The 144,179-nt window shown below is 32.1% G+C and overlaps 4 protein-coding genes across 14 annotated transcripts; 3 read left to right on the top strand and 1 right to left on the bottom strand.

Annotated features, from left to right (window-relative positions):
* Positions 1-3,525: 3,525 nt before the first annotated feature.
* On the top strand, positions 3,526-10,553 carry LOC127729348 (dnaJ homolog subfamily C member 9-like). Its single transcript, XM_052237119.1, has 5 exons — positions 3,526-3,719; positions 6,758-6,910; positions 7,399-7,518; positions 8,394-8,608; positions 10,267-10,553. Exons 1-5 carry the CDS (start codon positions 3,626-3,628, stop codon positions 10,465-10,467), a joined length of 783 nt encoding a protein of 260 aa, XP_052093079.1. The 5' UTR covers positions 3,526-3,625; the 3' UTR covers positions 10,468-10,553.
* A 14,597-nt stretch (positions 10,554-25,150) lies between these two features.
* Positions 25,151-55,623, top strand: LOC127729346 (protein lifeguard 2-like). 7 transcript variants are annotated; one of them, XR_007994593.1, is made up of 12 exons: positions 25,157-25,267; positions 36,129-36,319; positions 38,477-38,574; positions 39,701-39,765; positions 40,469-40,525; positions 44,791-44,881; positions 45,684-45,721; positions 46,593-46,680; positions 48,564-48,680; positions 48,982-49,029; positions 50,330-51,900; positions 51,939-55,623. XR_007994593.1 is itself a non-coding variant. In XM_052237115.1 (12 exons), exons 3-12 carry the CDS (start codon positions 36,148-36,150, stop codon positions 50,474-50,476), a joined length of 921 nt encoding a protein of 306 aa, XP_052093075.1. In that variant the 5' UTR covers positions 25,157-25,242; positions 34,142-34,236; positions 36,129-36,147; the 3' UTR covers positions 50,477-55,623. The 7 variants fall into 7 exon arrangements, 6 of the variants coding, with proteins under 6 accessions (XP_052093073.1, XP_052093075.1, XP_052093074.1 ...); XM_052237115.1 differs by adding an exon at positions 34,142-34,236 and having other exon boundaries at positions 25,157-25,242; positions 50,330-55,623; XM_052237114.1 differs by adding an exon at positions 33,858-33,923 and having other exon boundaries at positions 25,157-25,242; positions 50,330-55,623.
* LOC127729345 (uncharacterized) lies at positions 54,799-77,747 on the bottom strand. 3 transcript variants are annotated; one of them, XM_052237110.1, is made up of 8 exons: positions 77,529-77,747; positions 72,376-72,411; positions 71,748-71,825; positions 69,389-69,505; positions 68,837-68,913; positions 67,322-67,403; positions 63,347-65,445; positions 54,799-56,065 (listed from the first exon to the last, which is right to left on the bottom strand). In XM_052237110.1, the coding sequence occupies exons 2-7, from the start codon at positions 72,389-72,391 to the stop codon at positions 64,202-64,204; spliced, it is 1,614 nt and encodes a 537-aa protein (XP_052093070.1). In that variant the 5' UTR covers positions 72,392-72,411; positions 77,529-77,747; the 3' UTR covers positions 54,799-56,065; positions 63,347-64,201. The 3 variants fall into 3 exon arrangements, with proteins under 3 accessions (XP_052093070.1, XP_052093069.1, XP_052093071.1); XM_052237109.1 differs by lacking the exon at positions 77,529-77,747 and adding an exon at positions 77,325-77,510; XM_052237111.1 differs by lacking the exon at positions 77,529-77,747 and adding an exon at positions 74,045-74,210.
* Positions 77,748-84,441: 6,694 nt separating this feature from the next.
* On the top strand, positions 84,442-130,054 carry LOC127729344 (C-type lectin domain family 17, member A-like). Of its 3 annotated transcripts, none has more exons than XM_052237107.1 (4): positions 84,442-84,914; positions 101,373-101,419; positions 117,010-117,091; positions 129,623-130,054. In XM_052237107.1, exons 1-4 carry the CDS (start codon positions 84,863-84,865, stop codon positions 129,847-129,849), a joined length of 408 nt encoding a protein of 135 aa, XP_052093067.1. In that variant the 5' UTR covers positions 84,442-84,862; the 3' UTR covers positions 129,850-130,054. The 3 variants fall into 3 exon arrangements, 2 of the variants coding, with proteins under 2 accessions (XP_052093067.1, XP_052093068.1); XM_052237108.1 differs by lacking the exon at positions 129,623-130,054 and adding an exon at positions 122,674-122,758; XR_007994592.1 differs by lacking the exons at positions 84,442-84,914; positions 101,373-101,419; positions 117,010-117,091 and adding an exon at positions 122,794-122,949.
* Positions 130,055-144,179: the final 14,125 nt, after the last annotated feature.

Genomic DNA, 144,179 nt, shown 5'->3' with positions numbered 1-144,179 from the left:
GCCATGGCGTTGTCAGTTTATTGTCAACTAATGAGTTTGAATGTCAATTGGTATCTTTCGCCTCTCTTTTGCAAAGTTCATTTATTTCGCTTTCAGATATTGATAATGCTTTCTTTCACTCAATAACCCACATTCAGTGGGTGCTTACATCTCATATACTAGTAGCCCAGTGAACTTGAAACTAAGGATAATACCGAAAGTAGTAGGTCTTGCTTCATATCTCGATCCTTTTCTCGATATTGACACAGATAGACGACGATTAATTTTAACTTTCCAATTGTCACAGACTTCCTATCTCCCAGCAGCATCATACTCTCAGCTTCACCGTATTTCGTCATGTTTTCATGTCTAAGTTAATACGTTACGCTCGTGCGTAAACACTATATTACGAGGGTCTGGATGGGGTCCTTCATTTCTGTATTCTTTAATTTTTAAGCCATTTTTCTCTATTCTTTATACTTTTTGCCCATCATTCTCTATTCTTTATATTTTAGCACCTCGTTATTCTCTATTCTTTATTTTTTTTGTCCATTTTTCTCTATTCTTTATATTTTTTGCCCATTATTCTCTATTTTGTAAACCCCAATCCACACCCTCCTATACGGACTTCATTAACAGGGGTGTATTCCTTACACAAAAACTGTTCTCACAAGGTTGTGAGGAAGAAGAACTGAAATCATCATTACATAAGTTTTACGACCACCAACACAAATTGGTTGACCGATACTATGTGTCGGTTTCTCAACTCACTAGCGACATGTTTTCGCGGTCTTAGATCTTTAGGTACAAGATTAGTCGTCTTATTTGTAATTTTACCAATTCATGGTATCCTTTTCCCCGAGTGTGAAATTTTCACTGATTGTGAATTCGCTTGACGGCTGATGCATGGCATAGCAGGAGACGCTTACCGTGATTGTCGACGCACCCGGTCTCACTTCTTTTGGAGTTCCTGCAATTCTCTCAGTTTCTGTCTGTTACCTCGCTTTGTCTCTAAACTACTGTTGCATTTTTTTTTTATAAAAGAAAACATGAGCAATTCACAATATGTATAACCTGGACGGAAAATGTGTTTTAATAATTTGCTTTCTTTCTCAATTTCCTAGATATTATTCAAAAATATAATAGAATTGAGTATCTACTCCCCTCCCCCCCCCCCCCCCCCCCCCCCCCCCCAAAAAAAAATAAAGAGTTAAGTTTATATCAAATGAAGTCTCGAAAAAATGAATTACAATGGTGTTTCCTTTTTTTTCTTTAAGGTATGTGATGTTTTATTCGTTGTTGAAGGCCATACGGCGACCTGTAATTGTTCACATCTTTTTCCTTTTGGTATTTGATATAAATATTATGATCAGAAAAACGGTAATTGCCGTAATTTCTTTGCTTTAATTTTTGGAAAGTTTCAAGGACAGGTTTTTTGAAAGATCATTCAGTTGAAAAAAAAATCAAATCACTGAGGAGAATTTCTGGGGTTTTTTTAAGATATGAGTTAGTGTCTTATACAGAGCAGAGAAAGTATGAATGTCATCTTTGACATCAGATACTCGAATGAGCGAAACGTTTTTAAATTTCCCAAAGTATTTTTTAATGCTAATAATGTCTAATGAGTAAACGCTTGAGATGTGTATTCAAAGGAGTTTGTGAGAACTAAAGATTTTATAGATGTCAAATATTTTTTTTTAATTTATGAAGGTATTGTCTTTCAAAATTATTTTTTTTTGTATTCCATCGACTTTTTTCATTTGTTTTTGGAACGTTTATAAGGGGACGAAGTCCCCTATTACGGTAGAAAAATCAATAAAAAAAAAAAATTAAAAAAAATCGGGAAAATTTCCCGAAATTTTCATTCTACTAATGAACTCAAAAACGTAACATTTTTTTATTTTCAGACTTTTTTATTTTCCCGCATTTGCGCAGAAATCTACTTCCTTTTTCCGGTCTCGTTTGAATGAGTCTTTGAGTAAAATATATATTTATCAGTCTAGTAAAATATAGGAAGGAACGCAATACCAATTCCATTTTTAATAATTCCTTGAATGGCTTGATATGAATAAACGTTACCTGATAGCGTTTCTTTGTTTACATTGAATATGACGTCCTAACATAAATAACGTCACAACTAAAATTCCGAACAACAGAACCGAAATCGGAAACGTAAGGGTATTTCCGTTTCTTTTTGAACAGATTTTGAAGTTAAAATATGTTTGAATTAAAAAAAATAATTCATACAGACTTCGTCCCCTTTTACAGGTAACGCCTGCCTCATATTAAGGGGACGAAGTCCCCTATTACAGTAGAAAAATCAATAAAAAAAAAAAAAAAAAAAAAAAATCGGGAAAATTTCCCGAAATTTTCATTGTACTAATGAACTCAAAATCGTTAACTTTTTTTTTCAGACTTTTTTTAATTCCCGCATTTGCGCAGAAATCTACTTCCTTCTTCCGGTCTCGTTTGTCATGAGACTTTGAGTGAAATATATATTTATCAGTCCAGTAAAATATAGGAAGGAACACAATAACAATTTCATTTCTAATTATTCTTTGATATGAAAAAACGTTACCTGATGATAGCGTTTCTTTGTTTACATTGAACATGACGTCATAATTAAAATAACGTCACATATAAAATCCCTAACAACAGAACCAAAATCGGAAACGTTACGGTATTTCCGTTTCTTTTTTAACAGATTTAGAACTTAAAATATGTTTGAATTAAAAAAAAATAATTTATATAGACTTCGTCCCCTTTCACAGGTAATGCCTGCCTCATATTAAGGGGACGAAGTCCCCTATTACGGTAGAAGAATCAATAAAAAAAAAAAAAAAAAAAAAAAAATCGGGAAAATTTTCCCGAAATTTTCATTCTACTAATGAACTCAAAATCGTTAACTTTTTTATTTTCAGACTTTTTTATTTTCCCGCATTTGCGCAGAAATCTACTTCCTTTTTCCGGTCTCGTTAGCATGAGTCTTTGAGTAAAATATATATTTATCAGTCTAGTAAAATATAGGAAGGAACGCAACACCAATTCCATTTTTAATAATTATTGAATGGCTTGATATGAAAAAACGTTACCTGATAGCGTTTCTTTTTTTACATTGAATATGACGTCATAACATAAATAACGTCACAACTAAAATGAACAACAGAACCGAAATCGGAAACGTAAGGGTATTTCCGTTTCTTTTTTGAACAGATTTTGAAGTTAAAATATGTTTGAATTAAAAAAAATTAATTCATACAGACTTCGTCCCCTTTCACAGGTAACGCCTGCCTCATATTAGTCAGAGTCAAAGTGCCTAATTCTGCTAACGTCTTTAAACGGTGCTTCCGATCAAATGTTTCATTAAAATAACATTTTAAAATGAATAGTTGCTGTGTCAGTATTTAATTCCTTTTATCAGCTATAATACACTGTTTCAATCTGAAACGTAGATTGAGTTGTTAACGATATATGACAGAAAATATATCATGTTCACACTTCCGCATTATCATACTTCCATGTTTTAGACCTTTCTTCCTTCCTTCCGATTATTTCCCTTTATTGCGATTTTCTTCGTAAAGTTGACGCGCCAATTTTCGTCATAATAAACAAAAGGTTTTGGAGGGGTTTGCAAAGAAGGTTGACAATGCCAGGACTACTAGAGTCTTGCAAGAAACTGTTTAAAACTAAAGATTTGTACAAAGTTCTTTCGCTCCCAAAAAATGCATCTCCTAGTGAAGGTAAGGTTATCTTAAGGTTCATCATAACAAATGGACAAAAATGGCCGTATTTACACCCCAAAAACTACTCGGAGTACAGACTTACCTGTCCAGTTGGAAAAGTTTTAAGGCCTGGCATCCACTAGATATATAAAAGGTAAATGCATTTTGTGTTTCAGAAAGATATAATCTTTTTTGGATTTTGATTGGCATTTTTTTTCCTTCCTGCAGAAGGTGTAAAAATAAACAAACACCTGAATTGCTTTGATACTGTCCACTCAGTTAAACCCTTTAACTCACCTATAGTTGTGTAGATATCTATTGTCTGTCTATTGTCTATGTCAATCAAGGACAATCAATACTTTTTACCTGACAGGGAGCATCTCAAAGATGAATCCCAACTTAGTATATTTTTTACACATTCCGCAGGAATGAAAAAAAATGCCCATCAAAATCCAAAAAAGATTTTATCTTTCTGAAACTCAAAATGCATTTAACTTTTATATATCTAGTGGATGCCAGGCATTAAAACTTTTCCAACTGCACAGGTTAGTCTGTACTCAGAGTAGTTTTTGAGGTGGAAATACAGCCATTTTTGTCCATATGTTTTGATGAACCTTAATTTGCCCAGTTCAAATAATTTGAGGTGGCAAAATCAGAAAATTGGTCTAAACCCAGAATTCAAAAAAGGATTAGCTCAATCATTCTATTAAACTGTACTGGTAAAGGACCAGCTACCATCTCTACTGTCATTCGGTATATTATGTAATAAAACATGTGAATATGACATACATGTACTGCTGTTATCTCCAGATACATTTTTTTCAACTTTGATTATAAAAATGTTTTGTTTGATCCAATTTTAGAAAATTTTGAGTTTTCCATTTTAAGGCATCTTCCATGATCTTGGAAAGATAAGCATGCTAGCACATTACAAATTTTCCACAATTGTTATGAATTTGTTACAGTCTATAGTCTACTTGTTAACTTGTAGTGATGGGAATCTGAAGAAATTTTATAATCGGATCATCATTTATACACAATCTACTAATGATTGATTAATAATCAAAACCGTGTGTTCAATTCTGTTCATCATTTTTTAAAGATAAACGTGCATGTTTTCATTGTTGTGTTACTACTTGGATGTGTAATAATAAATTTAAGCATGGAGTAATAAAGAATTTACTTTGTACTGTTGTGTGTTTGTTTGTTTGATGTTGGCCTTTTTTGTCTCGCCTTGACGGAGTCAAAAAGCGAGACATAGGTATGCTGTTTCCGGCGACGGCGATGGCATCAACAATGAATTAGTTTGTGATTAGGTCTAGTTCATGGTGAACCACTAGTGGTAAGTCAATGATATTTGGTATGCAGTTGAATTAGCATTGCAATTGGCACATCTCATTACCATGGAGATTATTTGGCCCTGCCCCCTCAGTCAAGGTCTATTGACTTTGAAACTTTTCATAGTTGACATGTATTAGTTTGTGATAAGGTCAATTTATGGGGAACCACTAGTGGTAGGTCAATGATATTTGGTATGCAGTTGTATAAGCATTGGCATATCTCATTTCCATGGAGATTATTTGGCTCCGCCCCCTTAGTCATGGTCTATAGACTTTGAAAATTTTGCTAAGTTAACATGTATTAGTTTGTGATTATATATAATTAGGTCAGTTCAAGGGGAACCATTAGTGGTAGGCCAATGTTAATTGGTGTTCAGTTGTATAAGCATTAGCACAGCTCATTTCCATGGAGAATATTTGGCCCCACCCCTCAGTCATGGTCTATTGACTTTGAAACTTTTGCTTAGTTTACATGTATTAGTTTGTGATTAGATCAGTTTAAGATGAACTGCTAATGTTAAGTCAATGATATTTGGTATGCAAATTTATTGGCATTTGCAAGTATCGTTTCCATGGAGATTATATAGCCCCACCCCTGATCATGGTTCATTGACTTTGAAACTTTTACATAGTTTACAAGTTAATGTTTGTGTTTAGGTTTGTTTAAAGGAAATGACTTATAATAAGTCAATAGTATTTGGTATGCAGTTGTATTAGCATTGGCACATCTCATTCCATGGAGATTGTTTAGCCATGTACCTTCAGTCATAGTTCATCGACTTTGAATATTTGCATAACTTAAATGTTAAAGTATTGCTATTTTAATTTCAACATTTGCATTATCAAAATTACAAAAAGGCGAGACATATCTCTGTGATAACAGTTTATGTCTTTAATGTATCTTTTTTTCTCCAGATAATTCCCATTTCAACATGTTCAAGTCTCTTTTATGTAAATGCAAAACATTAACTCGTTTCAATCACATTCATTAAACCTTTTAAAAATAAACTCTTAACTGTTAAAATAAACTCTTGACTTTTAACTCTCATATTAGTGATATACATGTAACTGAAGTTTTAATTGAAACTGTTATTACTGGTCAGTAGTCACTATTGTTCATGTTGTTTGTCCACCATCTCTTCTATTAATAAGACTCCATGTTTTTGTTCATAAATATGATTTGTTTACCAAATATCCAGCAAGACTTAAGAAAATGAAACTAGAAAATTTCAGATTAATAGGACATTATCATTTTCTAATGAGTGCTTGGAATAGAGGTACAATTTACTGATTTTCTATTATAATCAATCATCGGTACACCACTAATGTTTAAGGATTTCCTTTTATGACTGGTCAGGAACAGTTTCCATTTTAGATATTACAAATGTATATTGTGATCATTTTGAGGCTTCATTGTCAGGTTAAACTTATAATGTAGAAATACAACCTTGATTGATTCTGATTACTAAATACCTGTGTGTTTGTTTGGACTATCCACAGTAAAAGACGATCTGTTGAGAAATTTAAGAGTCAAAGTTTACCGTACTGTCAACCTAACATTGGGTAAAGTTACAAACTAATAGCAGAATAGTAGTGACTTGTATATTAGGAAACTAGTAATTTCCACAGTTTTTTAACATTCAATTATGCATTCTATTACCTTTTTTTTTTTACATGAATTACCACATTATTTTAAGTTTATTGCTTACATTGTAGTAAAAAGAGGCTACCATAAGCTGTCTTTGAAAGTGCATCCTGACAGAGTTCATGGAGATGGAAAGAAGACAGCTACAGAGAAATTCCAGGTCCTTGGAAAGATATACTGTATTCTGTCAGATAAAGAAAAAAGGGCAGTATATGATGAAACAGGTACAAAAGTAGAGCGAAATGAAGACTTTTGCCAAAATGATTACTATATTTATAATGAAAATATTATTTATACACCAGGTCCTGTTGATTACATAAATGGTATTGTGAATTGAAATCCTTATGGAAAGCAGCATTTTGACTATTTCTCAAAATTTTAGTACTTACTGGAAATCCTTGAAAATCTTTTGTAGAGTCTTCAATTAATTTATATTTGTGATACACACCTGTACATCGAATTCATTATATAACATTCCAGAATTATTGATAATTTTTTCCTCAAATTATGGAGTCTACTTCAGCACGGTGACTACTTTTGATTGCATATGTTTGAAATAGATTAATTACTAAATTTATTTTGGGATACATAATACAGAGTTTTTATAAACGTATATTCTACCACTGCATTACCTAGCAAAAATCAAACTTTTTACTTTATTAGCACATTTTTAAATTCCAAGTAATTCTTACAAATGGTATTGTACATTTAGGTGAAGTTGACGATGAAGATGATGTGTTGACACAAGACAAGGATTGGTATGATTACTGGAGAATTCTGTTTCATCAAGTCACTCCACAGGATATCAAGGAATTTGAAGAAAAGTACAAAGGTATTGCAAGTATGAATAAAAGAAACATAGGGGTAATGGTAATGAAACAGCAACCCAACAACTCAAGTTAAACATTGATTCATGTGAAAGATTAAAAAGAAAAAATTGTCATGTTTATTATGAAATGACCCCAACTCAAATTTTTATTGCTAATTGTAAGAATGTTTCATTTGGAAAAAGATCTTGTATGTTTTTTTTATCCTTTGCAACTTCTGGTATTCAATATCTGAACCTTCTGTGACAATTTGATGATGAGATACAGTTTACATATACCTGTTTAATAGAATGAAATTTTTACAAACATACAAATGTAGGACCTTATAAAAAATTGAAATAAAATCAGAAAGAGGTCTATAAAATGGATTTTTTTTATGCCCCCGCTGTAGGCAACAGGGGCATTAAGTGTTACCCTTGACAATCTGTCCGTCCCATTTTTGTTTCCACACATTAAGTTTGCCTAATCCAAATTTTGTGAAACTCATGCATACACAATGCAAAGAACTACAACATGCAGACAGAATTTGAAATTGGGCAGTGAGTCTTTTACTGTTCTAGAGTTGTGGGCCTTTGGAAAATTGCAAAGCTTGAGTGAGGGCATTTGTGTCCTCGGACACATTAATATGATGCATCAGTTAAAATAAGATAAATTCTTTGAAAAAAATTAAAAACATCTGAGTGACAAATTTGAATCCAGTTGGTTTTGGTAACCCTTTTTTTCTTTGATTATACATATAACTTTAATTTAGTGCTTGCTATTACATATACATGTAGCTTCTCACACTCATGTTTTGATTACTAAAATAAAAAATTAGAATAACCAACATATATTAAAAAAGTGTTGTTTACATTTGAAATTTTTTGTAATTGAATTTTAGGCTCCGATGAGGAATTAGCTGACTTAAAAGAATTGTATTGTGAATATGAAGGTGACATGGGTATGATCATGGATGGAGTTATGTGTTGTACTGCAGAGGATGAACCAAGGTTTATACAAATTCTCAAAGATTTAATCAAGAAAAAGGAAATTACAGAGTATAAAGGCTTTACAAGAAGCATAACTAAGACAAAAATAGCTGAGAGGAAAAGAAAGGTATGGATAGAGGCAAAACATGCACAATATACTGTAAACAGGGAAATATTCACTTAGTACATTTAGTTATTTTTGCTTGTTTCAGGATCCTGTAAAATGCATGAAAAAAATCGCCAAAGGAATAGCTTGAAAAGAGCTATACTATTGATTTTAATTTCAAACTATTGTTGATGCGCAATTAAAAAACCCTGAATAAAAAGAAGGCACTGAAATGCTGAAAATAACAACCTGCATAAATATCAATTTTTACAGTATTGAAAGTTAAAAACTTACAGGATTGTATTTTAAAATTTAAAGAACAATTTGAAATTGATAGCTTTTATGATTACAACAGATTGTATAGTTCATTCAAAAGTACATTTAGTTTTATTGCCTCGCGAGACATATGGATTGCTTTTCCGGCAACAGGGTCAACAATTATTAAGTTTTCTGCTTAAGCTAGTTTGATAGGAACTGCTTGTGATAGATCATTGATATTTTGTATGAAGATGCATTACTATCGAAACATGTAAGTTCGACATCTTTTTGAGGCCCTGCCCCCTAGGCCATGGTTCAATGACTTTCAATTAATTAGCAATTTTCAATACGTTTTCTGCTTAAGTTAGTTTGATAGGAACTACTTGCGATAGATCAATGATATTTTGTATGAAGTTGCAGTACATATCAGTTGACGACTATTTCAAGGCCCTGCCCCCTAGGTCATGGTCCAGGGAATTTTAATCAATAAACAATTTTCAATGTTTAGTTTTCTGATTAAGTTAGTTTGATAGGAACTTCTTACAATAGACAATATTTTCTATAAAGTTCCTTTGCTGTCTGTACATCTCAGTTTGTCAACCATTTGGTTCAGTGGCTTTGAATTAATTAGAAATGTTGCTGTCCATCAGATTGTCTTTTTCTGAATGTTATGCCGATAGGCGAGACATATCTCTGTGTCAACAGTTTATTGGACCATCTTTTATATTTTTTATCAGTTCTTTGTAAAATTTTGTTATTTCTTTGTCTTTGCATGACTAGTCCCGTTTCTAGACTAGTAGGCACCCTTTAAGGTACAAATTAGGATTCTCTTCTCAGAATAAGGTACCGGTGATGCTGCGACTTTTTGTCAACACCTTTAAAGAAGGACATAACTGAAGTAGACAAACAAAATCAATGGCAAACAAGTCATGCAGTTCTTTATACACATTATGGTGGGACATGTTTAGAAAGCTTTAAACCAATAATAATAATAGACAATTTAAATTTCACTTCTACATATCTTTCATTTGTTTCATATTGTATTTCCTACTAAATATGGGGGCCTCGGTGGCTGTGTGGTCTAAGAAGTCGAACTACTTTATCACTAGCCTGTAAAAACAGAGGTTGTGAGTTCGAGTCCTGCACGTGGCAGGTGCGCTCAACTAGGATTGTCAGTTTTCCCACCAAAGGTCGGTAGTTCTATCCAGGCAGTCTGGCTTCCTTTACCAATAAAAACTGACTGCCACAAAATAGCACAATAGTGCTGAAAGTGGCGTTAAACACCAATCAATCAATCAATCAATCCTAGTAAATACTTGATTCATGTATTACATGAGAACCATTGCATATGACATTAAACACCACCCTTTTAATCAAGGTAACAAGGATGCATTTTAAAGGGACATTTTAACATCTTGTAGGCTGATGAAGAGGCAGAGGAAGCTGAGGAAGAGGCTAATAAGCTAGGACTTGGAGAGGAAGATGAAGCATTAAAATCTCTAATTCATACTAATCAGCAGTCACGAGCAAAACAAATGGACAGTTTTTTTGCTGATCTAGAGGCAAAATATGCAGAGCCAGAAAAAAAGTCAAAAAGTAAAGGAAAATCAAAGAAAAAATAAACTGATCCATAATTTGTTTTCATATCTGTTGTTATATTAACTTATTGTTGAACCAAAATATAAATAAAAGACATGTTTCATGCTTATTTTTATAGTATTTCATTAGGAAAATCTATGATCTGATGAACAAAATCTATAGCACAAAAAGATGTATGAGGGTCTTGATGGGGTTAACAGAATAGAGAATAATAGGTAAAAATTGTAGTGTTTAGTCAATGATATGTGGTATGTAGTTATTTGCTAGTGTCTTTTTCATAGAGATGATATGGTCACACCCCTCATTGTTCCTTTATTTGAAAATTTTGTGTAGCTTACCAGTTAAGTTTGTGTTTAGGTTAGGTTAAAGGGAAGCACTTATAATAAGGCAGTGATATTTGAAATGCAGTTTTATAAGCATTTGCCCTTCTATGGAGGTAGGTCCTCGTCTTCAGTAATGATTCATTGACTTCAAATGTTTTGCAAAGTTTACATGTTTAAGTATTGCCATTTTCATTATACATTTTTAGCTCACCTGGCCTAAAAGGCCAAGTAAGCTTTTCTCATCACTTGCTCTTTGGAGCCTATAGTTTTGTACTACCAAAATTACAAAAAAGTGAGACATATCATCAGTGTCAACAGTTTATAATATCTGAAACTGGAGTATTCACAAAAACTAAATCAAATTGACCAACAAACCCTGTTAAAGAGGTCAAGGTCACGAATTCTGCCAGACTGATATGTACACCTCACATTCATTAAAACAACATACACCGAAAAGGGCAAATATAATAATAAACCTGCTTATAGTGTCTTGGAAACAGACCTTGTTCTTGTGTTGTTCTTTTGCACCACTGTCCCAGGTTTAGGGGGGTTGGTCACCTGCTAACATGATTTACCCTGCCACATCTGTATGTGCTTGTCTTATGTGCAGTGCGATATGGGTTTTGCTCATTGTTGAAGGCCATACAGTGACTTATAGTTGCTTACTTCTACTTCATTTAGTTTCTGGTGGAGAGTTGTCTCATTTGCAATCATACCACATCTTGTTTATACTTATTGCATAAAACTAGCTTAACATTGATCAATGAATAATGAAAATGAGGCCAATAGCCAGATGAATTCTAAGAGACAGATATTTACACCTTTTTATGCACCAAATGTATAGTTGACCTACTGCTTATAGTACATGAGAAATATACCTAATCATGTAAACTTGATGTTTGCCAATTAACCATAAGACAAGAGATCGAGGTCAGATAATTTCTGCCAGACAGACATGTGCACCTTATAATCATTCTAAACACCAAATAAAGTTGACCAAATGCTTTAAGATATCTTAGGTTGTTCACTCTTGTTTAATTATTTTTTTTCTTGTTCTGAATATGCATAAAACATTTACCACTAGACGTTAACTAAGCAACAGCAACAGTAAGTTATATACTGAAAGTAACTTTTAGGAATTCTAAGGTAAGATGGGAATTTGCCAGTCATATTTTTGGACAATCCGAGTGACCAGTACGTTAGTACTTTTAATTCATCCAGAAGAATCATATTTTAGCCATTGAACTTGATTTTCTATAGGATAGTTTTGGAGTTCCATGACTAAATGTTATAAAGGGAGGTCTTTTTTCTTATGGTGTGTGATGCATTCATATTGGTTGCACCAATTAAGGTGGTATGGGTGTCTTCTACCATCTTGGATTGTAAAATAGCAGAACACAATAGGTCTTGATTTTTAAGTTAGTCAGCAAATTTCAATGCAGGAAAGTAATTTGATAAGAAGAATTTTCATTTTAAAGAACAACTTTTGTCATTTTAAGTTGTAAAAATCATTATTTTAAAAAATTAGAATATTTTTGCTTGATTTGGATTTTTTTTAACTTTGCAAACAAAGGGGAGGTAACTAAAAAATAGTACAATTTATAAAGGTCTACAGAAAATATTCTCTTTATGTTACAGCAGGAAAAAAAATGTAATTTGACTATTTTTTATCTTTTAATATTGTAAAAGCATATTATGAATGATCTTCTCATATTTTATTTGAAAATTATATCATTTAGTTTTTGTCTCACTGGAAGTGGCATTAACTAATTACTTAAAAGCTTAATATTTCAGAAGGAAGAGGACCTAGATGCTTCAAATTTTGTATATAGATGCCTTATGGTTTGAAGTTTCTGTCTGACATATGTCCATTGTCCTTGACATCATTTTCATGGTTCAGTGACTACTTGAAAAAAAAGTTAAGATTTTTATACAACTGCAAAAATTTTTTGCGTTTGTATAATGCTATCATGTCGTTGGTGTCATCTGAAGACACATTTGGCTTCCGGACAATAAATTGAGTTTAAGTAAATGGATCTCTATAAAATTTTACCAGAAGGTTCAATACCACAAAAGGAAGGTTGGGGTTGATTTTGGGGGTTATGGTACCAACAGTTTAGGAATTAGGGGCCAAAAACAAGCATTTTTGTAGTTTCCGGACAATAACTTGTGTTTGAGTGTATGGATCTCTCTGAAATAGTACTACAAGGTTCAATACCACAAAGTGAAGGCTGGGATTGAGTTGGAGGGGGGGAGGAAATTACTCCAAAGGGGGGTTCATACTTTTTTCAAATTTTTTCAAAAAACATTTTTTAGGGGGATTTTTTTTCATAATTTTTTGTTTTTTTTCCCTCAATATTTTCCATTTTACATTGATTTTTTTCTGGTTTATATATAAAAGCAACAAATACTGATATGACAGGAGATACACACCTAACAGGGTGTGTAAATTATTATATATAACAGATTTACTAAGTATTGTGCAACAGCACAGTATTGCGCAATAGCAAGAAATCTTCAATTGCACAGTATTGCCCAATAGCAAGAAATCTTCAATAGCACAGTATTGCGAAATAACAAGAATCTACAATTGCACAGTATTGCGCAATAGCAAGAAATCTTCAATTGCACAATACACAGTATTGCGCAATAACACATGCATTTTTGCGCAATAGCAAGAAATCTTCAATTGAAAATATATACAAATCTTTTGACCAGTTTCAATGAGATTAATTTAAAGTCTTTAATTTTTGGGGGTTCTAACCTTGTATTTTGTATTACTATTTTGGATATTGGGCCACATTTTTAAATTGGTCTACATTGAGGTCCAAAGGGTCCAAATTAAACTTTGTTTGATTTCATCAAAAACTGAATTATTGTGGCTCTATGATATGCTGAATCTTATTGTGCATTTAGATTTTTTATTTTGGGCCCTGTTTTCAAATTAGTTGATCAATATTAAGGTTTGAAGGGTCCAAAATTAAACTTTGTTTGATTTGAACTAAAATTAAGTTTTTGGTGTTTTTTTATATGCTGAATCTTACCATGTTGTTAGATTTTGGACATCAGACCGTACTAGGTAGATTAAATGTCCCATTTCAAATTTTTAAGATCTTTGACCACATTTATTTTGTGTCAGAAACCTATATTATGTCAAAAATTTGATCACAATCCAAATTTAGACAGTATCAAACTTAAATATTGTGTCCAAACTTGCCCCAACTGTTCAGGATTCAACCTCTGCGGTTGTATCAGGCTGCGCTCAGCGAAGCATTTTATTTGTATAATAGGATAGATATATTTGGTTTGTGAGTACCTTGCAAGGTCCTCATGACTGTCGGATAGCTTTCACTTGACCTCGACCTCATTTCATGGATCAGTGAACAAGGTTGAGTTTTCATGGTCAAGTCCATATATCTGATACTAAAAGCAATAGGTCTACTACATTTGGTGTATTTAATGATTGTATGGTGTACATGTCAAACTGGCAGATGTCATCTGACCTTGACCTCATTTTCAGGGTTCTTTGGACAAAGTGTGGCATTTTTTCACCATCTTTAGCTTGAAAAAAAGCTCTCTGACCGAGCACTTTTATAAAATTTTTGAAAATATCACAATTTACCCTACATTTTAACAAAGTATTAAAAATATTCTATAATTTTTGTCTCACCTGCGATGAAAGTCGCACAATGCCAGACATAGGGGTTACAATCTGGCGATGGTGTAAACTATTTATTTAAAGCCTCATATTTCAGAAGGTAGAAGACTGCGATGCTTCATCCCTTGTATGCAAATGCCTTATTTTACGAATTTTCTGTCTGCCAAATTTCGATTGTCTTTGACCTAATTTTCATGGTTCAGCAACTGCTTGAAAAAAAAAAAATTGTCATAAGAATTTCTCATTGTAATGCTAATGTCACTCTTATTATGAGTAATAGGATAACTATATTTTGTATATGGGTTCCTTGCAAGGTATACATGTCTGTCAGACAGGGTTCACTTGACCATGTCCTCATTTCATGGATCAGTGATCAAGGTTAAATTTATGTGGTCAAGGCCGTATCCCAGATACTATCAGGGGCGGATCCAGGATTTTAGGTTAGGGGGGTGCAAAGTTAAATTTTTTTTGGAGGTAAAATTATCGAAATATTCTTAATAAGCTGAAGACAACCCATGCTTTGCAAATTTTAGGCCTGAATCCACCCCTGACTATAAGCAATAGGTCAACTATATTTGATGTATGGAATTTGATTGTAGTTGTACATGTCTGACTAGCAGGTTTCATCTGACCTTTGACCTCATTTTCATTATCCATTGGTCAATGTTATTTTTTCTGATTTGTTCAATTTCTCAGATACTATAAACAATAGGTCAGTTATATTAGCTGTATAGAATGGTGGTAACATGTACATGTCCATCTGACAGGATTCATCTGACCTTGACCTCATTTTCATGATTCATTGGTCAATGTTAATTTTTCATGGTTTTGTCTGTTTATCCAATACTATAAGCAACACCTCAACTATATTGGGTGTATGAAATGATTGTATATTGTACATTTCTGTCTGGCAGGGCTGGTTTGACCTTGACCTCATTTTCATGGTTCTTTAGTTAATGTCAAGTTTTCATGGTTATGTTTGATTTATATAGATACTGTTAGCAATAGGTCAGATATTTTGGTGTGTGGAATCATTGCATGGTATACATGTTGCCAGGCATGGCTTATCTGACCTTGACCCTATTTTCATTGTTCATTCATCTGAATGTTCAATTTTCGTAATTATGTCTGTTTCTCAGATACCATAAGCAACAGGTTAACTATACTTTGTATATGGTATGATTGTAAGGTATACATATCTGTCTGTCAGGATTAATCTGACCTTGACCTCATTTACATTGATAATGTTAATTTTATTTGAAAATTATAGTAAAACCTTCATATTACACGGTTTATTCTGGCTATTCCTACATTTTGAATTTTATAGGTAAAACAGTAAAATTTTATGTTGGAGTTCCCAGAATTTTTATGTAAACAATATGGGATTATGTAGGATTATGTTGTAACAACACTAAACTAATGAACCAAGGTAAATCCAGGTAAATCTTGTAGAAAATAAAGAAAATTGTTTATACAACAATATTTTATTTATTAATTTCATAGCACATTTTGTGTAAATAATATTCAAATCACAATATGAATTTATAGGCACAATGTTATTCACAAGCAATTGAAATTATTTTGGTGAAAACATTAATAATTTAATTTTGGATGTAACACGTCTTCTAATTGGCTGACGTTGTTTTGTTTATCAGCTCATAGACATAATTTTGTCATGTGACCGTGACATCAGCAACGTTTTTTCTTGGTTTACTCATGTTTAAAATGGAATTTAGAATTAAATTATAAGAAATGACTGTAATATTTTTTCTGTCTATTCGAAATAACATAAAAAAATGTGGTGCACATTTTAAAACAACCCGCTACGCGGGTTATTCAGTGTGCACCACATTTTTTATGTTATTTCTTCATAGACAGAAAAAATATTACAGTCAATCCTTAAATAATACACACAAGTAAATAATATCAATTGAAATATAAATATATTAAAATTGTAGTAATTATTCTTTAAAAAAAAAACACTAAATTTTGAGTTACACTACAAATTCATAGAATCAAAGCACCGAAAAGTACACTTAATTGACATTAAGGGCATACGAAACAGTTTTGATCCCACTGTGATTTTTTTACGAAAAATTTGCATACAAGCTATTTTTCACTTGGTCAATTCAAATGTGTAATAAAAAATATACCTTTCGTGTGCTAAATTTAGAGATAAATGGGGTCGAAATTTTAGACATATACGGTCTACCTAAAATTTTGGTTTCTTGGACATTTCTATCTTTGGATATACATATTTAACTTTTTTCTTTCAAAAGATAAACACATGCGGATTTTTGTAAAAAGATTTGGAATATCTGTGTTACAACTTTTGATATTATATTCATTTTAAAAAATCATAATTTATTCAAATAATGAAATCAGAGACATATATACACGTGTATATATGTCTCTGATGAAATTAATTAATTCTTTGAAGCTAAAGTTGAAAGTGTTGGTTACTAATAAATGTGTTAACTACCTTTTCTTTTAAATACTTTTTTTCCCCAGACTACAAAATGCTTTAACTACCTTTTGCCAGTGTCGGACCCAGAAATTTTCATAAGAGGGGGCCCTCTCAGTCTGACTGCTTAAGAGGGGGCCCGCTCCAGTCATATATATGTTCCTGCACCAATGCATTATAAATCCAAGTACAAATGTGCCTCATCAGATCCCCCTGTAGACCGAATCCCTACAAATAAAGGTCATTGGGAAGTATCATGTATTACGATCAGAAAAATGACTTCTTTAATTTAGGCAGCCCTGAACGTAGATATTTCCAAAATTAGACGACACTGCGTAATTCCGGGTAGACTCTACGTATCACTAGCCTAGGGTAGTATGAATATTCATGAGTTTTATGAAGCAACGCGGGATACGGGATCACGTCATTGGCGCGATTATCTAATTTCACAGAACTATCAGCAAGCGGAAAACAAAAATATGTTCAGAAGTTCTTAGATATTTCCCAAGATGTAGGGCATATATCACTGGAACAGAGACGATACCAAAATAAGTTTTTTGAATACTGAATCAGCTTTAGATATTGTGCACAAACACGGCATCTAGGCACTCAAAAGACGATTATTAAAAGGGGGGAGTTACACGCAACGAATGCATACGAGGGCTACCCTATGTGTTACATATGAAAACATACAGAAGAGCTATATTAAACCAGCGACAGTAACAGATCCAAATTTTCATAAGGAAGGGGGGGGAGTGGGGCTGCTCCAGTCAATGGCATAGGGACTTCAGTCTTGACTACGGGTCAAATATATGTAATACATTATAGCGTGTCAATCGTCTACATGCATTTAAAAAAACGTATGCCCCTACTGTAGACGATTTATTGGCTATATATCTGATCTGTAGTCCAGTCCCTATATATGCTCCAGTCATGCCTGGGTGATGCCCTATATATCCACCAATTTTCCCTACAAGAGGGGGGTCCAATGCACCCTGCCCACCCCCTAAATCAGTGTTTGAGAGACACATATTCACTTGTATATATGTCTCAGAATAAACCAATGTAAAACCAAACCTTAGCCTAACTCAATTACTGATTAGACCAATAATTATGATGTCTTGAAATGCTATTTTTTTTTTTTTTTTGTCATAATTATCTGGACTACTGCTACCTATGATCCCATCATTAACATATGGTCGAAGGGGGTGGGGCTAGGGTGTTTGTTTCATCTTGCACACAGTTACAGGGTTTGGTACAGACATCTGGCTGTTGTTGTAAACCAGACACCCCAATCATATACATTTATTGTACATGTATTTTTGTTTGCAAGAATCTGTACATATATATACCCGTTGTTCATATAAATTTCAGAAGAAAATCATTACCCATTGATCCATAAATATATATTTTCCAAGCTATCATAAATATAAACTATGACATCTTTAGATGTAACTAAAAACCTGGGTTCTTTCATATTATTGAACAAAAACATCAGTACACAATTTTACAGACATCTAAGATTATCATAACATTTAAACATGCTATCTGGTTATTAACTTTAACTGATTTTATAAATTTTTTGTAGTAATCCTTGCATTCTGTTTATTTTTAAAGGAATGCATTGACCATACAAAAGAATATATGTTTGTTTGCCCTAACCCTACCTACATGTACTCAAAACATAGCTGCCTACCCAAATTCTTTTATTGTTCTGATGTGAAACAGTTTTCTTTTAATCTGATAGGCATGAAGACTGAAAAACATCTGACACTTCAATTTCCCTTTGCTGTGAGAAAAAAGAAAAAGCCTTACAACCTACACACTGTCTCTAAAATGTACTTTTGGGTAGGGTAAGGGCTAACTAAAATATAAGTGTAGCCTTACAAATGTGACATCAAAATTTATCAGTGTAAAAATTATTTCAGGTTTAATAAGTCTTCTTGAAAACTTGGACATAATGACGTAAAAATCTGCAAAGAGGTGTGCAAATTGAGCAGGTGATGCCCCACAAACCCTTTCTGTTAGTTAACATTTACAGTGTCCAGTTATGTACCCCTTTAAGTTTATTCTGTCCTTTTTAAATTTGTGAATAAAGGAAGTATCTTTATTAATAATTTATATATATATATGCTCTTATTATGTTCAAAACAACCTGATTACTTTTTGTTTAGTTCTAAGTAAAAACTAGGAGTAAGGGAATTTAGACATTTTTTTTAAAATTTCAACCTAAGATCAAATATATAAATTTCACTTGTCCACTTAATCATGTTAATATGAAAAACTAAAGTGCAAGGAGTATTTATTTATCTACATTTCTTGTTTCAGCAATTGCTGTACCTTTCCAGTTACTTATTATGTGTTGTGTATTAATTTGACTATAACACTTTTGAGTGACTGGATAGGTTGATAATATTCATCAATCGAAAAAGAAACTGGAGAGATTGGTCATAGTTTTAGACAGCTGCAATTGAAGGTACACAAATTTAGGTTGTCATATCAGCCTACAAAGTCATATCAATAGCCCAGGCTAGTTGTCAATAAGTATGAGTCATCAGACATCAGTCATATCAATGGCCTAGGGTAGTGGTCAATTATCAGGAGTGATCAGTCAACAGTCCTATCAATAGCCTAGGGTAGTGGTCAGTTATCTGGAATGACCAGTTAACAAAGCCAAATCACTAGCCTAGGGTAGTAGTCAATTATCTGGAATGACCAGTTAACAAAGTCATATCACTAGCCTAGGGTAGTAGTCAATTATCTTGAATGACCAGTTAACAAAGCCATACCACTAGTATAGGGTAGTGGTCATTTATCAGATCAGTTAGGTTAACAAATCTATATCACTAGCCTAGAGTAGTGGTTAATTATCAGGAGTGATCAGTTAACAAAGTCACATCACTAGCCTAGGGTAGTAGTCAATTATCTTGAATGACCAGTTAACAAAGCCATACCACTAGTATAGGGTAGTGGTCATTTATCAGATCAGTTAAGTTAACAAATCCATATCACTAACCTAGAGTAGTGGTTAATTATCAGGAGTGATCAGTTAACAGAGACATATCACTAGCCTAGGGTAGTGGTCAATTATTAGGAGTGATCAGTTAACAGAGACATATCACTAGCCTAGGGTAGTGATCAATTTTTAGGAGTGATCAGTTAACGGAGACATATCACCAGCCTAGGGTAATAGTCAATTATATCTGGAATGACCAGTTAACAAAGCCATATCACTAGCCTAGGGTAGTGGTCAATTATTTAAATGACCAGTTAACAAATTCATATCACTAGCCTAGGGTAGTGGTCAATTATCAGGACTGATCAGTTTACAAAGTCATATCACTAGCCTAGGGTAGTGGTCAATTATCTGGAATGACCAGTTAACAAAGTCATATCACTAGCCTAGGGTAGTGGTCAATTTTTTTAGGAGTGATCAGTTAACAGAGACATATCACCAGCCTAGGGTAATAGTCAATTATCTGGAATGACCAGTTAACAAAGTCATATCACTAGCCTAGGGTAGTGGTCAACTATCTGGAATGTCCAGTTAACAAAGCCATATCACTAGCCTAGGGTAATAGTCAATTATCTGGAATGACCAGTTAACAAAGCCATATCACTAGCCTAGGGTAGTGGTCAATTATCTTGAATGACCAGTTAACAAAGTCATATCACTAGCCTAGGGTAGTGGTCAATTATCTGGAATAACCAGTTAACAAAATCATATCACTAGCCTAGGGTAGTAGTCAATTATCTGGAATGACCAGTTTACAAAGCCATATCACTAGTATAGGGTAGTATCGGATCATTCAACAATGTCATAACAATAGCCTATGGTAGTTACCAATTATGTGTAAGATCACTAGCCTAGGGTAGTTGTCATTTATGTGTCATATCACTAGCCTTGAATAGTTATCAGTTATGTGTCATATCACTAGCCTATGGTAGTTGTCATTTATGTGTCATATCACTAGCCTTGAATAGTTGTCAGTTATGTGTCATATCACTAGCCTATGGTAGTTGTCAGTTATGTGTCATATCACTAGCCTTGAATAGTTTTCAGTTATGTTTTATATCACTAGCATATGGTAGTTGTCAGTTATGTGTCATATCACTAACCTACGATAGTTGTCAGCTATGTGTCATAAAACAACAAAGTTATATCACTAGCCTAGGGTAGTTGTCAGTTATGTGTAATGTCACTAGCTCAGGGTAGTTTTTAGTTATGAGTCATTATAAAACAACAGATATATCACTAGCCTAAGGTAGTTGTCAGTAATGTGTCATATAACTAGCCTAGGGGAGTTGTCAGTAATTTGTCATATCACTACTCGAGTAGTTGTCAGTAGTGTGTCATATAATCATTATCCTGGTAGTTGTCCGTTACTTGTCATTATAAAACAACAAAGTTATATCACTAGCCTAGGGACAGTAGGGTAGTTATCAGTATTTTGTCATCACTAGCTTACGGTAGTTGTCAGTAGTGTGTTATATCACTAGCCTAGTGAATTTGTCACTTATTTCATATCACTGACTAGCCTAGAGTACTTTTCAGTTATGTGTCATATCACTACCCTTGAGTAGTTGTCAATTATAATTATGTGATATCACCATCCTAGGGTAGTTGTCAGTTATGTGTCATATCACTAGCTTTTTGTAGTTGTCAGTAACGTATCATTTCATCTCCTAAGGTAGTTGTCATTAATGTCTCATATCACTAGCCTATGGTAGTTGTCGTTAATGTCTCATATCACTAGCCTAGTGTAGTTGTCATTAATGTCTCGTATCACTAACTTAAGGTGGTTGTCATATATGGGTGATATCACTAGCCTAGGGTGGTTGTCAGTAATGTCTCATTAACTCTCTTTGTTAACTGGTCATTCCAGATATCTGACCACTACCCTAGGCTAGTGATATGACTTTGTTAACTGGTCATTCCAGATAATTGACCACTACCCTAGGCTAGTGATATGACTTTGTAAACTGATCACTCCTGATAATTGACCACTACCCTAGGCTAGTGACATGCCTTCGTTAACTGGTCATTCAAGATAATTGACCACTACCCTAGGCTAGTGATATGACTTTGTTAACTGGTCATTCCGGATAATTGACCACTACCCTAGGCTCGTGATATGACTTTGTTAACTGGTGATTCCAGATAATTGACCACTACCCTAGACTCGTGATATGACTTTGTTAACTGGTGATTCCAGATAATTGACCACTACCCTAGGCTAGTGACATGGCTTCGTTAACTGGTCATTCAAGATAATTGACCACTACCCTAGGCTAGTGATATGACTTTGTTAACTGGTCATTCAAGATAATTGACCACTACCCTAGGCTCGTGATATGACTTTGTTAACTGGTGATCCCAGATAATTGACCACTACCCTAGGATAGTGATATGACTTTGTTAACTGGTCATTCCAGATAATTGACCACTACCCTAGGCTAGTGATATGACTTTGTTAACTGGTCATTCCAGATAATTGACCATTACCCTAGGCTAGTGATATGACTTTGTTAACTGGTCATTCCAGATAATTGACCACTACCCTAGGCTAGTGATATGACTTTGTTAGCTGGTCATTCCAGATAATTGACTATTATGCTAGGCTAGTGGTATGACTTTGTTAACTGGTCATTCCAGATATCTGACCACTACCCTAGGCTAGTGATATGACTTTGTTAACTGGTCATTCCAGATAATTGACCACTACCCTAGGCTAGTGATATGACTTTGTAAACTGATCACTCCTGATAATTGAACACTACCCTAGGCTAGTAATATGGCTTTGTTAACTGGTCATTCAAGATAATTGACCACTACCCTAGGCTAGTGATATGAATTTGTTACTTGGTTATTCAAGATAAATGACCACTACCCTAGGCTAGTGATATGAGTTTGTAAACTTTGTAAACTGGTCATTCCAGATAACTGACCACTACCCTAGGCTATTGATAGGACTGTTGACTGATCACTCCTGATAACTGACCACTACCCTAGGCCATTGATATGACTGATGTCTGATGACTCATGCTTATTGACCACTAGCCTGGGCTATTGATATGACTTTGTAGGCTGATATGACAACCTAAATTTGTGTACCTTCAATTGCCGCTGTCTAAAACTATTACCAATCTCTCCAGTTTCTTTTTCAATTGATGAATATTATCAACCTATCCAGTCACTCAAAAGTGTTATAGTCAAATTAATACACAACACATAATAAGTAACTGGAAAGGTACAGCAATTGCTGAAACAAGAAATGTAGATAAATAAATACTCCTTGCACTTTAGTTTTTCATATTAACATGATTAAGTGGACAAGTGAAATTTATATATTTGATCTTAGGTTGAAATTTTTAAAAAAATGTCTAAATTCCCTTAGCAGAAAATTCCCTTACTCCTAGTTTTTACTTAGAACTAAACAAAAAGTAATCAGGTTGTTTTGAACATAATAAGAGCATATATATATATAAATTATTAATAAAGATACTTCCTTTATTCACAAATTTAAAAGGACAGAATAAACTTAAAGGGGTACATAACTGGACACTGTAAATGTTAACTAACAGAAAAGGTTTGTGGGGCATCCCCTGCTCAATTTGCACACCTCTTAGCAGATTTTTACGTCATTATGTCCAAGTTTTCAAGAAGACTATTTAAACCTGAAATAATTTTTACACTGATAAATTTTGATGTCACATTTGTAAGGCTACACTTATAAATATTTCAGTTAGCCCTTACCCTACCCAAAAGTACATTTTAGAGACAGTGGGTAGGTTGGTAGGCATCTTCTTTTTTCTCACAGCAAAGGGAAATTGAAGTGTCAGATGTGTTTTAGTCTTCATGCCTATCAGATTAAAAGAAAACTTTTTCACATCAGAACAATAAAAGAATTTGGGTAGGCAGCTATGTTTTGAGTACATGTAGGTAGGGTAAGGGCAAACAAACATATATTCCTTTGTATGGTCAATGCATTCCTTTAAAAATAAACAGAATGCAAGGATTACTACAAAAAATTTATAAAATCAGTTAAAGTTAATAACCAGATAGCATGTTTAAATGTTATGATAATCTTAGATGTCTGTAAAATTGTGTACTGATGTTTTTGTTCAATAATATGAAAGAACCCAGGTTTTTAGTTACATCTAAAGATGTCATAGTTTATATTTATGATAGCTTGGAAAATATATATTTATGGATCAATGGGTAATGATTTTCTTCTGAAATTTATATGAACAACGGGTATATATGTACAGATTCTTGCAAACAAAAATACATGTACAATAAATGTATATGAATTGGGTGTCTGGTTTACAACAACAGCCAGATGTCTGTACCAAACCCTGTAACTGTGTGCAAGATGAAACAAACACCCTAGCCCCACCTTCTTCGACCATATGTTAATGATGGGATCATAGCAGTAGTCCAGATAATTATGACCAAAAAAAATAAAATAGCCTTTCAAGACATCATAATTATTGGTCTAATCAGTAATTGAGTTAGGCTAAGGTTTGGTTTTACATTGGTTTATTCTGAGACATATATACAAGTGAATATGTGTCTCTCAAACACTGATTTAGGAGGTGAGCAGGGTGCATTGGACCCCCCTCTTGTAGGGAAAATTGGTGGATATATAGGGAATCACCCAGGCATGACTGGAGCATATATAGGGACTGGACTACAGATCAGATATATAGCCAATAAATCGTCTACAGTAGGGGCATACGTTTTTTTAAATGCATGTAGACGATTGACACGCTATAATGTATTACATATATTTGACCCGTAGTCAAGACTGAAGTCCCTATGCCATTGACTGGAGCAGCCCCACTCCCCCCCCCCCTTTCCTTATGAAAATTTGGATCTGTTACTGTCGCTGGTTTAATATAGCTCTTCTGTATGTTTTCATATGTAACACATAGGGTAGCCCTCGTATGCATTCGTTGCGTGTAACTCCCCCCTTTTAATAATCGTCTTTTGAGTGCCTAGATGCCGTGTTTGTGCACAATATCTAAAGCTGATTCAGTATTCAAAAATCTTATTTTGGTATCGTCTCTGTTCCAGTGATATATGCCCTACATCTTGGGAAATATCTAAGAACTTCTGAACATATTTTTGTTTTCCGCTTGCTGATAGTTCTGTGAAATTAGATAATCGCGCCAATGACGTGATCTCGTATCCCGCGTTGCTTCATAAAACTCATAAATATTCATACTACCCTAGGCTAGTGATACGTAGAGTCTACCGTAATTCCGCTCCCCTTTCATGTGATTTCCTAATTATATAATCTACATTAGATTTCCGGGTTTTTGGGAGCAAAACAACATACATTCACAGGTGAAACAATTTAAAATTACTAAGCGTAAGATTTTAAATTTTACGTAGATCGAGGGAATGAGTTCTGACATTCTGCAGTCAATTTAATCATGACGTCTTAAGGAGCTAGTCCAAATAATTTTAAATATGAGGAAGGTGTAGTCCAAATAATTATGACGTCTTGAAAGGCGGGTACATTGTAACACGAATGACCAAATAACACTTGTAATGACCGAATAACACTTGAAATTTTAATATTAGCACATATTGGTGACATTTAAACATTGATTATTAAATAATATTATATTATAAGTGTATACACCTTATCGCTATTTGTCCGCCATTACTTGACATCACACAAGTTCCCGTAAAATTTTGACGTCATAATAGAAAATATCTGACGCCACAATGGAAAAGTGATCGTTGTATGACGTCAAAAGTTCGAGCGGGACTGATTCACGGGTCAAGCGGGATTAGCGATAAGGTGTATTTTATAACTTGAAAATGATTTACAGAAAGCAGGTAAGTTCATAAAGATCATAATAGAAGGGGGGGGGGGGGGGGGGGGGGGGGTCGGAGGGGGTCCAATCCTGAAATCCTGAGTTTATTTTTGCTTAATCCCGATTTCCTGGGTCTTATTTGACAATATCCTGAAATCCCGATAAAATAACATGCTTTTTTGACAAAATACATTAATGAATGATTGTATACTGTTCAAAGCAATCAGTCAGTTTGTTGTGCAGATTTCCTGTATCTTATTAATATAATCTAGTGAGTCTAGTTTAAAACAAATGATATATGTGGAGACTGTGACATCTGGGACTATTATACTAACGGGACTGGAAACTGTTACACCAATCAGTGTAATAATATCAACATCACGGTCGTTAGAACGAGACTTTACCTGCGCTGTTTATCGATACGCCATATTGTTTTGACAGTGACAGCGTGCCTTGATCTTAAAATTTCGGTAATTTGTTTTGTTATTTTATAGTTATTCGAAATGATAATCCTTAATATAAACATGATTACTATAATGATAAAAGATCTTTGACAGTTGTTATTAATCACCAAATCCTGTCTTAAGTGTAAGTGTAAAAAATGACACATGAAGATTGAAATTTTCAGGATGAAATTAGCGTGGGGACGATGTGGAAAAAAGTATATGATTCATAAAATTTCTTATAACTGTTGATTGAAAAGAGATACGCAAGTTCGGTTTGTTGTAAAATCATATTTAAAGGTTATAGTTTGGATTTGCCTATTTTTATTGTCACTTTTTAAAATAAAAAGTGGAATATAAATCTCTTTCTCATTACAACCGGAACCCACATGCACGGCTCAAATAAATTATACTGTTCCTATAAAATTACCTACTTCTTTTTATGTGTGCAATATTTTGATTATAATCAGGGTTAATTTTGCTTAGTAATGGTCTTCTGGTGGCATTAGAATATGACTTTGTGAAAATATGTACACTAGGTTCCATAATTAGAACTACAAAAGTAGGCCCGTTCACAGCCATGTTGAAATTTTGGTGTAAACACGAAGTTCACAAAAGTTCAAAACAATGATGCTATATCTTTATGAGACCCCGGTAACTTTTGTTACAAAAAATGTATATGAATAAATTATGAACTGAAATTGTAAACATTGATTTTATTGCACACTTATTGTTTTTAGGATTAATCATGATCTGTTAACCTTTGACACATTGTTTTCTTAGCAGTCAAGTAAAGCGCTGGCATACCGACTATATCTGGTTTATTTTCAACACTAATATATTGACTACTTATTAATAATTTTTCGTAAACAATATATATATTTTGAATTTACACTAATTAATTTGATAATTATTTTTTTATTCAAATCCACCAATTTTAACAGTATTATATATATGCTGACTTGTTTGCCGAAATCTATTGTTTACATTCATGTACGGAATGCTAGTTTACACAATAAGCTGTCAATCAAAACAAAAAATCAGTAATCCGCTATCGGGGCAATGAAATCTCAACAGATCGATCAGTTTCCAGTCCCCTTAGTATAATAGTCCCAGGTGACATTCAAAAACTTAGAAGACACTGTCACAATGATTAAAATAAATCGGCTAGTTTGAATACTAATCTTATGCTGCAGTGCTGACGCGCCTTGTTTAATCCTGTTTTGTTTCTGTGTAATCGTGTCCTCGGGTTTACTATTTTTTAATCAAAAAGCGCTGCGAAAAAATTTAACGCAGGTACAACAGGAACAATCACAACACAGAACACCGAACATTAAGAAACATGGACCACTCAAACTCCTAAACAAAATAGAAGTAAACCCAGGTGCTCCGGAAGGGTAAGCAGTTTCTGCTCCACATGAAAACCCGGGAACATGGACAAACAAATATGAACAAATCAAAGAATACAGCAAACCATATACCCTGAAGAACACAAAACTCCTATCTTATATAACAAGGAATACATGATGATTCTCTAGATTTTTGTAAGCAGTCCCTGCTCCTTTAATGGCACTCGTCGTGATGTTTAACAAAGTCAATCCGAAAGTGGTATCAAACCAGTATGAGATATTATGAAAACAAGTCCGATATCATTTCAACACTGATTCTCTTACAGTAGTGAGTACCGGGGTAGTTTAATTTTCATAGCGATGAAAAGTTTGTTAAACGACATGATAATTTTAAGTTCTGTCCAGATCTCGACACCCCACGATTTACAATAAATCGGAGTTCCTTTGCAACTTCTGTGTTGTCATGATTATCGACAAAACCATTATCCTCCTCATCATCTCCATCCTCCGTTTCATCATCTGTATCATATTCTTCATCCACTCTCTGGTCATTTGAAACGTTCTCCTCCTTTTGCTGCCAATTGGACACAAGAGTGCTCCCCTTCATAGTTCTTATCCGAATACAAATTCAATGGCATAGTGGTTTCTTTTCGCACCGTCCTCTGTCTCACACATTTATTCTACGTTGGCTAGAGATATAGGGGAGGGTTGAGATCTCACAAAGTCACAAAACATGTTTAACCCTGCCGCATTTTTGCGCCTGTCCTAAGTCAGGAGCCTCTGGCCTTTTTTTAGTCTTGTACGTTTTTCAATTTAAGTTCATTTATATGTTTTCATCTGTTTTGGAGTTTAGCTTGACATCCATTTTCACTGAACTAGTACACATTTTTATTTAGGGGCCAGCTGAAGCCCGACTCCGGTTGCCGGGGATTTTCTCGCTGTCTTGAAGACCAATTGGTGACCTTGTGCTGGTTATCTGCTCTTTGGTCGGGTTGTTGTCTCTTTGACATATTCCCCATTTCCATTCTCAATTTTATTTCCGTTCTCCAACTTTAGTTTGCCTCAACCAAAGATCACCAAATGTTATGAAACATATGCTTATAATTACAATACAGTCTAAATAATGTGAATTCTGCATCTGTATGTGGAAGGTTACTCAAGTGTTTTTACAAGCGGGGGCATCTGTGGCCCATAGACACATTCTCCATTTAGTTTCCCATGATTTTGATTAATTCTAGCAGATTTTTTTTCTTGAATATATTCAGAATTAAATTATATTTTTTATGTGTAGGGACATACATGGACATAAAATTGATTTGAAAATTCCCAGTCCCAGTACCCCCTCTTGCTTATTAAATGTTTGATAATGGTAAGAGCTTTTATTTAGGCTGTTACCTAATAAAGAAGATGTATCATAATGTTGCAGCATTGTGCGCTCATTCTGCCACTGTTGCTGTGTGTTTATACTGAAGGTTTCGGTAGAGACACCAGCGTTTTTAGTCCGTCTGGCCAATTTCAATGTGAAACTGCCTCATCCCTTCTCTACGGCGGATTCTTTAATACCACAATAGCTTTCTATAAATTGTTTGAATGCTGTCAAGTTTTCAAATTTGGTAGCGTTTTCTGGTTTTATAAAAATGTTAACTTTTTCCTTGCTGAATGGCATTGTTGTGGTTTCATTGTAATAGGCAATGATGCCCTTAATTTTGATTTCATTTTTTGCACCATCATCATTATCATTCATTTTTCGTCTGCTACCAGAAGACAATCAATAATTAAAAAAACAAAATCGATATCTTTATTGAACTAATTACGGATTATTGATCACTTAACCATAACCAAATTAATGACATCACTGTCATTACTGATACACATTGTTGTCATTGTTCATCATTTTTAACTGTTTTCTTGGTCTTCAAACAAGAGTCCCGATAAATAAAAATCCCAAATTCCCGGATGAAATCCTGTGTCTCGATTAAACTAAATCCTGAAATCCAGATGATTATATTGCTCGTTCCCGAAATCCCAAACTTAAAAATGGACAATCCCGGAGTCCCGATAAAGGTCCGACCCCCCCCCCCCCCCCCCCCATAATAAATATTATTGTGTACATCCAACATGGTGACCAAGGATATCACAATGGGAATCATAAAAGAATGATTGCATACAATCCCTCAACATGTTCATTTTAGACCATCAAAGTGAAGCCCTCACGCAACGTCAAGGCAATAATAGTCCGCGAAAACAATTTATTTGGGATTTATTTAACAAAATATTAAAACTACTAAGATATCCTGCACAAGGCACAGGCTTATCTGTCATAGTCCGCGAAAAACAATTTATTTAGAATTTATTGTAAAAAATTAAAACTACTAAGATGTCCTGCACAAGGCACAGGCTTATCTATCATACATGTAGTCCACGATAACACTTTATTTAGAATTTATTGTAAAAAATTAAAACTACTAAGATATCCTGCACAAGGCAAGGGCTTATCTGTCATAGTCCGCGAAAACAATTTATTTAGAACTTAAAAAAATATTTTCTTCCAGTTGTACCTGAAAACATGCACAACAATACTATACATGCATTATGTATCCAGTCTATAAAACAGCAATGGGAAACAGTAAAAGAAAAATGCATTAAACACAATACAAATAAACTGCATAAACAATACAATATACTTACTTAAACATTAGAAGAAAGCAATTAAAATAGATTATAAACATACATTGGTTAGAACGTATACATGTACTTACCAGTAAAACAAAACAAAAAAATATACACAATAAAAATAAACAGCATGAACAATATAGAAAAGTATACACAATACAAACAAAAAGCATGAACAATTTGAAAAAGTATACACACTACAAATAAACAGCATGAACAATACATAATCATTATACAATATACTTACCAATGAAAGAGAAGAAGAAAGCAAATAAAAGTAAGTTATAAACATACAATGGTTAAAAAGTTCAACACAATTCAAATAAACAGTATCAGCAATACAATATACTTACCAATAAAACAGAAGAAGTGAACAAAAAAAGTAAGTGCAGTAAAAATAATATACAATTAAATAACACAATTTACTTTTTTAAAACAAGTCACAATTTACCCACTGCTGTAATAATACTGTAATGCATGTATAGTATTAAATACACAATCAGTTCTTCTTCTTTTTGAAGGTGGTTGTTCTCTCGTTTATTTTTCTTTTCACAAAATATTTCATTATTAAACTTATTTAAAGTATTAAAATGGATGAACATAGCAATAAAAAAAAAATTAAACGTCAATACTAAGCATCTAAGAATATTAATTTTTTTTCCTTTACTTTTATTTCTGAATTTTGAGTAAATTAAATAAATTGAATATATATTGCCAAGGAAAATGAAATAAGAAATAAGTTAAATATAATCGAATTAGTGATATTAATGTCTTCATTAAAATTAAATATGTACAATTTCACATTTGTTCTTTATAAATTTCATATACCTTCTAATAAATATTATGTTAAAAATATACTTTATAAAATTACTTACCTTTCTAGGGCCTTGGCCATGTCGTACTTGATGTCTGCAAAGCAGCAGTCCTTACATAGGAACTTTAGAGACACATCTGACCAGGCCGATAACATTGAATCATTCTTTGGGACACAAGCACTGTAAACCCAACCATCACAACTACTGCACTGAATTGTGCAATCAACACATTCTTCATCACATTGAACACAAGTTATAAAGCCATTTTAAAAATGGAAGACAGCACATATGTCTTCACAGGTTTTTATACCAAATTTTAGTTACTTGTAAAAACATTTATATTTGCCAATGAAAATCTTTTATTTCTTTTTGAGAAAATGTTATTACAACACACATACGAAACATCCATTTAGCTGCTTTGTTTTTATTATAAAACAATCAAGTATAATCAATTTTTTGATTAAATTTAAATTAAATATGTGAAAATTCTTAATTACGTTTCATTCAATATTGAGTAAATCGTTAAGAAAACTAATAGGTGATTGGAGTAATTGCATGGCTTTGATGTACTTGTTAACTTTTCAAAACCTTACTGAAAAACAATTATTGGACAATACTCTGTATATACAGTACATTATTTAATACTTTATTTTCATAGCATTTCCCTTTGAATGCATATGCAATCATTCTTTTATTCTTCCCATTGTGTTTTCCTTGGTCGCCATGTTGGATGTACACACTATATTTATAATGATCTTTTCAAATTATGAACTTACCTACTTTCTGTAAATCATTTTTAAGTTATAAAATACACTTATAATATAATATTATTTAATAATCAATGTTTAAATGTCACCAATATGTGCTAATATTAAAATTTCAAGTGTTATTCGGTCATTACAAGTGTTATTTGGTCATTCGAGGTACTGTTGAAAGGCTATTTGGAAGGCATCCCAGAAAAAAAACTAAAATAGCCTTTCAAGACGTCATAATTATTTGGACTAAAGCAGGTGTTACCTGTGAAAGAGGACGAAGTCCGTACAAAACAAATATTCAAATACTTATTTATGTAAAAATAAAACTACCTGTATAGTAAATTGTCAAAAGATCATCAATATTTTTTTGTACATTTTACAAATTGTTACATATTTTCATGTCTGGGCCTTTCATAGCCGAATTTAAGAAATGGATTTTTCTCATTATTGAACGCCGTACGGTTGCCTATAATTACTTACATCCACTTCATTTGAACTTTGGTGGATATTTGTCTCATTGGCAATCATACCACATCTCCTTATTTTTACATAATCCTCTTGCTGCCAGAGGCAGAGGGACAAGTGTGTTCGCACTGTCTGCCGGAGCAAACTAATACAGGTGGACAATGTAACCATTGCATCTATGGAGATTACAAAACAAGATAACTTTATTCTGGTGCACATTTTGTGCCATATCTATGCCGGAGGGACACATGAGTCCATATGTTTAATTTATGCAAGCACTTGTTCATAACTAAATCTCTTTCAAATAAAACAGCAAAGAATATATAGTGTAATCTTTCTTTTAATGGGTCTCAAATGGAATGTCATCAGGGGGGGGTATCATATATATTGAATGACATCAAAGTTGGACATGAGACGTCACGGACACTTAATTGCCATTGGCCATGACCTGGCCTCTGCAATTTAACCACATTGAATAAGAGGCAGCAAGAGGGTAAAAAAAAGTTCAATAAGGTCTTCAAATAACTTTTTGTAAGGTTATATATTTTTTATTTTTTTGCTTTGATGCCTTCAAAATTCTTTGACATAAAAACATTAGAAATGATCTACCAGACGTCATAACCATGATAACTATATACACTAAGATACTTTTTGAAAACTGGGAGGTATGAAAATTTGTCACTGGAGGAGAGATGTTGTTTTAATTTTTACATCGCGATGACCTTGAGGTCACTCAGATGTATTGCTATCGCCTAGATTTCCATTATGTAAATTAGTTTTTGGTTTGTAACCGATCTATAAACATGATAAATATGCGCACATAAACGAGTGCAAAATAACATTCCTTGTCATTTGATATAAAAAAATCTCTTCAATGAATACTGATAAAAATATTTTTGTTTACAACATAAATTAATAATGTGAAAATGTTTTGTAGTTAGATATATATATATAAGTAAAAAATCATTGATAATATATGCACACGTACCGAAAAATTGTGTTAAAGCATGCGGAAGAATATCTCAAAGAACGTTTTGCGACAGGACCGTTAACTCTGTAATTGTTTTTGCGGGAAAATATGAATGCCTACTCGTATCCAATCTTAGAAAAATCGAATTTTTACAGAAAAGTGTCCACCATGCACTTGCATTGCACTATTATTAGACTGACAGTAGAATAGAATGATATACAAACGGATGCAAATCATATATATATGTAACTGTTATTTTAATATAATATATAACAACAAATCAGTGTATACTGATTTGTATCACTACAATATAATAGTTATTACGGTGAAGTTGAATTTCCTGTCATTTATTCATCATACTCGCACGCACTTGTCTAGAAAAAAATATATCTCTGTACATTAACCTCAGTTTCAGGTAAAGAGATATGTTGTTTTTTTTCTGAGACAAGTGCTTTTGACCATCCTCAAGAACTTGTGGTCATCCGATGTTCAGTACTTCAGTACTTTGATTTTAATACTGTTGAAGATGAATGTCATGTTATTTTACATTGTCCTGTTTATAATGATCTTAGACAAATTCTTTTTACTGAATCTTTTAAAATTGATGAACATTTTGATAGTTTCACAGACTGCCATAAAATGGTATTTTTATATTTTCGAATCTAGATATTATTAGATTATGTGCCAAAACCTGTTATTTTATTCTGAAAAGACGCAGAGAAGTTTTATATTGTAAGTAATGTCACAATTACATAATATAAGCTGTATATTTTTACCATTCATGTTTAATATTTATTAATGTCTATTTCAAAATTGATGTATGTTCCCTCAACCTGTCTGACACAGGCAGTTCAGAGGCCTAGAACCTTCAAAAGTAGTGTAAACACGCGGGAATATAACTACTGATTGTGTTTGTTATTGAAATCCACTAAGTGAATGACTACTTCCAGTTGCAGGTCCAGTTGAAGCCAAAAATCAGGAAAAAATCGAGAAATTCTGGATTTTTGGTGCAAATGACCTTCTTTAGACTGCTGTACCAAGATCAGTACGACTCTGACCTAAGCTTTGTTGTGATTTATGTGTTCACAGGGGCCCACTCTACATGCATACTACATTAAGATACTTCTATCAGCATCCCTCGGCCTTCCTGGTCAAGAAAAAGGACAAAAAATCGTAAAAAATGAAGCTTTTTACACCTGATGACCAACTTTTTGAAAATGATTAAAAAAATAAATATATATCCATATATATGTCCCTGGGATTTATGCATAAACTTCTTATTTCAAATTTTACGTTGTTTACACAATTTAAATCACTTATTGTTAGGCAGATATTTATTATCCCTCTATTGTTCATGTCAATCTATTCAACTCAATACAATAATTACATGAGGGTACTGGTATGTCTCATAAAATTTTTTCCAAACCTAGCTTGGCAACTTGGCAACTTTGGCAACTTCTGTGGGACAAAAAAAAAGAAACCTCAAAATCCAGGAAAACTTTTAAATTTTCTGAAACAATATTCATTTAAATTATATATGTAGTTCTTGCCATGCCTGAAATCTTACCTATACTCAAGAGTAAATTTTTGTGCTGTAAACAGCCATAATATTTAATTCTTTCTGATGAAATTTTAAGGAAATACATGTAAAAGAATGGCACACAATATGGAAAGCAGGCCTTGGGTCAAAATGTGCTTTCTACTACAGAAAACTAGTAAAGGTACATGTAGTTCAGTAGTTACAACTGTTGATTGGATACTACCTATTTGCCGTTAAACATGACTCATGAATGCCACTGCTCACTGTTATCTACCCCCCCCAAAAAAAATAAATAAAAAAAAATAAATGATTATATTGACATGGCAGATGATTGACAATTGACAAAAACAACAAGTTACATTATACATGCATGTGCTAATATATTGACATACAATGGAAAATGTTGAATTTATAGTTAGCATATCTGTATGAAACAAATAGGGATATATACAAACATGACAAATGGCAAATAGCAATACTGTGGCCAGAAAACTTTGTAGCATCACAAGTGAACAAGCCCCTCTCTCTATCATGTTTATCTTTAATGTCAACACTTCTCCTGTCAGATTCAAAAAGAGAAGTCACTTCTCCCTTGAAAGTCAGATTAGAAAAAAAAACAATTGAAGTTATATGTCCTGATAAATATTTTCAATAAGTTGACTGAACAAACAAATAGTTATAAAGTTGCAAAAATATACTAGGGAAAATCTTAAAATTAAAGGATACATTTGTGTACATGCAGTCAGGGGTACTACTTGTACAAGTTATTTTTATTTACTTGAAGAAGTAAATATTAATATACTTATATAAGTAGATTTGTAAGATACTTATACAAGTGTATTTTATTTACTTGTATAGGTAAATTATTTTTAATGGCTTAGTTATGTCCCTTTGACATTCAGATTTTTTTTACTTATACAAGTAAAAAAGTCATGCTATCTTATTTTCTTGAATTTCTCAGGACTTCTTTGCTCTAATAGAATTTTTAGTTTGTCTGTCCTTTGCAAATGTCTTTACTTATCATTTAAGTGTAATTTCATGGACAATGAAAATCTCATTTGGCTGTTATCTTCAAAACACTGCTCATTTACAAACCTCCAAGGGGCAATTTCTGAAGGACTTGCGCAATTTCTTAAGATCTTTGCGCAATTAGTTTCTTTGTTGAATTAATGAGATGAAACCTTGAACTCTAATAAAAAATTATGAGCTTACCAGAGAAAAAATTGTTTAAGGCATGTTTTTATATCCCAAAACTTGAGAACTTTAAATTTAGGGATTTAAAAAAAAAATTACTTATACAAGTAAATGTTTTGAGAAAATTAAGAGAATTAACGTGATTAAAGCAAACTCTTTCTGGTGTCTTTTATATGTAAACAGTATACTACTTTTATTGGTAGATAGAAGATACATTTTATAATGGCATATAACCAGGAACCAAATCAAGCACCACACATATTGGGGTCCAATTACAATACACAGTACAGTACACCAACAGCACTGCCTCCAACATACGCATCAGCAGTAGATCCTCCTCCACAGAAGTCATATAGTTCAGGTGTAGATCCTCCACCAACCAACATACCTAAAAGTAAGTCTTATTTATACAACACACAGAAACATTCAGTACTGTGGATTCATTTATCTTCAGTGATACCAATTTTCTTGGATTGAGGAAAACTTATATTTTCGTGGATATTTTATTTCATGGATTTGCCCAAGTTTGTATACAAGCTTTTAGAAAATGTGTGTTCTGTTGAACATTTAAATTCATGGTTTCCCTATACCATATGTATACCAACACAATCCAGAGAAAATGGTATTCAAAGATTAGTAATGAATCAACAGTACTATCATTCTAGAATGGTATGTTTAATAAAAGTAAATTATAAAATTGAGAATGGAAATGGGGAATGTGTCAAAGAGACAACAACCCGACCATAGAGCAGACAACAGCTGAAGGCCACCAATGGGTCTTCAATGCAGCGAGAAACTCCCGCACCCGGAGGCGTCCTTCAGCTGGCCCCTAAACAAATATGTATACTAGTTCAGTGATAATGGACGTCATACTAAACTCCAAATTATACACAAGAAACTAAGATTAAAAATGATACAAGACTAACAAAGGCCAGAGGCTCCTGACTTTGGACAGGCGCAAAAATGCGGCGGGTTAAACATGTTTTTTGAGATCTCAACCCTCCCCCTATACCTCTAGCCAATGTAGAAAAAACAAACATACAACAGTACGCACAGTAAAACTCAGTTTAAGAGAAGTCCGAGTCCGATGTCAGAATAGGAAACAAAAGAAAATAAACAAAATGACAATAATACATAAATAACAACAGACTACTAGCAGTTACTGACATGCCAGCTCCAGACCTCAATTAAACTGATTGAAAGATTATGTCTTCATCATATGAATATCAGGCACAATCCCTCCTGTTAGGGGTTTAGTATTATACCGTCATAAAATATATGAGAAGAACATAACCCGTGTCATGCCAACAACTGGTTTTAGAATAAATATGTTTAATTCCGATGCAAAGACCCTATAAGCGAATCAATATTAAAGCCAAAATATACAATCTTTAATGACCTGACAACAGTATGGTAACTATATCCCTTCTTAATAAGTCTGTTTAAAGGTTTTGTTAGCTTTTGAGGTGAATACTGACATTTTTGTGCTTTGTAAAGAATATTACCATAAAAGATTGGATGTGAAATACCCGAACATATAAGATGTCTGCATATGGAGTTATATTTACGAATGATGCCTTATACTGATGATAAAATTTAGTAAATGTTTTGACTAGTTAATGATATCGAAAACCCTGGTGTAATAATTTTTCAGTAATATATAAATTTCTCTCGCTAAAATCTAATACGTGGTTACATACAAGAGCAAATTGTACAAGTTGAGATATATAAACACCATAAGATGGTGACAAGGGAACGTCACCATCTATAGTTTTTTTCTGAACGAATTGGAAAATCTTCACAAATCTTAAATGAACATAGATTTGAAGTTTATCTGTTTCGAAAAAGTATTTTTTTAGAAAATTACAAATGTGAGAAATACTTTTTCGAAACAGATAAACTTCAAAACTATGGGTACAACATAAATGAAATTGTAAGTTGTTGTGTATAATATGTCGATGTGCAATTTATTTTGTTTGGAAAAATTGTCAAATGAATTTGAGAAAACCTTAATTTTTGGGTAAAGATTGCATGAAATGCAATGAAAACCCTATGGTACTGACTTGATATCTGTATCTTCCAGGGTTGATCTCTTCTTCCTTTGATAGTTCAAACAATACAGTGCAGTGAAGTGATCATTATTTAGGTCCTATCCAGTCAATGTCGTGCAATTTATTGATGATATGTTATATTTTGATATTTAAGTTACAATATGATGTGTATTTGAATTACCATACTTGTCAAGAAAACATTTTTTATCAAAAGTTACATAAGTAATGCATGGTGTATGAATCTGTTATAAATCTAGGTTTAACTACAAATGAAAAATCATGAACAAAGGAAAATAACTCAAATTTTTAACTTGCCTTGCAAAATACAATTCAATGTTTTATTTAAAAATTCACAAAATTACAAAATGAAAGCCATCTTTTCCCTTTCAGTGCCCACAAACACTTGATAGATAAATAGTCATGCATCTTTAGCAAATTTGTCAAATTGTGTATGATTACCAGAAATGCATGTAACACATTTAATCTTACTTATTTAACAGATAGAATAGCTGACAGTAACTATGAGACAGGATTTGCAGATAGTCCGTTTGGTAATTCTTTCAGTGACAAGGCTGTGAGACATGCGTTCATCAGAAAGGTATGTAGTTAGATGCTTGACATGCGTTCATCAGAAAGGTATGTAGTTAGATGCTTGACATGCGTTCCTCAGAAAGGTATGTAGTTAGATGCTTGACATGCATTCATCAGAAAGGTATGTAGTTAGATGCTTGACATGCGTTCATCAGAAAGGTATGTAGTTAGATGCTTGACATGCGTTTATCAGAAAGGTATGTAGTTAGATGCTTGACATGTGTTCATTAGAAAGGTATGTAGTTAGATGCTTGACATGCATTCATCAGAAAGGTATGTAGTTAGATGCTTCACATGCGTTCATCAGAAAGGTATGTAGTTAGATGCTTGACATGTGTTCATCAGAAAGGTATGTAGTTAGATGCTTGACATGCGTTTATCAGAAAGGTATGTAGTTAGATGCTTGACATGCCTTTATCAGAAAGGTATGTAGTTAGATGCTTGACATGCATTTATCAGAAAGGTATGTAGTTAGATGCTTGACATGTGTTCATCAGAAAGGTATGTAGTTAGATGCTTGACATGCGTTTATCAGAAAGGTATGTAGTAAAATGCTTGACATGTGTTCATCAAAAAGGTATGTAGTTAGATGCTTGACGTGTTCATCAGAAAGGTATGTAGTTAGATGCTTGACATATGTTCATCAGAAAGGTATGTAGTTAGATGCTTGACATGCGTTTATCAGAAAGGTATGTAGTTAGATGCTTGACATGCGTTCATCAGAAAGGTATGTAGTTAGATGCTTGACATGCATTTATCAGAAAGGTATGTAGTTAGATGCTTGACATGTGTTCATCAGAAAGGTATGTAGTTAGATGCTTGACATGCGTTTATCAGAAAGGTAAGTAGTTAGATGCTTGACATGCGTTTATCAGAAAGGTATGTAGTTAGATGTTTTTCTTTCTACCTATAATGACTGTTTGTAGATTTATGCACAGGAAAAGCAATTTACACTTTTGATTTAACTGGAATTAAAATTAAAATTCTCATATATAATGTGTTAGTGTGGTATTTAATGCAATTCAGTTAAAAATCATTTGTATTGAAACTTTTTTATGATGAACATAAATTTTGAATAAAAGCATGATTGTGATAATTTTGAATAAAAGCATGATTGTGATTTTTAATTTTAGGTTTACCTTATACTGATGATTCAGTTACTGGTGACCTTTGGCGTTGTTTGTTTGTTTTCTCTTGTGTAAGTAATTTTATACAATGTCATTCAGGACGATTTTGCTAAGAAATCAAAGCATTGTAAAATTTTCAACTTTTATAGTGTACTAATATTGTAAAAAAACTCTTATGAATATGTTTCCAGTACAGTGTACGGAACAGAGACAATGAATATCTTCTAACTATCAATTATATACAAAAAGTATTGTGTTAATTATATATTATAGTTATCTTATTGTCAAGATTTCTTCAGCAGATCATAAACTATAGGTTTTGAGATGACGGGTGCCCTATGCCTAACTGGATCTGCTTACCCATGAATAAACAAGTATTATATAGTGCAAGATTTCCACATCATGTGTCTATATCTTAAAGTAATCTTATATAAACATACCATTTCTCCTAAGTATTATACAGAAGCAAAATCTTCTTAACTTTACTTATGATGAATTTGGTGCAAATGCTTGTAGAATGAGATATTGACTTGCAAGATGTAAAATGAAAGTTATCATTTATATTACTCCAATAGCTGAAATAAGAAGATCTCTTCATCTCAGATATGTGATTTTGTAAATAAATCTTTGAGCTAATTGAAATTTTTTTTTATAGAAAAATGTTTTCAAATTTTGATAGAGATTGAAGTGAAATACAAGTGGATCATTTCCTGTCCAGAATTTTTACATTTTTCTTAACTTAAATGATCAATAAATTTTTGTTTTTTCTTTTAGTGCACCGATCAAACAATTTATACAGACAACAGGATCTTGGTTTTATTGGGTATCGTAGTAAGTATAATATATTATAAGTTATCTACGTTCATATCTGTAGATATGGGTATTTTAACACCCTGAAGTATCCAAGTACGCCCTGAGGCAAAGCCGAATGGGGGTACAGGGTACTGAAGGGTGTTAAAATAACCATATCTATGAATATGAACGTAGATAACAAATATATCCCCAGTCTTAGTCCGAATCTGGCATTTTTTTTAGGGAAATTCGACCACAAAGTGTAACGTGAAGCAACGTTTACGATTATTTAAAGAAGTTTTATTGAAATTTGGAAATTTGAGATCTTTTTTACGGGGTGTAGGGTAGAACCATACAGGTTGTTAAATATAAGACATTTTTCATCCAGAGAAAGAGAAACTGGAATAAATCAAATTTGGTGCTCAATGTTGCAAGCGTTACCTCATAGACAGTGTGACGTTTACGTAGGTCATTTGCATAGCTAGACCAGTCCCATTCATTGACGATGTAGTAGCCAAGTGATGCATTTACTAAATGAATGCAAATGATTGGCATGATAGGATAAAATCGTTAGTGGATTACATATTTAATTACAGATATCTTGGATAATCGGGGCCTCTGTGGCTGATTGGTCTAAGTAGTTACTACTGTAATCACTAGCCAGTCAACACTGAGGTTGTAAGTTCGAACCCTGCTCGTGCAGGTGCACTTGACTCCAATCTTAATTGACTAGGATTGTCAGTTTTCCTATCGAAGGCCTGTGGTTTTCTCCGGGCACTCCAGCTTCCTCCACCAATAAAAACTGGCCGCCACGAAATAGCCCAAAAGCGGTGCTTAAAGTGGCATCAAAAACACAAAAATCAAATCAAATCATGGATAATCTACAGAATTCAATTATTCACTAGGAACAACCAAGGAACTTATGAAAAGGCGTGTGCAGTTCCCCGTGGTAATGGATAGCAATGTCTGGGTATATGGGTTAGCAACACCCGGGGCTATGGGTTTTTTAACTACCGTAGGTATGTTAGCCAATCAAAATCGGAGAAATATACTGAGCCGGGGATAAATAAGATTATAGGGCTCTCTCAATATCACACCTGTATATATAGATAATAGTATAGGGCTTTCTCAATATCACACCTGTATATATAGATAATAGAATAGGGCTCTCTCAATATCACACCTGTATATATAGATAATAGTATAGGGCTCTCTCAATATCACACCTGTATCAACCTGTGACTCCAACATCATTAATCAGAGGATTATAGTTGGCGTCCATTAGTTAGTCAGTTGAAGAGCTCATCAGAGCTCATGTTTCATTGTTATTGTTTACTTTAGATAAAATTTACTTGCTTCCTTACTTCCTGGAGAATACCGTATGGCTTTTTCAATATCATAACCGTATCAACCCTAGACATCAATATAGTCCCCTCGAGCTCTGTTGGAGATATTATAAAGGTTGAGGGGTGATGCCTTGTGCGATATTGAGCAAGCCCTATCATTTAAACATTATTATGTACTTCAAACAGATGTTTTGACAGATTTTGAGGTTTGATATAGCCTGTACATTGTGACCTGATATCAATATCCTTATGGATCCCTGATACAGAACGATTGCCATTGAATTTATGACACATGAAACTTGCTTGTATTTACTACTAAGTAAGAAATTATCTATTTCTCAAATGTAGACATTTATGATACATGTTTATAAGGAAAATTAGAATTTACATTTGTATATTAATTAAAAAAAATAGGTGAAAAATTTAAAAATTTGGGAAAGTTAAAATAAAGTATCTGTTTTCTCAATGAACAACCTACAAGCCTGAAAAAATTTACCTACCAAAAACTTCATTATAGAAAGTGTATTTTAATGTTAAAAGATATTGCAACAAATGCCCTTAATTTTCTGTACAAATAAAACAAAGAAAATTGCAAGAAAATGAATGCACTGATGCAAATACAAGTTAAAGAATACAATACACTGAGTCACATATACATATTTGTTAAAATATACTTGTTTGTGCTGTATTAAGACCCCTCCACCGAGAAATTTGTTTTGCATGCACACATATAAAAATTGTGGTTTTTATCCAACGCAATCATAGGTTTGAACGTTGTTTTCAATTTAGACTTGTATATATATATATATTATATATATATATATATACATAAAGTGCCTAGAAAATCAACGTAATGATGTTAGAGTAGATCTGTTTCTTTACTTCTTCCGCGAGCGGGGCTGGAACCTGTACTTTTTATTTCTAACTTCTACGACAACACCACCTAGCAATGCGCAGACACCTTATCCCCTCCTCTAACTATAGCTGATAAAAATCAGCTTTCGTTTCGGGAGGTGTTACCTTCTCGTAGGAATTAAACAAGGATATCTGATACAATATATATAAATATATATATATATATATATGGAAAGTTATTGTGCTTTCAGTGTTTTGCATATATTGAAGTGTTTTCATGAATTTTTATTCAACTGAAAATAATTAGAAAGGTAAAGACAGCAACCCAAGTTGAAATATAAGAATAAAAGGATTTGACATGATCGCCTATGAGACAACTCTCAATCAGACACCAAATAACGTAGAAGGTTGGCAACTTAAGATCACCATACAGCCTTCAACAATGAGAAAAACCCATACCACATACTAAGCTATTAATGGCCCTGAAATGACAAATGTGAAACAGTTCAAAGGAGGAAAACTAATGGCTTGATTTATGTTCAAAACAATTAATGGAAAACAAATATAATATACAGCAACAAACTACAACCACTGAATTACAGGGTCAGACTGGGTCTTCATGGTTTGCCTCTTAGATATGTGTCTGTATCCAGAAATTGTATGAATAGATATGATAAAGTATAAATTTAGTGGTTTAAAAATGATATCTCATAGAACATGCATATAAACCTTAGAAAGATAGATAAAATAATAAAAGTGGAATTAGTTAGCATGGTTAGTGTTATAAAAATAGAACAATGAAAAGTGAAATTAGAACATAGTTTTGATATTGTCGAGCCTGCGACTTTTGTCGCAGAAAGCTCGACATAGGGATAGTGATCCGGCGGCGGCGGCGGCGTTAGCTAACTTCTTAAAAGCTTTATATTTTAGAAGGTGGAAGACCTGGATGCTTCATACTTTGTATATGGATGCCTCATGTTACGAAGTTTCCGTCAGTCACATGTCCAATGTCCTTGACCTCATTTTCATGGTTCAGTGACTACTTGAAAAAAAAGTTAAGATTTTTTGTAATGTTAAATTCTCTCTTATTATAAGTAATAGGATAACTATATTTGGTATGTGCGTACCTTGCAAGGTCCTCATGCCCGTCAGACAGTTTTCACTTGACCTCGACCTCATTTCATGGATCAGTGAACAAGGTTAAGTTTTCGTGGTCAAGTCCATATCTCAGATACTCTAAGCAATAGGTCTAGTATATTCGGTGTATGGAAGGACTGTAAGGTGTACATGTCCAACTGGCAGGTGCCATCTGACCTTGACCTCATTTCCATGGTTCAGTGGTTATAGTTAAGTTTTTGTGTTTTGGTCTGTTTTTCTTATACTGTATGCAATAGGTCTACTATATTTGGTGTATGGAATGATTGTAAGGTGTACATGTCTAGCTGGCAGGTGTCATCTGACCTTGACCTCATTTTCATGGTTCAGTGGTCAAAGTTAAGTTTTTGAGTTTTGGTCTTTCTTTCTAATACTGCATGCAATAGGTCAGCTATATTTGGTGTATGGAATGATTGTAAGGTGTACATGTCTAGCTGGCAGGTGTCATCTTACCTTGACCTCATTTTCATGGTTCAGTGGTCAAAGTTAAGTTTTTGAGTTTTGGTCTTTTTTTCTAATACTATATGCAATAGTTCAACTATATTTGGTGTATATTTTATATTTTATGATCTATATGTCAGTTACGCAGGTTTTATTTGACCTTGACCTCATTTTCAAGGTTCATTGCTCAGTGTTAAGTTTTTGTGTTTTCGTCTGTTTTTCTTAAACTATAAGCAATAGGTCAACTATATTTGTTGTATGGAAGAATTGTTAGCTGTACATGCCTGCCTAGCATGGTTCATCTGACCTTGACCTCATTTTCATGGTTCATTGGTCAATGTTTAGTTTACTTGGTTAATGTTAAGTTTATGTGACAGTTGTAATAAAGCTTTATATTTAGGACTATCAACATAATATCAATGATTAGTAAAGAAGGCGAGACATTTCAGCGTGTGCACTCTTGTTTTTTTAAGCAGTTAAAAAAAATGGTTTATGATTTTATTACAGTGGTACTTTCCTTGTGACTTACATAGTGCTAGTGTGCATCCCTTCGGTGAGACGGAAGTTTCCAGGAAACTTTATATGCTTGGCAGTTTTTGTAAGTATAATTTGCTGTGGATAAAACATTTGAAATTATTTACATTAAAACATTCGCAAAGTTTTTCTTGTCTGTTTTACTAGTTGAAGTTGTCATGTGCACACTTCAAGTTAACTACTAAATGAAATGCAAGAAAACTTTTTCAGATCCTGTATGAATAATTACTCATATTCTTTAAATTGTCAAGTTATTATAAGAATTATTTTAATTACAAATGTAACTACATTTAGAAATTTTTCAATGTTTTTATTATAGTGAAAATTGTATAGGTTTTGCAAGATCCCCAAAAAATAGCATTATTTTTATGTAACTTTTCTGAAATTGAAATAATAAATCTCACATTTTTGTTCATTGTTTAACAATCGCATGAGTAAATGCCAACAAAATTTTCTGAATTTACAGTCTGTTTCTCATGCTTAGACATTGAATTAGTCACTCCTTAACAAAAGGTAGGTATCACTAACCCTTAGTCCCTAGACCAGTTTATATTATAAAGAAAGTTTTTCTGATGTATTATAACATGTATCATCAATTTTGATAATATTAGACTTCTATATACTGTGGAATCATTTATTTTTGTGTATACTAATTTTCGTGGATTGAGGAAAAATTAAATTTTTCAGGATATTAGTTTTCTTAGTTTTGTCAATCTATCAAAGCCTATTGAAAATGTGTATTTTGTTGAACATTTAAGTTTTTGGTTTGCCTTTACCCACAAAAATCCATGGAAATTGGTATCTCACGAAAAATAATGAATCCACGGTATTAGTACTAAAGAATGACATTCTTGTTTTTTTTGCAGACCTTGGCATTTTCTTACATGGTTGGAACAATCAGCAGGTTCAGTATCTTATTATCACAATACTATTTAATATTTTTTTACCCTGTTATTAAAGTCTCTGACAAAACATGTCAAAGTTCAGATATCACACCAAACATGTGTGTCTGATTATTTGAGGTCTTACATTCCTTGTAGTGTTTGATTATTTTTCTCAGCTGCTCAATGTTAAGATGAATAATTTCAACCTAAAAACCTGATACAATGCCTGAACACATGCTTGAAGTTTAGGAGTTTTTTAAAATCTAAGAAATACATGTACCTTTAATCTTTTTATGTAAAGTAATGAGTTAAATATATACACATCCCCATCAGAACAATGATTTATGCATTTCTTTTGCAAGAACTTATCACAAATATCAAATTTGTTGCAACTTGTATTTTTTGGGGTTAATCAGCACAGACAGCTTTGGAAAGCCAAAGAAGGATGAATATCATTTATAACAACAAAGTCAAATGTTTCTTAAAATGAAGGAGGTGTAGATATTTAAAAGTGTGGAAAATATTTGCTAGTCAGTCATGTTGAGGCTGTGTATCATATTGAAATTTTGTAACATGTAAAATTACTCTATCTTTGTATTTCTCTTAACACATCTTAATCTTTAAAAAATTTTTATAAGCTATATTGATTATTTACCTGCAATTACCTGCTTCGCACAGTAAAAACAATTAAATTAATCACTATCAAAACAATTCCCGATTGTCCCATATTTAAACTTCCCAATTGTCCCACAAACATGTTCCAGATTGTCCCACAAAATTTCATCACTTTTTTACCTGTTATTTTAAAAAGTGGGACAATCGGGAAGATACTGTGTATCATACATTAGATATGTACTGCTAAACAGACTTATCTTTTATTATTTATTGTAGTTTTTATGACACAACCATTGTATTTGTGGCAGCAGGAGTAACATGCCTTGTTTGTCTGGCCTTATCTCTGTTTGCCATCCAGACCAAGGTAAGATATGGCTAGTTTGGTAAAACAGAAGTACAAAGTCAAATCTATAGTAAATTTGCAGTTCACATATCTTGTTTTTATTTTTATGCCCCACTTACAATTTCATGGTCCACTGAACATAGAAAATGATAGTGCCAGTGGGGCATCTGTTTTCTATGGACACATTCTTATTTTTATATACATGTAATTTCATTCGTGTAATATTAACATGAATTAATAAACATACTCTTTAGCTATCCAAAACAGATCTTTTTCTCCTCAATCCATGTTAAAAAATGTAGATGGCACAGTTATGGAACTTCTTTTAAGCTTCACTAGACCATTTGGATCATATGAACTATTGTCATCACTTGGTATTCATTGTCATCATAAACCTTTCAAAAAATCTGTTCTGAAACAATTTTTCTCAATTTACTGTTTTGGCACTTTTGCTACCTTAAGGCATGCTATACAAATAAGTTAAAAACAGAAATTGTCTAGGAGTAATACCATGTCTAGGAGTAATAACACCATTGTTTTTCCCCTAGTTGCCTATTAGTCTTTGTTAAATTGTCATTTTTCAAAAAATTATGCAGAATTTATCTTTGTTTCAAATAAAAAAAAATATTATCATGAGTAAAGTTTTATCCTGTCCAGTACAACAGTCAAAATTTCAAATAACATTTCATTGCATATAAGATAAAAACCATCACTGGAAATTAACCAAACAAAATTTTTAACCCGTTTTTCCTGTTTACAAGCTTTAGTAACCATGTAACCTCAAGTTTCCAAAATATTTTATAGACAAACCAAATAAAAAAAGAGTACTGCCTTGAATCACCTAATATAAATATGTTTATGACTCAGATTTTTTGTTCTACAATAATTTTGCTGGGTTAATTTCCTACAACTGTCAAATTCAAGGGAATAGTTTTTTCGACCCGTTTTCATATAAAACCATTTGGAACGTTTTGGTGGTATTAACCCTCAATTGACTATTTCACCCATTATTAGCATTTTTGTTTTGTGATCTCGACCCCAGAAACTATAAATCCAATTTAAACCAATCTTGAGTCAATATGACTGACCCTTACTCTAAATTGTATTTTGTTCTGTCATTTATCTTGGCTGCCATTATTAAAAAAAAAGATAGGAGTAAACTGCAAATGATTGTCTTATATTTTGAAAACTGTAGTAGACATGGAGATTCTGACAGGGCGAAAAATTAGAAAGTCAAGATCTACTGAAATGTTCTCCCTATCTAATTTGTCAGATGATTTCTTTTTGGAGTTACTGCCCTTTAATCATGATTTCATGAAATTTTTTTTACCTTACCTTCATTACAATAATGTATAGAATGATACTGTAAACAGGAAAATTGATAAACAAGCAAAATAAGGTCTACAAATATTGTGATGACTGCTATGTGGAGGGAATTTGATTTTTGTTGGGAGGGGGGAGACTTTTTATTAGATTGTGGTTCTGGCTCTGAGGGAAAAAATGATTAATATACATTTTTACATGTATGGCCTAAAAAGCTGTATAGGTGAAAATTCAAAATTTATGTCTTAATTATAATCATGTTAAAGTTGGAAATAAATATCAATATGACATGTTTTATTTGGTGAGCAATTCAGGCTTCTAAAAGCCTATAGTTCAAATGGCTGTGTGATGATTGTATAACTTCTGCAATCTATCATCTTTGCTAAATGTCACTAAGTTTATTATTGTGTAGAGGTTTAAGGTTACATATGCTAAAAATAAACCAAAATTGGTGATTAAAGGTGTTTTAGATGATACTTCAAGCAAAAATCTTGTAACAATGAAGCATACATTTGGACATATTAGGAATACACTTCTTAAGGTTGTTCTGTTATATGTAACTAATTTTATTTTATTTTTAGGTTGACTTCACTATGTGCAGTGGTCTGTTGTTTGCCTTGTTGATGGTACTGATCTTATTTGGATGGTCCTGCCTGATATTTTATTTTGTTTTCCCAGCCGATGTTTTTGCATGGAGGGTAAGGCTTTTTATTATTCTTCTTGTTTGATTAATTCCAAATTGGTCAATGCTGAGCCTTTTGAGCTCTCCTCTCTCAAAGGGCCATAATAGCAATATTTATCACTTTGAATCTGTTTATCTGTTGTTTTTTTATTGTTTTAGTAGATATTTTCAATATCTTCTTGGAACCAGGGCAATTTGCACAAAATTTGTCAGGAATAATATATGTAGGGTTCTTTATAAAAGCATCTCATTTTGTATTGTTCGAATGAAAAAAATAGACGACAGGGATAATATTTTTAAGTGTTTATTAATTTCAGATAATGGACTGTGTCTATGGTGGACTTGCTGCACTAGTTTTCAGTCTGGTAAGATATTTATTCTAATGACCAGATGTGGTCACAGGGATGTAAATAACAGGGGCCCAGCTGCTCATAGCCCCTTTATTATCACGTGGGCCACTTAAATTTGTTATATATTACTCATTATGAGAAAACTGTTGACTTATGAAAATACTAGACAGGCAACTACCTAAAAATTTCTTTCATCTTTGGGTCAGTGGCATTTACAGGACCTTTGAAAATCCACTTCTTTCTTTCTTATTAAAACAAAAATATATTACAAGTTATTGGAAACTCATTTACTCTTCTGTTAACTGTGTGGGTTTCAAATCCAGAGGATTTGGCACAAGACAGAAGGATAATGGGTATTCTGCAACACAAAATGTAGGAATCAATGGTGTACAAAAGGGCAAATAGATTTTCGCAACTTAATGTCCCAGAAAAAAATAATAAGCATGATAGTTGTCTAATTGAAAATCGTATCACATCTCCTTATTTTTTCATTGACTAATGGTCATTGGTGTAGGAATTTTCATGCAAACCATGGGGCATGTCCTTGAACTCCTCTCACAACATATGAGAAAGGTCCAGTCAGGAATCTAATCTGTGGTTGTCTTGTGTCATATCTTATTTTATTATTTTTATTATATGGAAAATTTGGTCTTGAAGTCAATTCTTTGATTGTTTCTTCTTGAGTTATTCATTTCTTTACAGACTCGGGACAATTTAGAGTTTGACATCTACACCTAATCACTATAAGTCCAATCTGGAAACACAGTCACTTAGATAACTTCCTGCTTGTGTCAAGAGTCACAAAAACAAAAGTCATAAAAATATTTAGTTTGAAGTGATTTCACTGGTTTATACATGTCTCTTTGAAAAGTTTTATGCATATTACATTGTTTTAATTTGAGTTATCCAGTATCTATTGAAATATGGTAAAGTATTAGGTGTAAGAAGTTGATCTTGAGCTAAAGCTTACCTAAAATTTGTGTATAAGAATTTAGAAGAGGATGTTGTAATTTTTCTATGGCCCCCCTGGAGACATTTAAAATTAATACTATCAACATACCACTGTTACTTGCACAAGGTTACCTATATTATAAAGAGATGCAGACTGGTAAGGAACTATTTTGAAAGAATCATATTTTGATTGAGCCATCATAAATATATGGAATATCTTTATTCTGTAAAGAGGAATAGATGTGTAGTTTGATTAATTTTGGGAAAAAAATCTGACATCATTGCCAGGGAAACAAAAGCCATCTTTTCCCCTAGTGCTATGTACCATGCTCTTTGCTTATTAATTAATTTGTCATATTTTCAGTTCCTTGTGTATGACACCCAGATGGTGGTAGGTGGCAAGAAACATGAGCTTTCTCCAGAGGAGTACGTGTATGGAGCCTTACAGCTATATATTGATATAGTCTATCTCTTCTTGATCCTCCTGGCTTGTTTTGGAAAGAGTAACTGAACAGTAACAGAATATACAAGGCTTTATTGTACTTTGTTAGCTATTGTCAGTAATTATTATTATAATCAAAAGTTTATATACTTGATATATTTTTGGTATACAAATCATTTTCTGTCAAAGTTTCAGAAAAGTCATGGTTTAAATTTAAGTACAAAGAAAGATTTTTTTTTATGTGGTATTAAATAATTTCAAATAGTTAAATACTTGACTACAACAGTCTGTGATTTTACAAAATAATCCAGTATTTTTTTCAATGTATTAGTCATTTTAGTAAGCTTTTTTATAATTATTTAATAGATTTTTAAGATTGGTGATGGGTGTATTGTATTCAATTTCAATTTTTCTTTGAAATTTTTTTAATTGATTTGTAAACAATTACACTTTATGCAGTCAGCCGCCCAAAGATTAGGCCTTGTTTTATAATCAATATTGATTTTACATGATATTTGAAATTTATATGTTAACAATGCAATTAATTAGAAAAATTCCATTCAATTTTTTTAGAATACTTGTCAACAAACTTAGAAAATAGATAAAAAGTGAATTCAAAGTATTAACTTTATCAATTTAAAAATTTGTAGCTGAAATTAAAGTTTTTTCATCGCTAGTGTTTATTTATTCTTCATGTTAAAAAAAAATTACAATGACTTTATTATTATTTTGCAATCAGATGTTTTTAGAATACTTTTAACTTTCCTTTGTCAAAAAAGTACAAGAAGTATTTATATGTTTTGAAATTATTTTTGTATATTATATTGAAAAATCTTCAAGCTCAAAATGTAATTGTCCATCAACATTTTTTTGCTGGAACAATATATCCATTGATATTTTTCCTGGAATAATATATCTGTTGGATATTTTCTGTCATATTTTTTTCACTGTGCTGAATAAATGAAAATTTTTGAGCATTTATGGCATGAATGTATTTCAGTCACATGAATATTGATGAAAGGGTAAAGATATGACTAAATATTTTTTTGAACTAAATGTTTTAATTTCGTTGTATTTACCCTATAAATATGTCATATGCTGTAAACATCATTACAGTAGATAATTCATTATCTTTTTTATACGACCGCAAAAAATTTGCGTTCGTATATTGCTATCATCATGATCATGTCGCCGCCGTTGTCGTCGTCATGGCCGAAGACATCTGGTTTCCAGACAATAACTTTAGTATAAGTGAATGGATCTCTATTTTAATCACAAGATTCAATAGCACAAAAGAAAGGTTAGGATTGATTTTGGGGGTTATGGTCCCAACTGTTTAGGAATTAGGGGTCAAAAAGGGGCCAAAAAAGGCATTTTTCTAGTTTCCGGACAATAACTTGTGTATAAGTGTATGGATCTCTATGAAATTGTACCACAAGGTTCCATACCACAAAGGGAAGGTTGGGATTGACTTTGGGGTTATGATCCAAACCGTTCAGGAATTAGGGGCAAAAAAAGGGGGGAAAACAAGGTTTTTCTGGTTAATGGACAATTTCTTAACTATTAGTCTATGGATCTCTATGAAATTGAAACACAAGGTTCCATAACACAAAGGGAAGGTTTGGTTTGACTTCGGGGGTTACGGCTCAAACCGTTCAGGAATAAGGGGCAAAAAGGGGGGGGGGGGGGGTGGGGTGGGGTGGGGGGGAAGGAGGAACAAGGTTTTTCAGGTTTCCAGACAAATACTTAAGTATTAGTCAATGGATCTCTATGAAATTGTACCACAAGGTTCCTACCACACACTGATGGTTGGGGGTCGATTTTGTGGGTTGTGGCTTTAATCGTTAAGAAACAAGAGGCCAAATAGGGGCCAAAAACAAGACTTTTCTAATACTGGCTAAGCTTGTTCTAACATTCAATTTACCTCTTGTTCAGTGCTGCAGGTTATGAAACTGTCAATTCATAAAATGAAAGAGCTTTATAAAAGTGATACCTTTAAATATATTAAATGTGACTTAAAAATTTTCATGAAATATCCTGAAAATAGGCTTAATTTCCATATTTAAAAAAAACTTTCAAACTATTTTAAATAAAAAAGATTGAAGTATATTGTATGTTAAAAATATAGAAAGCTAGTATCTCCTATTTCTAAACTGACCATATCGGATATTTAAAATACATGAAAAATTAGGAAAGCTAATTATGGTTAATCGATTGATTGATGGCTTGGTAAGGTTCAGTATTGATTATGAGACCATGATAATAAAACAGGAGAAATATTTGACCCATACATTTTTGTTTTTGATACTGACTTGATCAGAATATTAAGTTGGTGAACTATTATAATGATGTTCTGATGTATATATGAATTGGCATGCATTTCATTGATAGATTGACACCGATGGACATGACGACGACGAGGGTGGTTTTTAACGACCTTGACTATTCATGAGGGTCTTGCACGGTTGGCCCTGGCTTGCGCCTTTTTGGGCATTTAAATAATTTATTTTTACCTTAAGGTGTTGGATGGACATGAGCATATGAAGTTGATGCACTCTTATTTGACGTCATTGCCTAATATTTTTAAGTATCAGATCCTATCCATGATCTAAAAATATATTATGACAATGTACAAATTGACGATAAAATCCTAAATCAGGAATTTTTGTGAATGTGTAATTCGCTCTGTTCAGAGTAGAATATTTACTGTTGAATTTACACTTCATAAATATTTCATTAAGCATTTAAATACAAATGCATAAGGAAGTAACATACAAACAATGAACTTGCCAAAGAATTAATAACACCCTCTAAGGCTTAAATTATAAAAAAAAAACTCTGATATTAGCCAAAAATTTGATTGTCTCTTCCTAAGGCCAAAACGGAAAAAATAGCCAAATACAGCCAAAGATTTTACTGCCCCCTTTTAAGACCTAACAGAAAAAAAATAACCCAATACAGCCAAAGATTAATCTGTCCCCTTCAAAGGCCAAAAATTGAAAAGATAATTTAAATAGCCATAGATTTAACAGCCCCTTCTAAACCCTAAACGGAGACAATAACCTGATATAAGGTGTCAAGTTAAGGACTGGGATACTTTTGTTGACAAAAGCTGACATGACAGTGTAGAAGTAGACAGACATGAAATGTATAACAATTTGACTCTAATCTCAATTGACTAGGATTGTCAGTTTTCCTGATGAAGTTCAGTGGATCTCTCCAGGCACTCCAGCTTCAATAACCAATAAAAACTGAATGTCATCATGTAATCAATAGTGCTGAAAGTGGCATAAAACATCAATCAATCAATCTTTTCTTATTTCAGCAGTTTTCTTGACATTCATTTTTGCTTCTCATGAAGCCTCAATGTCATATTAAATATTATAATGATATGTTACTATTTGTTTTCCATAAAATATTGAGAGTTTTGTTATTAATTGTTTGTACAGTAGTGAAAGTAAGATGTTTTACACTCTATATGTGGTTATTTATAAAAAAAAAACCACACACTAGTTCCTTTCGTATCTGACTTTGAAGTGGTGTTTTTTTGGCAGCTAGTCAGTTTATTTAAAATTTTATGAAATGATTGGTATTGTATTGTTACAGTTGAAATTTGACCACTTTGCAAAGTGTTGTTTTTAAAAATGACCAACCTGAGATTGAAGTAGCTGTGATATGAAATTGCTAGACATTGCAATTTGAGTAGACTTGTAGACATGTCATACAATTTAATTTTACATTATTGTTTTTATGTTATCAATGTTTTGCTGTTTTAATGGTTATAATGAAGATGTGATATCTAAACAATATTTTTTGATTTTGGAGGAAAGGGGGAGGGAGACATCGTTAGTATAATTTTTTTCTTGGTTAACATCCTGTGTATTTTTTCATTGTAAGAAATGTCATGTTTGATGGTGTAACTATTGTTTAAAGTTTTAACAAAGATTAGGTCTGAATGAAAGTTAAAATGTAGTTTGTGCTGGATTTATTGCCTTTTTCTAGATTAATTTTCATACAGAATGCACACAGCCAATAGTTGTGACAATCCATAATAGATTAATTCAAGGGGAGCAATATAACAAAAAGGAATAGCCAATCCCATTAAAGAATGTGTGATTAGTCTTCAAATTTTCTTTAACATAGTGTAACTCCCCTGGGCATTTTCTCATGTTTTTTCTATACATTTCTTTCTTCCCATACATTTCATGTGCAAATCCTGAAAACATTTTTTGGGTGCAGGAATCTAAAAGAAAGCTACAGACCTATATTCATTTTTTTGTAATCTAGTTGTTTTACACATAATCTATTTTGAAATATGAAATTTAGGAAAATATTAATATTTTGAATATCAGCAGGATACATCCAAAAGCTCACTTTACAATGATCAAAAGTTGTTGGAAAAAAAATACTAAAAATGTATGAAATAAATCAAAAACAATGTCATTACAAAACAATATCATTAAAATGGCTGTTTGTAGGATGATACCCTTTGAGATTTACAGTCCATTATTACAATGACTGTTGGTGGCATGTTATATTTATAAAAAGTTATATACTACAAATAAAGTTATATCATTTGGTTAAAAATAAGTGCATTTGGTCAATTCAGCTACAAATATCTGATACAGGATATATGTATATAGTGTAGATGTAAATGTCTACTGGTTTATAGAAAATAAAATATTAACCAAAATTTTAAGTAAATCTGTTTGCATTTTCTGTAAATTTAAAAATGGAAAAGATGGTTTAAAAGAATATTTTATTATGCCTGTTGACTTTCTCTCTTATTCTAATTTAGCAATTTTAAAGAATACAAAAATGAACTGTATAAAACCTTAAAATTATTATTATAATGTACTACTACTTTATGAATAACTTCCATTCTTTTAAAAATAAAAATACTGGTTTGTTATGAACTTAATATAAACAATATTTAGTGTGTTTGTTTGATTTCAGATTTCAATATCTATAGTAAATTATATCCTGCAATTGTAAATATTTCTTGTATCAATGTAAAAGTAAATTTATGTTCCATGTTTTATATTCAGTTAGAATTTGTTTGACCAGTCTTGATATTGTTGTATGGAGATTTGATCTATATCTGTTAAAATCAAAATAATAAAAATGAATGGCCTCAATACCTTTTTTTGTTGTACAGAGATTTAATATACATTTGTTAAAATCAAAATATTATCATATAAATGTTCTCTGTATTATATTGTATTTCTTTTCACATTAAGCCAAAAGACTTATAGCTAGGTTTATTGTCTGTCCTCTGGCAGCATTGGCAATAGCTTCATGTATAAAACTTCTTAGGTCAGAATGCAGAAATGTTAATCATGTTAGATACTTACAGAAATAATATTTATCTTGTGTGCAAATGTCTCATGGTCATAAGTCTAGCATATGTCTGTTGTCCTTGACCTCATTGTAATGGTTAATTACTGCATACAAACTATAGGTTTTTTCACTGGATGTTATGCTCCATCTTCTGTAGTTCTGTTTTCCGGTCTGTGCATTCGGTTGTTCTTATGTTCATCCAATGGTTCATACATCCCGTATCGGGTTGAAGTTTTGGTTTAAGGTCTTTTACTGTAAAATACTCTGTTTTTGATCCAGTCATGCTGGGTCTGTGTGAGCACTCCAGATTTTTAGATGCTGCAAGTAGGTTCTACTTAATTTAAAAACAAATATAATCTGACATCAGTGATATAAATAATATAATCTGGCGTCCATAGAGCTGTGGACGCCGGATTATAAAGTTCATGATTATATTTGTGTTTTTATGTATTTAGTAAATTAACATTTTCTGTCTATTTCAACATTGTAAGTTTTAATATTAGATGTTCTAATTACATATTATCTGAGATTACTGTTACGGTTGGATCACATCAAGACAATATGTCGCATTTCATTGGGCATCAAAGGATGTCGTAAAGGTTAACTTGATATCAATCACATGATATCATATGATATACAATTGAAGTCCGATATTAATTGATTAACACAGGGTATTAATAGAATTGAAGAAACGACATGTGTATTTGTCATCAAAAATAATTCTTTGTGTTTACCCTTCTGAGGAGACTGATATGATATTGATATTTGGCATGCGGATGCTTCATCTTGAAACGATGTGTTTCGACCCATTGAAAATGACCATTGAATTTAATCTTTGACTTCAAGGTGGAATAATTGGTTTGGTACATTTATCGTTACAGCCATAACTTTTGTTTTCCTTTGACATTTGCTTCTGATATTTGACATGTGGTGCATGATCTCACCACAACACATCAATAACCTTGATGATAATGAACTTGACTATCATCTCAATTGTATTTAACGAGATTTTCGTGTCGAAGATATGATTTTAAATTTTCAACATAGGCTTTTAATGGTTGGGGCATAGGTGCATCATGTCAAAAACCTGAGTGTTAACCTGTAAATGACAAGTAGGCATATTTAGTCCAATGTAGTATTTGCTCATTGTTTCTTAAAATGGCTATGATATAGCATCCAAACAAGTCAGGAGCCTGTAATTCAGTGGTCGTTTGTTGCATGACAACATGATTTGGGACATGCCCTTTATCATGTGGAAGAATTAATAACCATGTATTTTTAATCTTTACCAAACAGTGATTAAATGCAGATTCAAAATCAAAAGTTTCTCAGCTGCAAAGCTTAGAAAGAACATTTCTGGGTAATTTAGAATATAGATTTTTTTCCATAAACGTCCAGTGCCATATATTTCGTGGATTTTCATTGAAGTAGAATGTCAGGTTTTGGTACCATCCAACATAAAATAATCTTGAAATTATGAAATTTCTGATATGGATCCAAAGAGTTTCGGAGAAATCTTGTAGGAAAAAATAAAATAACAAAAACACCGACAAAAATTCAAAACGGAAAACCCTGATCAATTGGCAAAATCAAAAACTCAAACACATCAAACGAATGGAAAACAACTGTCTTGAAGTTAGTTCTGTTATGAGAAATCGTTTGTATATAATAATAGTTTAATATGTTTTTTTAGAAATGAATAATAATGTGTTTTGTTAGTTGTCCTAGATCTTGGACATAGTTGTGTTGTGGTAGTAGTAACAACATCAACGGTACTAATTTTTCTGCACCAGATGTGCAGTTTGACAATAAATCCTCGACACCAACAGAATAAGAATAGAATAAGAATATTTTATAACAATCAGTTCTGTTATCAACATATAGTGAGCATATTTAGTCACAAAGTGTATCTAATCCTCAACTTTATCATATTTGAAAATCTAAATCATATTTAAAAAATGAAGAGCTTATAAAACAAGAAAATAACAAAAAGTACAGCCAAAAGCCGTGCAAGGAATCAGAACTTTGCATAAGGGAGATATATTCCTTGATTTAAAACTATTTCAAAAATGTTTGTAACAGCACAATATCCCTATTTTGATGCCAGTACCGTAGTACTGGCTACTGGGTTGGTGATACCCTCGGGGGTTAACGGTAGGATACCTCTGTGTTACGTTACAAAAGTCATGTACACAGTGACGTAATTGTACCTAAGGTTTGAATATCTGGAACTGTTCATCTAGCTGTATCAACCATAGTGAAGTTGACAAATGAGAATATCCTGTAGAAAAATATATTATTGTGAATAAGGTAATAAAAAAAAACCCACAACATTCTTGATAAAATATGTTTTACAAGGAGGCCAAAACGATTTAGTAAATTTCATCTTAAAAGGTTGATAAAGTTGATCAAAGGATATTTATTATTCAGAATTTAGATTTAAAGCAATTGTGGAAATTTATATATGTTCTGTAAATTCATTGGTTATAAAGTGTTGAAATTTTCGAAACACTAAGGTGTTTCAACACCCAGATGATTGAATGGCTAGAATTGATACTTTTCTAAATTTTCGGTTTTAATGCTCTTAAACTTCGAATTTGATTTGGCCTTCCAACTGTTTGATTCGTGCGCCACTTGTGAGTCTTTGTAGACGAAACGCGTATTTGGCGTACCCAGTTATAAGCCTGGTATCTTTGATGATTTTTGTATAACTTCAAACTAAGGTTTCAACTCCCTCAGGCAAAGTTGAACTTAGATGAATTTGGCTATTTGTTTTAGGTATTTTTGTCATATAGCTCTTCAACTGTTTCGGCACTTATACATCCCTCGGATTTTAAATGTTTGGCATTGAGCGTTCCTGATGAAGGTAAATCCAGAAAAGCGCTTCGGACGCATGAAATTATTAAACGTGTTGTTTTCAATTTTTTTCAATATTGGATTTATTAACTTGTGAACCTTTATAAACTTGGAATATCATCCATAGTGAAAGCTAGAATTTTTGTTTGAACTACAACGTTGGAAACATTAAAATGACATATGTTATATTTCGACTAACATATTTCTATGGATTTATATTTGTGGACATTCAGGCCATTCATTTTAAAATTGTTGTCAAAAGAATATTGAAAGTTAGCTGGCATTTTTATAACTATTTGAACTAATTTGGTATCGTTCATCACTTACACGTGCAGCAAGTCCGTAACAGTTCTTAATTCTCGATGATTTAGCTCATCTGACACAAAATGGAGTATAAGCTATTGGCATCATTTAACCTCCGTTACGTCCTAAAACTTCCTCAATGATTTTTCACCTAACTTAGTGAACCATTTCAAACACATATGAAATTATTTATCTATAGGTTGTTTCAATGACAGATTTCTAATCATTTGTCTGTTCATTGAGCAATATGGTCATCAAGCCAAAATAGACCATACGGGTAAAATGTGTGTCTAATCACGCCAAAAGATACAGAAAATCTTGCAAGTTTGAAAATATTAAGAATGTCAAGATTTACTTATATTTTACTTCAACAAAAAATATCAGACGACTCTTTATTGTTCGTAAATGATATTTCCATACCAATTTGATGGTTTTTTTGTCAGTTCACATGCAACCAATAATTGATAGACAGAAACAATTACTAGTAACTGCAAAAATGATCAGCAATACCAGATTTTAAAAACATAATGAAATTATTGAAGCATTCAGTTGACGCCTTGTAAAAGTTATTGACCTAAATCGACAACACTGACATGACTGATCTTTACTGTAGGTTAACAGTGGTTAGTGAGTTATATCACCATTTAATAATCAACATTGCAATCATAACTATTACTAGTAGTTAGTGTTAAAGGTATTGTCAAATACCTTGAAAAAGTGAAATAATATTGGGAAATATGACGGGCAAAATTGCTGAAGATTTTTAATCCATTTTTGCATTTTTGTTTTAGAATTGATCTTCACTTCTGAATACACTTCAAAACGATTATTGAGATGAATGATCCTGATTTGGCACATACGTGCAAAAAAGCTTGGAAAGTAAATATCTGTTGTGATAGTTGTTTATACAATTTCTTTTGGTGTTATTGCCCATAGAATATTTTACATACTTTACATAGAAGAAGCAAATCGAGATCTGCAAATGGTTTCATTTGTCGTCATTATTTTAATGACATATTTAAAAAAATGATATATTTGACTCAGACAAAATACTGATCAGTGTTAGAGTTTGAAATATAATTCAGATGGACCCGAATCATTCTGAATTATAATTTCCTGTGTTCATTTCTTTTTTTGCTTGAATCCCATTAGGGTTTCTCGCAAATATGATGGCGAGTTAATGCTATCGAACCTGGGACATTCATGTTAATGATCACACACAATTATTGTTGAGGATTGGAAAAAAAATAATACTCCAGCATTATATCAATTAATTTGGGTGTCTAGAAAGTTTCCCGAGTGCTGCACCTGTAATTTTACTGAATGACCAACTTTCATATTGATTCTGATGTGAAAGTTATTGTGGTTAAATTTATTTGAAAGGATTGTATTATTTCTTATCTATGTTTATAAAATGTTTATTTTATTGATTGATTACTACGATACCACATATGAGTTTGAACCGGATTTGATTTTCCTGTAGAATTTTGACTTATTGATATTATCAGAGGTAACAGAGGTTTACCTATGTTAAAAAAAAATGAAAACAACTCTTTATAAATTGCCGAATATTTGAAAGCCAGGATTTATAAAAACCGGAACAGTTGAAGAACTATATGACCAAAGAGAACCGAAAAAAATAACAAAATCAATCTAAGGTCAACTTTGCCTGAGGAAGTTGAAACCTAAGTTTCTTTATAATTTCAATATAATAATCTCATAGAATAAACAAATCAAGATAAAAAAAAACAAAACCCGATGGAATCACATTCAATGGAGCGAGTCCAGGCAGATGCGTCGACAGAGTCAGGATCTCCTGCTATGTATGTATCACCCACTATGCTCATTCACTCTCATTTAAAGACACGTTTGTAATTACCAAGATAAAGAGAACACAATTTACACTTGTTGTTTTTTTTCCTTTTGAAGTATGGATATTTTCTAGTTTTTCATTTGATTAATGTCGCTTGTATACATCCACTTCATATATTTTTTGTCTGGTAATTTTTAATTGTCAAAAATGCAAACCTGAATGGGTTTCTGTCTCTATTTATTTACAAGTTTAGTACTGTCTCGATTCTTATAATCCTTGCCTTTCAAATAGAAAACTTTGGGCGTTCCTGATGGAGGTAAATCCAGAAAAGCGATTCGGATGCATGCAATTTATAAAATGTTATTTTCATTTTTTACAGCATTGGGTCGATACCACTGCTATCAACTCAGTAGTCAGTACTGACATGATTTATAAAAACTTTTCTAAAATTGTCCGTTTATAAATTAATAAATTATTGAGAAACTAAGGTTTCAATTCCTTAGGCAAAGTTGACCTTAGATGGATTTGGCTATTTCGTTTTAGTCTTTTATGGTCATATAGCTCTCCAACGCTTTCTGTTCTTATACGTCCTTGGCTTTTTTTTCTTTTAAATGTTTGGCTTTGAGCGCTTCTGATGAACGTAAAAGAAAGGAGCTTCGGACGCATATAATTTAAAAATTGTTGTTTTCATTTTTTGTATTCAATGATTTATCAATATGTATTAAAAATAAATAGAAAATAAAAAATCATGGTAACGTTACCCCGTTTTACGAAAAAAAAGTAATAAACTAAAAAGAAAACATCATCATCTGGACATGACACTGACAACCGCAAAAGGCAAATTCCCGGTTTGGTAGTTATTTTAACCACTTTAGATCTAACCTTCCTGGTGTCATTTCACAAGTACATAACGGCATGGTACAGAAGACTTGAAATAAAAATAGAAGGATACTGAAGAGAAACATGTTATAAAAAAGTGATCAATACAAACGTACAATTTTCAAATGCAATAGAAAGAAGAAGGTAAAAAAAAGTCGTTTCCCCTTTTTGGCCCCCTTGAATCAAAAATCAAACAAAAATCAATTTAAATCTGTCATATATTAATAAGATATTAGTCGGACATATCTTTGTATTCACATACTGAATAGTGTCTTTTTTCCTGAGGCCTTCAAACCACTTGCGTTTAATACAGATTTTCAAAAACTGTAATAAAATTCTTATATGCTGTGTGTCATTTATTTTAGGGAGTCTTTTAACTTTGTCTGGTCTGAAATACGCATATAATATAGTCGTTCAAATATCTTAATCTGAATTAAAAACGTTTCCGAAAAAAAGTCTCAAGGAAGAGGATGATTAAATAACATTTCAACTTGTATAGTAGTGAGACGGTTTTCTACGAAATATTACTTAACTTGTACGGTTTGGTTAATATTTAACAGTATATAAGAAAAATGTAGAATGTATTAAAAACAACAAATCCATAATTACGAAATTTGTAAGGCTAATGCAACAGCCATTCATCTTTAAAATAAATTAGTGAAACAGAAATTTCCATTGAAAATAAGTAGAAAAAAAAAAAAAAAAAACAACATCGATGAAAAATGTATTGGCAAAACTTTTTGGAAATTTGGGTCCTCAATGCTCTTCAATTTCGTACTTTATTTGGCCTTTTTGACGTTTTTTTATTCGAGCGTCACTGATGAGTCTTTTTTAGACGAAACGCGCGTCTGGCGTATAAAATTTCAATCCTGGTATCTATGATAAGTTTATTTACAACCACTGGGTCGATGCCACTGCTGGCGGAGTTTTTCTCCCCGAGGGTATCACCAGCCCAGAAGTCAGCACTTCTGTGTTAACATGAATTATCATTGATATGGTCATAATTATAAATTAACTTTTTACAAAACTTAGAATTTTCCAAATACTAAGGCTTTTCTACCTCAGGAATAGTTTACCGTAGCTGTATTTGGCACAACTTTTAGGAATTTCGGGTCCTCAATGCTCTTCAACTTCGTACTTTCTTTGGCCTTTTAAATTGTTTTTGATTCTAGCGTCACTGGTGAGTCTTTTGTAGACGAAACGCGCGTCTGGCGTATAACATTTCAGTTCTGGTATCTATGAGGAGTTTATTGTGTATACATGACTTAAAATTATTGAAAAAATATTCTTTTTATTAGGGTAGAATTTTTTTTTTATCAATTATAATCACAAGCCCCCCTTTGCAAAAAAACATACTAGAAATAGATGGTGCCTAAGTTTTGCAGAACAGGACAAAATCGAGCAAAATTTACTATGAACGCTGCAACAAAACTGAAACAATAAAAAATAAAACTGGCTATATCCTCAATTCAATACAAACTTTAACAGAAACAGTGGTCAGCATCTGGCACTTTACAAAAACATGTTTTTTTCTGAAAACAGGATTTGTGGTCATGTTGGTTCTCTCCCTTACATCATACGGACATCCTAGTCAAATAGATAAAAGAATAGGTGCCAGTCTATATTTGTGATGCTAATTTATGGTCAAATTCTGAAAGGCTTAAATCCTATAAAATACAGGAATCAAACAGTAGATAGGTCTCTGATTATATATAATTGTTCAGAGTTGCTCTATTGGAATTACTCACCGTAACACTTGACACACTGAACTGAATCCTTGGCATTCTGTCATCCTTCTTCCTATATTTTAAAAACTTAGTCACCCGTGTAAAATGACACTAATGGAAGCTTAAGACTGTTTAATTTTCAATACTCCATTGTGCTGACAGGAAAAGAAGAGGCGGAAGATACCAAAGGGATATTCAAACTCATAAGTCGAAGACAAACTGACACCTAAATGGCCAAAAAAAATAATTGAAAAACGACCAAAAAGAAAAAAAAAAAAAAAGTATACAAAACACAATATAGAATACTAAATACGGAACAACACGAACCCTGCCAAACCGGGGGGTGAATTGTTCATTTTCTGTAAATTTACTGTTTTCAAAATATTCAAAACTCATTTTCTACCTCAACATATAGATTGCCAAGACGTATTTAGCACAATTTTTCAAAATTTTCGGTTATTAATTCTCTTCAATTTTGTAATATTTGACTTGGCCTTGCTTTGTTTTGATTCGAGCGCCACTGATGAGTCTTATGTAGACGAAATACGCGTCTGGCGTACCAAGATAAAAGCCTGGTATCTTTGATGAGATTTGTATATTAAATGCATTGGAATGATGAACATTAAACTTTAATAAATATAGTACATAAAACACGTACATGTACATATGACACATTTAACTCAAACATGTACATATGACACATTTAACTCGTACATGTACATATTAAACTCATACATGTACATATGACACATTTAACTCATACATGTACATATATGAGAAGCATAAGCTGATTAAGGGTTTACATGTTTGTACAACTTTCCAATGCACATGTTTTGTAATTATGTCATGCCCGTATTCAAAAACTATCTTATTTCACTACGCAAAATTTTCATAAATAGGATCGTATACTTTATCAACAATAATGGGTACTGATGCTTGATCTGACAGCTGGTCATCTGTATCTGAGGATTCACTGCTTAAATAACTCATTTCGTCGACCTGCTTATTGTTGTTTGTCGTGGTTTTAAGCGGACATACCGGCGTCATGTAATCGTCAGAATCATCGGATTCTGATTCTGTAGACGAAGATGACACGGGTTGCACTTTTTTTTGCGGTAAATGCATATTGTTCAAGCTAGTATAATCAACAACAGTATGTGGGTTAACATAGTCATCATCGGAATCTGCTTCGTCATTCTCCTGATTGTTGACCAATCCATAGTGATCAACGGTAACATATCCTGAATTAGATTTTTGTTCAGCTTTTCTAGACGGAGGGGTTTGTCTATGAAGAACAGTTACACAATCAACTGAAGCATAATCAGACTCCGACCTTTGTTTAATTGCACCAATGCCAGGGTTTCTAGAACCTTTAACAACATCGTCTTTGCTTTTCAAAACAGAATGATCAACAGAGGCATAATCTGATTCAGACCGCTGTTGAATGAATCCAATAGCTGGATTTCTTGTAGTTACCTCGTTATTGTCTTCGTCTTTCAGAAGAGAATGATCTACAAGCGCATAGTCCGATTCGGATATCTGCTGTATTGTTCCAATAGAAGGTTTTTTTACACTGCAGTATAATTTTTCAATTGTTCCATCCATTTTACTATCAGTTTCATCTGACTTGAACTCAACGTAAGGACTCTCCGCTTTAACACTTTTATCCGGAGGTATGTTTGGAAGCACTATCATATAGTCATCTTGTGTGTAATCTTTTGTGTCGTCTATTGGCGTGTTTTCTGTGCGTTTTATTGGAGTCTTTGGAAGGTTTAATTTTGCAGTTTTTATGTAACCGTCTCCATCACTATCAGAATCACTTTCACTACCTGATGTTTTGTTTCCCTTATTGTATATATCATATTTGACTGCCTCCTGCATCGCCTTTCTCTCTTGTATTTTAGGTGAATAGGTAACATTATTAGTCTGTGTTTTCGTTGATTCAGGGAAAGTTTTGGTCCCAACGCTGTAAGGACTACTGCTATATATACTGGGAGGAATTCTCGGCCGCTCAGGAATTTTCATATTTGGCATCGTAGACATCTTTTCTAAATTTGCATGTTTTTTATTCAGATCCTGGTCATCTTTGCTTGTATGCAGTGGTTTTACCTTTAAAGGTTCTACAAGCAGAAATTTAAAAATGAAGAGAACCACTGAAAATTATTTCTTGCAAACATTTCTCTTTCAACGTTTTAAATTGCGTTGGTATTGTTATCAAAATAATTGTATATAAATGGATACAAATAAAAGGAAATGTATACGTCAACCTAATAGCAACCAAACGACACAAAATAGCAAAAAAAAAAAAAGAAATCGGTTCAAGTAGTGTATAGGGGGTAAACAGTTCTTGATCTTTAATATGGATTTGATACGGTGTAGTATTTAAATTGATGGATCGACAGGTTCACAGTGTAGATATGGTTGAAATGTTGGCAACGTTGACAGGGTCGACAGCTAAACAAGCTTCACAAGATTGACATGTTAATGCCAACTTTGTATGTGAAATAGTAATGGTTTCAGTGATTAAGGACGCACCAAAATAAACAATTGTTATGATTTCTTCATGATAACAATAAAGCATATGAAGACCATTAGGCGGGGGCGGTAATGGTTATGGTAAAAAGTCTTAGGTAGGGGCGGTTAAGGTCATGGTAAATAATCTTAGACAGGGGCGGTTAGGGTTAGGGTTAATTGTCTTAAGCAGGGCGGGTAGGGTAATGATAAATAGTCTTAGGCAGGGGCGGTTAGGGTTATGGTAAATAGTCTTAGGCAGGGGCGGTTAGGGTTATGGTAAATAGTCTTAGATAGGGGCGTTTAGAGTTATGGTTAATAGTCTTAAAAAGGGCTGGTAGGGTTATGGTAAATAGTCTTGGGAAGGTGCGGTAAGGGTTATTGTATATAGTCTTACACCGGGGCGGTCAGGATTATGTTAAATAGTCGTTGGCAGGGGCGGTAGGGGTAATGGTAAATAGGCAAGGGCGGTTAGGATTATGGTAAATAGTCTTATGCAGGGGCGGTGAGGTTTATGGTTATGAAGACCATTAGACAGGGGGCGATTAGGGTTATTGTAAATATTTATAGTTATGGAGACCATTAAGCAGGGGCTGTTAGTGTTATGGTAAATGTTTATGGTTATGAAGACCATGAAGCAGGGGTTGTTAGTGTTATGGTAAATGTTTATGGTTCTGAAGACCATCAGGCAGGGATCAATTAGGGTTATGGTAAATGTTTATGTTTATGGTGACCATGAGGCAGGGGCTGTTAGGGTTATGGTAAATGTTTATGGTTATGAAGACCATGAGGCAGGAGCAATTAGGGTTATGGTAAATGTTTATGGTTATGAAGACCATGAGGCAGGGCTATTAGGGTTATGGTAAATGTTTATGGTTATGATGACCATGAGACAGGGGCTGTTAGGGTTATTGAAAATGTTTATGGCTATGAAGACCATTAGGCAGGGGCGGTTAGGGTTATGGTAAATGTTTATTGTTATGGAGACCATTAGGCGCGGGCGGTTAGGGTTATGGTAAATGTTTATGGTTATGGTGACCATAAGGCAGAGGCTGTTAGGGTTTTGGTAAATGTTTATGGTTTTGAAGACCATTAGGCAGGGGCGACTAGGGTTATGGTAAATGTTTATGGTTATGGAGACCATTATGCACGGGTGGTTAGGGTTATGGTAAATGTTTATGGTTATAAAGTTATGAAGACCATGAGGCAGGGGTTGTTAGGGTTATGGTAAAGTGATGTTGAAGCTCGAATCAAAAAAGTTAAAAAGGCTAAATAAAGTATGAAGTTGAAGTTTATTGAGGACCCAAAATTCCGACAGGTTTTGCCAAAGTAATCTATACCTTGAGAACACTTCTTGACACGAGGTATGGTCATTTATTTGGAATGTTAAGCTTAGACAAAAATGGTTCATCGTTTTTGTTTTTAATCTTCAGTTTTTGTATTGCTTTATTGATACATAAATGTAGGTGCCATAAATGTAATTACCTTTTGATCTCCGAGTAAGTGAAATTCCTTTCTTAATTGCTTTCTCCCAATTTATGTATTCATCTTGGCTAGGAGCCATGAACTAAAATAAACAACAAAATAGTTTGTTTTACGTGTATATCATTCTGTTGTTGTTGAAACAAATAAAACTTTAATGCACTTCACATGAAAAGGTAAAATCTAGACATCGAAAATTATTTAATATATATATATATATTTTGGTCTTTTGGAAAATGTTGTTTGTGCTGTATTTAGACCCCTCTACCAAGAAATTTGTTTAGCATGCACACGTATAAAAATTGCGGTTTTTATCCAACGCAATCATAGGTTTGAACGTTGTTTTCAATTTAGATTTGTTTATATTTTTTCGTTTGGGCTTGTATTATATTTGCCTTCGGGTTTATATGATCCGTTCATCCCATTTCGACTCTTCCAAAATTCAAGAGTCTATCCTAAATTGAGGTAAATTATATGGCCTTCCAAATACCGTTTCGATTCCTAACATCACTGAAGAGACATTAATTGTCGAAATCCGGATATGGTGTACAAATTTTTGCACCTCGTGTTTGCGGTATACCATCTTTTCCGCAAATTTATTGTTTTCTGTTTGGTAATAAATCAATAATAAGATCCATTTTGTTACATCTGGTGATCCGTTTATTTGGCAATCGCCAATGGCAGTCAGCAGGGTTTAAGAACATCAGTTGTTCGACCTGCTAGTCAAATGCCTTTTGTTAAAATATACTTTTTCACTTTTTTGGTCTTTTGGAAAATGTTGTTTGTGCTGTATTTAGACCCCTCTACCAAGAAATTTGTTTTGCATGCACACGTATAAAAATTGCGGTTTTTATCCAACGCAATCATAGGTTTGAACGTTGTTTTCAATTTAGATTTGTTTATATATATATATATATATATATATTGGCTTAAACCCACATAATCACAATCCCTTGGCTTAAACCCGCATAATCACAATCCCTTGGTTTAAACCCCCAAAATCACAATCTCTTTGCTTAAATCCACATAATCACAAACCCTTGTCTTAAACACACATAATCACAAACCCTTGTTTTAAACCCACATAATCACAAACCCTTGGCTTAAACTGACATTATCACAATCTATGGCTTAAACCTACATATCCAAATTACATTCCTTCTATAAAGTATAGTTGTAAATGATGGTTACAACACATATTTACAATTTGGTGCGTTCTGCTGCTGCTGCCCCCACCTGACTTGATGCTCTCTTTTTTATTGTTCAGCTTAGATAATTTGCATCTTGATTTTGTTCTTGTCCTGTCTTGTCTATTTACTGTCTTGTACTTTCAAATGCTTAATAGGAACAATTGTAATTACTTATTGTCATCTTCATTTCAATGACATTTACAATTGTGTTAAGTACATGTGCAAGTAAATTTAATTAACTATCAAAATTAATATTCTTAACTTTCATCACACGCAGTACTTTCCAAAATAAACGGTAAATCATAATTACAAATATAAGGAATAATACCTCGAATTTTCGTTTATGTTGACTGACTAAAGAAAACCCGAATGGACTGTGCCCTGGACTATGTAAAAACCTATAACCTGTAATAAAACAAAAATTAAATAAAATGTGAAAAAAATAATAATAAGATGATTAAACTGCACACAATTAAATAAGTTTTAAACATTGTTTAAAAAACTTTGATGGTAAATAGATGCTAAAGAGACAAAACAAAAAAGCCACCAGCTGTTAGATAACTGTTGCCTATATTTAAAGTCATTGCTTTCTTTTTGTATTGTCTAATTACAACAACAAATAAATAACTCCTGTTGCTGCCATTCATTTTCCAAAGGAAATTTGTATATAATTGCTTTTATTTTATTTGCGAAGTAACAACTTTTAATTTTGTGAGATAAAAGTTTGTAAGCCACGCCCAAATTCATATAAAATACGACATTGATGTGAATGAGGAGTGCAGCCACAACAATATTAATACATTATCATTAAGTACACAATACCAGACGAAACATTGAACAACTTGACGGTTAGATATAAAACAAAATTTTGAATACTTACTTTCTAAGGAAAATCCACCTTTCTGTGCTTTATCATCAGGAGAATCATAGTACAGAAATAAATTCCCGTAAACCAAACACCATCTTCGCTGATATTTTATAGACAGTAACTTTTTACCTATGATAAGAAAAGATATACAAAATTATAGACAGTAACTTTTTACCTATGATAAGAAAAAATGTACAAAAAGCATAAAAGTATTCTCCGTTTTTTTTAAAAATATTTTTTCTGTATTATGAAGAGAAAAAAAAGAAAATTACTAAGGATGTATTCCAATAAGACAACAAACTCCCCAAAAAACAATACACTTAAATGTTTTGACTATTTGTACAAAGTAAAAAAGCTGATACTGATGTTTTGACCATTTGTACAAAGTACAATAGCTGATACTGAGTTTTTGACTTTTTGTACAAAGTACAATAGCTGATACTGAGTTTTTGACTTTTTGTACAAAGTCTAATATTTCATATGGATGTTTTGACTATTTGTACAAAGTACAATTATAGCTCATATCGATGTTTTGACTATTTGGAAACAATCCAATATCTCATATGGATGTTTTAACTATTTGTACAAAGTCTTATAGCCCATACTGATGCTTTAACGAGTTTGACAAAGTCCAAAAGCTCACATTGATGGTATGCACGTGATGCATATATTAGTGTAACAGTGAGACTTGATAAAAAGAGAAATGAACAATAGTTAACAGAAGAAGATACACGTACAACAGTCAACAGCGGCAGATACACGTACAGTTGTTAACAGTGGGCGATATACTTACAGTAGTTAACAGTGGTAGATACATGTTCTATAGTAAAACAGCGGAAGAAACACGTACAATAGTTAATAGTGTAAGAGTTAACAGTAGAAGAAACGCGTAAAATAGTTAACAGTGGAAGATACACGTACAATCGTTAGTAGTGGAAAATACACATACAATAGTTAACGGTGGAAGAAACAGGTACAATAGTTAACAGTGGGCAGATACACGTACAATAGTGGAAGATACATGTACAGTAGTATATTTTCAATAAGCTTTTTGATTTCCAAATATTTTGGCCTCGAGCATCACTTAAGAGACATTAATTGTACAATAATTAGCAGTGGAAGATACACGTACAATCGTTAACAGTGGAAAAAACAAGTACACAAGTTAACAGTGGAAGATACACGTACAATAGTCAACAGTGGGAGATACACGTACAGTAGTTAACAGAGGAAGATACACGTTCAATAGTAAAACAGTGAAAGAAACACGTACAATAGTAAAACAGTGGAAGATACTCGTACCAGTGCTAACAGTGGAAGATACACGTAGAATTGTGAACAGTGGAAGATACACGTACAATAGTTAATAGTGGAAGATACACGTACAATAGTTACAGTGAAAGATACACGTAGAATTGTGAACAGTGGAAGATACACGTACAATAGTTAATAGTGGAAGATACACGTACAATGGTTAATAGTGGAAGATACACGTACAATAGTTAACAGTGGAAGATACACGTACAATATTTAATAGTGAAAGATACACGTACAATAGTAAACAGTTGAACATACACGTATGATAGTTAACAATGGAAGATACACGTACAATAGTTAACATTGAAAGATACACGTACAATAGTTAACATTGGAAGATACACGTGCAATAGTTAACAGTGGAAGATACACGTACAATCGTTAACAGTGGAAGATACCAGAAATAGTTAACAGTGGAAGATACATGTACAATAGTTAAAAGTGGAAGATACACGTACAATAGTAAAAAAGTGGAAGATATATGTACAATAGTTAACAGTGGAAGATACCAGAAATAGTTAACAGTAGAAGATAAATGTACAATAGTTAAAAGTGGAAGATACACGTACAATAGTAAAAAAGTGGAAGATATATGTACAATAGTTAACAGTGGAGGATACACGTACAATCGTTAACAGTGGAAGATACCAGAAATAGTTAACAGTAGAAGATAAATGTACAATAGTTAAAAGTGGAAGATACACGTACAATAGTAAAACAGTGGAAGATACATGTACAATAGTTAAAAGTGGAAGATACATGTACAATAGTTAACAGTGGGCAGATACACGTACAATAGTTAACAGTGGAAGATACAGGAACAATAGTTAACAGTGGGCAGATACACGTACAATAGTGGAAGATACATGTATAGTAGTATATTTTTGATAAGCTTTTGATTTCCAAATATTTTATCCTCGAGCATCACTGAAGAGACATTTATTGTCGAAATGCGCATTTGGTGCAGAAAAATTGGTACCGTTAATGTTATTTCATGTGACTAGTTGAAAGTTAATATCAATATTCAATCAAATACAACAATTAATCTACGTACTTGGTCTCTTCTTTTCCAGATAACCTTTCATGGAAGCATTTCCCAATTGTGACGCAGCTACTACAAGTGGCAGATCAGCTAAATAAGAATATTATTGATGTTTGAAAGAGGCATGTATACGTATAACTAAGTTCACATACTACTTTTGAAATAAAAAAAGACAATTTCATAGCTGGTTTTGATACTGATCAAGAAGTAGTTGTTATTGGATGTTGTCTGAAATAAATGTTTTCCGTTCCATGTCAGCAACTTAAATTGAACCTCTTTTGAATTGTTTCACATTCTGTTATCCCATGGCCTTTTATAGCTTACCACACGGTATGCAGTTTGCTCATTGTTGAAGGCTGTACGATGATCTATAGTTGTTTGAATCCTTGTCATAAAAATATATATATTCACAAAAACCACTGAATGTAATATTTCAACTCATAAATATAAACTGATCTAGTCATTACGGAAAGTAAGCAAGATAAACAATGCAACTCTAATATTTGATAATAAATTAGTGAATAAACTCGTATTAAAATAACATGAATGTAGTATGTTGTTGTTTGGTATTTAGAGTTGGTAAGAAAATATCTAATGATTGCATTCTTCAAAATGATGACAAATTGATAAATTTTATTACCTCCCGTTTTTGACATCTTTTGACATTAAAATGTGCCTGAAAAAAGAATGTATATCTTCATAAACTATTGTCATTTTTTAAAAAGAATTAAAATACATATTCCGAGACTGTTAATTACAAAGAGCTTGTGCCAAAGCCAAAACAACTCGTATTGAAATATCGGAAAAATAATTAACTGTGGATATATGTCGGGCTATTTGCCAATTAGACAGTTACCGTGTTTTTGTTGTTTTTTTGTTGTTTTTGTTTGGAGGGGGGAGGGGGAGGGGGAGGGGGTGAAATTTGGCTTTGAAAGACATTTGAAACGAACTTGATTAAATTTCTCTCTTCCTCTATATATACATGTATGTTATTATTCCTCTAAAACTCATATATATATAAAAGCCCCAGTTTTGATACATGTTAACAGGAAACATGATATAAGTGTACGTATGTGGAGATAGTATCTACATATGTTCAATAACTTAGCTAGTAATTCTTTTTATAGGTATAAGCTCTATGATAAAAGAGGGATGAAAGATACCAGAGGGACAGTCAAACTCTTAGATCGAAAACAAACTGACAACGCCATGGCCAAAAATAAAAAGACAAACAGACAAATAATAATACAGATGACTCAACATAGAAAACTAAAGACTAAGCAACACGAACCCCACCAAAAACTAGGGGTGATCTCAGGTGCTCCGGAGTGTAAGCAGATCCTGCTCCACATGTGGCACCCGTCGTGTTGCTTATGTTATTACAAATAAATAGTCTGATAACCTGTAATACAATCCCTTCTGTTCTCTAACCGTTGTGCATATATTGATTGTTAATGTTAACTCGGAAGCAGATGTGTTAAAGTCAATTAATAAAGCCCGAGTTCACTTGACCAAATTTGCTAAATAGTAGCTTGAAAACACTATAAGATGATAAGCGACGGACCAATGTATATATCATCTGATTTGGTGCCGGAACTTTCAAATAACAGGAGGATTTACATCACACATTCTAATAGTGTTGTATTCGTTCATACTAATCACAATTTGTTAAAATTTTCACAATGACACAACTGTGTGAATTTTTTGTAAGTAAGTTGAGTGATTTATAGACCAACGTGAGGAGACTGTAATTTCAAAGGTGTTTATACTCAAAGACTTTTTAATCATTAAATTAATAGCATAATACTCAAGATTATGTAATACTGTACCAATTAAACATTCAAGACTAATTAAACATACAAAATTTTAAGTGTTTTCTTTCTTCATTCTAAGTCAAGTTTTTAAAACCCGATATATTTGAAAAATTACTTCCTTATCGCGAAAATTAATTAATGTTGACCCTAGTCCAGGGTCAATCAGTGCAAGGTCTGAAACAATATCAATTATCGACTGCACGGCGTATAATAACAATACCCTATTATCGGCTATTGATACGGCAGATACACGTGGGATCTCGTTTCATGATTGCTTTGTCAGATAATTGTCTGCGTTTCCGATCGTCATCGTCATACAATGGGTTTTGAAATTATGTACAGTAGATTTTGCCTGTTTCCAATCGTCGTACAATGGATTTATTATGTCCAGCAGATTTTTGAATTTGTTTCATATTGCCATTGTCGTACAGTGGATTTTGTACTTATAATAGACAAGAAAGGATATAGGGTATCCGATGTTCAGCAGATTTTTACCTGTGTCTCCGTTGTACAGCAGATTTTTGCCTGTGTTTCCGATTGCCATTGTAATACAACGGTTTTGATCTCCGTCCTACTTATTGCATCTGCCTCCACGATAATCGGCAATAGGATGTCATAACGTCATCTCAATATCCATTCATTAAGATTTTTTAATATTCGACATAGTTTACCCAGTAAATAACATGTTTATGTTGTTAATTATTCAGATTTAGGTTCGGTTACAAAAGTGGACAATACGTACACAGTATTCAAAATCAAAAGATCTTTTTTAAGGTAAACGCACATATTCTAAGGATATTTAAATGTCCAATATATATATTCTAACAAAAGTTAAGAATGAATATTTTATTATTATAAAATAAAACGGCTTAAATAAGATTGAAATACGTTTTATTGTGTTTGGTTATTTTCTCAGTAACGTATACCTCACAATTTTGACTAATATTGTTGTTATGTTATTATATTTCATGGACAAACAAGCTACAAGCCTTGCGTTTACTGCCTGGGACATATATTCTATAACGAGAACAGCTAGGTCCTTCGCCATTGGGATTTTTTGATACAGCATAACACATAAAACCAAGACAGATATCAGCAGTACGAAAAGCTTATAAGTACTTAGCCATGAAGCAGTTCAACCAAATTTGATCGAATACAACATAACATATTGCACCAAACAGATACATGTATCTCTGATATATATTGTAACACCACCGAAACTGATCTTGAAAGCAGTGTACGGATGTATAAATACCCTGCCACGTCCGGTCAGTGTTTTTGTTACTTATTTTTCTGCTTTGTATCAATCTGATGAGTTAAGCCCCTTTTAACTGATTTTTTTGCCCCACCTAGGGGCATTATGTTTTTCGGTCTGTGCGTCCGTTCGTCCGTCCGTCTGTCTGTCCCGCTTCAGGTTAAAGCTTTTGGTCAAGGTAGTTTTTGATGAAGTTGAAATCCAATCAACTTGAAACTTAGTACACATGTTCCCTATGATATGATCTTTCTAATTTTAATGCCTAATTAGAGTTTTAAACCCAATTTCAAGGTCCATTGAACATAAAAAATGATAGTGCGAGTGGGGCATCCGTGTACTATGGACACATTCTTGTTATAGTTTGTTCATATGTTGTACTGTTATACCACTGTCCCAGGTTAGGGGATGGTTGGGCGCCGGCTAACGTGTTTAACCCCGCCACATTCAGTATGTGCCTGCCCGTCAGGTGGTAGTCATTTGTTTCTGTATATCATATTTGTATTTCGTTTATTGGTTTTTTTTAACATAAATCAGGCTGTTAGTTTTTTCGTTTGAATTATTTAATATTTGTCATTTCGGGGCCTTTTATAGCTGACTATGCGGTATGGGTTTTGCTCATTGTTGAAGGCCGTACGATGACCTATAGTTGTTAACTTCTATGTCATTTGGTCTCTATTGGAGAGTTGTCTCATTGGCAATTCTAACATGACGTTCTTCAAACGCTTTGAGTACACAACCGTGGTAAAATATGAATATATTGTTTGGGCTGTTCCGATCGTACTCCCGCGTTATATGCTTTTTTATGAATGAGCTACCCGACGTCATAGAACGATGACGTAAGAATATAAGCATTTTACGGGAAAATACACGCTTGTGAAACCGAAAATCATCACAACAAGGAAACGTAAACAAACAATGCTAAAATGTGTTATTTAAGCCATTTTTTGTTTCCATATAAGACATATAAGTACAATTTTCATTTAGATTAATCCAAACCTATCTAAATATGTTATTGTAAATAGTTTAAGCATGTCATTTATTCAGTTTGCTCCGGTCTTTTACGCCAATTTAATAGTGCCTTCATCTAGAGCGCTTCGATCAAAAACAATTGCCGTATTTGTCCTATTAGAATCGAAATAATTCATGGGGGCTAGCCCCCATGAATTATTTCTTAATTATACCACATCTTCTTATTTTTATATTTTATTAATATTGTAAACATTAAATCTGTATGTATGTGTATGTTACAGTACACATTGGAATTCAGTAGGATCCATAATCCTTCTAGTACATCTTCTTATTTTTATATTATGTAATCAAACTTGTCTAAATAAAAAAAAAAGAGGTAGGACCAATTTCCTATAAATTATGTATACCATATCAGAGCCTTTCTCTAACTAAAAGTCAACCAGACTTAAACAGGAATTCACATAAGTTCAAATGAGATACTTTTAACAACACTTTAGTTTTCATGTATTTAAGACAACAAAAATGTTAAATTTTTAATTATGTCTCAAAATTAATATTCAGGAGACAATCTTGTTAATTTATGCAAACTCTGTTTCCATGAACTCTGTTCATGATGTAAATTCAAAACTGTTCGCTAATAAAAAATACTGTAAACAAAACATTGTCGAATGTGATTACAAATAAAAGAATTTTAAGAGAGTTTATGTATTTGACCTTATTTTGTTTGTTATAAAGTATTGAAAGTGGTATCATATTATCATTTATCTTGTTTTCCACTTATCAAGTGCACCAGGAAAATAAAATAATATAAACATCCAGTAGAATCCAGAATCATACTAACTATTAATTTTAGTAATATCCTGGAATCAACTAGAAATATAGTACAGAATCCTCCCATTACAAATCTAGATATCCCAATTTCTACCAGTAGATGTTGGAATTCCGATTTGGACTAGGATGATTCTGGATCCTTCTGAATTTCAATTTGTAACATTTATATACATATAAAAAGTAATAACAGTGTACACTAAACTATTACTCAAAACGGTACTTATCATGTCGTTCCAATGTACGTGTTATTTAAAAATGTTTATAATTTAGCATTTATAATATCTCTTTTAAATATTCAAGTCTGTGAAACAAAAATGACCTTGTTTTAATTTTATAACAAACATATATCTACAGTCGTTATAATACTTGTCTTTAATTTCCTTTAATAGGTATTCTATATATTTTACTGTATGTGTACATGACATTCTTTAATAGTTTCTAGGAAAAAGAACATATAAATGAAACAGAAACTCGACAACAATTTATATCATCTCTAACGCGTTAAAATATCTATATAGTATTAAAAAGGGGGAACTATCAAAGTCTTTAAATATACAGCCATGGACCATTTTGCACCAGCCTTATACCAGTTCATTATAACCATAACTGACCTTAAACGTATTTTGTGAAAACTTTACATAAACAATACTATTGTTAGCTGGAAAAAATAACTTAACTGTTGATTTTAACTCAAGCATGAAAATAAAAATGACAACTTACCTGACATGTAATGTTTTAATTTCACTTGTTTTTGCTCAAAATGTAATATAGTTTAAATCAGATTTCCCTTGTCGTTATAACTTTGTATCCGGAAATATTATAAAATGGAGCATAAGTGTACTCAAGGATATTGTAAATCGAAACAAAGGTACATATAAGTCGTGTGTATTGTATGTTAAATGTGTAAACCGGAATCTACTTTACCTGCTATCGTCTAAATTTAGTAAGATTTTATCTATTTTTTTTCAAAAGGATTTAAATATGACACTTGTGTTATCCTCTTTTAACCTCGCGGCTTCCACTCAGTAATAAGTCAAGCCGACACATGATGTCAACTTCCTAATCCTGCTGAACGTTCTCGGAATTCAGCCATTCATAAAATGTGACAAACTGGATTTCCAAAGGGTGTATACACATTCTTTAACCAGGGGATCCGCAAAAAGGTTAATCAATTACAATTGACTTACTTCACACATATCATATAACCTTTAAACGTGATGTGAAATATCCAAAGAAGTCATAGAAACTGGTATTTACATTTGGACATTTTTATACCCTATATGACACATATATATTTCTATTGGTTGATGTATAAATAATTAACTATATGTCTTGAATATGTATGAAATATTTGTCACTGGACGTTAAGCAAACAGCAATCAAATCAATCTTAATAAAGATAATATGAACATATGTTTCTTAACTAAAATTGGTTTGGATTGCTTCCCAATTTGTGATTTCGGGGCCTTATAAAGCAGACTATACGGTATGGGTTTTACTCATTGATGAAGGCCAACACGGTATGTTGAACTATATAGTTGATTACATCCACATTATTTTGGTCTCCTTTGGTGGATAATTGTCTACTCTATCATACTACATTTCAACTTTTTAAAGGATTTTTTTAAAACAGATTCGAAAAAAGAAATGAACAGCGATAGTGTGTATACAGATTGAATGAAAGTAAACGTATATAATTAATTTTTTTTCTACAGATTTTTAATATAAGGGGGAGTCTTGATGCTACGTATTTTGTAGTGCACGGTACCGGTAATTCGGTTCTTCTACAACAGTGGATGGTATACGGTGGAACTAATTTCGAATTATCAGGAAGTGGTTTTAATGAAATCATTCATGTACTTTATCTTTGCATGCTAGAAATGTATATCTGACTAAATAAATGTGTATTTTGATTCATACTCAGCAACTTGTGATTGAACTATTTTATTACAATACCTTTAAAGTGCTGAACGTGTACCTATATGCTATAATATAAAACCAAGGATATATGGTATTATGGTCGATGTTGGTACCACCAAAGGACGTCGATATAATAACTAAGTGCTTCCACCTTATTGTATCATTTGATTGCCATACTTTTACAGCATTGATTTATACTACACTTTTGAACATGTTGAAGTACCAGTTTTGTACTTTAAATTTATTGTGTAATACTATTTGTGTACATGTGTATAGTAGTAAATTGTTTTGACCTTTTTTAAGTAAAACCGAAATAAGTTAACTGAATTAAAACAAAAAAAGTACTACTTGTATATATTTTTAAGACTAAATACTGCTTTTGATACATACAGATAGTTTCTCATAATATTGGAAAATTGATGAATTTGTATTTACTACAAGTAACGACATGGTACCTGTAGTACATTAAAATTCTAGACGGTTCAAAAAAGTGTTGTATAATGAGGTCATAGGTTCAGCAAATACAAGATTATTAATAGATTAAACCATTGCCATGACTTCAGCATATTCATTTACTGTAGTTTCTTTTTATGTAATCAACATTTCCTAAATTTGTCGCTGAAATGGACCAAGGGAATTATATTCAATTGTTTCTTTTGTGTGCTTAATAATTGGCTAATTTGTTGATTTCTGTTCACTAATGGAATTATTTCAAACTTTTACCTATTTTTTTTTTACTTCACTGGGAATCGAACCCCTCCTTAAACTCTGTTATGTATGACTGATATCAAACACATCGACGAAACCTCTCGGCTACCAATTGATTTCAAATAAAATGTCTATTTTATATGTATCAATATGAACATAAATTAAAATTGAAATATGATACACATCGGTACAAAGGACACATATTTCTTCCACCTTTATATATGTTACAGCCATTTTGGTAAGTTCTGCAATGGATTGATCCGGATAAAGAACAGAAATTTCGACTGCCGCGTGAAATTAGGGTATGTTGGATAGGGACAGAACAATTGCCTTCAAACAGACCACCTACAGAATGGTCAAAGAGTTATTTACTAGCGGCATCGTATTCAATTTCCACATTCAGAAAGAATGCAAATTTATACATCCTGCACAGCCAAACGGATTCCCCTCTATAGCATGGTTTTCGACATACAAGGCAATGTTCGGTTAAGATGAATATCTTCTTTTTCTCTGCCTCAAGATAATTCTTTGGTCTTTACAATCAGACGAACTAACGTGACAGTAGTTAACCGTTGTTAAAATCTCGAAAATCGAACAAAAAAGCGACAAATAAAGCCAAAAGATGAAAATCAACCTATCATGCTAATGTTACTTTGAATATATTGGTCAAACGTTGAGTGTTTTATCATAAAAAGTATTGACAAAGCTGAATGTGAGATGGTCCGGGTTTCACCAAAATGTAGTTGTTGTACCAGATTTTACGCCAAACGACGTGTTTGCAAAAAAAATCAAGACAAATGTGTAACAAACCTTCCATTCAAAATTTTATGAAATAACAAATAATTGTCGAGCTCGGTGCTTTTTTGAATTTTGGATTTTACGGTTGCAACTATCTGTTTAACTGGCTACGCTCCGCGTCGTCAGTTAAACTGCATATAGGATCATCAAATCCCAAAATGACGGTGATAACTCTTCAAATACAGTGCTGTTATTCCTTAAGTGGCTCTCATACAGTTTTAAGAAGCCCTAATGTTGGTTATTCCTGTCGCCATTATGGCAAGCTGTTTTACTATTTATTCTAATTTCAAGATATCAAATAAACTTTTAAAGATAACTCATATAGTTTATAAGATATTTTATATAGTTTATAAGATATCTTATATATTTTATAAGATATCTCATATAATTTTCTTTATAAGATATCTTATAAATTATATGAGATATCTTATAAAATATATGAGATCTCTTATAAAGTATATAAGATATCTTATAAAAAATATTTATAAAATATCTTATATACTTTATAATATCGTATAAACTTTAGAAAATATCTTATAAAGTATATAAGATATATTATAAACTATATAAGATATCTAGATATCTCATATAATATATTAGATATCTCATATGATAAATAAGATATCTCATTTAATATATAAGATATCTTATAAAAACTAGATTATATAAGAAATCTCATATATAATATGAGATATCTGATTATATATCTCATATAGTTTATAAGATATCTTATGTAGGATATCTTAAATAGTTTATAAGATATCTCATATAATTTTCTTTATAAGATATCTTATGAATTATATGAGATATCAAATGAAATATATGAGATCTCTTTTAAAGTATATAAGATATCTTATATAAAAAATATTTATAAAATATCTTATATACTTTATAATATCTTATAAACTTTAGAAAATAGCTTATAAAGTATATAAGATATCTTATAAACTATATAAGATATCTAAATATCTCATATAATATATTAGATATCTCATCTTATAAATAAGATATCTCATTTAATATATAAGATATCTTATAAATGCTAGATTATATAAGATATCTCATATAGTTTATAAGATATCTTATGTAGGATATCGTAAATAGTTTATAAGATATCTTATATAGTTTATAAGATATCGCATAAAACTTATAAGATATCTTATATAATTTTCTTTATAAGATATCTTATAAAGTATATAATATATCTGATATAAAAAATATATATCAGATATCTTCTATACTTTATTAGATAGCTAATATACTTTAGAAGATATCTAATATACTTTATAAGATATATTATAATCTTTAGAAGATATCTATAAAAGTATATACGATATCTTAAAAAGTTTATAAGATATCTTATTAAGTTTATAAGATATCTTATAAAATCTAGATTATATAAGATATCTTATATATTATATGAGATATATGAGATATCTAATATAATATAAGATATCTTATATATTATACAAGATATCTTATATATTATATATATATATATATATATAAGGTATATATAAGGTGCCATACCCTTTTCAGTAATTGTACTCACAGAAAATAAACTAATCAGACATCAAAGAATTGATTAAAGAAATTGCCAATAGTTTTTGTTATGTCAATTTGTATATTTATTTTATAAATATGTTCGTTTGGAGATGAAGTAAACCGTAGAATAGTTCTTTCCCTTGTAACAGACGGGTATCTTGTAGGCATCTCATTGTTTATCAGTTGGGGACTAGCTGTACCCCTCAAATATCAGATTTATTCCTGGACCCTTTTTTCCCCTTGTTTATGAATCATAGTTTATGGCTTAACTTCATAAATATCAAACAGAACGTCACTTAATATTTATTTCAATGCCTGTAGATATTGAGACGATATATTTTCTTAAATATTCAATTTTTTTTCAAAATATGTAAATGGAATTTATCAACATCCACTCACTCTTATAAATCCAACTTTAATGGTGATTAGAAATTGATGTAGAAATATCATTACATCTTCATACCAAACTTTATGACAAACGAGATTTCTTTTTTACTTCCGTATTGTCAATTTTGCTCTGCTTGATGTTGATGTTCTCTTTGTTCCTTCTCATACATGTACATTTCTCAGTTGGTTCCATACTTGCGTGCTAATTTTCAGTGAAAGTTATCTTTATATTACTAAAAACCTTTTACAACAGGAAAATACATATACAACTCGAAAAAAGTATCGCATCGACCAGATTTTTTCTCACAAACCAAAATATTATAACATATTATATTATTTATGCACCGAAAGTATATAAATGATGCCATTTTGTTATCGACATTTCCACAGGCATAAGTTATTTAAAAAGTTTGAAGAAAAATAACGAATCTAAGTATATTAAAAAACAAGAGGATGTCGTGGGTACTAAAAATGGACAATGCTTAACTTTGGATGCTAACAGAAAGAAAACTTCAAAAAAACAATTCTTTTTATTTGGAAAACTAAAACATGCGTCAATGGTTACAATAGACATTTCAATGCCCAATACCGAATGAAACAACCGTTCACACGAATCACAGGTGCTAATCGTCTTTTTATTCCATGGATCAAACGTTACCTTTGTGTTGTGGTAATCTTTGCCATTTCTGCTGCAAACCTTGAGCTTATTCTAAAATAGCAGCACTCTCTCATGTAGCACGACGATCAATTGTGTCCCAGATTTGCTCAATAAATGATTAATCTCAAGCTTTGCACCAGGAATGGCTTAGACTGCTACAACAACAAATTTAATTTCTGGACCATGATATGGGAAGACGGTGATTTGTGTGAACGTTGGATTAACTCGCTATTAAACATTAGTGTGTTTATTGTAACCACTGACATATATGCTCATTCCACAGAAAAGATAATTGCACTACTGAACTTTTCTATTTGTAAGGGCTTACAGATAAACATTAATAATATTCAAGTACCCAATGACTCCTCTTATTTGATAAAAAATGTACTTGATTATATTCGTTATTTTTCTTCAATCTTTTTATTTATGTATGGCTGTGGACTCTTTAATAACAGAATTGCATAATTTGTACACTTTTGGAGCCACAAATAATAGTGTATGTTATAATATTTTTGTTCGTGAGAAAAATCAGGGTGGTGCAATAGATTTTTCAGGTGTGAATGTTCAAAACGTTTACTAAATGATATCACAAATATGATTATTTATTGTAGCAGTATGATATTTTTTGCAGATCGGAATTGAAAAATATTTTGGACTTAAACAGATTTATAGATAAAGTTTATATTTATAGTTTGTTGTTAAAGAAAGACTGTATTTTTTTCGTGCACATCTATTCGCTAATTTATATTTTAAAACAGACTTACAGCGCATAGACTTGAAAGTGTAGGTAAAAGAAGATCTTTGGTTAGCTTGCTTGCTAGTTCAACCATGAAATCATTATTAACTTTCAAATGGGAGGAGCAAAGTGCCATCAACCATCTAATTTAAACATTCTTAGTAATGATCTGTTTAATATTTATACATGAATAAAATTGAAAATGGAAACGGGGAATGTGTCAAAGAGACAACAACCCGATCAAAGAGCAGAAAACAGCCCAAGGCTACCAATGGGTCTTCAACACAGCGAGAAAATCCCGCACCCGAAGGCGGGCTTCAGCTGGCCCTGAAACAAAAAGGTGTAATAGTTCAGCGAAAATGGACGTCATACTAAACTCCGAAACAAATAAATGAACCAAATTAAAAAAACATACAAGACTAACAAAGGCCAGAGGTTCCTGACTTGGGACAGGCGCAAAAATGCGGCAGGGTTAAACATGCTTTATGCAAAGCTTTATCTGACATTACTTCCAACTATTGAAATGGCCTTTTTTTCGAATAGAACTTCATCGTGAATGAAAATTCGTTTGATAATCTACATTAAAAAAAAGAGTTACAGGTCGTTTGAACATAGGTAGTTTTCATTCAACTGTCTTTTAATGCATTCCATGCATATATAAAAATGTTTTTTTCTGTCTATCCATCATTAATGTATATACATTTTTTTAAACAGAAATCTTTTACTTTCACATAGAAAAGAAGCAAAGCTAAAATGATTGATATCATAGTATATAGTATTGAATCTGTTATTTAGGTGAAAATAAAATAAAATAAAGAAAAATCTCCAACAACCGAAATTTGAAAAAATACTTCATTAAAAAAATACCAAATGCATTTATACCTAAATCTTTTATTTCATTTCGTCAACATTTTTTTTTCTTTTTTTAAAGGAGGAGGAGGAGGAAATGCTTTCAATTGAAAATATCGTCGAGTTTATATACATCTAGATATAATACAACTTATAAACTGACGACCATGCAATTGAATTCATATAGAATTGACCGTTGGTTTTCCTGTTTGAATGGTTTTACACTAGTCATTTTTTGGGGCCTTTTATAGCTTGCTGTTCGATGTGAGCCAAGGCTCCGTGTTGAAGGCCGTACTTTGACCTATAATGGTTTACTTTTACAAATTGTGACTTGGATGGAGAGTTGTCTCATTGGCACTCATACCACATCTTCTTATATCTATATAGAATATTTCCAGCAATTTTCAGTGCTTTTCTATTTATTCAGATTTAAAAGTTGACAATAACAGACTAGTGATACAGTAGATGAACTACTCAGATCACTTGGACTCCGAGGCCCCAAACTAAATACGTCGACGAGAGACAAAACCGTTACAGTCACTTGTAGCCAAATATTTGAGGAATGCATTGAAAGAACATTAGTGTATTGTTATAAAAAATTACCAAAAATAGCTTGGAATACGACATGTTGCGTATCACTATATACGCACTTAGTATATGTACAATCTATATGGAATCATGCCAATCATGAGATGCACATTGGAATATAGTAAGTTCCCTTTATTTTACACCCTTCATGTTTTATTGTTTCTTTTGTATCATTTTAGTTATTTCACCCCAAAAATAAGTAATTATTTGCTTTATATCTACTACTACTATGTAATGTTATTAACAAAGGACGAGAATTGATCTTTCTGATAAGACATATTTGAAAAAAATGTTTTATTTTTGTACCAAAATCTTTTATCTCTACAAGTTTGACAGTTATATATAGTGTACAGGTAACATTTCATGTACCCAGCATTAAAGGTCGATGATATAAATAATGGAAACAGTCGAGTAAGGCTACAGTCACAATCACTATTTACACACTGAAATGCGTGAACTGTTTCCTTCACTTAAAGCACTCTAACAAGTGTGGACTGTTTCCTGTAACAAGGATTTGTATAGTAACTATACAAATCCTTGCCTGTACTTACATCACCGACCTTTAATGCTTAAGATGTAATATTGGCAACTATTCTTTTGACTTCTGATTTTATTTATTTTTTCTGAACACGGATCCACCATCTATTATGCATTTTATTTTGTTTGTATTTTCTGTTTTCCTATTTGTATTAATAGTTTTTGAAATCCTCAGGGAAGATTAGCATGTCATTTTTAAATGAGTTACCTTCGTTAAATAAAGAATTTTATTATTTTTATTATCTTCAAAACCCTCATCATAATTTAGTTTTAAGAAACAAAAATCAAATATGCTAAACAGATTTCTGCAAAGCACAATATTATATAAATTGTAAGAAGCCGATTTAAAATTGATACATTATATCCGTATTTCCATTGAGTGATTCTGGAAAACAAATAATGGAAATCCGAAAGTATTCAGTTTGGTAAACGGATAAACACTTAACTCCGAAACAGTGCCGAAGTTCCTTTGCTAATATTATAGGACAAATGAGCAAAGCATAGCGGAGACGACGTTACCACTGTTTCGGAGTTGGGAAATGCACAAGCACAAGCCATTCGTTTGATGTGTTTGAGCTTTTGAATTTGCCAATTGTTAAGGGACTTTCCGTTTTGAATTTTCCTTGGAGTTCGGTATTTTTGTTGTTTTACCTTTAGAAACATTCGGAAAATGAATCTTATTATTTTAACAAATTTATACCTATTTGCATACGGAATTGTTTTTCCTCAATTATAAATATCATATCAAAGTATGTCATGTCAGTAAAGAAGCTATGATGAAACATTTATCGTATCTGCATAATTCGAAAAGAACTACCTGATACTGTCAAACTCATCCAAAATCATCTGTATCATCTAATTGCATTGCAATCTTTTTTGATCGAACAGACTTTACATTTTGTGCACGATAGTAACTGGTCCAGGATTGTAATTGACATCTGAGCTCAACAAAATTGTTAAAATCAGTCTTGACTGGCTTAATTTTTCTGTATGATAATTTTGTTTTGTCTTGGTAGGCCATTGTGAGTAGTAATATTTCGATTGCGAAGTCATATTTAGATTCTCTGGATAACATTGAACATTATAGTAACCTAGATTTTCTGATTGACAAAAAATTATCCAGTTGCTTAATGATTTGAATAGTAGATATATTACTATCAATAACAGATGTGAAGTCCAACTTTGTAGTCCGCAAAAAGTCAGATAAATGGCGGTGATCATTGATTTAGTAAACATTTTCACAAAAAATTGAGTCACTTGCGATTGTAGAAATTGTAAAGTGACAATGTCAGTGGTTCTTCTTCATGGCTTTGATCAATGAAGGCCAGCTATGGTTATACGTTTTGAACGATATCGCATCACGCCTAATTTGCATATATTTAAAATGTAAGAAGACCGTGCAAGACCCTCATGGGTAGTCAAGGTCGTTAAAAAAAAACCCTCGTCGTAAGAAGAAAACAAGGGAGAAATTAAACATCATGCGTACACGGAGAGTCAACACCATGGCCATTTGGTTTCAGGTGGACAATTATCTTATTTGCAATCATACCACATCACCTTATCATGTATGATTGACAAATAATCATTACTTTTATCACGCAAGCTAAAAAGGGAAATAAGGTAAAAGTATTTAAAGATTTTCCACTATTTCATTTTTTATGAATGGAGAAGTTTGATATCAACATATCTTTAAAACCTGCTATGGGAATTCAATAAAATTTGGAAGGGTAATTAGGTACAATTTGCAGAAGCAAAAGTTGATTTTAGGGGTTTCCCATGGTAAAACACAGACTTAGCCATTACTCCATTTGAAATGTCATCAACATGTCGCTTGCAATTTCCATTAGAATTAATTAAAACTTTAAAGGATTATTTTAAGTATCATTTGTAGATATGCAAATAGCCAAAGAATTTATTTTATTTATTTACAAAACTGACTTTGTGGTCTTTCATGATAAAACAAGGACTTAGCTATTTATGTGTACTCTATATATATCTTATCACTAGCCAGTCAACACTGAGGTTGTGAGTTCGAATCCCGCACAGGTTATGTGCAATCGACTCCAATCTTAATTGACTAGGATTGTCAGTTTTCCTACCGAAGGTTGGTGGTTCTCTCCGGGTACTCCGGCTTCCTCCACCAATAAAAACTGACCGCCACGAAATAGCACAATAGTGTTGAAAGTGGCGTTAAACACCAATCAATCTATCAATCTATATATATCTCCTTTCTGAGGAGTACCACTATGAGTTTTGGTGTAATTAAGACATTTAGTACATGGATCAGGCATATATTAATGTTGGCATTAGCTTATACAGTTCGCAGTAAGGCTGTGATGAGCTTACTAACACAATGTTAACTACCTTCCAATTCTGTTTGTATGGGGGACGGGCACTTTAATCCTTTTTGGTAGGGATAAGCAGCCTTGAAATCCAGTTCCCTACCCTTTTCATATATTTTGAATATTTAAAAAAACATACCCTATCATATTTTTTTGCCTAAAAATTTAACTATCATGAATATGTTATTTCCTAGAGAGATAAATATATTTGACATACATGTATATCTGATCATGATGCTTTCACACAGTCGTTTTAATATCATCTTTGAAAAGTACGAAATGTGATTGTTTTAGATACTTACGACATATGACAACGTAATCAAATATTTCCTCTAAATTTTTTGCCAAGTCCCATATATGCGACTGCCATACAAGTGAGAGGTTTAGCTAGCTTTAAAACCAGGTTTAATCCACCATTTTCTACATAAGGAAATGCCTGTACCAAGTCAGGAATATGACAGTTGTTTTTCATTCGTTTGATGTGTTTGAGCTTTTGATTTTGCAAATTGTTAAGGGACTTTTCGTTTTGAATTTTCCTTGGAGATCGGTATTTTTGTTGTTTTACTTTTCATATATTATCAAACTTGAAATCTTTACAAATTCCACAGACTTCTCATTACAATTCATTACAAATTAGACACCTCCCCTCCCCAACCTCATGGAGCCTTCCACAAAACATATATTATAAAGTTTTCATAGTTTGCATGGTAAAGTATGGACAAAACCATTTCTACAATTGTAATTTGTCATTATTAACATATCTTCTATATGCAGCTTCCATAGGACTTCACTTATTTTTTTTATTATTAATTTTAGTGATTCCACCATTGATTACCATAATCTGTGGAGGCGGTCTCCATACATTTCGATTCTCTTAAACAACTTTTGTGCACATTAACAAACATAGCTTTGTCTTGCATGGATAGATGGTTGCATCTGGGTTAAAAACTAAAAAGAATGAAAAATAGTTATCATACCTCCAAAATGGTATAGGGGTGTAAACATGGTAAATAAAAATGATAGATTTTTCTTAAACTTTGCACAGTTGATCCCAACAATACGTTCATTGGAAATATATAGAAAAAAGTTGGGGGTTACCTGTTACCGTCCATTTCAAAAAATTATGAGCTCCAGAAAACTCCAGAAAAGTTTTGTAACGATATATAGGAACAATTACTCCTTTTTCTCTACCAGTCATATTTTAGGAATAAATGAATGTAAACATTTCTCATTTAAAGACATGAAGTTCCACAATTTTAAGGCTTAAAAACTGTTGCCATAAAAACATGTGCATCAGTTATATCTCAGATGTTAAATTCTCCAAAAGAGTATACTTGTATAATGTGAATTTTTGTTTCACTAGTAAATATTTGCTGCCAAAATTGATTTAAAGAAATGTACTTATATATAATATATATATTCATACGTCTGCTTAACGGTGGTAACTGTTTTAGCATAGCCTGATTTGAATTAATCTTCATTGTAGACTTTTTAATTCTGTCCATGAAAAGTGTAATGTGCTAGTAAAACAGATAATGGTACATGTATAACTTTATTAATCATAATTGATTCTGTAAAGTGAATACCATTCAATCAAATAGTAAATTGTTTAAAATCTATTGTTTAATGTGAAACTTCAACCTACATTATAATATTCTACACCGCTTGATATATGTCTAGTTTTAAACAACTAATTATAATTAACAATTTATACTTGTTTCCCTTTATTATAACCAAATGCTGACCAGTCAACAGTAATATCATGAAAAGAGGCCTAATAAGCAATACAAATTTAAAGACATTTTATGACAAGTTATGAAGACAGGACTTCCTGCTTGCAAGTAAACCAGTTTTGTTTTTCCCTCATGAAGATTCTGCAGGATCAAAAAGGTGGGTCTAGATGAGATTTAAAGAATAGAGAATAATCCAGATAATGTGCACAATAAATAAAGAAAATAGACAAATAGACAAAATAATAAAGAATTAATGGGGTGTTAAATTATAAGAAATACAGAAAAATGGCCGTACAGTGACCTATAGTTGTTAATTTCTGTGTCATTTGGTCTCTTGTGGAGAGTTATCTCATTAGCAATTATACCACTTGTCTTTTTACATATAAAAAAATGTAAAGAAAGAAACGAAGGACCCTCCATCCAGACCCTGAGATAGGAAAGGTAGTTTTGTGAAATGATTCATTTTTAAAAATAGTTTATACAGCCTATATAGGGAAATGTTCTTTACTATAACAGTGTGCATGCCTAACCAAAATGGCTGGACTAAATGGTGCTTCCATAAAATGTATTTGAACAAGTTCATGTTCTGGGCCAAACAACATACATTTTTAATTTCATTATATAAAATCTCTGTGAAATGACATAGTAAACAGGAATTGATGCACAAAAAACCCAACATTGTTTGCGAAACAAATCCAAATGTGACGACTAGAATCGGGGCGAAATCACTGTTTTGTTGTTCACGGATTTGCTGTCAAATCATTTCCGCTAATTTTACGCTTGCAAATGATTTTTTCGGGGTCATGAATCGCTCTTTTGAGCACTAATATTTAATTCATTAGCAGACGATTTAAAAATATTTACTTTACAGTATTTCTTCTTTTGTTTACATCCATCTTTCGCATATTTACAGGACCTTTTCTAGTGTAAGACAAGGGTAAAACTGCTTCATACGCTACCAAAATGAAGATCGTTATCCATAATTTTCGATCTGCATTACAGTATTCACGAAAAGCAGTTCACGTGTTCGATTATTATGAATTATCTTGTTTCTCCCTCTTCTTCCAACGTCAAGAACATGCTCCGTTTTCAAAACGGAAGTGCATTTGCAACAATGAAAATTGCAACAAGGTTATGAAATTGCAGTTTTCAATTGTTCAACTCCTCCTTAATGTATTTAGATAAAATAGATTATTTTAATAATTAAATTTCATTGTAATGGCAAATTACGACAAGAAGCATGACTAAATATATCTTTGCGCAACCACCTGCGCAGACGGCGAGAAAATTTAAACCCTCCGAACTACCTTAATATCATCAATTATATCGTTATATGAAAATATTCCTATGACTTATCGTGCTTTTACTGTCAATCAGTATTGATTTAATAGTTTAAAGCAACACAACGGACGTCACTAGTGGAGTGTTTGTTTTTGCAATGACTTTGTATAAGTTTATCCAAAGAATTGCATATTTAAAAGGAATGGAAACGCGGCTCGAGATCAATCGGGACTCCCGCAAAGCGATAATTTATGTCTGTTTCGGTCGGAAGTATGATAAATAATATAAAGAATCACAACGAACGTCTATTTCCTGTTAAACTTATCGGTCATCTAAATTCACAGGGTCATCTTCCTTGAGAAGATGTAAAGGAGGATAGATAAAAACCAAGACAAGTAGAAACTACTCTTCCGTGTAAAGGGGAATCCCTTATGTATTATTTTAATGCCCGTTTGACATATGTTTGCAAAACACTTTTAATAAAAATTCATATTAAAATAGACATCGTTCGCCAAATTTGTGAGAGTTTCATCCGGATTTCAAAACAAAAAATACAGTGTTTTAATTTTTTTTTCTAAAAGCTCGACAACCATGAAAGATAAAAAAAAAATTGTCGATATCATTATGAAGCTGAAACCTTATTCTGGAACTTGGGCTCTTTTTTTTATGTTTTTGGTATAATTTCTGAATTTTCTGCGATTTTCCAAAATTTCAGTTTGGCATTGCATTATTTTGTCAAAACGTGTCTTTCAATCTGGCAGTGTAGGAACAAAGTGTCAAAATGAGATATCATTTAAAAGAAGGAATATTTTGCTACAATTTGGTATAAATTACGAATGTTAAATGTTATTGATATATTGTAAATGATTTTCTTTCGAAACATGCTGAAAAACGTAGTGCGTAAAAAAATACACCCACACTCCATATTCCGGTAAAGGTTAAATAACTACTTAAACTAGACACGTGAATGAAGTACAATTCTAAAGCTTAACCTTTGTTCTACAACATCGTGTTGGTTTTATGAAAATGGTAATAAAAATGAATGTTCTATGATTTAAAAAAAAACATGTTTATAGTTTACATTGACGCCATTTTGTTCAGTCAAGTTCCATACAGACGAAGTCTGAGAGTACAGACACAATATATAAATATAATAGATTTTCCCTTTGGAATTTATGGTTTTATTTTATACACGATTTAATTTAATTTTACTTAAATACTTTTTTTAGAACTAAATCGTTATTTGATATTGGTTTATGTCACAGTTAAGCGTTGCTGTAAAATTACCACTAGACAGCATAGTCTAGAGGTCCGCAAATTAAATAAGTGTTAAAAATATGTCAAATGTGTGAATGTGTGATATTTTACTGTTTCTGATGAAAACGTGTATTGCACCAAGACATAAATTAACAGGTGTGCTCGTCGCTGTTCGTTTTTCAAATTTTAAATATACGACACGAATTAGCATATCAATGATACCTTTGTCCCCTTAAGTTTTTCGTATAAATGTTAGATTAAACTTGCAAATTGGAATAACCCATATCGGTGTTTTCGATCTTCTTCCAACTACTGTTTTTTTTAACCATATGCCAAAATAAACCAAATTTTGAAAGAGTGAATTTTTTTCACTTTTTGCATTACCTTTGTTTCGGATGAAACTCGTATGCCTGATTTCATCCCATCATATTTGATACCTCCATGAAATATCAAGATGAAAACAAAGATAAAAGCGTTTGTCATATTAAGTGACTTTGCATGTGGTTGCATTGTTTATTTATTTTTTTTTAAATACAAATGTATTTCATTTATTTTTGTATTCATTCATGATTAATATATCACCCAATATACTCCTTTCGGACTGGGACTATTATACTAACGTTAGTATAATAGTCCCAGTTTCGGAATGCATAGTTTAAGTACCAATAATTTACAATAAAGTCCGACAACTGCTGTCAGATTGAATGAACATGTTCGATAACTGATGCAAGACAAGTAATTAGCCAGTTAAGAGCTACGGGATGTAATTAACGCATCGCCCGAATCAGAGATGCATAATATAATTTTCTTTGAAGTCGGCCGCGTTTCCATTCCTTTTAAATATACAATTCCTTGGTTTATCACGACTTATGAGGTTTGCATTCCCCCGTCTCTTTTTTACAAGTGATTTACGTACAAATGGTAGTTTTCTCACATGGTCAGTGCTTCAAATTTGTTATTATCAATACAGTCTTTCTTTTCCAATACTGAAAAACAAGGGTACAATAATTAGTGTCTTAAATGTAGCTTCGAAACAGGTTAACTGTAAACCCTCCCAAAGAAGTGATAGTCTCACATTAAAGATGGATGAATTTCTCCCACAATTTTGTTTAAATCTTACGCTCTCTCATATACCATACTTGACTGTGTATATTTACATCTTACACGACAAGTAGTCAATATAACCTTGTCTCATTATTTAGACTACCCCGGTGCTCTTGTAGTCGAGAAGAAACTACGTCACATTTTCTGTACCGGATACTTCATGAACTGGCAAACATCAAACATCATACACTTTGATGATAATGACATTCAGAGCTTCACATTAATATCAATACAAAATTAAAATCGGATTTGTAGAGGATTTTGAATAAATTAATCGACGTTTTGTTTGTTGAGGTTTAAGATTTAACATTTATCTTAATCTGCGGAAATGAATTTAAATCCTTTTGTGGTCGAAGCTGTTTTGTCGACAAATATTCAATGGGGACGGCGATAGCTGAAAATGTGAACGCCAATTGACTACTAGTAAAAGAATGGAAATACATTACAAACAACGAACCAAAAGAATAGATAAACCCGGCTTAAATTATTTAAGATAACTTTAAATTGTACAAAACCAAAGTTCAACCTAATATTAAAATGTATCTTTATAAATGTGTGTGAAATTCATATCAATTAATCTGTACAGATTGAAATATAGACCTATAATTGATATCTATTAAAGTAAATCTTGAACAATGTAACACTAATGCCGCTAGTGGAGAGTGATATGCGTACCCTTCCCGACCATCTAGAATTACCACCAGTTTTTGATAGGGTTCGTGTTGTTCAGTCTTAAGTTTTAAATATAGTACTTTGTGACCTTGTTTATCTTTTCGTCGACTTTCGTTTTGTGGCAGGGCGTTATCATTTTTATCTCGACTCATGAGTTTTGTATGTCCCCTTGGTATCCTCAGCCAATTTTTTGTAAGCTGAGAGGTTTATTAACAATTTTGGATATAAAATGCATACCCTTTTTGGTTAATTTTTAAACTATGGAAAGTCCCCAAAAAATATTAATGAATCTTAAAAAACTTCTCAAAGTCAGTCTTGGCTTTTGCTCGAAATGTGAGATTGATTTACTTACTGAGCTATTAAGACAACTCACATCGGATGATCCGCTGTACACAAGTCAGCTTCATATCGATCGATATATACTATTGGGGTACCGAGAGTAGAGAACGTATTTCGCTCCAGAGTTTATCGTAAGTATCAGTTAGCGAACATATGAGAAAGACCAAGCTGAATCTTTACAATACAGTCTAACTAGGGAAACAACATCTATGATATGTCAAATACCTTGATATATAACTTCTATTACTACTGCATACGAAAGATGTACATCAACAACGACAAACTCTTAATTACGTACAACGATTGTTTGGCCTGATAGATTCAGAAAGGACGTCTGCATGGACATTGTCAACTAGTACAGGAATATTTCGAGAATGAAAACTATTCGAACAAGTATCTATCGGGGATATTGACTTTAGCGAAAATGAAACTCATAGGAATATTCAAGAATGAATGTGAGACAAAAGTACTACTAGGTTTGTAGTATTTTTGGCAAAGTTGTACTCCGAAAATTAGATGAATAAAGATGGAGTATATATGTAAGACTCTGAAGTGCGATGGTACTCTAAAGTGTGATGGTCACGCTAAAGTGCGATGGTCTACGCTAAAGTGCGATGGTTTCATATGCTAAAGTGCAATGGTTGTTTGTTTTTTTTTTTAAGTGCGATCAGATGACACGCTAAAGTGCGTTGGTTCAACACGCTTTTAAAAGTGCGATGGTGTAACGAGAATGGGGTTCAGGAAAGGTTTTTTTTTACTGTGTTCATATTAGTTTTTCGTTTATTGTATTGTTTATAAATCATGCTGTTGTCTTTCTCTTTTGCATTGTTTTACATTAGTCATTTTGTGGTCCTATATAGCTATTATGCGACGTAAGCTCAGGCCCCACGTTGAAGTTCATAATGTTGCAAAGTGCATATGGTCTTTGGTAGATAGTTGTTTCGTTGACAATTACACCACATCTTCTTATTTGTTTTTTTTTATTGTTTTCCATCTCTTTCACAGACATGACGAACCATATTGTAAAAAAATGTTTTATAAAATAATTCAATTAGAAAGTTAAAAAGAAGCTTTTATTTCACGCAAGTTGATGACATGGGATTAAAAACATAGAAGGAGTTTCTGAATTAAATTTGGACGAATTAAATACTTTGACCATTGGTGTATTTTGTTGTTTTCGCTCTCTTTTACGGCATACACCTTCATCTTACTATCGTCAGTTTCTAAGTTTATGAGAAGTATTCTTTTCCAGTATCCTGTCACAAACACGTTTGTCCCCGCCGACACAGCGGGATCAAAGGTTTGCATTTCTGTTACTGTCGATGATATTTTGGGAAATAATTCCTCCGCGTACAAACTCTTCTAGCACCGACCAAAATTGGAATCATTTGTTTCTCTTTTGTGTCTAGTAAAAAACCTTCATCTGCAAAAACATTCTCGTTTACCGGCATGTCCATTTTTGTTTGTACAAACGGCGTGTAGCGTCATAATGCTATTTATGGTTGCAAACGTCCATTCTTTCGCGAACAAACGCATTTTCGCGGAAAAACGCACTTTAGCGTATCGCAGCATCGGACTTTAACGTGTTCCATTAAATATCAAATACCATCGCACTTTAGCGTATCAAACCATCGCACTTTAGCGTAGGCCATCGCACTTTAGCGTGACCGTCGCGTTTTAGCGTCCCTATCGCACTTTAGAGTCCTACATATATCTTCAAGTTGATACAATATTCAAAAGCTTGCATTTCCCATAATGATTACCTTGATAGAAGGTTTATGCTTACAAGAAAGCGTTTAAACCACGAGTTCCAAACCTGTCCTCTTTTCCTACTATATGACATACCGAATACGATTAATCCTCGGTTATGTATTTACATGAGCAACACGATTGGTGGCACAGGTGGAGCAGGGTCTGATTACCCATCCGGAGCACATGATAGCATTCAAGGGTTCATGCTTTACAGTCTTCATTTTCTATGTTATGTTTTGTATACCTTTGTTTGTCTTTTGGTCGTTTTAGTGTTTTGCCATCCCATTGTCAGTTCGATTTCGACTTACAAGTTTGATTATCCCTGTAGTATCTTTTTCCTCTCTTTTAGAACAAAGACAAATAAGGGAGTAACAAAAGTGTGACCAACCCAGTAACCTTTGATGAAAACAAAAGATGCAGCAGTAGTGTAACATATAACATGCCTACTAACGTCATCTGAAGTCATTTGCATAGCACCCCTCTAAAGATATTAACAAGATTGCCCCTCAGCCATATGACAAAAGAAATAATGTTCGAAACAATAGTCAGTACAATACCTCAAATATGCATGCTTATAAAAATAATGTTTGAAACGATTTTTGGTACATGACCTCAAATATGTTTGCTTATGAAAATAATGTTTGAAATAATTGACATTACAAGACCTAAAAATAGTAAAGTCATCATATATACCAGGATTAAAGTTTTATATAGCCAGACGCTTCTTTCATCTACAAAAACTCACCAGTACGCTCGAATCAAAAATTTTTAAGACGTGGAAGTTAGCAACTACAGGTAACCGTACGGCTTCCAACAATAAGGAACACCCATTCCACACAGCAAGCTATAAAAATCCCGCCATGACAAATGTAATACATTTCAAAAGAGAAAAAATAACCGGCCTGATGGAGTTACATAACAATAAACGAAACACAAATATGATATACAACAACAAACCCACGGAATTACAGTCTTCTGACTTTGGACATACGCATACACAATGAGACAGAGTTAAACAGGTTTGAAGGCCCCACCCTCCCCTTACCTGGAATAGTGGTGTAACAGCAAAATATAAAAACAAACAATATAATTCAGTTAAAAAGGGGTTAACTCATCAGATCGATACAAAGCACAAACCCAACTTACAAAAAACACTAAAGACACAAGATACAAATCTGAGAGATCGGTAATCCAGGGCAGTAACCACTAATATTAAATCATGTTTTTAATAATAAAATATCATTTAGTACACATATAATGGATTTAATACGTCATTACCAATCAGGGAAAAGCATGATCTCATACAATGCGCCAAAGTATAGGTATCGACAGAACGTAGGATCGTAATTGTTCTTAACTGTATTTCAATTATATTTAGTTATGTTTTTATTTATTGATAAACAAAATCCATATTTGTAATCTGGATTCTATAATTAATATTATCGTAAAAATTAGGTTTTGATATACAGTTATGATAAGTTCACTACAGTCAACCTTCCAAATCAAATCTTTGTATCTATGAAAGAATTTAGTAAAGGTTTAAAGTAATTTGTGGTAATGAAATCTTTGACTTAATGATTTACCACTAATACATAGATTACGTTCATCGAAATATAAAACATCACTACAGACACGGCATAGCGAACGAGTTGGGATATATAAACACCTTAGAATGGGGTCAAAGGGACATCATCGTCCCACAAAATAACAATAGGGATCGAATACGTCGTAAAAGTTTAACAAAAATGTTTGTGTACAGTTTCCCGTGTTTAAATAAAATATTTGAATCTAGAAAAGGACTGTTATTGCTGTTTATATAAGATTTGTTTAGATAGGTTCCTTTTGGTAAGTTTCGGCTGTATATTAAGAAAATTCTTGACTATTAAACGATAAAAATATCACCAAGATAAGTGTGAGTGATGTAGAATTTAACAATTAAATGAAATTTAGACTGGTGTTTACTGAGTTTGGCCATAAACTGAAATTCACAACAATACATTAAAAAGTCTGCTATCAAAGTGGTTCCCATAGGACAATTAAAATAACGCAAAACTACATCGAGTATATTTTTTTTACGCCTGACGTGCGTTTTGTCTACATAAGACTCATCAAGCCGCTCGAATCAAAACAAATAGAAGTTCAAATCTATCTAAAACATTCAAAGACACTCCAAAAATAGTACGGTTATTGTATTCCGGTTTCCAGTGACATGGACTGCATTTTATTCTTTTGATATAAAGCAATCTATGTTTACACCTGAATGACCTTCAAAAGCATTAAGCATGAAGAAACCCCTGAATACTTTTAAAACAGAATATGTGCAATGGTGTGCAATACTTTAAAGCATTCATGAATGCGAAATCCATAATACATTTTAAAATTTGTCATAAATACAATATCAGTTTTATCTCTGCATCTTTTTTAGTTTTTTTCGTTGTCAACAACAACTTGTCAACGTTATTAAAAATTAATCGTTAATTATTATTTTGTTATACTTAACTGTATATGAAAATCAAGGCTGATATGCATAAAATTCTTAAGTTAAGATTTGTTCCGAACGGATGGATTTTTCAACATGTCCAACGATAAATTAGTACTACGATTGGATATCTTAATTTAAGTGGTTTTATGGATATCAGCCCCGATGACTATCATCGTAGATTGCAGAATATCAATACTTCCCCCTGTTTTGCACGATAATATTTAGGTTTTACAAATCGTTTCGTTGCAGTTAAGTTTATTGTAATAGGTTGATTGTATTGAAAATAACAAATTAAACAAATATATGCTAAGGCATTGAAAGATGGACAAGAGGACTGTAGTTTGTGTAATATATATAATCTTTAAAACAAGTATTATTTTAAATTCATTTGAATTGAGGCAACAAAATTACGAGATAGAGATAAATACCAAATTTGTATCTTTACCTACGTCTAAGATCGTGGTAAACAGCTTCATCGCTTGTGCAATAAGTTGCCTCTCAAATGGAATCTGCTGTGCAGCTAGTTATCACAAATTTTCAAAAGAATGCTATCTTGTTGACATAGAGTATTGTTATAATGAGACGGAAATAGAAAGTGACTGGAAAATTCTTCGTATAAAACTGTGTAAGTAATTTTTTTGCTTTCTTATTTCTTCTTTAATCGATCAAATATGTATTTCTCAACCTGTTTATTAAAGTCGTTCCACGACCCAATGAAGTGATATTATATTGCCTAAAATTAATATGCTCTAACCATGTTTGTCTCTTATCAGTCGTTTCATATTTTTCTTTTGGGTACATAAAAGAGTCTTTCGAAGATGGTATTTGCTAATTGCATACTCAACTTGTAAAGTATTTATTTATTCTAAATATTATTATAGTTACCAGCTTTAATGTTATAACAAGGAAACATATTAATCAACAAATCTTTAGGCTCTGTGGTGGTCGTTATTTTTAAATTAAGTAGCACGTCGAATTAAAGTTTAATGGTCCTTCCGTACGATATGCTGCTTTCAAATTTTGTTCCACCTTAAAAGTAGATATGGTGGGGTGGGGGAATTAGGGGGGGGGGGGGGGGGGGGAGGGGATTCTAACTTACTACCAACATAATTATTTAATAATACAGAAAAATAGTTTATATCATCATTCCCTTATATGACCAAGTTGAAAACAGTTGAATCTACCATAAAATATTTAGTATTTGTAAAAACAGTTGTACAAATAAGATAAAATACATAATTTTCTTCATTTAGATGAATGGTCTTTTAACTGAACTACATTCTTCTGTCATAATTTGCATATTTCATTAAAGATTTAGACCGATTGTTTCCTGCTATACTACAATGCAAGCATTGAAACATATTTGCAAAGGGAAACAATTGTTGGATATTATATTGCTACACAATTTTGTCAATATAACAAACAATAAAAAACTGTCATACAAGTTGGGGAATTAGCTGACTATAAAACCAGATTTAACCCAGCATGTCTTCGGAAAATGTCTGTACCAAGACAGGAACATGACAGCTGTTTTCCAGTCGTTTCGTTGGTTGATATAGACAACCGTTTGGTTTTGTCAGTTTTATGGACTTCCCCCTTTTTGGATTTACCTTCGAGTCGGTATTTTTGTTAATACATTTTTCTATATATTTGAGAGTTTTGAACAACCTGAACAACCTTGAATTCCTATACAAGGGTCGCAAGCTCTCAATTAATTTTTTTAAATGACTCCAAATTTTATTAATGAGCAATGCTGTTTGAGAAAAGACCAGTTATGTTATCATCATAGTTTTGGGATGAAATATAACATGGTAACTAAACAATTTGTCAATGTGTTTGGTTTTCCGTCTAGTCATATAAGATATATATTATATAGGATGCATTCAAATGGAAGAAAATTGGTAAAACTACAATTATAAACTCGCTAGAGACATGTTTCCGTGGTCTAAGTATCTTTACAAATATAATAGTTTGATGTGTAGATTTACTGATTATGTCATATTCCCGATTTGATTGTGACATAATGATAGAGAGTAGATTCGCATGGTGTGTAATACATTTATAGTACAGGACGCTTACCATGTCGACGGACTAGGTGTTGCTCCTTTAGAGTTTTATGCGATTACTTTTGTTTTTGTTTTGTACCTTGATTTGTATCTCCTTAATGAATTTAATCTTGAAAGATTTCAAAATCGTTAAAGTACTGTTACCCTTTATTATTTAGACATGTTTTACCAACATTGCACTGTAACTCAAAGTTAACGGAATTTTGATAAACAAGCAAATGTTTAATATGTATTCACGTCTAAAGATTTGTGTAACGATACTGATTAAAGTTATTATACGAATGAGATGAAATCATATTGTGAGATATGCAAATTTCGGCACAACAAATGACCTTTAACACTGTCAATCTGTTTTTTTTTCTAATATGATAATGTTGTTAATTCAGTCTTATTTATCGATAGCAAACTTTTGTCTTTCCCTCATCGAGATTAGAAACCCATGACTTTGTGACATATAATTGCAATTCCGTGAATGTTGTGTACAGCGCCCAGACCACTCGACCACCTAGGGCATATGAAAGTTTTGTTTGTAGTCAAATGAAACCATTCCTCCGTGGCTTTATCTAGGACTGTAACATAGTACATGATTATATTTTTGTTCGAATGGAAAACCTTGCAGGATTTTTGTCAGTCGTAAAGAATGAGAATGGCTATTATTTTTGTTTATTTTTTACGTCAATAGATATGAGACAACTATACAACACACATTTTTTTTCATAGATGAACAGAAACATTAAACACTTGTCTGAAATTTACCCAACAATGTTGGATCGGAAAATTTTCGGTTGCAATTTTTATCTGTCCATCAGTGGGGATTCAACCTCTATAAATCTCACATTTCGTTGTAAAGTTAATATGAATAATTTATAATAACAAATAATATTACAACAACAAAAAGGTACATTTTGATACGTATCTCAAATATATTTTAAATCATTTCAGGTTTTCAGGTTTCTGTTCCATTTTCAAACAATTGACAGAAAATGTTAACGTTTATAATAATGTTTATTTCAGTACAGAAAGAATACTTTGAACTGGATAAAACATGGGATGAATCTAAGGTAAATTAACTTTTTTTTAAATAGCATATTAACAAATAATATCAATTAATCTTTCTGTATTAAACCTTCAAGTTTGATGAAATATATTTCCATTATTACCTTCTTGCTGGTGGACTTGTCCTCGTTACATGAGTTATCTTTCAGTGTACTCTAGAAATTGAAGAGGGCCAGGTACAAATAACGCACGAAAGTATTTGTTTGATTGGCACTTTTCTATCAAATTTACCTCTGTGGATTATTTGGGTACAAGACTACTTCTTTAATGCATCCTTTGTTTGACAGAGTGTTTTTAAATATAGCATTATTGTATTGTATTGTATTGTTTTGTATTGTATTGTATTGTTTTGTATTGTATTGTATTGTTTTGTATTGTATTGTATTGTTTGGTTTTTAACTGTTTTGATTCGAGCGTCACTGATGAGACCTTTGTAGACGAAACTTGCGTCTAGAGAACATAATTATTAGCTTGGTATCTTTGAGGAGTTATTTTTTGTTAGTCCACAAGTCGAGATTAAAAAGGGAAGTCAGGATACACAAGCTGTATTGAAACATGTACATATTGGAATTAAAGGGAAGTCTGTATACTCAAGCTGTATTGAAACATGTACATATTGGAAACAAATGTTACTTCATCTCATTTAGGTGCAATGGGATATTTGTTTGTTTAGAATTGTCAAGTTTTCAGTTCAGATAAGAAAATTGTCGTCGATTGTGTATAATAAGAAGCAGGAAGAACTTGTGATTTTCGGTACCTCTTCTTCATTTTATTATAATTCTATTTGATAAATTCTAAATATAACTTTAATTTAATATTTCCGAAAAAAGCGGGTCCATTATTATCAACAAATCTTTAAACGGGGGTTGGTTGGTCATTGAAATATTTACATTTAATTCTGTGGAGTGTCACTCAAATGTCTTTATGGAACTGAGAAGATTATTTTCAAAAATAGATTTGACGCGATTAATACCGTGAAAGAACAGCCCTGCTCTGTTTCTCAAATAGAATGTTATTTTTTGTATTGCATTCTTGTAGAAACTACCTGACAGGCTTGTCACCTTAGTCACTTTAAATTTGCTAATATCAACATGCTCTCTTCATCAGAGCAATAATGAAAAAAAAACATTGGACATTACAAAAGACCACACCAACCAAAAACTAAATTCACATCAAAAGCATAATGCCCGCTGGTATTATTTCCGTTAAATGTTTTAACATTTTTTAAGAATTGTTCCATCAGTCTTATATTGACAACATACAATGTTTTAACGTACGATAGCTAAATAACTGTGTTTTCGCAGATGGCAGTATTTTGTGGATCTGTATGAGTTGTTATGATTGGCTGTCTTATTTGCATTAAACATGGTTATTTCAAAAATGTCTTTAGCAATAAAGAAAGGATCTTATTTGGTTTTATGTGATTAATAGTTAAATTACATATAAATATTTTGGTTTTCACTCAGTTTCATTGTTTTACTGGAATTTCTGGAAAAAAGGTGTTGTCTATTGTAATCACATTTTAAAAATTTCAAAGTGGGCTTGATAAGTGACTATAAATCTCTCTTCTAAAAGTTTTCCTGATATGCATACATTATTTCACTAGAGAAAAGACGGAATCTACAATATGGCTGACATCTTGAATAAAATGAAAGTGTCGGTTCTTGACCCTTGATCTTGATTTCACCGAAATTGCAACATGCGATTTTTTACGACCAAAAAACAGATAGAACAGATGATCAGCTTTCGGATGCTATATAATATAGCCATGTGTTAGGTAGATGCATTCATCACAAAAAGCCATTCTTGATAATTTAACAGAGACAAATACATGTAATGCAAACAACTTTTACTGAAAAAGATGCAAAACTTTGGCTCCAAAAACTGGAAACAAATCTTGTAGCTGCTGTTACAGAAACACATAAGCTTTGTCTTGAAAAAGATATTGACAACCTAAAGACAGAATTGAACAATGAAAGACAAAAGCATAGTTAACTTTATGATAAGGTAACTTAGCTTAGTGCAGAAAAATCTGAGCTTTTAGAAAGATGTAAAAATGATACAGAATTAATACCTCTTCGAAAACAATGAGATGATCTCAAGATAACAAACACATCAATTCAAGGTGTAATACATACATTAAATCAACAAAATAGCAAGATGATTACTGCAATGAGTGATTTAGACCAATCAGTTTTAGTTCTAAATGAATCCTTGAAAATTCGGAGGCAACTTTCACAAGACATACAAAGTCAAACGATTGATATACTAGACACCACAAAACCAAACGATACACAAGCTCCTAATTTTACTTATCACGCAGTCTCAACATCAAATAAATTCACACCATTTAACACTCTTGAAGAGGAATCATTTGAATCAAATGAAAATATGCAACATAGTTTTTACCATGGTAATGCACGAAAAGGTAAATTAGCGTTAATAGGAAATTCACACTTCAAGCCGATAAGAGAAAAAGACTTTATTTATGACTATGACACAGAAAAGTACATAGTGTTCTCATTTCAAGAGGCAACACATATTTCATAGGATATACAAGGCCCTGTTTACTGTCTGGTTGTACATCTTTTCACTAATGATATCAGGGAACACTCATCAACAAAGTGTATAGATATTGTAGAAAAATTCATCATATTTGTTCATGATAACTGGCATGAAATTCTCATCATCATCTCAGATGCGATATCTCGAGGTGACTACATTTTGATGAACAGAGATATCCTCTGACAATGTTCACCTTTCGACACAAGGTACAAAAGTGCTTTTTGCAAACATCAAATCATCAGTGCGTGAAGCTTTGTGCATTCCAAATCCTTTCAAAAAGAAATATGAAAGTCATATAAAGGGATAGAACTCGTCAGCACAATACAATGTACTCAGATTGAATCAGAGAGTACTCAGATCCAACTAGATAGTACTCAGAGTCAAACAGAGAGTACTCAGAGTCAAACAGAGAGTACCCATATCCAAACAGAGAGTACTCAGATTCAAACAGACAGTATTCTCGAGATATAATTCACAAAATAATAATGAGAACGAGTTTTACGGTAGAAATGGTGGTTACAGAAATCAGTATAATAATTATTGTTCAACTCGCCAATTTAACCTAAAAGGAAGACGTGGCTGAGGATATAAAGAAAATACATGAAGGCGGTGAAGCGAATAAAGTGTAATAGGACTTCATATTTTTTGTGCATTTATAAAGAATTTCATTTAGTTAATGTTCAAAATTTGTTTTTATTATGTATAGGCTAGTGACCTTATCTTTTTATTTTTATTTTTGTCAAGCAACATGCTTTAAATTTAATGACATATATATATATTGACCAATGTAGTGGCATTTCAACAAATCAGAACATTATCATTTTAGTCAAGACTTTGTGCTTGCAAAGAAAAAAAGAAAAAGAAAGAAAAATAATCACTAAATTTATTCAATATGATGAACATCAATCAATTAGATTAAAAAGAAAGGAAAACAAACGAGGAGGAAAGCTTAAAGTAAATGTTTCATTGTTAACTTGTACTCTATTTGTAATTTCACCAATTTCATAAGTACTTTAATAAGTACATTTTATCATTACTTCCTTTACACGTATATGTTCAAAGTGACATATTTTTCAGGTATGCAATGGTTCATGTATAAGTACATTTATCATGTATATGTGATAAATTCATTGCTACATTTTGTAGTTTAATCTATTCATTACATTTTTACTGTTTATTAAATACCTCTCAACTAAATGTAAACACATATATGATTTCTATTATAAATAGTTGCAAAATGAAAACAAACAAGAAACAAAAACAAAAAAATTAATCTTTATTTTATATACATGTACATGCTCATCACTGATATATTCAGATAAAATACTTATGTAGAAATAAGAATACTTATACATGTACACATTATGAGATTGCTTCACTTTATGTACATTTGTACATGAGGTACAGCTAGAGTCTTTACTGATGGTTATTATTGAGGTTAAAGAAAAGTTTGTGTTGTTAACATTATTTTATTTTATTTTAATTACATGTTCATATTGAACTGAATTCGGTGGTGATTTCCATTCTAGATCATTAAAGGATAAACAAAAGAATTATAGAAAAGAAAGAAAGAAAGGAAGAAAATACAAAGTTTTCTTAAGAAATCAAACAGTCATTTATTCAAATGCAGATATTACAAAAATTTTAACTTATTTCAATGTTTACACTATATTTCATTGACTTTAACTTTCTACTTCTCGGAAATTTAGGCATAACTTTAATCAGGTAATCTATAATGTAGCAAACAAAAGTCTAAGAAAAAAAAAACATCATAGTTTGAAAAAATCTACTAAGAAAAAGAAAAAAACCTAATTGGGAAAATCAATTCTATCAGTCCTTAAAAAGAAGCTTATTGATAAAGAAAATTTATTCAAAAAATTCAATAAGGATCCATATATAAGATCATCTTATTTAAGTGCTTTAAAGCATTAAAAAAAAATCTAGGAAATCCACGATACGACTCTATAGATAAAATCTAGTAAATCCGCTTGATGCTTTAAAAGATTAAGAGGACAGTCACAAGACAATATATTAGCAGAAGAGTGGTTGAACTATTTCAGGGAATTAAATACTGCAAAAAAAACATAAATAACCAGGATCTAGATAAATTACTAGCCGAAGCAGAGAAATGTATATAATTTAATGAGCTCGATTTTAAAATTTCTGAAAAAGAGGTTCTTGATGCACTTAAATCTTGAAAAAAAAGAAAGCCTGCGGAATTGACCAAATATCAAATGAGATGTTAAAATATGGTTTTCTACATTTCTCACAACCCTCTTTGAAAATATTAAATAATATCCTTACTTGTGGAATTTTCCCTATGATTTAGTTTTAAAGTTTTTTTTAACTCCTATACATAAGCAGGTGACACCAAAGAACATAGTAATTACAGGGGAATTGATATAAGTAGTAATATTAGTAAGCTGTTTACTAGAATATTAAATAACAGACTTGAAAAATATTTAGAAAAACACGGCATTATATCCCAAGAACAAATTGGTTTCTCTTAAGGTAAAATGACAAGTGACCATCTTTTTGTCTTGAAAACTCTTATAGACAAACACACACAAAAAGGCTCAAAACGATTATATACATGTTTTGTTGACTTAAGAAGATCTTTTGATACTGTTAATCATACAGGTCAGTTCTATAAACTTAGTAAAATTGGAGTAGGAACCCATTTCTATAATATAATCAAAAGTATGTATTCTAATAACATACTATGTATAAAAAATATTTATAAATGATTTTAAATCTTTATTAGATGAAACCTGTGACCCAGTATTGCTATCAAATATTTTATTAAATTGTTTTCTTTATACTGATGATCTTGTACTGCTTTCTATAACTAAAAAAAGCTCACAGAAAATCTATTGTGAAAATTGGGGTTTAGAAGTTAATTTTAAAGAAAAGAAATCTCACAATACACAACATTATACTTATATTGGCGTAACTTTAAGTGCATCAGGCAGCTTTTCAGAAGCCAAAAATATGTTATATAAAAAAGGTTTAAAAGCTTTCTTTAAATGTACTAAATATTTTACTAAATATAAACCTAACATTTCCACTCTAATGCACATTTTTTATCACACAGTGAAACCTGTATTATTATATGGTTCAGAAATATAGGGTTGTTTTAATTCAAACAAGTTGAACAATGACACAGGAATAAATTATTTCTATAGACTTTGTAAAGATCTTAAAAAACGAGAAAGTGCATCTCAAATTCTGCAGATTTACATTAGGAGTGAATAGGCACGCAGCAAATATGGCCATATTTGGTGAATTAGGTTGTTATCTTCTTATGTTAGATATTTTAACAAACATGGTCAAATATTAGAAAAGAATTCATATTACAAATAATATTTTATTAACAAATTCATACTCTCTCTCAAATACACTATCGAAAATTGGGAAGATTTCTTGGACTAGTTGTATTCATGCTATCCTGAAATTGTTGATTTACAAGAGTTGGTAACTCAGAGAAAGAAATTATGTTCAAAATATATTTAACATATGGAAGAAAGAATTATTTAATGATAAAAGACAAAATAAGACCTCTGGGAATAAACTTAGAACTTATCGATTATTCAAACCAAACTTTAATTTTGAGCCATACTTATTGAAATTACCATATCTTCAAAGATGTGTTTAAACAAGATTTAGAATTGGAGCTCACAAACTTGAAATAGAAAAAGGTCGTTATTTTAATATAAAACTAGAAAATAGAATATGCAAACTCTGTAATGGGGAAATAGAAGATGAGATGCATTTTCTTTTAACATGTAAAGCTTTGGTTCATGTTAGAAATCCCTTTCTTAGCAAAATATGTAGTAAAAATAAAAATATATCAAAAGTTGATAACAAATCTCTTTTTATATTGTTAATGGAAAACGAAGATTAAAAACATTTTGACAATAATTTGTCAATAACTAGAGGTTTTAAATAAAACCAGAAATACAGTATTAAATAAGATTACTTTATGCCTAGGTCACACATTCACGGATCACCTAGCTGGTTCCACTACGGATTAAATCTCACGGATGGTTCCGAAAATGCAGTCTCCGTAATCCAATACGGATCCGATACGGATGCACAACGGTGTGACTACAGGTTTTGACGTATCTACCAAGGGTTATGTAGGAAAGGGGTCATTTGGCGACATGAGTGATACGGATTCTTACGGTACGATACGGTTTAATACGGAAATGACACGGTTTAATACGCAACAATACGTGTCGGGGAGTATGTACTGCGGATAAATAGTGGTTTGCTACTGTATAAATAAGGGTTAGTACGAATGAGAACAGTCTGATACGGAATAGTACGAACCGCCACATTTTCTAATAGATAGAAGAAGATGTAGTTTGAGTGCCAATGAGACAACTCTCCATCCAAGTCACAATTAGTAAAAAGTAAACCATTATAGGTCAAAGTACGGCCTTCAACACGGAGCCTTGGCTCACACCGAACAACAAGCTATAAAGGGCCCAAAAATGACTAGTGTAAAACCATTCAAACAGGAAAACCAACGGTCTAATCTATATAAAAAAAAACGAGAAACGAGAAAAACTTATGAACCACATCAACAAACGACAACCACTGAACAACAAGTTCCTGACTTAGGACAGATGCAAAAACAAATGCAGCGGGTTTAAACGTTTTAACAGGCGCCAACCTTCACCCTCACACTTAATCATTTCTAATTAAGCTTGTGATTTATCATTTCTTTAAAGCAGTGAACAAATGATTTTTAATTGTTTTGTTTTTTTGAATTATTTATCTGTCTGTCTGTACCAGATGGTGTTCTTCGTAATCCTCGGACAACTGACATGTAGCAGTTCTTAAAACATATTTGGGTCTATTCTTACAAAGTTCCTAAAAGCAGTTGGATTTTTCACACAAAGTTCAGCCATGAGGGCTTCATACTGGCCAAGGATAGGTCTTCGGAGAAGCCAGTCCCTAGTCCACCGTCTTTTCTGCTTCTGGTCACCTTTACGTCTTTCATCAAGTAACTCGACCACTGCCCTGGCATTTTGTGCCATATCAATAGCAAATTAATTGCAAACATCAGTTGTTGATTGTTTATGTTGGATAATGTTATGGATACTTCTACGGCAAGACACAGACTACGTTTGGTCCTATAAGTAGGGAATATTTATACAGAAGCCTGATGTCAGTTTGTCGTGGATCGTAATATTCCGTATTTTGTCGTGTTGTAGTGTAGTAAACCGTTAAAGACTTTGAGAACCCTTGCTGATCCCTAGCTATTCGTAATGCAACGTAATGGAATCGTGCCGTTCCGTGACAAATTCGAAACAAATCGTATTGTATCCTTAACAAAACGTGGTTTTACAGTACTAGTACGTAGTTCTCCGGAACGAACCGTAGAAATCCTTCGCGCCTTCGAATAAGTACGGATTAATACGGTTTTAATAGGGACTTAAAAGGATCAGTACGTTCTAATACGGTTTAGTAAGGATATATTACTGCTGTTTGATCCGTGGTCAAATTTTGCGCATGTTCAAAAATTGTCACGGATATACAAGTACTACTTCGTATGACTACGGCTACAATACGGAAATCTACGCACCATTACAGATTGCCACGAATGATGACGGATCGTATCCGTAGCTAATCCGGCGTCAGATCCGTGAATGTGTGACCTAGGCATTATATAGAGTAATAAATATTGTTATGATATTGTAATTATTATATTTATTTATCTTGGCATATTTGTTTTGTGTGGCCTTATAACATGTATAATATGTTTCCTTTCTACAGTGTTCTAGATATTTCCGTGACAACTATATACATGTATATACAGACACTAAAGTTAGACTTGCATATTAAACATTAATAAACTGGTATTCTCAGAAGTTCCCTCAATTGGATTGTCACTCTTATCTACGTTAACTACATCATACTAGATTGTGACTTATTGCACATGATATTCTGTTTGAATTCCCGCAACAGTAAGGAGAATAATTCCGGATAAAGAAAAGACAAAAGATCGGACATATATTTTGACAGTTAAGTTGACATTTCTATTTGTGTAATACTTCTTGTAAACTTGTGTATAATAAATCTTGTTAAATTTTAATATTGATTTGTGTCTTTTGTTGGCTACAATTTAATGGTGATTTCTTGCCGTAACAGAAATTGGGGCTCGTCCGGTAGAACGTTAATATTTATTTACAAGATTAAAAAAATTTCAGTATTTTTATTGAATTAGAATTAGCCAACAAAATGTTGGTGCTATCAAGATAAAACAGCTTGAATTCGAACATGGACTTAAATTAAAACAATTAGAAAAAGAAGATGAATTTAAATTAAAACAATCGGAAAATGAAGTTAAATCAAAACAATTGGAAAACGAAGTTAAATTAAAACAATTGGAAAACGAAGTTAAATTAAAACAATTTGAAAACGAAGTTAAATTAAAACCATTGGAAAAAGAAGAATGAGAGACATAACTTGAAATGAGGGAAAGGTTACAGATGGAGAAAATGGAAATTGAAATGGTCAAGAAAGAAAACAACACTAAAATAATGTCAAAATCAGAACATTTGGATGCAGCAAAAATTTATATTTGGTCCCAAATTTTGTAAATAAACAGTTAATAAACTTTTTCAACAGTTTGAGAAAATTGCTCAAAATTTAAAATGGCCAAAGCCTTGTTGGACTACAATGCTGCAAAGTGTTTTTGAAGGCAAGGCCGCTGAAATTTACTCAGTAGTTTCATCAGAAAAAAGTTCTGATTATGACACGGTAAAGCTGGAAGTTTTGAATGCTTATGAACTAGTGCCAGAAGCATATAGACAGAAATTTAGGTCTTATAAAAAGTTTGATTCACAGACCTATGTTGAATTTTTTAGGGAAAAAGAAGATCTATTTGATAAATGGCTAACGTAAAAAAAAAAATTTAACGTTTTTGATAATATAAGACAATTAATGTTATTAGAAGAGTTCAAGCAGTGTGTTCATTTAGACTTAAAAACACATTTAGATATCAAAACTGTTGAGACATTGCAAGATGCAGTTGTTGTTTCCTATAATTATACCCTTTCACAGAAAAGAAGTTTCAATCCTCAAAATTTTAATACTTCTAGTGGAAATTACAAAAATCAAAGTACTGAGAGTACTGATAGTAAGCCTGTTGCGCAGAATAAGAGTCAGTCTAGTTATGATATGTCTAGTCCAAAATTTGATACTTTTGAGAAGAAGTCAGTAATTTGTGCTTATTGTAAGAAAAATGGTCACCTGATGGCTGATTGTTTTAGTCTCCAGAAGAAGAATAAAAGAGATAATAAGCCCAAGTCCAGTGCTTGTACGACACCCCTTGTTACCAATAAGTTGGAATGTCCTGCTAGTCAGGCTTGTAAGTCTAGTTTTTGTGATTACATGGAGGATTATAAACTCTTTTTGTCTGATGGGTTTGTTTCTATTTTTAACAATACTACTCCTCATCCCATTAAGATTTTACGGGACACTGGAGCTTCTCAGACTTTGTTATTAGAAGGTGTGCTGCCTTTGTCCGAGGAGACTTCTGTTGGTGCCTTATTCTGTGACAAGGTGTGGAGTTAGGTTGTATAGATGTTCCCATCCATCGTATTTATCTGATGTCACATTTAATTACTGGAACAGTTGTTGTAAGTGTTCGTCCTAATCTCCCTGTTGAGGGTGTTTCATTATTGCTAGAAAATGATCTAGCTAGGAACAAAGTGATTGCTGAACCAATTGTTACCAGTGAACCGGTGGTAGTTGTTAAATCACCTGAAGATGATGCTGAACTGTATCCACCTTGTGTTGTTACTAGGGCGAAGGCAAGAAAACAGCAAAATGAGGATTTACATGAAGACAAATTTGATTACATGGACCTTTCTGACACTTTCCTTGCCAACGTTGACGGTTCCTGTTGCTCAGAAAAGACCATAATAAGACCACCTAGTACTAACAAGCATGTACTTATACCATGGCAAGACGTGAACAGCCATTCATTAGACAGAGGAAAATATGTGGAAGAACAAAATAAAGACCCTGGGGTTCTTCAGCTCCGCAAGTGGGCTCAACCACAAGAGGAAGCAGATAAAGTGGCCGAATGCTATTTCCATCAAGACAGCATTTTAATGAGGAAGTGGAGGCCCCCTGCTGCTATCCCAGAGGAGGAATTGAGAGTGGTATACTAAGTGGTGGTGCCTAAAGTCTATAGGCAAGAAATTATTGGTCTTGCCGATGACAGCCCTTGGCCGAACGCTTAGGTATAAGGAAGATTTGCCTTAAGATCTTGCAGCATTTATACTGGCACAGACTTAGAAATGATGTCACGGAATACTGCAAATAATGCCATATATGCCAGGTTGTTGGTAAGCCTAACCACAAAATACCACCAGCACAACTTCTGCCAATTCCAGACTTTAAAGAACATTTCAGCAGAATACTAATTTACTGCGTTAGACCTTTACCAAAGACCAAGACTGGAAATGCGTATTTATTGACGATCATGTGTACATCCACTCGCTTTCCTGAGGCTATTCCGCTAAAGAAAATCAAGACACCAGCTATTGTCAAATAGATATAGGAAGATGTGGTATGAGTGCCAATGAGACAACTCTCCATCCAAGTTGCAATTTATAAAAGTAAACCATTATAGGTCAAGGTACGGCCTTCAACACAGAGCACTGGCTCACACCGAACAGCAAGCTATAAAGGGCCCCAAAAAATTACTAGTGTAAAACCATTCAAACGGAAAAACCAACGGTCTAATCTATATAAAAACGAGAAACGAGAAACACGTATGAACTACATAAACAGACGACAACTACTTTAATCAGATTCCTGACTTAGGACAGGTGCACACATTTGCAGCGGGATTAAACCTTTTAATGGTACCAAACCTTCTCCCTTTTCTAAAACATTAGTATAACATCACAACATAGAAAACACACTATAAAATATCAATTGGAAGGCTTAACTCAATCCAAAAACGTAAATAAACACACAATGAACGAATAAATTTGATCTATGACACCTGAATGCAAATACACAGTTAATAAAAAATTACCAGGGATAAATAATTAAAGTCAAAAGTAAATAAACAGGTTTAAACAAAGTTAAAGTATGATATCACTGTGAAATGTCAAATAATTTTTAGAATATCATCACTTTTAAAGAAACCTGCGTCATATTATACACAGGTAAATGAAAATAATTTTGTTGTTAACTATACTTCTTCTACTGTGTGTATAAAATCTTCCGTTTAGGAATACCAAGAAATTTCTTTGATATCAATAAAACTAATCTAACACTTGGTACATATGGGGTGAATATCAACAATAAAACTATACAATTAGTGCTAGATAAAACTTCCTGTACAGGTCCAAGAACAGCATCTAAGAAAAAATGATATAATTTTGATGTTCATAGTACGAAGAAGTGAAAATATGTAGTGATACCAAATAATCAAAGCTGGTATATAGACAAGATCCATGTTAACATTAAATAACAAAAAAGCATTACAAATAGTATCAACAGGTCAAATTAAAAAGAAAGTACGATTTGAGAGTACTCGCAGTTACTGACAGCTAGTTAAAAGCCAAAACAATTAATAATAAAAAATCATGCATCAGAGACTAAAATCAACTAAAATACATCCTAGGGATTTAGTATTTTAACGTCATGAACAGTCAAAGAAGACATGCCTTGTGCAATGCAAAAAATAAATGTATCGACAGGTAGTAGGATAGTTAGGAGTGACTTCTTTATAGATAAAAATAAACGTGTGTGTGTCTCTATACATCTCGTTATATTGTAAAACTCCAGGTCGGCGCAAACAAAATATAGTGTCATATTAATATGTTAAAACCATTTTTTGAGCGTACTAATGAAGGTGAGAGTAAACCAGTTGCCACTTTAGTAATTGTTAACTTGGAGAATGATCATGACAAACAAGATATAATTGAACCATCTTTTGATTCAAAGACTATGGAACAAACAGTAAGATTGAAAAATACAGAAATTTTGTAAAATTTAGACTCAAAACTTGAACACCTGACTTTCGATATCAGAGAAAAATTGAAAACTTTGGTATTTTCTTTTAAAAATCTTTTTCCAGATGTGCCAAATAAAACCACTGCTGTTTGTCATGATGTCGATGTAGGTGATGCTTTTCCAATTAAGCAAAATCCTTACCGTCTCAATCCATTTAAACTTGAGACAAGAAATTAGATATATGCTTGACAATGATATTATTGAGTCGAGTAACAGTGAATGGAGCTCTCCTTGTCTCCTTTTGCCCAAACCAGATAAAACCTTTCGTTTCGTAACTTATTTTAGAAAAGTAAATTCAGGTTTAAAGTCTGATTTCTATCCGATTCCAAGGATAGACGACTGCATTGATATCATTGGACAAGAAAATATGTGAGCAAATTTAATTTATTGAAAGGTTACTGGCAGGTACCCTTGACACAGAGAGCTCGTGAAATATCAGCTTTTGTCACATCAGTATACTGTCAAGCCGTTTGGTATGAAAAGTGTTCCAGCTACATATCAAAGAATGATCAATAATGTTATAAAAGATTTAGACTGTTGTTATGCTTATATTGATGATCTTATTGTATGTAGTGATAGCTGGAAAGAGCATTTAACACATTTATAGGATACTTTTGATAGATTGTCACAATCAAATTTGACTGTTAATCTTGGTAAAAGTGAAATTTGTAAGGCCACTGTTGATTATTTAGGGCATAAGGTTGGCCATGGTCAAGTGAAACTTATTATGGCTAAAGTGGATGCAATTACCAAATTTCCTCCTCCTACACATAAAAAAAAATTATGAGATATTTAGGCATGATTGGATTTTACATGAAATTCTGTTCAAATTTTCTACTGTTGTTCAACCATTGACTCAGCTTTTATGGAAAGATTCTAAATTCATATGGAGTGATAATTGTCAAAATGCTTTTGAAAACAGCAAATCATTTTTAAGTAACAGTCCTGATCACTCCAGACTTCGAGAAACAATTCAAACTTGCCGTTGACGCAAGTTTATACTGATCATAATCCTCTCACCTTCATACATAAAATGAGAAACAAGAACCAGAGGTTGACTAGGTGGAGTTTATTGTTACAGGAATATGATGTTATTGTAAAACAGATAAAGATAATATAATAGCAGATGCTTTATCTAAATCTTATTCAAACACTGTATACATAATATGTATTTTTGAATATATATTGTTTATGAACAGTTCTTGTAACACTCAAACTTTTATAAGGGGGGAGACGTTATGATATTGTAATTATTATACTTATTTATCTTGGCTTAATTTGCTTTGTGTGGCCTTATAACATGTATAATATGTTTACATAATACTTATAGTTGTTTACAACTGTGCAGTTTAGAAATCACTGAACAATCATAGATACTGATGGAATGATTAGAACTTTCTATTTGACTTACATAATAATTCTGAAATGATCATAATCTACGATGTGTAATTTAAACTTCTATCATATTCAAGAAGTTTCCGTTCTATTAAGTTTTCTAGGAGTTTCTCTTCTACAGTGTTCTAGAGATTTCCGTGACAACTATATATATACAGACACTAATGTTAGACTTTCAGATTAGACATTGATAAACTGGTATTCTCAGAAGTTCTTTCAATTGGGTTGACACGTTTATTTACGTTAACTACATCATACTAGATTGTGACTTAAGGGACATAATATTCTGTTTGTATTCACGCAACAGTGAAGAGAATAATTCCGGATAGAGAAAAGACAAAAGATCGGACATATATTTTGACATTTCTAATTGTGTAATACTTCTTGTAAACTTGTGTATAATAAATCATGTTAAATTTTATTATTGATTTGTGTCTTTTGTTGGCTACAATTCAAAGGTGATTTCTGGCCGTAACAATATATATATATATGATCATATATGCATTTACGTCAGTCGTTATTCACATTTAATTAATTGTGATTATACTATGAGGTGTGCTGTCTAATAAAGGGTACAAAATAATAAACAATGGGTCATATTATATATTTTTATTATTACAAATTACTGTTTTCATTTACTTTGATATCATATGTTAATCAATTAAATCAAAACCGATCATGTTATATATTTTTAATTTACTTGAATATTATGTTTAAAAATTATAATGTAATTATTTTGCTCATTTTGGGCGCCGTGATTGGCAAATAAAGTATTTGTTTTTTTTTGTTTTGTTTGTTATTAAAAATCATATTCTATGATAAATGTCACTCCACTTTTATCGATATTTGACAGAATAATGTCTCTTTGTCTATATGCCATTTTGTTTTTCTTTGTTGTTTGGTTTTATAGTGATTAAGATTATAACACAATGTTAACTGCTGTACCCCAATTTTTGACAGTCTTACTTATTATGTCTGTTTGTTTTGTTCACACATTTTGTTTTCCAGCATCACTGAAATACGGATAAAACGCATTAATTTTGATTCGGCATCGTACAATTTATTTTATAATTGTGCTCTTCACAAACCGGTTTAGGATATTTGGTTGTTTGTTTCTCCAAACTAAATTATGATGAGAGTTTTGAAGATGGAAAAAAAACCAAAACGGAAATAGCAAAATCAAAAGATCAAACACTGTCATACAATTGAGAGGTTAAGCTAGCTATCAAACCAGGTTTAATCCACTATTTTCTACATAAGGAAATGCCTGTACCAAGTCAGGAATAGGACAGTTTTTTTCCTTCGTTTGATGTGTTTGAGCTTTAAATTTGATTTTGCCATTTGATCAGGAACTTTCCGTTTTTAATTTTCCTTGGAGTTCGGTGTTTTTGTTACTTTACTTTTGACATCTGTATATGATTAAATGGTAACGACACAAACAAACCAACGACAAAAACAACAATATAAAAAACATCTAACGGGCAAGTTTATGTAAAAGATTAATAGTATCTTAAAATAAACGAAATCAAGGGCCATAACTGTGACATTTTCATGCTTTTTTCATTCCACATTTTAATATTTGCAGGAGTTTTGTAAGACATGGGGAGGAAGATTGGCTACAGTTTCAAGTTTTTCTGAGAATCAGTATATGATCAGAAGGCTTGGTGGTAAGTTACTCTCCCAAAGCACCTTAGGTTAACCAGTGGGGCTCAAAGTTTGTTGCATTGATCTTTCCATTTTTTTTCTGTTTGCAAGAGTGTTATCTGCCTAATTCAACCTGTGAATTTTTGTCTCCCCTTCTTCTTATTTCTGATTTTTTATTATCAGGACATACAGGGAAATACAAAGAAGATTTTATATCCTCTGAATAAGTATTGACAAATGTTTCTTTCAATTAATACATTTTGTTCTCATATAATAAAATGAAAACAACACGTTATAAATTTGATGAGTCCGAAGCGCTTTTCTGGATTAACCTTCATAAGGAACGCTCAAAGCCGAATATCTGAAAGTCAAGGATGTATAAGGACCGAAAACGTTACCGAGCTATAAACCAAAAAGGACATAAAAATAGCCAAATCCATCTTAGGCCAAGTTTGCCTGAGGGAGTTGAAACCTTAGATTCAGTATAATTTCAAAATTTATAAACGGGCAATTTTTAGATAGTTTGTTATAAATCATGTCAGTACCGAAGTACTGACTACTGAGCTGATGATACCCTCTGGGACTGATAGTCCACCAGTAGAGGTATAAACAAAAAGGTGTAGACAAATGTTTCTTTCAATTAATACATTTTGTTCTCATATAATAAAATGAAAACAACACGTTATAAATTTGATGCGTACGAAGCGCTTTTCTGGGTTTACCTTCAACAGGAACGCTCAAAGCCGAATATTTGAAAGTCAAGGATGTATAAGGACCGAAAACGTTGCCGAGCTATAAACCAAAAAGGACATAAAAAATGGCCAAATCCATCTTAGGCCCACTTTGTATAAATAGAGATTTTTACATACTTAATTGTATTAGAATAGACTATCACATTTTCGAGAATCCATTACTGGTATATTTTGAGACATTTCATTCTCATGGTCATCGAATAGTAACATGCAACAGGCTTGTATAAGAGTATCATTTATTGAATCATAATCATTTCATTGTAAAGGAGAATGAAACCTGAAGAATATTGTCCCAAGTTGAACTTTAACCCTTTTGATATTGTTTACCTTCGTTTTTTGTGTCTGATTTAAGTTTTTCAGCATAATGTACAAGTTAGATTTTCTTTTAAAACTCCTTGGTAAATAAATTCATCATAGATACCAGGATTAGAATTGTGTACGCCAGACGCGCGTATTGTCTACAAAAGTCTCATCAGTGACGCTCGAATCAAAATATATGTTGTATTTCAAGTTTTTACGAGAAAATACCATATGAACGATGAACGGATTACGCAATTGATAGATCATTAACATATTGAAACGTTCTATTTATATGCATAGAATATAGATATGTATACAACAAAAATGATTTCAAACACAATAAGTATATTCTGATACTTTTAATTTTCAATTATAAGTTTCAATTTTTGCAAATGTGCGTCGATTTTTCAGAGTTAGTCTTATAATCAGCTTATTATTTCTTTAAAAAGGTACTTATATTGTATTTCAGTGTGTGCATTTAATGTTAAAAAATATCTTTTTCGTCTGGTTTTATTAACAATTCCCGTATTATTTTATTATAGATTATTTTAATGGTTAAGACTACATGATATATTTATTCATGACACTTAATCCCAACACGCACTTGGAAACCCAAAGCAAAGAAACAGTTTTTAATTTACATGGCTGTTCCTCATCTGAAAGTCTCAGTGAGGACTTCATCACAGAGCAAACACCTACAGCAACTTACAAGTTTAAAACGGCCAATACATCGGTTTGATCTGAATTCTTTGCTAGGTTATGATAGGGCTATAAGTATGCCATATAAAACACAGATGCATGGTAATACCAACAAATTACAAACTATGATGGGCAATTAAATCTAATATATACTTTCATTATTTACAAATCTCATTGTAAAATATAGAAATAATAGAAAAAAGGAGCAAAAAATTCAATGGATCAATTAGTCACACAGTTCAACGATTTGTGTTAAATACTTATCATTGGATGACGCTACATCCGGACAATGAAGTATACAGATCCTGGTAAATATGAAGAAATAGCAGAAATAACAAACAACAAAAACTCATAATTTGTCCAAAAATCTCAATTTAAGTTACAAAAACAGTACAAAGATTTAAGACAGACAGCTAGATACCATAAAAATACTATGTATACACAGGCCAGAGTCTGAGCTTGATTTGCTATATGATATAAAAACTAAACTGACGAAAAAAGGTCATTTATTCAAAATCATAAAATGCAAAAAATACATTTTGCAAATAAAACATTCGACATAAATGTTCATATTTAATATGAAATAATAATAAATAATTAATACGAAATTACATCAACTAATATCATATCAATTGAATAAATGACAAATAATAGCAAAGGTGGTACTTCAAAAGATAACATTAAGGGAGGTATGTGGATGGGAATTTTTAACAAATTGTTTGATAAGAATCACAAGTTAACACATCAAATGCTGATGATAAAAGGAAGTGACCACAACGCACTTACACGTGAACTCGTGCTGACCCCGCAAGATCATTGACCAATAAGAAAGATGTAATCCAATCATGCACTGGTCAAAAGTGAAATTTCTCTGCACGTGAAAACATGTTATCTAATTTCAACAATTTATCGTTTTGTTAAGTACGACACTCTGACCCTTTGGGCAAACTAGAGACATCATAAATCTACACTCTTTATTTAAGTCTTAGTAATAAACAATTAAAACATAATTATCTTCTCTGCTGTCTTAAATTATTTTATTCAGCTTAATTTTCAATTAGCAAATAAAATTGGTTTTAAGACAGACAGCTAGATACCATAAACATACTATGTATACACAGGCCAGAGTCTGAGCTTGATTTGCAATATGATATAAAAACTAAACTGACGAAAAAAGGTCATTTATTCAAAATCATAAAATGCAAAACAATACATTTAATATGAAATAATAATACATAATTAATACGAAATTACATCAACTAATATCATATCAATTGAATAAATGACAAAGAATAGCAAAGTTGGGGAGAAAAATCTGCCACAAATCCGCTCTCAAGCTGAAAGAGTGGATCCCAAATCCACTCTTAGGCTGAAAGAGTGGATCCCCCACCCGAGGACTCTGGCGACGTGAATACAATTTATATATAACTAGAAAAATTTACAAGCATGACATTCACATACATGTACATCAAAAATAACACTTTATTTTTGTAAAACGTTTCCAAATTGAGCAGAACTATTAAAAGTTCATATGATTATATACCAAGATATTACTTTTAAATTATCTCTTACTGATAAAAATGATTAAAGGTGTAAATCTTAATCTGGTCAGGACCACAGCAATAAAATTACAATATAATCGTCGTAAAGTATATGTTTCAGAATTCATATTTCGTCTTACATCTAGACATTAAATAATAGTATCCCCTAAATATTTTAGTACGGACAATTAGTACATTAATTAACAGAAACTTTATCTTTAATGTTAAATCTTCAAACAAAATAAAAGTACATTTTTACGAAGCGCTGGATTTTTTTTATAAATACAAAGTTTTATATCTGACTATTTCTATATGGGATCATGAGCAACTGATTCTAATACTACACTTGACATTTTTCATTCAAAATTGTATAAAGATCATAGATTTATTAAATTTCTTAAGGAAAAAGGTTTTAAATTGAAATTAGTAAACAAGTATCTAATGTTGACCTTTTAAACTCTCAGTTATTTTTGTTATTATTGATATGAGACTTTAGAAATATTTTGCGAAACTCATGATTCGGTGAAATTTAAGCTTTAGTCATAATCTTGAATATACAGCTTTTAAGAAATTTAATGACTGGTGAATACCACCTTTCAATATTAATAGTAACAATTTGTATCGATAAAACCACTACAAAAATAACGAGAATCCACCAAACTTACTTATCCAGCACTGATAAGCGTAGACTTTTAATTCAAACTTAAAATATACTTAATATACATCGGGAATTTGATTTTTCTATTGAAAAAAAATAATAATAATAAAAATAAATAAATAAATAAATGAATAAATAAATAAATAAATAAATAAATAAATAAATAAATAAATAAATAAATAAATAAATAAATAAATAAATAAAATAAATTCATATTTATTTTCTTCCTGGCATGCTACAGAACTTATTCTGAATATACTGATATTCCTATGCAATGCATTTTAAAAGGTTTATATTGTATATGGTCGTAATAAAGTTGTAAAATGAAAAATATCTTTGAAATAATATTCCAGCTTTTAGTGATTTTTCTTCTAATTTTCATTTACCTTGCGATGAACATGATGAAAGTTAAATGATGTAAATTTTAACCGAGTAAATATCTATAACTTTTGACACATACTCTAATTTTTTTTTTCGAAAGAGAAAAACCCATTTAATTAATAACCAGTTTAGTTAAATATAAAAACTTTAGTCTGTGATGGGTTTACCTCTAAAGACCATAGCATTTAGAACATTATTGGGATAAACCATAAAGTCCTTTTATATATATATATATATATATATAATTTGAATAATTACGAACTTGAATTAAATAGGCAACATTAAAAACCATAACATGATTTACGAACAATTCATGTATACATACAGGAAGTTAAACCGAGCCATAAAATTTAAAAAATGATTTAATGGTAGCCTATCAAATGTCCACATTGACAGTCTGAATAATGTGTAAAGACAGCATCGGCAATATAGACCCCAATCGTACGAAAGAAAGATCATAAACGTTTTGGCTGGCAATACTCACCCAAAACAAGATAAGGTTGTAATAAGATGAAATAAAGATAATTATCGTTTTGACAGGCAATACTAACCCCAAAACAAGCATAGCATTTTATTATTAAAGATCATATACTAGTAAACGTTTTGGCAGGCAATGCTGACCCAAAACAAGACATTTGAAATAAAGATCATAAAACGTTTTGGCAGGCAATGCTGACCCCAAACAGAAGCATAGCATTTTATTACTAAAAATCATATAAACCGTTTTGGCAGGCAATGCTGTCCCAAAACAAGACAGTTGTAATTATATGAAATAAAGATCATAAAACGTTTTGGCAGGCAATGCTGACCCAAAACAAGACATTTGTAATTATATGAAATAAAGATCATAAAACGTTTTTGCAGGCAATGCTGACCCAAAACAAAATAGTTGTAGTTGTATAAAATAAAGAGCATAAACGTTTTGGCAGGCAATACTGACAAAAAACAGAAGCATTGCATTTTTTTGTACTAAAGATCATATACTAGTAAGCGTTTTGCCAGGCAATGCTGACCCAAAAAAAGACAGTTGTAATTATATGAAATAAAGATCATAAAACGTTTTGGCAGGCAATGCTGACCCAAAACAAGACAGTTGTAATTGAATGAAATAAAGATCATAAAACGTGTTGGCAGGCAATGCTGACCCAAAACCAGGTAGTTGTAAATGTATGAAATAAAGATCATAAACGTTTTGTCAGGCAATACTGACCCGAAACAGCTGAAGCATAAAGTTCTGTTACTAACTTAATTCTTTTTATGCTGTTAAATTCTAGAAATGCATTTGACTTCAATCCTTGAATCACGGATAGGACAATTCCATAAATGAACTGCAGCAGAAGTCTTTGTTTTTTCCATCTTCTAAAACTAAGTGCTGTATAGTTACGAGAGTCCAAGACAATTAACGACATAGCCAACTTAAAAGAGATGGTGGAATAATAGCAATTGGTGCTTTAGACTTTCATTGGAACTAAGGTCCAGTTGTGTATCCAAATGCTGATTGAAGTCGTTTTTGAAAATTTGTATTTATAAAACAGTCAAAGTAGGCTTTGGTAAGTCAATGATTCTTGTTGATATGACTCGCACGTCTTGATCAAAATTCTAATCTCGAAATTAGGTATGTGTCATTAAATAATGTCAGCGAAACAGCAACCCATCAACGACGACATTCGTATGTTTGTATTATCGGAACTATGGCATACCGCTGATATATGAAAGTATATGTATATTGTTGATATCACGCTTTATTGCACATTTCCTTCAATAGCAAAATGTTCTTTCGTAGATCAATGCCAGACTCAGCGCTCTTTGTCCATAGTTAAAGCATGAAATAAACAAAATTAGAATGTAAAAGAATGGAAAAAACTAAATTCTCATTAAAAAAACAAACTTGATCTTACTCTAGGACCACAAACATAACGCATGTTAAGGAATAGTATGCGATGATTTAATTATCATAAGTTTCTTCTTCTTCAATAATCAACTATTAAACAGACATGATTTTTATATATTATGTATTAAATGAAGAGTATGAACTTTCAAATATTATCAGTATGTCTTGTCCATTGTTATTTTTAATAATAAATCTAGTATAAAGTAAAAGCAAACGACCTTACAATGCATAAGTATTGGCATAAAAATTATCAATTAAGTTCATCGCAACCCAAACTATATCATGTACATGAATTATACTAGTAAACATAATATTATAATAAAATAATACATTAAAACATGTATTATAAATTGACAAACATGTGAATCTAGCTACATATCTCAAAATAATCGCTATTTTGTATGTAACAAAAGGATTGATTACAATAATAATTTATTCCAAACCAATCACCATGACGAAATAATAATTAAAAGTAGCATGAGTTTTATGACGAAGCATAAAACAATACAGAGATCATAGACCAAGCTACTACGATCTCTGCAAAAGTAGCATGAGTTTCATGACAAAGCATAAAACAATACCTACTACATAATAACATTTTTGCAAAAGTAAATACACAGAGGTCATAGACCAAGCTATTAGACCTCTACAAAAACAATACACAGAGGGCATAAGTACAAGCAACCTCGCCCTGTGCAAAAATTCAAATATCGTCCACATTACCCAAATAGGCAAAGACAGGTAAATTGGTTCGTAATAATTATAGCGATTAGGCTAACTTGCAAAATTATAAGCTCCAAACAAACCACCGTGACGAGATTTACGAACGTAGCATGAGTTTCGTGACATAGCATAAAACAATGAGCACTAAATAAAACATAATTGCAAAAGAAAATACACAGAGGTCATAAGTACATGCAACCAAGCTCTCTGCACCAATTGAAATATCGTCCACCTTACCCAAACAAGTAAGGGAAATGGGCTTGTAGCCCAATAAATAATAGCACAGCCTTAAAACTTAAACTGTCTTGCTCTTTCATATGAGAGTGTTTTAATGTATGGAATCGTGAATAACATCGTATATAAGTGTGTAACTTTGCATTCTATTATGTATGGTATTATTATCGTTATGCAAAATATTTTGTATTTGTTGTTAAATTTAAATGAATTGTGTCTCCTACAGATACACAAGGCGGATATACGTTCTGCAAACATTAGGATGCTATTAAGGATTCAGTAACTTGTAAAATTACAACATCGGGTTAATCATCAGCTATCATTTTTATAAGTATGGTAAATAATTACATTTTGATCGCAAACGCAGAGTGTCGCCACCAACACCAAAATTAATTTGACCCAATATTTCTTTGACAAAGAAATGAATTTGACCAATAACTGCTTTAAATGTTTGGCATAAATCAAAATCGTGAGATCTATCCAAATGGAAGAATGGTAGAAAATTAACTGTACGTTTGTTCAGAATGTAAGCATAAAATAGCTAAAAAATAAAAGTATAGTTCGATTTTACCTCAAATTGCTAAAAGAAAATCACTCCAGTCCAAAATTATCTATAGAATTAAAATTTTTAACAGATTGTTTGATAAGAATCACAAATTAACACATCAAATGCTGATGATAAAAGGAATTGACCACAACGCACTTACACGTGAACTCGTGCTGACCCCGCAAGATCATTGACCAATAAGAAAGATGTAATCCAATCATGCACTGGTCATAAGTGAAATTTCTCTGCACGTGAAAACATGTTATCTAATTTCAACAATTTATCGTTTGGTTAAGTACGACAGTCTGACCCTTTGGCCAGACTAGAGACATCATAAATTTACAGTATAAATAGCTCACTCTTTATTTAAGTCTTAGTAATAAAAAATTAAAACATAATTATCTTCTCTGCTGTCTTAAATTATTTTATTCAGCTTAATTTTCAATTAGCAAATAAAATTGGTTATATATTTATAAGATAACTTTGACAAGGAAATGATGTGTATAAATAAAAAAATAATGGATATGGTAACTATTTGAAATAAATGAACAGACCAAAATAGAAATACTGTAGTGTTGAAATTCAGAGAAGTCATCTGAATAAAGATCCGTCTAAATTACTTTAAAATAATTACCTTTACCTTGATGATAGTTTTGCTTTAAGTAATCGAGAATTGTCTAATTTTACTGTTGAAATTTACCCAAAGGATCTTACTTTAAATAAATCTAATACAAACAGCAATAGTTGTCTTTTTCTAGATTTGGATATTTCAGTTTCACACGGGAAACCCTATACAAAAATGTACGACAAAAGAGATGATATTCGTTTCAGATCGTCAATTTTCCCTTTTTGAATGGAGATCTTCCTTTACCCCGTTCTTACGGTGTGTATAATTCACAACTTGTTCGCTATGCCGGGTGTCTGTAGTCGGGTTTTAGATTTCAATGAACCTAACTTATGTATAATTGTTAAATTACGAAGTCAGGGAGTCCGTTACCACGAATTAATTAAAACCTTTACCAAATTCTTTCATAGATACAAAGTTTGACAAGGGAGTTTGACAAATAGTGTTCAAATTTAAAAACATTTTTATACAATCTTTAACAAAGTACTTTTGGCGAATTGTTTATTTTTGTTGACCATTCTTGGATGAGCTAGTCTCTTAATCTTTGCTGAACACTTAATACGACCCAATGTTTCTGAAATAAATTGTGACTTTGCCATATATTTGACATTCCATAGTCATCAACAATTTTCTTTAGATAGGATAACCATTAAAATGCATCCTTCGTTAGATAATTTAAATTATGTTATCACACTTCCTGTACTTGCCCGATAAATAATCAAAAAGTGAAATTAGGCATTAAGCTTAAATCCTAGCCTATAAGATAATGCCTAGGCAGTTAGTCTATTATCTTAATGATATTAGGCCTTACTCTTATATTCTAGAATTTAGACTTAAAACCTGAAAATTATGTTCAGGCATTAATGATAATGCCTAAAAGGAAATTGAGAGTAAATAAAAAGAAATTCGTTCAAAGTTAAAATACATTTTGTACATAATAAAATAATAAGAACTGAAGTTTGAGTGTCAACTACATGAAATAAAATCATGAGTAAAATATTGATGTTAAAACTCATAGAATAAACCTCTTAATATATAATCAAACTTGTTGGATAGTTGTCTCATTGGCAATCGTACCACATCTCCTTATATGTAAATTGATTGAAATTAATTTGTTACCAATTGGTGCGGAGCTATGACATAGACTATTTCACAGTTTTATTTTTTTCTAGCATTTACACCTGGTGATTGTCCAATACCTTTGTGTAGAGCAGAATTCTTTTGTATATGGACAATTTGATTCCAATTGACCAATGTTAATTCTTTGTTCCTCATCCATGCAGTAAGCATGTCATGAATATTTCCATTTGACCACTCAATACTACCCTATGATTAGCGACCTACATTTGCGCAAATTTAAATATGACAAGCATAACGTTTGCGCGAAGAAATGGTTTTACGTTTGCGCGAATTTACCTATAATTTACCTGAGTTTTAAAACCTGATTTAATCCTGAGAATAACCTGAATTTTACGTGTTTATCTACGAAAATGAGTTATCTCGTTGGTTGTTGTCTATCATATTTGTTTTTCGTTAATTATTTTGAACACATATAGACAATCATATCACATCTTCTTATTTCTTATAGCCAATTTTATAAATATATATTAGAGAAGTCTTTATTCGTTTATATAAACATTAAAAAAGACAACATTAATGAAAAAAGAACAAGTTTTGAATACAATACAGTGACTATTCAGGAAAGGAACATTCATAGGATACCGTCATGAATAAAACACAGTATACATGTATATGATATCTACGGGAACCAATTATAAGTCTTGTGGCAGCAGATGACTTTCAGCATTCGTCTGTAGTTCTTGGCGAATTATTTTCGACAGACGTGTGGAAATGTCAGAAGCATTCTGACTTCTTTATTATGTTACGAACTTGCTGTCTTTCTAATTTGCATTCATCAATATCCTAGTTATGTTCATGCGTTCCCGTGAGTAACACTTGACATTATAAGTCAGTTCTTATTCTACACTTGCACATTTGTTTGTGCATCTCCGGGAAATGTCTCTACTTTTCAACTAATAATCTTTGTACGGAAAGTACATCCAAAGAAAACATCAAGGACTTTTTTCTTTATTTGTCTCAGAGATAATATGCTTTTTTTTATTAATCCGTGCAAATGAAGTGACTTTTCGCTAAAGGTAAATTGCACGCAAACATAATGCTGTTTGTCGCGCAAACGTAACGCGCCGCCTATGATTGGAGATGTATTAGCTTCCCGTGAACAATAACTAGTTCTGGTATCATTAGTAACATTAGCATTAATTCAGATATAACCTTAGCTGTAAATTCACGACCTTTGTCACTTTGCTGTTTATGTGGCACACCAAATATTGTGAAAACATAAATTAAATTAGAAGTCACCTTTTGAACACTTTTTGACGTAAGTGCTCTAGTAATATAATTTTTTAAGGTGATCTTGGTACACCATACAAAAATATAGTTTCAATCTTACTTTGATTGGAAAAATAATGGATCAACAACCTGACCTCTTCTGTAAAACGGGTTTTTACTAAGTACTCCTTCCATATGCACATTTTATCATGTTACAATTTTCACCAAATTGAAGAAATAGTACAATGGAATGATTGAAAATGTTTGCAAAGCCATTATAAGGTTGTTTAATTCTACGGTCTATAATGATAATAGGCCGTTTTGACATATTTCTTAATATGTTTTTCCCAAAATACCATACAGTTCCTCTAGAAAAACATAAATTTGTTTTTTCTCTTTTACTTTTGTTACCAGTCTTTCAAACCTCCAACGGTAAAATATTGCATGTCGTACCATTTAAAATTATAATAGTCTATAGTTGCCTTATTTTCTGATTTGGAAAGTTTAATCTTAGCAAAATAATCATTGTACTTTTGCCTTGGGTATATGATCTTTGTTTTCCTTGATTTATATTCCACAAAGATTCCAAAAATTTGTTGTTGCTTAAATGCTAATAATCCAAATTCGGAAGTGAAAAGACAAGATGGGTATTTAAAAAAAAATACATATCAAATAAAACAGATTGAAAGATGATGTGACAGGCAAAATTTTCATGATCAGTTGTCTATTTTTGACCAGCTCAAACCGGCTCGACAATGAGTAAGTTCTGTTTTGAATACGAAAAAATACTAGAAAATGAATATCAAATACATTTGAAAAAAGGTTTAGCGCTATAAAACCAGGTTCAATCCACCATTTTCTACATTTGAAAATGCCTGTACCAAGTCAGGAATATGACAGTTGTTGTCCATTCGTTTGATGTGTTTTGTCATTTGATTTTGCCATGTGATTAGGGACTTTCCGATTGAATTTTCCTCGGAGTTCAGTATTTTTGTGATTTTACTTTTTACATCAGTTTATATTAATTTTTGAATATAATTTTTAAAATATTATTTAACAAGAATATTTCACCGAATGAACATGTATTTGGAAGATATACAAAAATCCCAAAATTAACTTATTGCCTGAAATGATGTCTGGCTATAGGTTGAATAATCATCATCAGATTTCAGGAAATAAGCTTAATGCCTGGAAATTTCAGGCAATAACTTAATGCCTAGGCGTAAGCTTATTGCCTAGGATTTAAGCTTAATGCCTAATTTCACTTATTGCCGCTAACATATACAAAAATATAGTAATTACTTCAACAAATGACATTAATTACTACAACTAATGAGATTAATTACTACAACTAATGACATTAATTCCATATCGTACTTATTGTTATTATATCGTATCAAATACGAATGTCACTTTTATAATCTTTTGAGAAAAGAGTTCTATGATAAAATAGTGTTAAACACAAGTGCCAAGCTCAATTGGCTTTTTGTCATGAAAAAATAGAGGTATTGAAAATTATTGGAACTTATATTAATAAACGCTTTGAACTCAGAAAGCTATCAATTTAGTACAAAAATGTTTATATGTAAACCATTAAGAATATTTGCCTGTTAATATTTATACGATCTATTAATTACTGCTTTTTTACACAAGTGCTTATGGATCTGTTCCGACTGTGGCCTAAGATCATAAAATTTAAAGTTGATTATATTCAAATTTATATATGATTGTATACATTATAAAATTATTTGTGTCTCTCAATTACGAAAAAAAAAGATTGAAATAAAGTCTTTGTTCATCATGGACCTATTGATTGGAATGAATATATCTTTATATTAAACTATTATATTTCAGATGTACTCTCAATATGGATAGGAGGGTCTGATTTGAAATCTGAAGGTACTTGGGTATGGACCAATTATTCACAAGAAGGAAAGCTGATTCAACCAACTTTCTGGGGACCGAACCAACCAAACAACTATAACGAACAAGACTGCTTGGCATTCTATAAATTTTATGACGGCTACGGGTGGGATGATGATCAATGCCATCTACAATATCATTTTATGTGCGAGAAGTGACATATAAATATCTTATATACTTTATCAATTTCCTGGTTATTATGCTATATTAATGGATTTCACTTGATCTTTCTTTTTTATAAAAAAAAACATACATCGAAGTGAAAAAAAGTGTTACAAACACAATTGTCTCTGAAAAAAATGTACCTTTATTAAAATAAAGAGACAAGTGGCTACAACTGTTTTATTAAAGGACTTGATTCTTTGACATTTTGCCAGTGTCTTGTGACTTACACAAATAGAATTTAAAAATTAACCCTTTGTAATGCTCAAAAATTCTTAATATAAAGAATCGAAAATACTGATTATTAGGTAGCAACATTCCCGCATTTTTATAAAGTATTGAACCAATTATTGTTTAACATCCTTAGTTGGTGTTTACTCACCTGATGTTTCTTTTTTGTTGGTTCGTTGATTTACATTGTCTCGTTGGTTAATCATTCTCTGGTCTTACATTCCCTTTTACATAGCTAACTTGATGAATATCCTTCAATGGCATTAGTCCGTGGGGCCGGGTCTACTTTTTCAATATGTTTTTTTCTTGTCGGATTGTATTTTGTACATATAATATATTTATGTTGATTTACACGTCACTATAATACACAATTTACTTATGGTACGTTTTTAATTCAATATCTCGCTTTTTACATACCACTTACTAAATTAATGGTAAAATTTTTATTCTAAAATGCATAATTAAAATTCATTTATCTTTTATTTGTTTTCTATAACTATTATCATTTAATTTTCCTTAGTGCTAGTTCAGTCAATCCGCATGCACGATTAGAGTGATACATTTTTTCTAATTGGTTCAGTGAATTTTACATTTAACTTAGCTGGTCCATTTCAATTAGTCCTGCTCGTAATTTCTACTCAGTAAAGGTTCCCTTTCAAATCACTATATTTGTATGGTCATTCTTCTAATCAGTTTTCTCTGAACAGGTCATAATTTTTATTTAGTTGACAGTTCGATCGACTTAAATGTAAAATTCTCGAAATATTTCATTTTGACAAAGTCATTTGTGCATTTTTAGAGTTGGCCAATTAGAATAGAATATCTTGAAATTCTTGCTCTTGTAGATAGAAATGTAGAAATCCCACTGGGGCCCGGTTTTATCCAAAAGACATAGACAAGTATATTAAGAAAGAGAAAATTTATTGTGCGGTGTTTGGCCCATTTAAAGTTAATCCTTTTTCTGATAAATTGGAAATATCTCCTCTTAATTCTGTTCCGAAATCTAGTTCCACCTAAAGACGGGTCATTATGGATCTTAGTCACCCAAAGGGTCATTCTGTGCATATATAAGGTATACACTTTATCGGATGAATATTTCTCACGTAAAATATATCTATTTTGTCAAGATAGGAAAACAATGCATTTAAGTGTAGAACACAAAAAAACAGAAGCACGTACTGAATATTTATACTGCCGTATGTTGAATGTTCAAAAAAATTTTAATATCTGATACTTGGAAAACATAAAATTAGGGGTAATTCATAATATAAGTGTACTTCAGGTTTCAGACAAGATACATGTATAAAGGTGTCAGACCATCAATTCACCCACTCAAATTTAGAACATATGTCAAAGTATCCCTTCTCTGACAAAACATAGTCCTTTAGGTGTCATTGTTTACTCAAACTAACCAACCAATTTGCAAAATGAAACTTTTTGTGAAAGAGAAATATAGACCATTTTCAGCTTAAATTTATCTGTCCGTGAGTTTGCATTAAAAATTAACGATTAATGCGTTCCATAGTAGGGGGTCTGGATGGGAGTCTTCATTTCTGTATACTGCAATTCTTAAGAACATTTTTCTCTATTCAGTAAGAAATATTTTTTTTTTTTATAATGAATTTTCTTTATTGTAACAAATAGACTAGCACAACATGTATGAACAAAGGTATACAGAATGACATATTCACACAAAGGAAGTATTAAATAATTAAACAACAATTGAATATATGATGGTGCAACAATAGGTTGAAAATAAATAATTTTCTTATAACATTGGAATCTTATTTGTTCTTGCAATATCTATTAGTGGTGTTTCAATCAAAATTCGACATTTATTATTTATTCTATAATAGGGGTCCAGGGACTCCAGTATTTGTTATATTCATCTACAGAGAGGTTTTTAAATGAAATGTATTTTTCTAAGTTCAAGTGTTCCTTTAAATAGTTTTTTAAAGCATTTAAATTTGGCAAAACTTCTTGTAATTTTGTTCGGTAAATATAGTATTTTGAAAGCAAAATAATCTTATTTTTAACAAAATTCAATTTAACATTTTCGTAGATACCAAATAGAATAATCATTATATTCAAAGGCAGTTCAATATTTGTCATTTCAAAAATCCAGATGTTTAGTGCATGCCAGAGACTGGCGACCATTGGACAGCTCCAAAATACATGTTCTATGGTCTCTTGTCCTTCTTTGCAAAATGTACATATGTTGCTACTATTTATTTTCATCTTGTAAAGTAGTGAATTAGTTCCTAAAATTCTATGTATAATTCTATATTGGAACCAGCAAAGCTTAGTGCTTCTAGTATATTTTGTACACGAAGTGTGTATTTTTTTCCAGTTAATACCAGTCATATTAAGATGGTTCTCCCATTTTTCCTTTGCAGCAAAAGTAATATATTTCTCATTCAATATTTTGTACATGTCCTTTGAACCTTTTTTTGATTCAAAGAAGATACTTATGTTAAAAGGTAGTATTGCTTGAATTTTTTTCTCCTTTACTTCAATATTGATCGTGTTTAACCACTCATTAAGCGAGTGTGCTATTCCATAATAATGTAAAATATTTGGCCTAAATTGATATAATTGTTGGAAATTTTGAAATGACATAACTTTGCCCTGATAATCTAACAAATCATGCACTGTCCAAATTCCAGCGTTTGCCCAGTTTTTATAATAGACTCTTGAACCACCAATTTTAATGTTTTCTACCTCCCATAAAGAATAAGATAGAATTTCATCAATACATCTTGGTTTTCTAATTTGATTAAGGGTTTTCCAAGCATCAAAAACCTCTTGCCAAAATTTATTTGATGACCTTTTAATAGGCCCAATATAACTTAGTTCACTAAAATTTATTTGCTCCACAATAGAGACTAATCTCACCCACTTTGAATTCGAATTATACAGCCGTCTTACCAATGTTAGTTTCAGTCCCTGTATAAATGCTTTTAAATTTAGCATTTTTAAACCACCCATATAATAATCTTGACATAAAAGATCTCGCTTGACCTTATCAGGTTTATTATCCCAGATAAAAGCATACATTTTATTTGTTAAATTACATAACATATTCTCATCTGGACTAGGGATAGATAGAAACAGATGATTTAATTTAGATATGACCAAAGTTTTTAAAATGGTAATCTTTCCAAAGGGGGTGAGATACTGTTTTGACCATTTTTTCAAAGTGTTGTCTATATTATCTAAAACTGGCCTATAATTTAAATTAATCATTCTATCTAGGTCGACTGAAAAAGTAATTCCAAGGAGCTTAAATGTACTGGAGCCCCATTTCAATCCCCACTTTACACAAATTTGATCCTGGCTATGTTTTTTGCTACCTATCCAAATAACACTTGTTTTTTCTATATTAATCTTAAGTCCCGAGATTTCAGCATACAATTGGAGAACACGAAGAGATGCATCGAGCGATTCTGGCGAGCCATCTAATATCAATGATGTATCATCTGCATATTGAGAAAGTACAAATTCTGTATCATCTATAGTAATACCCTTTATCTCCTTACTATTTCTTACCAAAATGCCTAATATTTCAGCACATAGCAAGAAAATATAAGGGGATAAAGGATCTCCCTGTCTACAGCCTCTCTCTACAGTGAAGAATTCTGACAGAAAACAGTTTTGTGTCACTGCAGCTGTTATATTGTTATAGAAGGTTTTAACCCAGGATATAACTGATTCACCAAAATTAAAATATCTTAATGTATCATAAAGAAAGGACCAAGAAATGGAATCGAATGCCTTCTCAAAATCAATCAGCAAGAGAATTCCTGGGATATTATTTTCTTCAGTAAAATGTAGAATATCATATATTAATCGACAATTTTCGCCTATATATCTACCTGGAACAAAACCAGTTTGATCAGAACTTATTAATTTTGACAAAACAGATTTTATTCTCTCTGCTATACAGCTTGATGCTAATTTATATGTAGAATTTAGAAGAGTAATAGGTCTCCAATTTTTAAGAAAGTAAGAAATATGCTTATTTTGTAAAACTCTTGTGTTCAGGTCCAACACATGCAAATTTCCTGTTAAATCATAATTATTACATGACAGTTCTTCTTTTTGTGTTTCAACCTGCAGTAGATTAGTATTATTGAGGAGTGATGGTTGTTTGCCTGTATTCAGCAATTTGTGCCTCTTGTTACAGAGGGGTATGTAATTCTTGAAAACAGTATAGATGCTGCCGAGTGGAGCGTGGCTAACAATTTTTGTAAACAATTTTATGCTAAAAATGATATATTTTCCTATCAAAGGGTGGTGGGAGCATACGCTTTTGATGTTAAAAAGTTGAGGTATAGCGATCCTACCCCCACCCACTTAAATCCGTCACTGCACTACACAAAGGACATCATTTATCCCTTTTGATTGATATCTGATTTAAACCAAACACATAAAAAATTAAAATTATTATAATTTCGTTTGTAATCATTTGGATATCTGGGATAATAAGCAGTAGATAAAACAACATTAGGTATAGTTGATCATATTTTGTTTGTGGTATGATGTACTAGTATTGAGAAGCTGAACATCATACCTAGGTCAGTTTTATAACAGAGACAGTAATTTTGAACCGACATTACAGAAATCTTAAATGGGATAGTTAGAGATCACAAAATAAAGAAGCTATATTTGATCAATTATCTACATCACTGAATAAAGATTAAAAAAACACATACAGACAAGTTAGCGGTGGCAATTTATATATTTGTTTTGAATTTAAAATTTGATCACCTGAACTAGATTTTTGTCCTTGATAGCCTATAGCCAATGGTAAAAAAAAAATATCCACAAATTGTCTATCAATCGATTGTTTTGGAGAAGATTAAAATATATTCAACATTCATTGGTGGTGAATTTTTTTTATACCCAATCATTTATGAGGCACGGAATTTGTCAAAATTATTACATTTAAGGAGATTCTGAAATATTTTAGGACCTCCATGATTCAAATTCAGGATATCCAGAAATCATTGATGACTTCCCCAAATATTTCAGGACCTCCATAATTCGATTGCATGACCTCCACAATTCGATTGCAATAATTGAGGACCTGAATCGAATTGTAGAGGTTCTGAAATTTTGCAGGATATTATGAAATCGAATTATGGAGATCCTGAAATCGAAATATGGAGGTCCTGAAATTCATATTTGCAACAACAACTATGGATCTCCTTAGTTACAATAAATTTGGTTAAATTTCGTGCCTCATAATTATTCTGATAGAGAGGCAGAAGTTACCAAAGAGGTATTCTAACTCAAAGCTTGGAAAGGAACTGACAATGCCATGGCAAAAAACGAAAAACGATCAAAAGACAACCAAGTTTACAAAATACAACATAGAAAGCTAAAGATTGAGCAAACAAAAAAAAAACAAAAAACGGGGGTGATCGCAGGTGCACCAGAGGGGTAAGCAGTCTTTCTTTCATATCATTTTATAACATTTAAAATACTAAAAAAGGAGTCAGTCAGAAGCAATTAAAGTTAAATATTAAATAAAGGAAAAGATATAAGTAAGCCAAATTATGCTCATGTGATTCGAATCTGTTAGGAACACATAAAATAGAAGATATTCATGTTTGTAGTTTTGTGAAACCCAATGTTGGTCGGATGATGAGTGTTTTATCAATCCAAACGTTTTATAAAAGAACAGTAATTGTCGAGCTCGTTGATTGTGGGAATGTTGGATTTGACGGTCACAAATATCCGTTTTACTTGCTCCACTCCACGTCGCCAGAAAAATAACCCGAATAATTCAGTCGTTATATTCCGCTGATCTACGATTACCTGATTAACGCCTGAATGCATAGACAATGAAAAATCTTCAAACAATCATTCGGAATTAACTCGGAATTTAACTATCTCGATAAAATTGAGATGATTGCTGGTTGGTCACCTCTTCTACAGGGCACCAATCACAATCAAGGATTCAAGAAGAATTTTTATCGTGTTAGGAAATCAGGCCCTCGCAAGTAGGAGAGATCGATTACGGGGAGGGACTGAATTATTCGGGTTACCAGTAAAACTACATTTGGGACCATCAAATCCCAAATGACGGTGGCAACTCTTCAAATCCAGTACTGTTATTCTTTAAGTGGTTCTCATACAGTTTAAGGTAGCCGTGATGGTGGTTTTTCCTGTTGTCATTGTGTATAAGTTGATATCACACTCTTTTTAAGGGTTACATTATTTCAGAGAAACAATATGTATTGACAGGAAGATAAGACATCAAACAGAAATGTTCATGTTCAATAACATTGTCATTCGATAAATCTGAGTGAAACTAAAAATCTGTTGTATTCTGCCAGTAATTGTACTCACAGAAAATAAACTTATTAGACATGCAAAGAAACTATTAAAGAAATAGTTTTTGTTATATAATATTTATGTTCTTTCGGAGATGAAGTAAACCGTAGACTGGTTGTAACTTACGGGTATCTTCATTTTTGTAGGCAAGTCATTGTTTATCAGATAAGGGACTAGCTTTACCCCTTAAGTAGAAAATTTACTCCTGATATTCATTTCAATACCTGTAGATATTGAGACGATATATTTTTCAAAATATATAAATGGAAATTATATAAATCCTCTCACTCTTGCTAAATCCAACTTTAGTAGTTATCTTTGACCTGTTTTAGACATTGATAGTAGAAACATTATTACAACTTCATATCATAGTTCATGACAAAGAGATAACTTGTTTACTCCCGTATTGTTAATTCTGTTCTTCTTGATGTTAATGTTTTCTTTATTCCTTCAGATGCATTTCTCAGTTGGTTCCATACTTGCGTGCTCAATTTTCAGTGAATGTTGTATTAGATTCCAGGATTAAAATTTTGTACAAAGTTTTGCCAAATAAAGCTACGGTAATCTATTCCCGTGGTAGAAACTCCTTATTTAGTGATCTTTTCATTATTAAAAGTCTATAACAACAGGAATATACATATACACCTTGAAAAAAGTCTCGCACTAACCTAATTTTCTCAAAAACCAAAATATTATAACACATGATGTTATTTATGGCACTGAAAGTATATTAAAATGAGGCCATTTTTTTATTGAAAAGTCCACAGACATAAGTGATTTAAAAAGGTGGAAGAAAAATAACGAATTTAAACAACTTTATTTGTTGACAAACAAGAGGATGCTGTTGGTGCTAAAAAAGGAAAATGTTTAACTTTGGATGCTTACAGTAAGAAAACTCAAAAACATTATTCCTTTTGTTTTGAAAACTAAATATACGTTAGTGGTTACAACAAATGTTACAATGCCCAATACCGAATGAAACAACCGTTCAGACGAATCACCGATGGTTACCTCTTCTAATTCCATGGATCAAATGTTACCTTTGCATTGTGGAAGTCTTTGCCATTCCTGCTGCAAACCTTGACCTTATTGTGAAATAGCAGTACTCTCTCACGTAACACGAACGACGACCAGTTATGTCCCAGAGTTGCTCAATCAATGATTAATCTCAATCTATGCACCGGGAATGGCCAAGACTACTACAACAACAAATCCAATGTCTGAACCATGAAATGGGAAGACGGTTAGCATCGGTTGTTAGTGTGAACGGTGGTTTCACTGAACATTTTTGTGTTTATTGTTTCAACTGACACATGCAGATAAACATTGATAATTTTAAGTACCTAAAACCTCCTCTTGTTTGATAAACATTGTTATTGATTACATTTGTCATTTTCTTCAACCTTTTTATTTATGGCTGTGAACTCTTCAGTAACAGAGATGCATAATGTATATACTTTTGGAGCCATAAATGATAAAGTATGTTATAATATAATATTTTGGTTTGTGGTGAAACTCGGTGTGGTTCTATAGTTTTTTCCAGGTAAAACTTTGACTAAATCATCACAAATATGTAGATTTATTGCAGCATTGTGATGTTTTCTGAAGATTTGAGTTAAACACAACTTTCAACTTAAAAGAGTTTTTGACAAAGCGTCTACTTTTATGTATTCGCCAATTTTTATTTCAAAACAGACTTAAAGCGCACAACTTAATGTGTAGGTAAAAACATAATTTTTGGTTAGCTTGCTTGCTAGTTACAACTAACTTTCAATTGAGAGTATCAAAGTGCAACCAATCATCTAATTAAAACATTCATAGTTATGGTCTGGAATCGGTTTAGAAATAAAACTTACGACTAAGATTAAGTTTACTGAATTCTTCATGACTTGCGATTAATCTTACACATAAATTGTTTTGTGAAACCGACTCCTGTTTAATATTTATAAATGAATGCATGTTTCGTGCATAGCTTTATCCGGCATTACTTCCAACTATGCAAATGGTTTTTAATTTCTAATAGAATTTCATCGTACATGAACAATCTTTTGATAATTCACAAAAAAAGTAGAAACATGTCTTTTCAACATAGGCAATTTTAATTGGAATGTCTTTTGATGTATTCCACACATTCATAAACTAGTGTTCATCTGTTTATTCATCATTAATGTTTACATTTTTTAAAACTGAACCATTTTAGATGCAATAGAAAGTAAGCAAAGCCGAAATAATTAATATCATGAATAGTTATAAACCTGTTATCTACGTACAAAGAAAAGAAAAAAAAAAGAAAAATCTCGAACAACTGAAGTTAAAAAATAACTCATTAAAATAATATCAAGTGCATTGAAAATCTCGTGGAGTTTATATACATCTATATCTCTATATTTGTAACACAATTAATAAAATTGACGGCTTTGCAGTTATATGGATGTATAACATTGCTATAAAACCATAAAAACTACAAACAAATAATTTAATTTGTAACAGAAAAAGAAAAAAACTGTTGAATATAACTTTTACGTAATATACATAGAAGTAAAATCTCAAAATTATGTTCACGGACTGGTTAGTTTCTTGAGATATTGGTAGTACGAAAATGTTTTCTTGTTTTATACTGAATGCCAGTAAAAACACAGCCTCTACATGAAACAACTCTCCACAAGAGACCAATTGACACAGACATTAACAACTATAGGTCACCGTTCCCCCTTCAACAATGAACAAAGCTAATACAGCATAGTCAGCTATAAAAGGCCCTGAAATGACAAATGTAAAACAATTCAAATATATTCAAAAGTTTATAATAACAGCCTTGTGATACAATAGAAGAACAACGTAGGTTCAGCTAGCTATAAAACCAGGTTCAATCCACCATTTTCTCCTTAAGAAAATGCCTGTACCAAGTCAGGACTATGAAAGTTGTTATACATTCGTTTAAGTTTGAGCTTTTGGATTAGTAACTTTCCGTTTTGAATTTTCCTCGGAGTTCGGTATTTTTGTTATTTTACTTTTTAGACCACTCGGCCACCGATTCCCTAAACTAAACACATCGAGGAGAGACCAAACTGTTACAGTAACTTGCAGCCAAATATTTGAGAAATGCATTGAAAGAACATTTGTTTATCATTTTAAAAAAATGTTCAAAATAGTTTGACATACGACATGTTGCGTTTTTATACGTACTTAGTATAGTTACAGACTGTGTGGTATTGTGCCAATCATGCGATGCACATAAAAAGATATAGTGAGTTCCCTTTATTCTACAACCTTCATTTTTTAATGTTTCTTTTGTATCACTTTAGTTATTTCTCCTAAAAATAAGTAAATATTTGCTTTATATCTAGAGAGTTATGCTATTAACAAACGACGAGCATTGATTTTTTTCTGATAAAGACATATTTATAAAAGTATTATTAATGTTACCACAACCTTGTATCTCTTTGAGTTTGACAGTTATATATAGTGTACAGGTAACATTTCATGTACCCAGCATCAAAGGTCAATGATGTAACTAACGCATCAGCAAGCAGTCGAGTAAGGCTACAGTCACATTCACACTTTACACACTGATATGCCTGAACTGTTTCCTTCACTTTAAACACTCTAACAAGTATTGACTGCTTCCTGGTGCCTACATCAGCGACCTTTAATGGCTAAAATGTAATACTGTCAACTATTCTTTTTCTACATAAGGAAATGCTTGTACCAAGTAAAGAACACGACATATGAAGATGGAAAAATTAAAAAAAAAACGGAAATAGCAAAATCAAAAGATCAAACACTGTCATACAAGTGAGAGGTTTAGCTAGCTATAAAACCAGGTTTAAACCAACATTTTCTACATAAGAAAATGCCTGTACCAAGTCAGGAATATGACAGCTGTTTTCCATTCGTTTGATGTGTAAAAAGTAAAATAACAAAACTTTCGTCTACGAGGAAAATTCTAAACGGAAAGTCCCTAAGCAAATGGCAAAATCAAAAGCTTATTCACACATCAAACGAATGGATAACAACTGTCATATTCCTGACTTGGTACAGGCATTTTCTTATGTAGAAAATGGTGGTTTAAACCTGGTTTTATAGCTAGCTAAACCTCTCACGATTTCCGTTTTGATTTTTTAAAAAAAAAATTCCATCTTTAAAACCCTCATCATAATTTAGTTTGGAGAAACAAAACCCCAAATATTCTAAACTGGTTTGTGAAAAGCACAATTATCAAATAAATTGTAAGATGCCAAATTAAAGTTAATGCATTATATCCGTATTTCAGTGATGATGGAAAACAAATACTGGAAATCCGTTTCTATTTGGCAAATGGATAAACACTTAATTCCAAAACAATGGCGACGTTGCTTTGTTAGTCTTAAAGGGCAAATGAGCATAGCATACCGGAGACGACGTTACCACTGTTCCGGAGTTGGGATAAGCACAAGCTTTGAAACATCCGGAAAGTTACATTTTTTTTTTTGCATATTGATTTTTTTCCCCATATTTATAAATAACATATCAAAGTATGTCATGTCAGTAAAGAAGCTTTGATGAAACAATTATTGCAACTGCATATTTCGAAAGAACTACCTGGTACAACCTCTTCCAATAGTATCTGTATATTTTAATCTCATTATCAATAACATAACAGAGGTGGTTGTAGTCCAACTTTGCAGTCCCCCGGTCAGATAAATGTTGGAGGTCTTTGACATAATAGACTTTTGACAAAAGGTCTAGCCACTATTTTACATCACGCCTAATTTGCAGATATTAAAATTGTAAGAATAAAACAAGGAGAAATTAAAAGTCATGAGTAGAAAGACAGTCAACACCATGGCCAAAAGAGGAGACAGTCAAAAAATCCTCAAAATATTAAACAGACAACTTTAAATTTTTGTGTATTCTAAAATGATCATTTATATCCAGAGGACAACTTCTTACGATGATTTAAATATAAATAACTAAAAACCGAAAATAATTATTCGTCTTGTCCTCATTACACCATTGCCAAAATGATTTTCGAAAACTTGGCAGATTTTTTAAAATTAAAGCTTATTATAGCATGCTGCTTTGTGTGGGATTTGATCATTGTTGAAGGTCGCATATAGTTACATGGTTAGAAACATTTGCTAACATCGACGTCATTTGGTCCCAGGTGGACAATTATGGATGCCACATGTGGAGCAGGGTCTGCTCACCCTTTCGGAGCACCTGAGATCACCCCCTGTTTTTTGTGGGGTTCGTGTGCACAGTCTTTTGTTTTCTATTTTGTGTTTTGTGTATTATTGTTTTTCTGTTTTTCTGTTTGTCGTTTTCTTTTTTAGCCATGACGTTGTCAGTTTATTTTACGAGTTATGTGTTTGAATGTCCCTCTGGTATCTTTCGCTCCTCTTTTTTCTCAATTGCAATCATACCACATATTTTTCATTTTGTAATAATGCAATATACAATAATCATACCTTTTACCAGTTTCTGAGCAATAAATATTCCGTATCAACTTCACAAATAGTACACAATGGTCTTGAAGTATAGATTCTAGCTACTGACGTTGTTTAACATCTTAATACCGTGTTACAGTATTCTTTTATTTGTCTTTGTAATTTATTACTTTTACTGTTTAGTCTATTTTTGGTAATATCTATTTGACGTGGCTCGGTACTTATACATCCCGTTATTGTGTCATTGTGCTAAGGTAAATTTTTGTATTCTTGTCTTTCGGTTTTGCTAATGTGCTTTGTCTACTAAGTATATGCCATTTTGTTTTTCTTTGTTGACATATTTGTTTGTTTTTATAGTAATTAAGATTATAACACAATGTTGACTCCTGTACCCCTATTTTTGACATTTTCACCTATTGTGTCTGTTTGTTTTGTTCACACATCGTTGTCAATATAATGGAATTTTATGCAACTGTCAGCCATACAAGTGAGAGGTTTAGCTATCTATAAAACCAGGTAAAATCCACCATTTTCTACATGAGAGAATGCCTGTACCAAATCAGGAATATGACAGTTGTTATCCATTCGTTTGAGCTTATGATTTTGCCATTTGGGTCAATTTCCTAATGGACCTTGAGATGAGGAACTCAGATGACGTAATTAAAAAAAAATATTAGTCCGCCATACAATTTTGGATGCTGTGATTTTAAAAATGGACATAAATGAACAATAAGAACTGTTTTATAGAGCTGATGTGATGAGAAAAGAAATATGTAGATTTGACTTTAAATAAATTATTAGAAAGGACAAATTTTTTATTGAATTTTATGGTCAGAATTTTGGGATTATTTCATGAGGAGAGTGACATTTTTCACCATCTTCCGGGGTCTGGCAATTTGTGAAAAAAAGTAATCTCACTTGCCACCCCGAAAATTTAACCAGACATGTATAAATGTATCAGCTTCGATATGAGCCACCATACATATTCAAGTAAACGATATGGCTTGAGCAACGGAGGAAAACGTTACCATTACCGCCTATGGAGAATTAATTAAAGATCTTGACCCAAGTTGTGACCTTTAATTTCAAAGGTGATGGAATATTTCAGGGCTCAATAATCACAATTGAGGATGATAGCTGCTGAAATCGAGGTCAGTTACACTCTTTTAGTGCTTTTTTATTAAAAACAATACAAAATGGCTTCCAATACTTTTGATTTTTATCAAAAATATTCAAATGTTATGCTTTTAAACAGTGAAGAGGCAGAAAATGGGACATGCATTATTTGGACTGGGGCCACTAAGAGGAGAAATAATTATATTTTAGAGATGATTAATGTTACATACCCAAATGCCAAACGAACTAAAATGAATGTTGCACGTTTAGCAAAAATTTTGCAATTGAAATCTACTGATTTAGACAAAAATTTAGATGCTTCACACCTTTGTCACAATACATTGTGTCTGAATGCAGACCATATTGTTTTAGAACCTCGGGAAATTAACAATAAAAGAAAAATATGTGTAGCTTCACACCAATGCACAACACATATTTTGCATGACACAAACTATACTAACTGCATGCTGAATCTGAAATAGTGGTTTGTTATGATTTTATATTTAAGAACTTCACGTGGAAGTATACATGCCTTGCACATTAATAATTTCAGAAAATAGGAGTTTTTAACACAAGTAAAAAATGAAAATGGGAGAAAAGCCCATCCTCATACCCCAAGACACTGAAACTAACATGGCAGCATGTTTATGTAAGATTATATGCTCACGGACAAACATTTATGTGTTCTTTTTACCAGTCTTTACTATTTTTTACAGTGCAAGGGGAGTAACTCTTGATGCTTTCATTAACTGTGTCAGAAAATTGGGTCAATCAATCAAAGGAACATGCTTAAAGAACTAACTGAAAGTGAAACATAGAGACAAATAAATGAACAAAATACAGTCATTATTAAAATAAGACAACAAAAAACATAATAAAGAATAACAGAATTAAAATAATTGCAAATATGACATCAAGTTACAAAGGCAAACTGTGAATGTAATAATATTCATTTTACATTGTTTTATTTTGTTTATAATTTTATTTCATGTCATAGTATATCTTTTCCAATGAATGCATGTGCTGTGGCTGGATGCACGCATGCATTGGGAGATACGAAGTGGTCTTTTTGTCTGATACAAATGTTATTGCAGTGTCTTGGACCATTATCCCATTTTCATAACAAACTTAAAATGAAACAAACTTTTTAATTTAAAAAAACACAACTAACTCAAAACATGCTCATACATTCCTGAAAAAGTGTTTGT

The sequence above is a fragment of the Mytilus californianus genome, unplaced genomic scaffold (genome assembly GCF_021869535.1).
Source record: "Mytilus californianus isolate M0D057914Y unplaced genomic scaffold, xbMytCali1.0.p SCAF_2, whole genome shotgun sequence".
Classification (NCBI taxonomy): Eukaryota; Metazoa; Mollusca; class Bivalvia; order Mytilida; family Mytilidae; genus Mytilus; species Mytilus californianus.
This window is presented reverse-complemented; position numbering and strand designations above follow the sequence as displayed.

Coding starts and splice junctions, on each gene's coding strand:
- LOC127729348 (XM_052237119.1), top strand. CDS start 3,626: ATGCCAGGACTACTAGAGTCTTGCAAGAAACTGTTTAAAACTAAAGAT. Junction 7,519..8,393: donor ATTTGAAGAAAAGTACAAAG/GTATTGCAAGTA, acceptor ATTGAATTTTAG/GCTCCGATGAGGAATTAGCT. Junction 8,609..10,266: donor TAGCTGAGAGGAAAAGAAAG/GTATGGATAGAG, acceptor AACATCTTGTAG/GCTGATGAAGAGGCAGAGGA.
- LOC127729346 (XM_052237113.1), top strand. CDS start 36,148: ATGGCATATAACCAGGAACCAAATCAAGCACCACACATATTGGGGTCC. Junction 40,526..44,790: donor TGGTTTTATTGGGTATCGTA/GTAAGTATAATA, acceptor ATTTTATTACAG/TGGTACTTTCCTTGTGACTT. Junction 49,030..50,329: donor CTGCACTAGTTTTCAGTCTG/GTAAGATATTTA, acceptor TCATATTTTCAG/TTCCTTGTGTATGACACCCA.
- LOC127729344 (XM_052237107.1), top strand. CDS start 84,863: ATGTACAATCTATATGGAATCATGCCAATCATGAGATGCACATTGGAA. Junction 84,915..101,372: donor GAGATGCACATTGGAATATA/GTAAGTTCCCTT, acceptor TGTTTATTTCAG/TACAGAAAGAATACTTTGAA. Junction 117,092..129,622: donor TATGATCAGAAGGCTTGGTG/GTAAGTTACTCT, acceptor ATTATATTTCAG/ATGTACTCTCAATATGGATA.
- LOC127729345 (XM_052237110.1), bottom strand. Junction 68,914..69,388: donor AGGTGGATTTTCCTTAGAAA/GTAAGTATTCAA, acceptor GTTTTATTACAG/GTTATAGGTTTTTACATAGT. Junction 67,404..68,836: donor AACATAAACGAAAATTCGAG/GTATTATTCCTT, acceptor TGTTTATTTTAG/TTCATGGCTCCTAGCCAAGA.